The sequence below is a fragment of the Hippopotamus amphibius genome, chromosome 6 (genome assembly GCF_030028045.1).
Source record: "Hippopotamus amphibius kiboko isolate mHipAmp2 chromosome 6, mHipAmp2.hap2, whole genome shotgun sequence".
Classification (NCBI taxonomy): domain Eukaryota; kingdom Metazoa; phylum Chordata; class Mammalia; order Artiodactyla; family Hippopotamidae; genus Hippopotamus; species Hippopotamus amphibius.
Genome location: NC_080191.1, coordinates 34,556,773 through 34,699,901, shown reverse-complemented (window position 1 = coordinate 34,699,901; position 143,129 = coordinate 34,556,773). Strand labels below are relative to the sequence as shown.

At 37.6% G+C, this 143,129-nt stretch overlaps 2 protein-coding genes across 12 annotated transcripts; one reads left to right on the top strand and one right to left on the bottom strand.

The window, feature by feature from the left end:
* The first annotated feature begins 65,929 nt into the window (after window positions 1–65,929).
* On the top strand, window positions 65,930–110,850 carry ECHDC1 (ethylmalonyl-CoA decarboxylase 1). 8 transcript variants are annotated; one of them, XM_057740371.1, is made up of 8 exons: window positions 65,930–66,067; window positions 73,210–74,170; window positions 79,099–79,469; window positions 83,681–83,902; window positions 86,401–86,543; window positions 94,282–94,334; window positions 97,579–97,659; window positions 110,187–110,850. In XM_057740371.1, exons 4-8 carry the CDS (start codon window positions 83,683–83,685, stop codon window positions 110,593–110,595), a joined length of 906 nt encoding a protein of 301 aa, XP_057596354.1. In that variant the 5' UTR covers window positions 65,930–66,067; window positions 73,210–74,170; window positions 79,099–79,469; window positions 83,681–83,682; the 3' UTR covers window positions 110,596–110,850. The 8 variants fall into 8 exon arrangements, with proteins under 8 accessions (XP_057596354.1, XP_057596358.1, XP_057596353.1 ...); XM_057740370.1 differs by lacking the exon at window positions 65,930–66,067 and adding an exon at window positions 71,434–71,549; XM_057740374.1 differs by lacking the exon at window positions 65,930–66,067 and adding an exon at window positions 71,454–71,549 and having other exon boundaries at window positions 73,929–74,170.
* A 1,304-nt stretch (window positions 110,851–112,154) lies between these two features.
* Window positions 112,155–133,225, bottom strand: RNF146 (ring finger protein 146). 4 transcript variants are annotated; one of them, XM_057740368.1, is made up of 4 exons: window positions 133,120–133,221; window positions 124,475–124,577; window positions 117,057–117,133; window positions 112,155–113,906 (listed from the first exon to the last, which is right to left on the bottom strand). In XM_057740368.1, exon 4 carries the CDS (start codon window positions 113,903–113,905, stop codon window positions 112,826–112,828), a length of 1,080 nt encoding a protein of 359 aa, XP_057596351.1. In that variant the 5' UTR covers window position 113,906; window positions 117,057–117,133; window positions 124,475–124,577; window positions 133,120–133,221; the 3' UTR covers window positions 112,155–112,825. The 4 variants fall into 4 exon arrangements, with proteins under 4 accessions (XP_057596351.1, XP_057596350.1, XP_057596347.1 ...); XM_057740367.1 differs by having other exon boundaries at window positions 124,475–124,582; window positions 133,120–133,168; XM_057740364.1 differs by lacking the exon at window positions 117,057–117,133 and having other exon boundaries at window positions 124,475–124,582; window positions 133,120–133,225.
* Between the last annotated feature and the right edge of the window lie 9,904 nt (window positions 133,226–143,129).

The window sequence follows — 143,129 nt, the reverse complement described above, 5'->3', positions numbered from 1 at the left end:
CATTTTTTACTGTGGGAATTCTTCTTATTGTAGGAAATAATCTTTGTCTCAGTGGGGGAAAAATCATAAGACTTAAAATCTGATACATGTTACAATGATCTCATAAATCCAACAGGTAAGATTGACAAATTCTGAAAAAAAAAATTCTGCTTATATGAAGCTATGAAGTCTAGAAATGAGAGAAAAATCTAGAATAGGAAGGACCTTAGAAACCACACAGAGCAATCTCCTCTAGTGGAGAGAAACCCGAAACTTGGAGAGGGCTGCCTGGATGCCAAGGTTACAAGGCCAGGAACCCAGCCAGATTCCAACTCCAGTGTTCTGCCCCTGTACACCCATGTGCATCTGGGACTTGATGGTTTGCAAAGCACATTCATATTCCTGGACTTGTTTACTTCTTACAACAAACTTCAAGGTAGCCATGGTGATTTCTAATCACAGAAGGAAAAAGTAAATAACCAAGGTAATAGAATAAATATTTCCCAAGATAACACTTAGAAATAAATAGATGGCTCTTCAGACTCTTAGTTCAGGTTTTTTTCCCAAAGAGGAGAAGAGGAAGGACTTCCCTAGTGGCACAGTGGTTAAGAATCCACCTGCCAATGCAGGGGACACAGGTTCGAACCCTGGCCTGGGAAGGTCCCACATGCCACGAAGCCTCTAGAGCCCGGGAGCCACAACTACTGAAGCCCACATGCCCAGAGCACATGCTCAGCAACAAGAGAAGCCACTTCAATGAGCAGCCCGCACACTGCAACAACGAGTAGTCCCCACTCATCACAACTAGAGAAAGCCCACGTGCAGCAACGAAGACCCAACACAGCCATAAATAAATATATATATTAAAAAATAAAAAGAGGAAGGCAAAAACGAACAGTTCCTTTTCACTTATGTTTTATGCATGACGATAAAATTATTTTGCTTTCATTGAGAATTTCTCTTGATTTTGTCTTTCAGTGATCTTAACCAAAATTCATCATTCATGATTTATATGGTTTCAATTGTTTCAAGAGATATTATTCAAGAGGTCATGAAGAAGTCTCACTTTATCAAAATAATTTAACTTTTGATGCCTATGCTCAGATATTGTATAACTTTTGTATGTAAGTCAAAATGTTGAAGGTAAAAACCAGTAAGTATCCCAATAAGTAGCCAAAGCAATTCTCATCTATAGCAGCAATTGAATCCTGACCTCTTTAATCTTCAAAAGCATCATAGATAATGTTCACTCTACATGATTTGCCTGTACTGCAGAGTAAATGCGAGCATTTCCCTTGGAGCATGAAGTTATTTCCAATTTATAATCTCACTCTAAAATTAATTGTGTCACACCAATTTCTTTTTGAGGTTTTATTCTCCAATTAAATTGTTTACTCATGTAATTTTATAAAAATCATTGAACAAATTTAATCCAGCTATTTGGGATCTGCATATTTTTTTTCTACATAATGCTGTACAGCCTCAAAATAGCACCAAATTATACAACCTGAACTATAAAATTTTTTATTTCAGTCTTTGCAAGAAATTTTTGTGTTAAAATTAACCCAGTAAAGGATTCTCTGAGTTAATGATACTTAGAGTGAAATAGTTAATTTGCAATGAAAGCCAGAAAGACATATTTTTAAAGGAAAGTTACATGAAGGAGTAAAAGGGGACAATAGTCTGTCTCTATATGTTAAAATTCAGGAGGTAAATCATTGGGAATAAAGATTCTTCCTTGGAAATCCCAGGCAAGGAGAGAGGAGCTGAGACCAGGCTTGTCACCATTTCATTATAAAGGAAACCGGTGGTGGTGTAGCCAGTGAGCCTTAACTAAATGAGTTCATGACATTTTCAATGCAGCAAAAGCAAGCACTAGGATTTCCCAGGCAAACTGAGGGCCTGGGAAAAACACACTATCAAGGACTCCAGGGTGGATATGCCCAGGAGTCAGACAGGTGGTTATCCTCATGGAGATTCCTCATAAAGCATCAGAGACCTGACACTGAGTCCAGGGCCAGGGTAGGAATGAATCTCCAGAGAAGACAGTTAGCAAGAACAAGATACTAGATCAAGACGTCTAGTCCTGGCAACCAGCATGAAGGAAATTTAAGAGATAAAGCTAGAGGTTGGGAGGGAAATTTCCATTGGAAATAGGAATGGAGAGGTTTTCACCAGCGTACCAGATCTTTACCGAAGTTGGGAGCCAAGAAGACTTGGGTAGCAGGTGAAGGACCCATTTGTAGGGAATTAAGAGTGCAACCACCAGAAGCTCAAATAAATGGAGGATCGGTGCAGCTTGAGCTTGAATTTTAAAAGGCAGGCAAAGGTGATGAGGTGTGGACTGATATTCTCTTCTTTCCACCTTCCTTCTATTGTCATTTTCCTGACTCTGCTGCCGGAATCTAAAATTTTATCTAGATAACCTCATAAATAAAATAAGCCATCTATATCTTCATATAATAGACCATAAGAGCAAAATTACATACCCCAGAAATTGAAAGAAAAATTGAAAGAAAAATTGACATTTTTCTTCAATAAAAAATAAAAATAGGCACATTGTCAAGAGTAAGACCATTTTTAGGAGAACTTAGAAAATTACTTCATATATTAGGTGGATGAGCATAGGAAACACCCAAATTGCATCTGAGAAAAAAATATAGTCTCAGAGGAAAAGAACAATATTATTATAACTGAAGAAGGTGAAAACCAATTTCTCTGAGCTCTGTCTGAATGGAAAGGAGGTGGGCTGCATGGAGCAAAGGAAAAGGTACCTGAGAGCAAGAGAATCCAGTATTGATCCACTGCTGCCCAGTAAGAAATGGCCATGGTCTGAGAACATGAAATTTCTGCCACAGGACTATTCCATTCTGTCTCAGGAGGGGGAGGTTCCCCCAGACTGATCTGTGCCACACAGATCTGTGCCACGAGGTCACCCAATTTCCTCAGCTCACTTTTTCCACACTCACTCAAGCACCCTTCTGATTCTCAAATTAACGACCTAGATATTGAGAAAAGTAAGAGAGCATCCAGACAAGTGTTCTTTCAATATTTCCAGGAAGTTTTCCTTAATAGCAGAGAAAAGAAATAGCTACCCAAAGGTCTCTGATGGTGTCTAAAATTCTTTAATTTCGAGGGGTTGTAACTTGAAAATTTTTACAGTCCTTAAACAAACAGGAATTTTGTTTGCTTTGTTCACTGATTGGGCCAAGCACTTTGGAAAATGCCAGCAGAGACTAAGCTCAATAAATATTTGTTGAATAAATTAACAAAATTTTTTTGTTAACTGTTTACAGAATGAAATGTTTTAATCACTTCCTATCAGGAACATCAAAATAGGTTTTCCTGTCTGCTTCCTTATTTAACTACCACTGGACTGAATTTATTTATTTCCTAAAATTGGGCCATTTTACATTGCATAATAATTTCTCTTCTTGTCATAGTGTCACCATATTTTTAGCACTTAAAATGTGCATACAAATTGAGATAATTTTTTTCACTGTTCCGTAAACTTTATAAGCATAATCACTGAGGCAAGATACAAGAATACTACCAAAGAGATAGTATTCTTGAATGTTTGCGTTGACTGCTGGTAGAAATTTTAATTATCTTTTAGCTGAAAAGTTGACATGTTATATGAGATATTGTAAAGCTGTCTCTTTTATTAGGAGAAAAACAGTTGAAGGGCCTTTGTGAAGGAAAAAAAATAACAATATATGGACTAACTTTCATCACGTCATTGAATTAAAATTTCCAAAATTTCATTGTCGAAAAGGTCAACTCTTCACAACTCTCACACTTTAATTCTGCTGCAGTCTTATCACACCCAGTGAAAGCTTTCACAATTTCACTTTCACAAAGAATTCAATCTTTGTTTTTGCTAAATAAGCCAACTTTGAGAACTACATGTTTTTGCTAAATAAGCCAACTTTGAGAACTACTATTTATCATTAGACAAAGTAGTGATTCATCATTTTAACCCACATTTCAGCCATTTTTACAAGTTTTTAATTCTCCATTTAAAAAAGAGTAATTCTACTAAATTGAAAATCTGATTAGCATTTTTTCTCTGTCTAAACCAGCACATATACATGTCAAGAGCAAGTTTTCAAACTCATTTCCCATTTCCTTATAAACTTATCTAAAAGATAAGCATCTAAATAATTATTTTTGTTAATTTTCAACAAAATTCAGCATTTGTTTCCAGCCCACTAATACACAAAGAAAAGAAAAAAACAAACTCTTTGAGAGGAGGTGTTACTGATGCACTGCTGCAGGGCTGCTAATTCATGCAGGCTATATAAAAAGGTGAACTTCCCCATCAAGGTCAACATCATAGATTCGTTTCTCTGCATACACTCATCAATGTGTATTTTCATTCATTTAAAACAAATCTCATATATAGTTTAAAATTTATTTTCACTGTTATTTCACTCTAAATTATAAATTAATGGGCAAAAATTAATTAAATTGCTAAATTATCAGTGTCCATGCTTTTCAGTTAAAGAGCAAGGTTTGCATTCATCTCTCAATCAGTCATTCCAGGATATGCTTCTGATGTATTAGAACTATTGAACATCATTTAATAATTTCATCTTTTTCACCTTGTCAGTTTCTTTTTAAGCCCCAAACAGGTATAACCATAACTATAGCATGAAGCTTCATCAAGGTTGGAGTTTTTTTCCTTTAAATGAACTTATAATCATCAGGCAATTTTGTCTTTTCAATTGTGCTTTTCATTCCTACCTAATATTTTTTTTCTTTGTTGGTGCGACATTTTCTGGTTGTTTGAACAGTTCATTTTAATATTAAGCACAAGAACAATGACCGTTTATGCAATTATTCTCAGGGTTTTATCCACTGAAGATGTAAAGGACTAGACCTTTGGCAGGTCCACAGTATTATAGCTCATATTTCAAATATGCCTCTAAGTACATCCTACTATTTTTAGATGGCAGTTACCTAGTACTAGTTCAGTAGTAAAGAGAATGGCCTGTGACCTTTTCACCATCATTTTCACTGGAAAAACTCCTCTCTCTGACCTTTGCTGACTTTGGATGTATTAAAAATTTTAAATCATCTCTTTTATTTTTTTCAATATTCAGCTTGTGATTCAAACTTCCTGTATTAAATCACATAATGTATTTCCTATAGGAAATAGAGTTTTTAAATTACTACATTTTAAATGTATAAGTAAAAAAATAACAACACACACAGTACAGATGTTTTTTTAGTATGTATTTGCTATTGGCAGGAAGTAGAACTTAGAAGGAATCAAGAACTTATAAACAAAATACATAATGACAGTACTTGTTAGAAATTCTTAAGCTCCGTTTTGGAATCAGTGACTCTGTGGTGTGTAATCTAAAGTTTGGAAACACGGATTCTTGCAGTAACTAAATAATTTCTCTAAGGACTGGCTGTGCAGGTCTCTGAAGACATGACGAAATCCCACTTTTCAGCTTATCTGCTCTGGCAGCCACTGCCATGAGCAACCTTAGCACACTCTGTTCTTCCCTTAATAGCATGACCAGATTAATTTCTTGGGACGGTAATGTTGTCAGCACTTTATTCCCTAAGCACAGGAGTACCAAATTTTCCAATCAACAATAGTGCCTAAAAAGGTTATGTTTTCTAGGCTCACATAAAAGCAACAAAATATTCATCAACAAAGAGGAGCAGATGATCTAATTTTCATTGAGTTGGCATGTACCAAACACAGGTTTTTGCACTTTTTATTTTGAAGGAGTAATAGACTCATAGGAAGTTGAGAAAATAGAACAAAGAATCCCATGCATTCTTTTTTACCCAGCCTCCCCTGATGATGACATCTTATAAAGCTCTAGTGTAAAATCAAAACCAGGAAGTTGACATTAGGACATTACTGTTTTAAAACCTGCAATCATTTGTGTGTGGGCGTGGGGGGGGGCGGTGTTTTACGCACTTTTTTCATGTATGAATTTGTATAATCACCACCACAATCAAAATACGTATTTGTTCCATCATCACAAAAGAACTTTCTTGTGCTGCCTCTTCGTATTTGTGTCTCTCTCCCTCACTACACCCATCCCTGTGCCCTGGCAGCCACTAACCTGTTCTCCATCTCTCTAGTTTTATCGATTCGAGGATGCTATATGAATGGAATCATATGCTATGTAATATTGTGAAATTAACTTTTTTCACTACATGTAATGTCCTTGGAGGTCCATTTGGTTTGTTGCATACATCATTAGTTCACTACTTTTTAATGCTGGGTAGTATTCCATTGCTAGGATGTACCAGTTTGTTCAGTCATATACCCACTTAAAGACATTTGAGTAGTTTTCAGTATTTTACTATGTAAACTGGTCTAAACATTCACAGGTTTTTGTGTGAAATGAGTTTTCATTTCACTAGGGTAAATGCTCAAAAAGAGTACAGTTGCTGGGTCATGTGATGTGTATATTTAGTTTTGTAAAATCCAGAAGACTATTTTCCAGAGCAGATGTACCATTTTACATTAAAAACAAAAAAGGTATTAGAAATCCAGTTTCTCTTCACCCTCACCAATATTTGTTATTATTATAATTTTTTATTTTAGGTGTTCTAATAGGTAGTCATATCTCATTGTGATTTTTGTTTGCATTTTCCTGTGGTTTTTTTTGTTTATTTGTTTGCATTTCCCTAAGGCACCAGAGTAGAGGAAATCAGAGTGCCAGCCAGCTCACCTCATACAACCTGTCCACCTTGATGCCAGACAAGGATGGAGGCTTGGCTCTCCACTGGGCCATAGAGACAACAGGATGGGTAGGTGTGCAGACTAAAGACTGGCGCAGCTTATACCTCCTCATTCTACTTTATTGATACCATACTGGGGTGGAGGATTAGCTTCCAGCTGGACTCCACTAACACAACTATCAGGGAAGAAATACCAGAGCAATGCTACCTTCCTCCACTGAGTAAGAGATAGATTTCGCTCCCCACTCATCTTTGCCAAAACCATGGAGGGTGTGCAGTCAGTGAAGTGGGCGGTGTATTGTATTGTACTGGTATTCTGCTGGAGTACAGTGGGTATTGTCAAGAAGCCTTTATGTTCTGTTAGGCTTCCCTTTTTCTGGTGCTTTTACCAGAGCAAATAGGCTTTGATTGGAGTTAGTTTTGCCTGTGCCTTTTGGTGGTCCAGGTTGCAGTCTTCCCCAGTGCCCTGTCTGGATTATACAAAAGGCAAAAAGAAAAACCAGGGAATTGAATTCCATGTCATGCCACACATCCTGGGGTAACAGGTCACTCTTCCATCTTTATCCCAGCTTTCAGAGACATCTGATGTTTGTTTATTGTGCCATGTCCAGTGTGTTTAAAGAAGAAGAAACTGGGAAGAATTGGACTATTTCATGTTGGCTAGAACAAGAGGTCCTCCCCAAACAACTTCTTTTTGTAAAAGCTTTATTGAGATGTAATTCATAAGCCATAAAGTTTATCATTTTAATGTGTATAATTCAGTGGGTTTTAGTTTATTATCAGAATTATACAACCATCACCACTAATTGTAGAACATTTTCATCACCCCAAAAAGAAATCCTGCGCTAATAATAGTCACTCTCCATTTCACCCCCTACACTCCCCCTTTCCCTCCCATCCCCCTGCCCAACACACACACAAACCCATGGCAACTACTAATCTACTTTCTGTCTTTATGGATTTGGCTTTCTGGAAAGTTCATATAAATGGAATCATATGATATATGACTTTTTATAACTGGCTTGTTTTACTTAGCGTAATGTTCTCAAGCTTCATTCACCTTGTAGCATGTAAAAGTACTTTACATCTTTATTTCCCAGTAACATTCCACAGCATGGATAGAACACATTTTTCCCCATTCATTAGTTGATATACTTTTGAGTTGTTTCAATTTGGGGGCTATTATAGATAATGCTACTCAGAACATTCAGATACAGGTTTTTGTGAGAATATATGCTTCATTTCTCTTCAACAGATACCTACATATGGAATTTCTGATTCATATGGTAAGTCTGTGTTTAACATTTTGAGAAGCTACCAAATATTTTTCCAAAGTGGCTTCTCCACCTTACAGTTTCACTAGCAATGTACAAGAGTTCCAATTCTTCACATCCTTGATAACACTTTGTATCGTCCAGATTTGTTATTTTAGCCATCCTACTCAGTGTGAAACGGTATCTCTGTGTGTTTGATTTGCGTCTCCCTAATGACGAATGATGTTAAGCATCTTTTTGTGTGCTTATTGGCTATGTGTTTGGTCTTCATTGAAGAACTGTCTCTTCAAATTCTTTCCCAATGTTTAATTTTGTTGTCTCATTGACTTGTAGGAATTTTTTACATATTCTGGACACAAGTTTCTTAACAGATACGTGATTTGCAATATTTTCTGTTATTCTGTATTTTTAAAATTTTCCTAATGGTGTCCTTTGAAGCACAAAAGTTCTTAATTTTGATGAAGTCCAATTTATCTATTTTTTCTTTTGTCACTTATGCATTTGGTGTCATCTAAAGAAACCACTGCCTAATGCAAGGTTATAAAGATTCATTTCTACATTTCCATAAGTATGTTGCTTTTTAGCTTACTTTTAGTTTATGATCCATTTTTAGTCAGTTTTTGTATATGACATGAGGCAGGGGTCTAAGACATTACTTTGGATGTGGATACCCAATTTCCCCAGCATGACGATAAAAACAAATGGTTTATTTCTGGACTCTCAGTTCTATTCCACTGATCTATGTGTCTCTCTTGATGCGAGTATGACACTCCCTTGATTACTGTAGCTTTATAATAAGTTTCTGGGCTCCTTACATTCCCTTATAAATTTTAGGTTCAGCTTATCACTTTCTGCAAAAGCAGAATGTAGCCGGGTTTTGGGTAGGGATTATATTAAATCTGTAGGTCAATATGGAGACTACTGCCATCTTAACTATATCTTCTGATTCACAAAACTGATATCTTTTCATTTATTTATATCTTCTTTAATTTCTTTCAATAATGTGTAGTTTCCAGTGTACAAGTTTTGTGCTTTTTTTGGTTAAAATCAGTTTTAATTATTTTATTCTTTCTGATGCTATTGTACATGCAATTGTTCCTTTTTATGTTCAGATTGCTCATTACTAGTGTATAGAAGTGCAATTTATTTTTATATATTCATCCTGTGTCCAGCAATCTTGAATTCATTTGTTAGTACTAATATTTGTGTGTGTGCATGGTGGGAGGTTTCCTTAGGACTTTCTACATACAAGATGATAACATATGCAAGTAGACATAGTTATACTTCCTCCATTCTAATCTGGAAGTCTTTCATCCCTTTTTCTTCACCAGTTGACAGGATAGGACATCCAGCGTGATGTTAAATAGGAGCGGCAGGAATGGACAGCCTTGTCTCATTCCAGTCTTAGGAGGAAAGCATCAGTCTTTCATCATTAAGTATGATGTTGGCTACAAGTTTTTCACAATTCTTCATGATCAGTTTGAAAAAAAATCTATTTACTTCTTAGTTAGCTGAGTGGGTTTTTTTAAATCATGAAAGGGGGTTGGCTTTTGCTGAATGGTTTTTCTGCATCTGTTGAAATAATCATGTGGTTTTTGTCTTTTATTCAATTGATATGGTGGAGTACCTTGATTGAGCTGATATGCTAAACCAAACTCGAAGTCCTGTAATGTCCTATTTGGTCATGGTGTGTAATCCTTTTTATATGTTACTGGCTTCAGTTTGCTAGTATTTTGTCATTGAGGAGTTTTGCATCTATATTCATAGTGGATATTGGTCTGTAGATTTTTTGTGATGTCTTCATATATTGTTTTGGTATGAGGGCAATGTTGGTAATACTGGCCTCATAAAATGTGATGTGAAGTGTTCCTCCTTTTATTTTTTGAAGAGTTTGTGAAGACTTGGTATTAATTTTTCTTCAAGCGTTTGGTAGCATTCGCTAATAAAATTTTCTGCCCCAAAGCTTTAAAGCATGAAGAAAGTATTGTCCTCTCACCAACTGGGGAAAGCCGGGAGGGTTGGGGGGGGAATGAATTGGGAGATTGGGATACCAAATTGTATACTCTAAATATATGTAGTTTATTGTCTGTTATAAAAGAAAAAGAAAGTATTGTCCTCTTAAACACAAATCTCAAAGTAAATATACATTCCAGAAAGCTGCATTGAGTTTATAATATTAAAACCACTTCTATTTCCATTTCCAAAGCATGAATGCAATTTATCATTCTTTTGTAAAACCATATACCTTGCTAGAAAAAAAGCATAATTCTTAAGGTGCCTCTTCATTCTGTGTCAAAGACAGATGTCCTGTTTGTAGCGTAGGATTGCTAGTGGCTTCGTATCAGTACTTTATCAGTCAGGGACCAGTCAGGAGGACGGAAACAATGGTAGGAATCTAAACACATAAGAACGAGAGGTTGATAACCAAGGTACTGGAATTCCTGGAAGAACAAACTGATGATGGGGGCTAGACGATCAGGGAAGAAGATGTAGTACCTAAAGGTTAGGAGCTGCTAATGTTCCTAGCCTGGAGCACACACTTGATGCTGCACTGCTGGAAGCTCTGTCAGAGCTGATTCTAGGATGCTAAATAAGGACCATTTCAGATAGAAAAGTGCAGCTTCCATTTGGACTATCGAGTCTGAAATCACCCCACCTCCACTACCATCACCACAATGTCAGCAGTTACCACTGGGTAGGAGCTAGGAGCCAGAAGCTTCTCTTTCCCTTTTATCATCCTGATCTCCTGCCAGTACCTAAGCAGCCTAGGAGATACAACGTGTAGTCTCCCAGCCCTGACCATACACAGCAGAGTCTATAAAGGCAAGTAGGAGAATCCAAAATGCTTCTGCAGAACTTATTCTAAAATTAAACGTTTGATTTAAAATGTCTTAAACAACAGGAAAAATGAGAGTAGATGGCACCTGTGGGCAACTTTCTGTTTACTCCAATATTTTACAGCAAAATGAAATTATCACCAATATGTAGCAGGATCATTTACTTATAGATCTCAGTAAAATTGACAAAAAGGGTCTACGAGCTTAAATTGGCAGAGTACTACATAGAAATTTCAAATTGCTAGTAAGAGAACAAAGAAATGTGTGGGTTTCTTTTCCCAAATTGTACTCAGGATATCAACTTGTTTGTGTGAAGGAGAAGAGCCGGGAATAAGTTTCTCACCATGAAAGTATTCAATCCATTCAAAAAAAAAGAGAGATTAATAAATCATTGAGGATCATTTTTTAAACTACATTCCACATTTGTGCCTAAGTAAGCACCTCTTACCCAGATCATCCTAAATTAATTTACAAAACCTGAAAATATATTCATTCACTTCATATCTCTTTTCCAACTCTGTAATTTACACTCTAAAATGTTCATGGATTATTAAACAAAACTTCCATAATTATTTAAATCTCAAGCACATTTCAAGAGAGAAAAAATACAGTACTGGCAAAATCTAATTGAAATCTTGACCGTTTCAAATATTTCTTTTCCTTAACAGTTCTAATTTCTGAAATCTTATAAGGAGCAAAGGGAAAATTTCAGAATAGAATGAAGAATGGCTTTCAACAGATTGTATTGAAATGATTGGATTTTCCGTTTCCGCTCTGGGGTGAAAGCCCTTTGGGGGTCCAAGCCCTTTAGGTCTCATAAAACACAATGAAAAGACAGATCTGGTTTTAAATAACATGACTGTTATTGTCCCCAAAATCAGGCAGTGTGTGTCATGCATGAGGGCACAGTCACGTACAACATTAGCAACCAGAGGCGTAAAAGTAAAGTGGGTGCCCTGGGGAAACATACCATCAGGCGAAGCAGCGAGGCACACTCCATCCCATTGACCTGCACACCCTGCATAGCTCACAGAGGCAAGCTGAGGCAGTGGGAGTAGGACTCGTCGTGGAGAGGGCTGTAGGGGAAAGACCTCACCAGATACTGCTGTTCTACATATTGATAAAGAGGGGTAGGACATGGCCACTTGATTTTGACAGTGTAACAAGGGGCGTTTCATTTAACAATGTCATGGGACATTAAAAACAGCCTTGTTGGAAAGGGGGAGCCCCAGAGCTCAGGCACTGCTGTCCGCTTGTTCTTTTCAGGCTGACTCAGACCAGCGTCTAACTAGCTACCAAAAGGGAGAGGAAATGAGCTACCGACACCAGCCATCTCAAGGTGTCTGGCTCTCCTTATTATATTTGTGAAGGATAGCAGCCAGGGGACGGAGAGAGAAGAGTTTAGAGGAGTTAGTGGACTTAGTAGCAAATAGGCACTTACTCTCTTGATTGTAGGAAAAAATGTTGCTCTACTATAGAATGGAAAAAAGTAATGGGATTTTACTTACATGTAGAAATACTTTTGTATTTTCTACTCAAAATTTTATGCAAACAGATATGTGTAAAGAGAAAACAAATTTTAAAAGATATAAACAAAATAGGATTTATTTTATTTAGTCTTTCAAATGATGTTTATCTTCTGGTGTCCCAACTGGAAAAATTTGACTTAATTTTCCCCTAAAGAATAACTCTTTTTATCTTATAAATAAATCTATTTCTATTTATTTAAATTATATAAGCATTATCTGTTAGCTTCATTGTGTTTAATCTATTAGCTTATTTTAAATAATAGACTATAAAGTACTGAGTACTACCCCTGACCCAAGTTAAGGAATTACCATCCTGAGGAAAACGGTTCCAATAAACATATTTGCGATCGCCATGCGTATGGGGTTGCTATGTTTAACAATTACAAACATAGAATGCCCAGTTAAACTTGAACTTCAGCTAAACAACAATCGGCTCATAATCACCTTATTGGTTTATTCTCCTCTGAACCCATCATTAACACAAAGGCAGATAGATGATAGATGATGATATTTGCCCTTAAATGTTATGAGAAAAGTTAAGGAGATATCTTGATATTATCTATATAATCCCATTAGCATTTTGCTGTATTTTCTTATATTTTATGTCACTGTTTTTATAGCTTTAATCGTATGATATAAACATAATCTCGTGTCTGAGTTTTTTCTCTTAATTGTTATGGTTTATTTTATACAGCGGTTAATATCTTGGTGGATAAAGCTTTTATTCCTTCATATTTACCACTATTTCCTTTTGAAAGATTATCAGGAATAGGATTTCTAAGTAAATGAGAATGAACCTTTTAAAGCTTTCGATAGATGTTGCTGAGTTGCTAAAAGTTACTTTTCTAAATAACACGATATGTTTTATCCAATAGTTTTGTTCTCCCTCATTCTTCCAGCAATTGCACAGTTCCTATGATTTTTAAACTGACTTGAGCAATCCCTTCTTCTTAATCCAATTAAATACTGTAAAGTACTTAGAACTATTGGTTTTCATGAAAAAGAATATTCTGTTAGTTTTTTTCCCCTCTTTTTAGGGAGAGCCCATTTTTTTGGCCCTCATTGGAAGCCATCACCAGACAGTGAGCTATCACTGACAAGTCAATAGCAACTACCAAAGATAAGAAGAGAAGAAATACTAGATGAATCTCACATCGCCTTTGACCATGATTTGAAGACTTAATAAACATTTGTGATAACTGTATCCTCATACAGAAAAATAGATAGCTCAATTTCCAATTAATAACTGAAAGGTGGCTTTTAAAATAATCTATTTGGCTGCATTACCTTTGTTTTTTTTTTGTTTTTGTTTTGGTTGTTTTGTTTTTTGTTTTGCTCTGCTACAGGCTGTCCTGTTTACTCTAGAGACCAACTAAAGTAAACCCTGGAGACTCCACTGGCTTGAGTCTCTGAAGCAGCCACTGGGGTCCTTTGATAGATGAAAAAAAAAAAAAAAAGGTCCCTAAAACAAAGCATCTTTTCTCTCTCCCCATTCCACCCCTAGCTTTTCCACTTTTGTCAGCTCTTTGAAAAATCTAATTTAATCCACTGTGTTTTGATACATAGCCAGCCCCCAATAGGTTGAATTACAAGTCATCTTGCAGTCAGAGACTCAAAGCAGGGTTCTAGCTTTTCAAGCTGAAACAGTGAGTAACAGGTTACATTTGATCAAATTCAGCATTGCTTTTCTGGCAGAGAGGTGAAAAGAAGGGATACATAATTTTTTTATTAATATACAGAACTTAGCTCCTCTTTGTCACAATTCCTTTTTAAATTACCCCATGCCCCTTGTAATTAACAACAATAAAAAACTGAGCATTGTTTTCATATATTACTAACCAACTAATAAGATATTTAACATGAGGCACTCTGGAAGCACTGTATCAAATCTACCCCATTAATTGGCAAATATTTTATTTATATAGAAAAGAAAAGTACTTGGCCAGGCGTATTGAGGAGACAAAGTATAAAAACTACACAGCAATCTTAAGAATTTCAGGATGTAGATGGAGAAATAAGATATTAATACATAAAATGGTAATTAATAAAGCAATGTATGTATTTAACAATAATTATGACATACCCAATATTTCTATAATTTATTAGAGTGTACAAAGTCTGGCCTTCACTACAACTCTGAATTTGTTATTATCACCACCATACAATGGATGAAGAAACTGGGATTTAGGGAGATAGGCACTTGCCCAAGATTTCACTTCTAGTAAGAGATAAGGTCTGACATCAAATTCATGATTCTGAGTATTCCAGGCAATTACATGTCTAGAAAATCAAAATTGGAGGAGAGCATTTAAGACAGAATTTGGAGAACAGTGAGTAGACCAGTGAGGGGAGGCTTCAGGAGAGACTGGTAAGGCTAAAATGTTTATACTTTATTAAGTAAACCAATGGGTACTAATGAAAATTTTGGAACAAGGGAGTGATTTTATCTTTGAAGAAAATGACAGACTTCAATAAGGTATATGAGGGCTTCCTAGGTGGCGCAGTGGTTAAGAATCCGCCTGCCACTGCAGAGGTCACGGGTTCGATCCTAGCTCCAGGAAGATCCCACATGCCACGGAGCAACTAAGCCCGTGTGCCAAAAAATAAAAAAAAATAAAAAAAAAAAAAAAAAAAATAAGGTATATGAGTCGAAAGCGTTCTTTATATTTTTAAGAAATTACTTCTAGGAACTCAGGACTGCCATACTATGCCAGAATATATTTTCGGGCCGCTAAACTTGGCAAAAATGTTACAGGTATCAACAATGTCAAAATCCCTTCTTAGATGCTCCTATTGTGTTTGATAGTAGCTAGAGGATATCCACTCATGTCAACGGTTTCTTTGTAGCAATGCCCCCAAATCCTGAGGACCATTTTTTGGATTAGAAACTTAGGTCCTTATTATCTCCAATACATAGTCTTTGTTTTCAGGGACGTTGAACATATTGTGAGGCAGTGTTGTTTCTCAGCCCTTGAGATTCCAGGAAACTGGGAAGAGGCATGGCAGAGAGGAAGTGAATGGTACAACAGTGACATGGGTTTGGAGGCTACTGGGTGAGGCTTTAAGAGAGCCAACAGATTCCGATCTAGGGTTAGGGGACATTGCTTCTTTGCCTTTCTTTTCCAGGTCAGAGCTGACTAGTTTCCATCTTGGAGCAGAATGAAGGTGTACACCACTGGTTCTTTCTCCAACACAACTTTCCCCATTTCTAAAACTGTTTGGCAGTGAAGCATAGGGAGAATCTATGAGTCTGAAGCATTCACTAAAATTGTTCTTATGAATACTATATCAATTAATTTTATAACACTATATGGAAGCAAGACACACCAGGGTGGATAAGATTAATTATCCTGAAAATGTTCTCAATGCTTAAATAACTGGAGATAAAAATTGAAACAATATAACAGAGAGTTATTCTTTCATTTATTCCCTTTCTTCTGTTCTCAGATTCCACATATCTTGATATTTTAAAAACATGCAATATTTATTTGTTCTTAAGCTGATCTTGAATAGCTTGGTATAACTGATACCCATGGATTATGATTATAATTTTTATGGCGTTATTTGACTCTCAGAATTAAAGACAGTCATCACTGCACCATAAATATGAGTCAACCTGTATTTTACTGAGCCTCTGCGCACACCACCATTTTAGACATCATAGTAACCTGGGCCTTTGCCCTCAAGTGTTAAAACATGGTTATAGAGAAAAACATACACGGTTTGAAGCATTTCCAAAGTTAGCAGTCAGTAAGCATAAAACAATACTGTAAGAGCACAAATTAAATGCGTGCATGTAACATAGCATCAGAGTGGAAATGACATACTAGACAGATGAGTAATAATATTTCTGACCACAGATGGTGCCCGTGTCCCACCCAGCAGATGGAGATTTTTTTTAAGTTCCCAGGATTTGCCAAGCCCCATTTTATGACCTACAAGAAATAGGTCATCTTTGTTCTGTCTGATTAAAACCCTGATGACATTGCCAGTCCTGAATAAAAAACAAAAATGAAGCTTCTAACATCGTAACCCAAAATACTCAGGGGGATGAAGAAACTCCTCTAGATTCATAGAAATCCATAAGAAGATTAGCAGTTACTTAATAAACCAAAAGACCCAAAGAAATGCTATGCGCAATCTTCAGAGAATAAAACATCTCATTTATTTTGTTCAACAAATATTTATCAAGCACCTTTATGTGTTAGGCATTGTTGTAGGTCTGGGTGAATACAAGCTGATCAAATCTCTTCCCTTGGTGCTTACTGTCTAATGAAAGAAGAAAGACCAAGAAAAACATACAGACAAAAAAAGATTTTGGATGCCAGGTGGGAAGTAGGATGTTGGAAAATGAACTAGAAAGAAGAACAGAATGTGCTGGAATGGGGATTCATTTTAAATAGAGTGATTAGTGAGGGCTCATTGAGAAAAGGATATTTGAACCAGAATCATAAGAAGGTGAGAGAGTGACTCTGTAGGTATCTGGGAAACGTGTTCTAGGTAGAAGGAACAAGACCACATGTCCTGAGGCAGCCGAGTGTCTGTTGAGTGAGAGGCCCAACAAAGAGGCCAGTGTGGCTGGAGAAGAGTGAATAAGAGAGAGAGAAATAGAAGAGACTGGAAGGGCCGTGGGGAACCAGGTTGTGTAAGGCTGGCTGAGATGCTTTAAAGGCTTACACTTCCACTCCAGAAGAGAGTGGAAACAGAAAGCCCTGGCAGGGCTTTAAGCAAAGGGATGATGTGTTCTTACCCATGTTTCAAAGGCATGGATCTGGTGTTGTGTGAAGAATTTAAAAGAAAAATCGAAACAAATAGATCTCCTTTGCCTTGAAAACAAGGAGTCCATAGAAGTCGTATCTATCAATCGAAAAAAAGAAATGCCTTGTCCTTTGTACAAAGATGTGGCTCCTTGGTTTGGGCATTTGGCAGAACAATGGTGGTAAAGTTGGAGCTGATGTATCCACCCTCTCTAAACCCGCTGCTCTCCTGCCCAGCTGTGCACACGGAGGAGCCAGCTGGCCGGGATCAGGTACTTCCTTCCCACATGGGGAATGGAGGAAGTCGTGGGCCTTGGGAGCTTATCATTGGCAAGTGCAAGCTGAACTACTTCTCTCTGGCCTCCTGCTCCTACAAAAATGAAAATCAGCTTAATCTCAAGAGCAAATAAATGGTATTTTTATTGATAAAAATAAGGTTTCTTTACTTCAATTACTTGCTCTAAAAATATATATGTCTGTATATTTAGGTATGTCGCACACACACTATATACATATATATATATATATATAAAATACTCAATCCTCAAAGTAAAATGCAAAATCCCAAACCTGACAGCCAAGGCCTCATCCCCACATTTTCTATTTTTTCTGAGCACAGGCAGTGAGCTTTAGCCAAACCAAACAGCTCTTTTCTGTTTCTTTGCTCACGCTATTTGCTCTGTCTAAACAGCTTCCTTAACTCCCACTTCTCCTGGTCCGAAACGAAGCTACAAAATGAAGTTGAAAGAGCAAAAACTTAAAATGAGGAGACCTGGGTGACTAATTGTTAAACTCTGACCCCTGTCACTTAAACTTCCTCAACCCATTTCCTTATTTGCCTCACAGGGTATGTTATACATCTAGATGATATATGTGAAAGTCCTTATAGATTACAAAATAAAAACATCACATTAATTTATTTAGTCAATAAGTATTTATTTCATTGATGGGGACAGATTGAGAAGAATAGAGAGAATGTGGGAAGGTATTTGGGAATAAGAGAGCTCAGTGATGAGTGCTGTCACAGAGGGGGGGTCTAGAGCTGCCTGAGGATGCTCTCTTCCACTGCACCTGGGCATATGGTGGAGAGAAAATAATCAGTCCCAGCCCTAACCTTCATAGGGCCTGGGGCAAGAGTCCAAAATGTAGACCTATGTTCTGTATGTCACACGCCTTCATAACAACAAAATTGCAAAATACCTGTAAAACCATGATTTTCATATAACTTGAAAATCTGAGAAACACCAAAGTGGGCTGAATTCAATTACTGTTACACATGTCCAGAGTTCTAATTATAGACTGGCGGTGTGATGAGTAATAAAATAAAGGCAAGCATAATTAATAAATAAGCATGCACTCTGTTAAATTTATTTTTCTTGTCTTCATTTTGAGAAAACTGCTAATGATGTGCTATAAGTATAAAATATACACAGAATTTGAAGACTTGCTACCCCAGAAAAAGAATGTAAAATATCTCATTAATTTCTGTATTGATTAAATATTGATATGAAATTTTATAAATATTGGATTAAGTGAAACACTACTGAAATTTAAAAAAAAAACGTATATAGCACATATTTGCTTTCACATGTTTTAGATAAAACTAGGCACGGAGCAATCTAACGCTAATTTGGGATAAGTCCCCTTTCGTTCTATTTCTGAGGCAGGGAAGGTGATAGAATACTTTAGTGATCATTGCTTCTTCAATCCTTTCCTTGAACAGTTATAAGAACACATCAGGAGCAAGAACTAGAGCTCAAGAAACTGCCTCAGTCCAAGTCTAATTTTGGCCATGCTGTGCCCTGTTTCTAGAGAGCTACTATGAGCCTGATTATTACTGCAGCAGGAAGGTGGGGAAGACTCTGAATAATATTGGTTCTGTGAACAGGAAGAATCTGCAGTACCCAGTAGACAGCATGATCTCATAGCTCCCAGCAAACCATACCTGCATAAACCTCCTTCCTCACCGAAACTGGAAATCCTGAAAAGTATTTCTTTCTAAAGTCACAGGATGGAAAGGGACAGCACCCAAACTTTTTTTCCCTTAAAACTGTATTTTATGTTTGATATAAGTCAAAGAGTATCTGTGAAATCAAGGACTTCAGAGTTCCCAGAAATAACCTTGAAATTGAGAAGTAATTGTAAGTGACTTATAGTCTGTCCGATGGGTTTTGCATCTTTAAGCATGGTACTCGTATGAATTAGTACCCACCTAATTTAAGAAAAAGCAGATTCTGATAAATCTAGCTTAAATATTTTACATCATTCCCTTTTAATCTGGATTTTTGGGTGTGGAAGTAACCCAGGGATTCGGAACATTCAGGATATGTGGGCATAAGATAGGGCTTGGAGTTTGCTCACAGGGAATTGAATTCCTTCCCACCAGAAGTGGAGAGCTGGGGGAAAGGTGTTAAAGTATCCATGTGAGGTTGGCACTTCCCATGGGGCAGCCGGGAAGAAGGGAGAGTAAGGGTCAATGTCCATTTCTCAGCATAACTGAGCAGAACAACAGGGCAGGAGGCCAAGCAGCCAAAAATGTGGCAGAGAGAGAGAGAGAGAGAGAAGAAAAACAGCCTGTTGACATTCAATAGCTAACCAACTGCTATAAGAGAATGTTGTTTGTCCCAGTGGGAGACAAAAACAATACAACTGGTCTTCCAAGGGAGGAGCGGGTGGTGGGGGTCCCTGTCTCCTCTGCCTGAGCTGTTAAATTTGATGTGTAGCTGGCTTTAGGCTGCTAGAAAGACAAGGGAGAGGAAGAGGATTAGCTCAGGAATGACTGCAGGATCTCATCCAAACGGGAGTTCAACGTAACAAAAGCATTAGTATTTTTATCAGGGCTCAGATGGAGGTTAACTTGGAGAAAGGCAGGGCGAACTTCCTCCCTGAAATTTTTTATGTTTTTAAATGTATGTTTTACTGCACGTCACCATCAAAGGTAGCCTATTTGTGACTCTTCTTTCTGGAGGGCAGATAGGTAGATAGATGTTGATATTTGCCGTTTTTCATTATTTATTCAACAAATATTCACTGGCCTTTTTCTGCTGGTTAGATCACAATGAAAAACAAAAACGAGAAACTTTTTAATCTTTTGACTCATATCTTTTTAAGGTATAATTTAAACATAATCCTTCTAATTAAACGTTTCCCAAAGAGGGGATATTTGAATGAGCCCTTTGCAAGCCTGAACATGGAGAATATGTCCTGTGCTTTTCCCTCCAGTCCAACACAGCAATTTTGAAAACTGTGCTAAAAGCATTTACGTACAAGATCGTGTCTGGGCCAAAGATACTTGATAATTATGAAACTGGCTACAAGAGAGGACTGAGATTAAGAAGACAGGCCATGCTGCATATTTTCAAAAGGAGGGCAGGGATCAGGGGCACCTGCCAATCATTTTCAGTAAAGTATTTTGAATCTAAATTTTCCACATGCCTGAGACATAATTTTATCATTGTCAAAGATTATTTTACATTTGAAAAAATATATTAGAAAAAATATAGAAAAAATTTAGAAAAAAATATATACCTTTTTAATAGATTCATTGATTTTCATTATATAAACAAAAAAACCATGTATTCGAAAGGTGTAAATAATTATACTAAAGTGCTACTGGTATGTGTATTCATGTGAGGAGGTGTGTTCTTCCCTCATTCCTCTGCTTTCTAAATTTTAGACTTTTTCTATGATTTAAATAACATAGAAAAATTAGGAGGAGAGGGAGGTACTTGCAGCTAGCCATGATATTCACCTAGGAAAACCTCAGATTTATATCAATCTATTGGTTTCTTTTATCTTGTTTACTGAGCAAACCCCAGGAAATCCTACACCTCTGAAGGTCTGTGTGTTGCCACAAGGGGCAACCGTCAGGGCCTTTCAGGCCTATCAGGGCCTCAGTGCCTGCCACTCTTTTAATTTTCCCAAGCCATCTCTCCCCTACTGCCTTTGGGTATTAGCAAAGGAGACACGAGCAACAGAAGCTTGACAAGTGCTTGTACACTGGCGCTTGCACATGTGAACAAGCACACACGGCCAGTCAAGACAAGGATGACAGATCACATAGAGCAGACACAAGCCGTACCAGCTGAGTCTCCCAGACCAGCCCCCAGCCAACCTTGCTGACTGCAGACACATGAGTAAGACCTGCAGACTCAGACCAGTGGAGCCCAAACAAAATTTCATGAGCCTAATAAATGTTTGTTGTTTCATGGCGCGGAGCGTTGATGTGGTGTGCCATGAAGCAAAATCCAACCGATATAATCAGTAAATTAACATTTTAAGCATAAGCAATAAACATGAAAAAAAGCAAGTAGAGCAAATTCAACCATAACCTTGTATGTTGTCTCTCTTCCTTGTTTGATCCCGGTAAGTGTGCTTTAAGACAACATAGTGTGTGATCGTAAGCCAATTCCGAATTACTCTCTTAATCGCCTTTTGTGATTCATTCTCTTAGTAAGAACCATACCTTAGATTTCAGGTTATCCGATTCTTTTGTTCTCAGAGTAACTTGTACCTCTTTGATTCTAGGTCTTGTTGTTGGTTGATATGTCTCTTTTGTTTTCATTTACAAAAAAAAAGAAGAAGAATCTTCTCTTCCTCACTGATCTTTGAAAAACAACATTTTACAGAGCTTCCTCCCACAGTTCTTTCTTGGATGAAGTCTACCATCTGAAAAAGCAGAAAGCCAGTTTTCTCTTTCTGGCTCTCTTTTGCCTTTTACCTTCAACAGTGATGGTCTCTGATGATATTCTTGGCGGTTTTCAATGAATTTCACCCGTGAGCACTCCCAGTCCCCCTCACCGTTCATTAGAGCCCACGGAAATTTCTTTCCTCTTATAACATCTCATCTTTCTTCCTATTGTGAATGAAAATTAGCAAGACACATAACAAAGTTAACATTGAATACAGAAATTGAAGACAGAAGTCCAGCAGATCTAAGTTCAAATACCAGCTTTGTCTCTTAGAGACCTATGGCGCATTATTTACCATTTCCATTCTTCACTTTTCTCATTTGCAAAATGGGAGTAAGTTATAATTTATCGGATTGTTAAGAATAAATGCGTATTTATAAAAGTATTTTGATAGGGCTTGATGTAATAAAAATTCTCATTTGAGGTGTTTTATTATGATTTTCATATGTTGAGTATTTGTCCAAGTGCATTGCCTCCAATTTATTGACAATCCAGAGAAGATGAAGACAAGCCTATAATGTCAACATGAAAAAGAAGGAACAATTCAAGATATTCAAAGCACGTCTATCAGTTTATCTCAGCCAAACTTCACACAATCCTATGAAAGGTTTTTATCCTCACCCACTTAATAGATTTGTAGGGTGAAGTCTATAAGTATGTGTCCTGAGTAAGTTCACACAGCTTTGGAGTAGTCACAACTCAAACAGACACCCACTTGGCTCCCGATCTCATGTTCTCTGACAATTGTATGCTGGCACCCACTCTGTTATCACAGAACAAGTGTCTTACATGTTGGGAGTAATCTTCAGGAAGGCAACCCTGAAAACCACTGTGTATGCCATCAGTCAAGCATCACTATCCCCAAAGTTGCTGATACCACATCAAAAGCTTGAAAAAAGCTTTCAGAAGTTATACAATATTTCTCATGTCATATCATACCATATTCTTTCCTTTAGAAATATTGGCTAAAATCTTAAGAAGAAAAAATAATAATAGGATAATTATTTGTCTTTGCTTTCTCTCAAATAGGTCCAGAAGCATAAAAAAGCTTCTAGAAGGAAAAATAGTACTCACAGAAGAAGCCAAGAACACTAATCTCAAAATTCTTCCTTTGTCTCTTGTGAGGTTTTATTCAGATGTGCATTCCACACTATGTAAGTTGCATTACAGTATGACCTCTATAACCTGCATAATGCACTAAAGAAATGAAATGGGTCAGATTGCAATTTCATTTCATTGTGCAATAATAGCTTGTCTTAAAATCAGGGTCTGTTACTCTATTCCCAGACTTGCTCCATCTTTGTATTCTAATATTACTTAACTGAGATATTTTTGATCAATGAATATACAGTATTTCATTTTGAGAAGCAGCAAGTCATTATTGGATCATGTGATAAAAAGATCATATTAAGAAAAATAACAGGTGGTGTTTCAAATTGTTTAAAAATTAGCAATGAAAGCAAATTTTTACTGATGACAGTTTTGGCAGAATGCAAAGAATTGCATCACCAGAATTGATAGGTGTACTGAGCTACCAAGCAGCAGATGTCCAGAAGACAAACATAGATTCCACAGTTGCTCCCATCATTTGAGCAACACTTAATTGTGCAATTAGTACTTCAGTCCTTGTTAACATGCTCTAGAGGCCAAGGAAAATATTCTAACCTGGCGTGATATTCTCTGATTTACAAGTTCTATCAGAGATTTCTTAGTGTTGATTTTCTTAGTCCACAGAAGTGTGATCATATCTAAAAAAAGAGCTGCACATTTGTTAAAAAGAGAGCACTTTAATATTTTTCCATAATAGCACAGCAAGCAATAATGAGGAATAGATCCAGAATGCCAGAGTAAATCTGTGGTTTATATTTTGAATGTTAAAAAGTGAAGCGTTTTAAATGGCTCCATAAAGCTGATAAAATAAGATGACTGATTCCAGAGTTGGGGTAAGGAAGATACAAGATGAGCCTGGAACCCATGGTTGTACCAGAAATTAAGGAAGTGCTCATGAAAAAGGAAAACACACACACGCACCCACACCCACACACACAACAGGGACATAGATAAATAATACAGAAGCCACCCTGAAGTGTCTCCACTTTGGCATTCTGAGACATTTTAATTATTCAAATAAATAAAGATGGTAATATCATCAAATAAAATAGGAATCGATGGGTCCACGTTAGAGATAGACAGAGGGGAGGAAAAGCCCCTCCTTACAGTAGAGTGACAACTAACACCCATGGAACCAGCACTGGAGTTGAGAAATCGTTTTGCCTCCATTATAGTAAATGTTGATTTGGGCAAGAATAGTCAATAGATGGAGATGAAAGCAGCGGCTAGGGATGAGAGTTTGTTGAACAGCAGAGTGTTTTCAAACCCCATAGGCTGTCTATTTGTTTCAAGGAGAAAGTTAGCAAGGATAGAGTGGAGAAACAAGACAACACGTGGACCACTGATAATAATTAACATCGCCAAGGAGGGGTCGGTGGACATCAAGTAACGCCAGACATGACACCCTAAGAAGAACACAACATCACTTTTGTAGCATTCTGGCCGTGAAGGCACTACCTGAATCTAACTATGAAAAAACATCAGACAACTAAATATTCAGGAATATTCTATGAAATGACTTGCCCATAGTCTCCAAAATATCACCCTCATAGGCTGGTGAACTATGTCAGAGGATAGAATACAGAGATATGACAACTTCCTGCAATGTATGAGCCTAGACTAGTCTAGCACTGAAAAAAATAAAAGACTATAAAAACATTATGAGAAAATTGTCCAAATTAAATTTTAAATTGTTGATTTGATAAAACTATTGTATCAATGATAAATTTACTGAGTGTGATAATGTAATAACTTACATTGTGGTAATGTAAGTTATTCAAATTTTTCTTGTAACTTTCCTATAACTTGAAATTATTTTAAAATAAAAAGTTTAGAAAAAAAGAAAACATATAAGAAATGTATTATTCTATTCCAATAGTTCATAGTACTTTATAATAGATTACTTCATGTAGATACATACAAAGAACAATACTTATTTACACCAAATTAGCAGAAAACCAAATTGATGACATAAATCAGTTAACTTTTTAATATGTATAATGGATTTATTTCCCCTGTCATGATCTAATTTATTTTAATATGTGTATTATAACTTTGTTCTGGCCCTATCCATCTGCATCCACTCTAATTTCAATTATTTTAATACCTAACATTGCAAGTTATCTGTGTAATTGTTTCAATTAATTTAAAAAGGAGATAATACTGGAAAGCTGGACCACACTTCTACTTAAGCCCTCTGGGCTAATTAAATAAGTGCAGTAGAAATATGGTCCAGATTTCCAGGTTATTATCAGTAGCAGGAAATAAAGTCTTTTTTTTTTTTTTTAAGCTGGTAGCTGCCACTATATTTACCTATTCTTTTACTTCCTGATTATTGAGAACAAAGCAAGACCATATATACTGGTGAAAACTCTTTTTTAACTACTGGAAAGGCAGAATAAGAATTGTTCTACAAATGACCTCAGGGTTTTACACATTCTCAGATGTCCCATACTGAACTCTGTGCTATATTCTTAGACTTATTTAAACACATTTCTACTACATGCAGTATTTATTGTTTCCCAAGCTAAAAAGAAAAGAAAACTTGGAGCATCTTTTTCCAACATCCGTCTGGTCAAACCTCTCAGTTACATCAGGTCTATCTCTTTATTCTGCCCACACGAAACTGCTCATCATTTCCCAAACATCACAAGTTGCCATTAGAACTTTGTGCTTTTGCACATGCTGTTACTTGCAAGGAAGGATTGTTCCTTCTGTCTGGCCAACTTTTCACATCCTTCGTGTTCTGTCTCAAATGTCCCCAGGTGTGCTAGGCAACACCCTCCCCTGTGCTTCAACAGCAATTCTATCAGTTTTGTGGTATTCTGGTATTTTAATTTATCTGTTTACAGGCCTGTCTGACACAGGAGACTGTGAAATCCTTCAGAGTAGGGAACATCTTTTATACACCTTTGTATGTCATTCAGGATGTGGAATGTGCATCATATCAGGCAAATATTCAATAAATGTGGAATGAATGAATGTAAGAATGAATAGAAAACAAACAAACAGATGAATAACAGTAGAATGAAATTAAAGAGCTAACATCTCTCTGGGAAGCGGGGAGGAGGTAAAACTTTTTAGGAAACAAAGAGCTAAGAATGTTCAGCCATTTGAAGTTTACAGAATATTAATACATATGTGTCTGGTCATATGTATATTGCATTTTTTTGAATGGAAGTTCTCTGGGGTCCAAAAGAAGAGTTCTTAGATCAAACTTGGAAATGACTCAAATCAGTGGCAGAAAGAAGGGCTGAGGTCTGACTTATCACAAGGTGAAATCTGCCAACCAGGTCCTGGCAGGAAAGGCCTTCCTCTCAAAGATGACACCCCTCTTGCACAACAACTCACTGTGAGCTGTCTTTCAGCCTGTGACAATTCTTAGTCTTCACGTATCTTTATGGTACAGATCATTTCTCTGTCTTTATCACGCTTCGTCTGCTACTCTAAGTCACGTACCTAAGAATTACACGGCCTTGTTCTGTTTAAAACCCTATGACTTCACCCTGGTTCATGGGATAGCCTTGTAACTCACCAACACCTGGCCTGGCCTCGGCTTCGTCCTATACAAAATAAAGGAGAGGAACTCTAACAGGCTAGAAGCTTCCTTCTAGGTCAAAATTGTGTGGTTCTAACAATAATTTCAGGTTATACTACTAACACAGGTTACCTGGTGGGTTGCCCACTGAAAATCACTAGTCCATCCCACGGATGAAGGCTCTGAGGTTGAGTGACATAACTCAAGGAGACTTTGAGCTGAGAGAGGCCACCCTCCTAGGGAGCCTGCTGGCCTAAGTAGGCAGCTGTGTCACTAACAAACAGTGTGCCGAGCTTTAACTACAGAAGACTGGTCTCTCAGATGTCCTTGAGTCCATGGGGCCAGCAGAGCTAAAAATCCTAAATAGCTCCTGGGTCTCCTAGGCTCTGTTTTTGCAGATGTAAAAATAGAACATTGTGGATTAGGTCTTTTATAAACCATAAACTGGAAATACCAGAACACAAGCTTCCACTGGAGAGAAGGGGTAGGAGTTTGTCATCCGCCTTGCCCGAGGGAGGCAACAGGATAATTGATATGCCTGTTATTTATAGCTGGGCAGTGGTATCATGCTGGTCATTTGAGCTGTATAAGAAAAGAATGTTTTTAATTCTTGAATAAGTCCTGGATCGTATTTAAATGATATCAAGCATCCAAATGAGAAAAGAAGTCTTTGTGTGATAAATGAATGGGAAAATGAATGAATGCCTATCAGGTTGATATTATGCAGACAAAATAGCTTATAATTTGATGGAATGTTACACATCCACACAGATCATTCTTGGTATTACACAGATGTGGCCTCAGGCTTGTGAACTTTTGGGAAAATTATGAGCTTTGAGAGACAAGGTGGTGAATGGATTGTCTGTGAGCTGGTTGCATTGTTCATACATATCCTATTGCTATGAGGTTCTCACTTAGCTCACCAGCAGGCAGCCACTGCAATGCAGCACACACTTGGCCTGCCAGTTAGTCTGTCTGTACGTGAGGAGTTCCTGGCTGCACGATGACTCCAAGACATTGTATTCTTAGCCACGGAAATAGCTACAGCTTTGCAAAAATGCATGATACTCTCTACCCCACACTCTAGTTAGTACCTTCTGTTCTTATTCAGTCACGTTACAGTGTCCAGAGATTTCTTGGCCCTATAAAGTGTGTGTTCTCATCCAAACACAGTTTCTGGCTTGGGTCTGTCCTCTTCTCATAAAAGGTATTTTGAGTTGATTTATTTTATTAGTTTTAGTAGAGAACAGAATATCACAATCTGTCTGACATGCTGAATTAAATTCTAAGGGAATTGTTATTAGTACATTTTTATATAATGGAAATATTAAATAAATTAGGATGCCATGTATTTCTTTCTTCAACATCTTTAAAAAACTGCTTAAAGTTTTCTTCTTTATTTTTATTAATTTATGCCACCGATGACATCAAAATGCAGCTCTTAAAAATATTGCTTTATTAATTTGCATTTGCCTCATATAGGGAATTACCAGTGAATTGGTAACTCAGGAATCCTGGAGATTCATTTTAAGTGAGTTTTTTAGTTTTTGAAAGAAACTAAAATCAGAACTAAGACAGAAATCATGTAAGAAAAGCATATGGTAGAATGACCATGATTTTAAAATCAGACCTCTCTAGCTTTGAATTCTAAGTTTGCTTCTTACTACTTCTGTGCAATGGGAAGAACTGAAGTCTGTTTCCTTACCTTTTAAATAGGAAAATACTTTGTATGGGAAATATATTTTTGAAAATTGAATGTGATGACCTGTCCTGCTCCTAGCACAGTGAGTCACAGACTAGCCACCAATAAATGTTAGTTCCCCTTCTATTCCTCCTTCCTTCTTCTTAGTATCCTTAGATTTTGCTTAGAAAAAAAAATTCTATCCCTTTTAATTTCTTCATCCAGTATAATATTAACTGTTTCTAAACTTTACCCATTATTTTATTCAGTTCCAAAATGCTTCACGGAAGAAATTGGTTTGGAGCAGGTGCCAAGCAGTTGAGCCTGGAGAACTCTGGGTCACCATTCCCTGGAGAACTTGCTCTGTACCAGTTCACAAATGAAGATGAAGCTAGCTGTTCTTATACTTGCACAGTCCCGATATGCAAGTATAAGAAGAATGAGAATGAGTTACAATCTCTCTACTGAAAAAAATTCTCAGAGGCTTTCCCTAAAAATTTGTTGTTGTTATGGTTTCTGGCCAACAGCTCTGTGAAGCCAGTTGCTTATGATTTAACTACCTTATTAAGTGAGAATCTCTTTCCAAAGCTACTCATTCATCCTTCCATACGATGTGTTCTTTATACAATTTTGCTCTCAATCCAGCTCTGACCTGGGAAAGATAGAATATGAAGGGTATTATTTGTCCACACAGATATACTCAGCTCTACAGGGAAAGATTAGTTAGTGACCATTTGGCCAGAGTGTGTAGGTAATGGTAGGAACAGAGGCTATTACTGCTTCTTCTGCTGTTAACACTAATTTTTTTTTTTTTTTTTTTGCCTCGCTGAGTGGCATGCGGGATCTAAGTTCCCCCACCAGGGATCAAACCCACAACCCGTGCAGCGGAAGCATGGAGTCTTAACCACTGGACCGCCAGGGAAATCCCTGTTACCACTATTCTTGATGCAAGTCAGAGAGCAAGGCAGGCTCAGCTGATGTGGTAATTCATCAAGTCAATCCAGGAAGCAAGAGCTCTCTCTGGACTTCACAATGAAATGCCCAAACTTTCTGATTGTCTCCTGAACAACGGGGGGCACTCTAACTCGACTAAATTCTCCTTAAAATAGATTTATATCTACTGAATGAGGATAGAAAATAAAATTTTGTAAATCCAGAAATATGCATATGTGATATAAAACATATATAGAAATTTCAGTTTTCTGTCAAATCATAACTAACCTGTACCTAAGGAATAGGGCATGCACTAATCAAGGTAATTATTTATGTTTAGTTTAACAATGGTAAAAGGTTGAAAAGGTTTCCTGCCTTTGAGTGATGTATCCTGAGATTTTTTTAACATGTGAGCATTGTATGCAAGATAGTAGTTCTTTGCTCTTGGGTAAGGGGACTGATGGGACGCTGAGTTATATAGACTAGTAAGCCAGGATTATAAAGTCTATGTTAGTGGCACTGTACATTACCCTGAGCGCAACAGAGAGCCTTTGGAGACACAACTAAATGTCACTGTGTAGATCTGACATGACAGTCAGATCTGATATCCGACGACTTCAACAAGGAATAATCAGTGCTGTAGACATTCCAAAAGTTTCTGTTATTCTATACATAAAATAAAATGCATAATGCATAAAATCGAATTGGTCCAATCTAGTTCTTATGCTTATACTATAGATGCAAAGGAGTTTGTGGGTGTGAATTTTCTGACTTCTGCCTTCAGAAGGCAGGACTCATAGTGTGAGGAATTACAAAAATAAATGGAGGTATTCAAAGGAGTTGGCCAATCCACTCAAGAGCAGATTTGGAGGAGAAAATAGGTGAAGTGGATTTTCAAGGCAAGATGAAATTTCATCTGGAAATATTACATTTAAATGTTAAGGTGGGGACTTCCTAGGTGGCACAGTGGTCAAGAATCTGCCTGCCAATGCAGGGGACACAGGTTTGATTCCTGCTCCAGAAAGATCCCACATGCCGTGGAGCAACTAAGCCTGTGCACCACAACTATTGAGCCTGAGCTCTAGAGCCCATGAGCCACAATTATTGAGCCCGTGTGCTGAAACTACTGAAGCACATGCTCCTAGAGCTTTACAACAAGAGAAGCCAACACAATGAGGAACCCGCGCACCACAATGAAGAGTAGGCCCTGCTTGCTGCAACTAGAGAAAGCCTGTGTGCAGCAACGAAGACCCAATGCAGCCAATAAATAAATAGATACATTTTTTTAAGGTTTTAAAAAAGAATTTAAAAATAAAAAAATTGTTAGGACATACAGAGAGGAAGATATATTTAGTAGGCTCTTTGGAGCTAAGGTGAGATGTCTGAACTACAAATATAGAGGTAAGAATATCTGTAAATAATCTACAAATGTTGGAGATAAAATGTTGCAGGTAAAACTGCCTAGAAAGTGATGGTGTTTAAAAAAAGGGAGCAGGGTGAAGGTGGGCAGAACTGGTAATGGAGGCTTGTGGGAGAGTTGCACCCAAAATAAATTCAGCCATTAGTAAGGACAGTTTCACAGTGGTGAGAAAACCCAACTTCCATTGGAAAAATATAGGGAATATTAGGAGGTAAGGAGTTCTGAAAGGAAGAAGAGAGAAAGTTTTACTCTACCCCTGATGGTCTAAGGAATTTTTCTGACCGTAAACACGATGCAGAAGAAAGGACTTGGGTATTAGCTGAGCGGTCACTAGCTGGCCCACTGCAATATCTAGAATGACAGCACAGGCAATGATCTTTACAGCAGATTCAAAGAATTCACATGCCAGGGTCCACTTGGTTTAATGCCGTTAACAGACACGAGTCCTGTGTTTTACACAAGATTGTTGTCTTTATTATTTTCTTTTCTTCATGCATTCTTTTTTGATGTGAATTACACTAACCTGTTTAAAAAAATAATTGACTGAATGAACTGAGTTGGTCTAAAGAACACAACAGTAAAGTCTACAAGGAGAAGACACAGTAAACTCTACAAGGAGAAGACACCGGAAACTCTACAAGCTTGTGCTGTTTCGTGATTCTAAAAAATGGCATCAGGAAGTAAAGGCTCAGTGACAAAGTCCTTGAATGTGGCTAATTAACAGATCCTTCTGGAGGGGTTAGGAGTGAGAGTGCTAGTCATGGAGCCTTTTACTTTCACTCTGGCTGCTTCAACCCCTACTAGCTTATCGGTTTATCTGCGTCTTTGCTACATGCATTTCTAGAAGCTTTGGCACTTTTGGCAACTTCTGTGGTTATTACAAGACACCCTTTCTCTGGGAACTAACCTTAACACCAGGAAGTAAGGGTTCCTAAGGGCCCTTCTCTGTGGAAAATGCCATTGTCAGCATAGCCATAGCTATCTGATCCAAGGATGGATTCCAGAGCCAAACTGGTGTACTGTAAAACCTGACTTTATTTCCCCCTTTTTTAAAATACAAGTCCCTGAGTTAAGGTTTGATTGCTGAGGCATCCACTTCAAAGATGGCTTTCTAGAATAAACATGTTGCCGGTCATAGGACTAGATAAAGAGCCAGGCCACCTTCCCTCACTGAAACCTCTTTGTTTTAGAGATCTTTGTCGATTTCAATTCACTGACCCATTGGACTTGTTTTTTCTCTTCCCAAACTTTAAATACCAGCTTCTATATTTTAAGTTCACCAATAAATAGTGCACCCCTGAAACCCTAAGCCATCATCCTTGACTCCAATGAAAACAGAACTCCAGGCCTGTCCTCTCTCTCTCCCCGAAATGACCTCACCATTAGGCCCCAGGTGTGCCATGTGCTTTGCAGGACCTGTGGATAATAAACTTTTTTTTTTTTTTAGTTTTCCTAATGGTTATGGCTGAAAGCCATGTTGCAATGCTAATAAGAATCTCAGGGCTGATCCAGTCACAGCATTGGTTATTGATACACTGGGATCAGCACAAAACAATTGGTCAAACAGAAGAATAGAGAGTCTGGGAGTTAGTTGAGCTGAGTTCTTTAAATAGCAGGGAGAATCTGGACCAAAATGTTGACAGCCTCCAGCTACTGGATTTCTGGATCTGCCTTCTTCCTTTCTTTCTTGCATCCTCATTTTTCTTTTGATTTTGTGAGATATGTCCATCATCTTCCAGCAAACTCCCTGTTTTTGTTTCTGCTAGTCAGAATTGGTTCCTACTTCTCTCAACCAAAACATTTAATTAATGCTCTTAAAATTGAGGATGACTGAAGTCAAAGAAAGGCACATTCCTTGGAGTTTGCAGAGTAGAATTGGCATTCTCTTGTTTTCAGTGGAAGCTTGTGCCAGTGATTGTGTTCTGCCCCATCTGAGCCCCTAACCATACACTATACTTGCATTGTCTATTTCATTGTCAGACTCCCCCTAGACTGTAAGCTTCATGGAGGAAGGGAACATTAGTGATTTGCGTACCAAAGAATCCCATGCAGTCAGCACAGGGCCTGACATTTCATAGTTGTGCCAATATTGTTATTATTTTTTTCTCTAAAACAGATTTAGTACGCATTTCTATGAAAGAGCTTTATACACATTTCCATTCTAATTAAAAACATAATTGGTAACATATGTCTTTATGCTAGGAATATTTTGGTAAAGGAAGTTCAAAGACTAGCAATTACATACATCTCTAACAAGGCTAATTATTCACGTTAAGGAGTAAAACAAAATTTTTTAAACAGACAAAAAACAAGAGCAATTTGTGATATTCACTTTTTTTTTTTAGCTCTTTATTTGAATATAATTGCTTTACACTCTTGTACAAGTTTTTCAGGTACACCAAAGTGAATCAGCTGTATTTATACACATATCCCCATATCCCCTCCCTCCCGCGACTCTCCCCCACCATCCCCGTCCCGGCCCTCTAAGGCATCACCCATCATCGAGTTGATCTCCCTTTGTTATACAGCAACTTCCCACTAGCTATCTATTTTACAGTTGGTAGTATATATATGTCTATGCTACTCTCTCACTTCATCCCAGGTTCCCCTTTACCCCCCACCCCCCCCCCAAACTCGTGTCCTCCAGTCCATTCTCTTATGCATCTCATGTGCATCCTTATTCTTGTCCTGTCACAGGGTTCATCAGTATCATTTTTTATTTTTTTTAGATTCTGTATATATGAGTTAGCATGCAATATTTGTTTTTCTCTTTCTGGCTTACTTCACTCTGTATGACAGACTCTAGGTCTATCCACCTCCCTACAAATAACTCAATTTCATTCTTTTTTATGGCTGGGTAATATTCCATTGTATATATATATGCCACATCTTCCTTATCCATTCATTTGTTGATGGGCATTTAGGTTGCTTCCATGTCCTGGGTATTGTAAATAGTGCTGCAATGAACATTATGGTACGTGTTTCTTTTTAGATTATGGTTTTCTTTGGGTATATGCCCAGTAGTGGGATTACTGGATCATATGGTAGTTCTATTTTTAGTTTTTTAAGGAACCTCCAAACTGTTTTCCATAGTGGCTGTACCAACTAACATTCCCACCAACAGTGCAGGAGAGTTCCTTTTTCTCCACACCCTCTCCAGCATTTGTTGTTTCCAGATTTTGTGATGATGGCCATTCTGATTGGTGTGAGGTGATACCTCATTGTGGCTTTGACTTGCATTTCTCTAATGATTACTGATGTTGAGCATCTTTTCATGTGTTTGTTGGCCATCTGCATGTCTTCTTTGGAGAAATGTCTATTTAGGTCTTCTGCCCATTTGTGGATTGGGTTATTTGCTTTTTTAATATTGAGCTGCATGAGCTGCTTGTATATTTTGGAGATTAATTCTTTGTTTGTTGCTTGGTTGGCAAGTATTTTCTCCCATTCTGAGGGTTGTCTTCTTGTCTTGTTTATGGTTTCTTTGGCTGTGCAAAAGCTTTTAAGTCTCATTAGGTCCCATTTGTTTCTTCTTGATTTTATTTCCATGATTCTAGGAGGTGGGTCAAAAAGGATCTTGCTTTGATGTATGTCATAAAGTGTTCTGCCTATCTTTTCCTCTAGGAGTTTTATAGTGTCTGGCCTTACATGTAGGTCTTTAATCCATTTGGAGTTTATTTTTGTGTCTGGTGTTAGGAAGTGTTCTAATTTCATTCTTTTACATGTTGCTGTCCAATTTCCTCAGCACCACTTATTGAAGAGGCTGTCTTTTGTGCCAGTATTATTGAGTGAAAGAGTTAGTGAGCTAGACACCTTACCATCCTTACCATGGTCCATTTGGCAAAACTGGCTAACTTCATTTTGTATTACCACCATATAATTGTTAATACTATGTTCTTTTGATTTATTGCAGGGCTTCCATTTATAATGACATACAGTTTTCTTCTTCTACTCAATCTTAAACCTAGGTCAATTCTTTTGTTTTATAGAGCTAAGTTTATCCTGAACTCATGAGCAGAAGATCATGACTTTATTCAGAAACTGAGTTTTGAACATGAAAAATGAAAAAAATGAAGTGTTGACTGAAAAAAAATAACAAAAATATAACTTGCAAGGAACTATAAACAGCTGACCCAACAGATTATTCTTTCTGCTCTTTTCATTCATGTGAGAAAGAGTAGAGATACGTCTCCATCTGATCCTCTCATTCAGTGGAAAGTCAGCCATCTGTTGGTGGGCATCTAGTGAAGCTAATGCAATTTGCAAAGCATTAGAAGCAGAAACCTCATATCCTTCGCTTAGTTGAGGGCTTAGCTGAAAGGAGTGAGGGATGTTATTGTCTGGTGAGTGATCTGAGTCTAGATTAATACAGCTATGGAGCAACTAATTTTGCCTATTCACAAAATTTTCCTTCCTTCCAGGATATAACATGTATAAACATCTGACCTAAGAGTTAGGGTTCTGAATATGGGTGCTGGTAAATCTTTTACAACTGGTTTTCTAGGGGAAAAAAAACCAAAACCAAAAAACACCCTGGTCGTAGCATTTGCTGATTTCCATGGCGTACATTGTTTCTAAAATGGCCAATTTCCAGGTACTGTGATATCAAGTAGCTCACAAAATTCATGCATATTTATCAGTTGACTCTCATGAGCTGGTACAGGTAGACTCCAAAACACCACTGATTCTCTTCCTTGGAGGGTGTTTATCACATACCGCAGTCCATTATGATGTTTGGTTTCATTTACTGACAAATGCATACTTATATTCATTTCCTAAACTAACATTCATGAAGTGTCTTGTGAGAAAAATGGGAGATAAAAAGACTAACTCTACTGGCACTAAGGGTTAATAGTCTAACAGACACAAATTTAACAAGAACAGGTAATATTAGAGGTATGTACAGGCTATAAGGGGCCGCAAACAAGAAAGTACTTAAATCTATGTGAGGAGGCAAAGGAACATAATATTAAATATTTAGCCATTTAATGAGCAGGCTTTTAGCAATGATCATAGGAACTGTTGAGCATTTGATCATACAAAGGAAAATTAGATACTTTTAGAGAGGGCTTCACATAGCAGGAAAGATAAGTAAGTATATGACCATAATTTGGTATAAGTACAATTATAGAAGTGGATATTAGAAACAGTGATGGCATATAAAAAGCATAAGATCCACACTGCTTTGTATAATCCACAAGACCCCAGTCACAGGGCCCTTTTATGTCTCTCTATACTCACTTCTGACATACCATAATCCTGGCTCTAATCTAACTGAGCATCTTGAAACTCCTCTAAAGTGCCGGGGGACTTCCCTGGTGGCGCAGTAGTTAAGAATCCGCCTGCCAATGCAGGGGACATGGGTTCGATCCCTAGTCCGGGAAGATCCCACATGCCATGAAGCAACTAAGCTCACGAGCAACAACTACTGAGCTCGCTCACTGCAACTACTGAAGCCCACCTGCCTAGAGCCCATGCTCCACAAGAGAAGCCACCACACTGAGAAGCCTGGGCACCGCAACAAAAAGTAGCCCCCGCTCGCCACACCTAGAGGAAGCCCGTGCAGCAACGAAGAGCCAACAAAAGTAAATAAATAATAAATAAATAAATAAATAAGCAAATATTTTAAATGTCCATTTCCTACCGCTGAAACTCGGGCTTTCCTCTTCTGGATTCAAGTGGTACTGAATATTTCCATATAACTTTCTTGAAGGGAAACATAGCAGAGCAGTCTTTGTTATCTTTCTGTCAGACATTCTTCTTTGCTTTGCTTTTTGAAGAATGTCACAGTAACTTATAAAATTTTCACATAATAAAATTTACCTTTTTATTTGTTCAGCAAGCCTTTTGCATCCCAGACCATCTAAGATGATCTTACTTCTTCTCAACTGTGTCTTTAAATGCTGCTTTATGGTGGACTCTGGATAGGTAGTAAACTCAGCTTTTTATTTGTAAATATTTTTATTTTTCCTTTCATTCTTACAAGGTTTTGCAATTCTAAGTTGAGAGTTATTTTGTCTCAATAATTTGAAGATGTTATTCCACTCTCTTCTAGATTTCATCATTGCCATAGAAAGTTTGCTATAATCCTATCTTTGTTGTTACTCCTCTATAGTTTGGAACGGAAAGAATAACAATGGGTCTAGAGGCCACTCCTTGCTCCCCAAGGACAGCAGAGGCAAGCTTGACCCTGAGCAGAACTCATTGCAAAATGCTGACTGGTGGAATTTACAGACTAAGAAATACATGAGGGACATGCAGGCGTTTCAATGCACTGATTACAGAGCTGGAATTCTTTTAGCATGGTGGATCTGCTCCACACAGATTGGTCACTGTAAATAACCTGCAATTTATATATTGCAGTTACACTGAAGGATGGAAGGTGTGTACAGTGGCTTTCCTGTGCTAACTTGGCCCATACTCAGTGCTCAACACTCTAAAAGCAACCACATACTGCTAAGGGAAAGGGATTCTGAAAATGGGGTCTGACAGTCTGAGGTCTCCTGGATATTGATCTTGAATACACGGCAGTGTTTTGTGTGAGTCTGTTTAATTGTTTTGAGTCTGCGATTATGCACAGGTATCTGTTCTTCCCCTTTGACTAATTTTAAGAGCCCCCCCCCCCGCCCCCAGTTTGGTGTTATGCAGTTTCACAATGGTTTGCTATGTATGCATTTATTTTTTATAAATTACAGTACATCCTTAATTGTTCTCTGCTTCCAGGATCTGTAGATTCATATTTTCCAATAGTTCTGGAATGTTTTCAGTCATTATCTCTTTGAACATTGTTATTCCTCCAGTCTCTCAATTCTATCTTTTTTAGCTCTTCAATTAGATGAAAGTTAGACATTTTCATGGTATCCTGCATTTCTTTTAAAAACTCTTCAATATATTTGTTTTCCCTTTATCCTGTAGTCTCTATTTTTTCTCAGATATAAATTCCACTTAATTAATTCTCTTCTAATTTACTGTTTATCCATCTTGGTTTTATTTTAACAAATATATTATTTTTTTATTTCTGAAATTTTCACTTGTCTCTGTTTTCCAAATATTGTTTATTCTTGATAGATTCTTATTGCTTGCTTATCTTATGTAAGAATAAGCTATGACGTTAAAATTTTACAATAGGATATCAATGTAATTTCTCATAGTTGTATTTATGATCAGAAATGTGAAATACCAACACTTGAAATATAGCATAAAAAACACCCCAAGTTGATTGTGATTTGACACTTATCACAGGGTTATTTGGGATATCTGAAATTGCAAAGGGAGTATAGTGAACATGTTCATTTTACAAATCCTCCAATATCTCCTGTCTGCATCTATGTTATAAATTAGCCCTCAGTGAAACAATACAGTGTCATATTTCTATCATTTACTCATCATTTTCTACATCCTACATATTAATTCAAAACAATTTTACAAGACAGGTGCTGGTATTATTCTCATTTTACATATGAGAAAATTCAAAGTATGCGTGTAACAGTTATACAACTAGCAGGACTCAGGATTCAAACTCAGGATTGCTCAACTTCAAATTCCAAAAGCATTTGAACAATGCGTGAAATTATTTACCAAAATAGTACCTAATTCGTCCTAGATAAGAACTGAGGTGACAATTTCTCTTTAAATGCAGTGTAAGAAAAAGATTGCCACTATAATCCAAATGACACGATTTCTGCTGTAAGATTACGAGAATTGTAATATCTCATGTGATTTTCTCACGTATCATATGTGTCAGAAATCTCAAAGTAAAATAGAATATCTACCTGCCATAATAAACTATAGTCAGGACTTCCTAGGTGGTGCAGTGGTTAAGAATTCACCTGCTGAAGCAGAGGACACGGGTTCGAACCCTGCTCCAGGAAGATAACATATACCGTGGACAACCTAAGCCCGTGCACCACAACTATTGAGCCTGTGAGCCACAACTATTGAGCCCATGTGCCACAACTACTGAAGCCCACACACCTAGAGCCCATGCTCTGCAACAAGAGAAGCCACCACAATGAGGAGCCCACATACCACAATGAAAAGTATCCATCCCCCCCCCGCCGCAGCAACTAGAGAAAGCCTGTGTGCAGCAATGAAGACCCAATGCAGCCAATAAATAAATAAATAAATACATAAATAAATAAAATTTAAAAAATAACTAAATAAACTATAGTCAGATGTCTGTAATAAATATCAATTTACTTTTGTAAAGTTTTTTTTTTGCACTACTTTAATTCTTTTACTTTTACATTTCTTTTAACATTTAAAGAGTTTCAAATATTTTTTATAAAGCAGTCAAGTATCTCTTAAAAACTCAAATTAATGTGCTGGGTATGAGAAATATTCATTGCCTCAACACTAATGACAAATTCAGTTTAGTTAGGTCAAAATTATATTTTTTTGTTTCAGAAGTCATCTTCAGCCTTAATTGACTGCAACACAGGCTCAATCTTTGAGAAGTTTGCAGACAACTTACATGGTCAACTTACTTCCCAACAGTGTGCTTTGTTGTGTTTTTCTTAGGCTAATACATTAAACACTACAGGTAGCAAGGAACCTTCTTTTCACCACCTACCATCCCCACCTATATTTCCAAATGTATTCACCCTTGGAAAATTAGACCCAAAGGGTGTGCATTACCATCTTTTATTTAGTCTTTGTTGAAAAATTATTCTCAAATGTTGCCAAAAGCCAAGAAAGAAAGTTATGTTTTTTGCTGTTGTCATTATCACCCTGTTTGTAATCTTTCATCTTGATAACATTTCAACTCTTTCATCATTGCAAAATGTACATATTTTAGAATGAACTAAAATTATTTATTTCTAGATAACAAGTATTTGTTAAGGGCCTATTGTATCCAGATTTGTACTAGATATTATGAAATTTTATAAAGCAATTAATAGATAAGTTCAAAACAATAAAGGTGAAAAGTATATAAAAATAAACAATTTGAATATAATTCTAAAGGTGAAGTTATATGATATAAGCAAGATAGACAGGTATGTTTCCGGACACTTGAAGTAAAGTGTCAGTGGGTAACTTGCCACTAGTCAGACGATGTAGCATTTCAATTGATAGTAAAAAGATGGGAGACTTCTCTGGTTGGGAGGACAGGATGAACAGAGAATATGCAGGGGAGAGAGAAGGAGAGCAGACTCTGTGAGACTATATCAGGGAACAAGGAATCACAGGCCATTGTCAGCCAGGCAAGGGGGAGGCAGAGTGGACAGGGGCACAGCACAGTGGTTAAGAGCCCCAGTTCTGCAGCCATGTAACTTGAGATAGAGTCTTGGAGGCTAATGAACAGAGGACTTAAACTTCAGGCTGACACATCTGAAAGATCATAATGGATAATATTTCACTTAATTAAATTGCAAAATGGGTGGTAGTTATATTTTCTGTTTATCTTGCCATCTTTTAAAATGTAAGTTGCTACATTCACCTAAACCAAAACAGTTGGTGATTAATTTAAAGACAGATGGCACAGATATTTTTCCCTGCAAGTATGGCTTTTTTCCAATTGTGATATTTTCTTTCCTGAAATTCAATTTTTAAAGATCTCAAAGGAAGCATTTCTAAAACATAAATGATGACTGCAGTAGAGAAAAAAAAAAAGAAGAGAAAAGCACACTGATTACTAAGCTCAACTGTAGGAGCAAAGGAGTTCCAGTGGGATATGGCTTGTGTGTCCAGGTGTGATCTAGCCATAAGGTCAAGAGACCATGACGTCAAAGCCACCCTTACTTGTTTAACGAGTCAGCGGCTGCCTAGGCCATATTCCTTCAGGGATAACAAAAATGGTGCCTGTCACCAAAACAACTCCCCTATTTATAGACTGACTTCTGATGTCTTTACATTGTCTCTAAAAAGAGGACTTTTAAATAAAGCTACTCTGTGCAATGTAAGGAGTTGGTTTACATTTACTTGAAGATGTAAATGAATGAGGTTCATTCAGTCATGCCAGTTTCATGAATACTCACTTTTGATCTAATGAGATAATTTGACCACATATTATAGCTCTCTTTGCCCATGATAAGTTTGCATAGTATATCTACATACTCTTTATAGAGTGGAATAGCAGGAAACACTCTGGGTCCCTTATTTACTTATCTATATAACTTACTGAAATACAGTAACACATGCAGCTTCAGATTTTCTTACCACTCATAACAACAGAATCTGCGTGTTTTGAGTAAAATTTAAATTGCAGCCCAATGTCTTCAAACTTAAAAAAATAAAAAATTTCCAATGCTAAGGAGTATAGTCTCTGGTCTTTAATAAGCACTATTTCTTAGATATCAAGGACTTCATGCTATTTTAGGAAGAAAAATGTCACATGAGAAAGAATCTAAAATGGATTTAGTTTCTATGTCTATTGCTGCAAAAGACAGATACATTTGGCACCTAAAACCACACAGCTTTCAAACAGATCCCATCTGGAACTGTGAGTACTCTCCTCCAGGCAAAAGAAATGAGGAGATAGTTCAATAGAAGCAGCAGAAGGAGGACATGGAAAGTTATTATAACAATAACATTCTGTCGATTTGGCAACTATATTAGTATCTTGTTGCAACACAAATCTAGTGTATATTTGATGAGCAACACCTGTACTTTAAGTATTACAGGTTGTAACCCGAGTTTCTGTTTTTAAAATTGAAGTAAGCACACCCAGAAATTTGGAAATGAGACAAACATGATCATATACTGCTGATGGAAGAGTAAATTGGTCTAACCGTTCTAGAAAACAAATTGGAATCAAATATCAAATGCCTTTAAAACTTATTCATGACGTTTTAACACTTCTAGCAATCTATCTAAGGAATTTGTCAGTGATCTTTTAAAAAGCGAATATGGATGTTTTGCACAGTACTCTTCTCAAGAGCAAAAATTAACTCTGCAACAAAGGAATGGTTAAACAAATCATGTCATTTCCACATTATGTAATATTGTGAAGCCCGTAATCATGTTTTGAAAACTTAGTATTTTTTTAAAGGTTTATGATTTAATGTTAATTTTTTGCAATATGAGTAAAATTTTATATACGTGACTATTAAAGTTTGTAAAAAAAAAGTAAATCAAATGATGATATTTCAGTTCTTTACATTTTCCACCTCCAGACAATAGCTGTAATATTCATTGATGAATCACTCTTAATCCTGATCATTTAAGTCACAAAGAACAAATCTATTTCTTTTTTTCTTTTTTAAGATTTATTTTATTATTTGTTTGCTTGTTTATTTATTTATTTATTATTTTTGGCTGTGTTGGGTCTTCGTTGCTGCGTATGGGCTTTCTCTCGTTGTGGCAAGCGGGGGCTACTCTTTGCTGTTGTGCGCAGGCTTCTCTTTGAGGTGGCTTCTCTTGTTGCCGAGCACGGGTTCTAGGCATGCAGGCTTCGATAGTTGTGGCATACGGGCTTAGTTGCTCCATGGCATGTGGGATCTTCCCAGACCAGGGCTGGAACCTGTGTCCCCTGCGTTGGCAGGCAGATTCTTAACCACTGAGTTACCAGGGAAGTCCCAGGACAAATCTATTTCAACTTCTTCTCCTTTCAAATATTCAAAACTAGGTAGAGAAAGCTATGAGGTGATCTGTCAACTCATTCCCAATCCTAACAAAATGTCACAACTTCTCCAAGTCAAACATTCCCGACACCATCAACAATTTCCTACGTGATATTTTCTACTTATACAATGCTTTCTATCTGCTGGTTGCTGTTCTGTGTGCTTTACAATGGTAAGTTAAAGTAGCCTTCAGGGTATTTGATGATCTAGGTTATCTAGAGGTTTGTGTTCTAAGTTCAGGAATGAAAAAAGAAATAAGACTTTGCGACCATTCCAGGTGGAGAGTTAAACTGAGTCCTGCCCTCCCACCCCTGCCCAAAGTTGTGATCTTTGAAGGGCTGTGCCTCCTGAAAAATGATAGATGAGGGAAAATCTATACAACCAGAAAGTGTGTCTGTCTTAACTTGAGCTATGAGTGAGGAAAGAAATTTCCCTTGAGAATTTGTAAACACAGCCATGATTCAGGCAGTCTTAGGGATTTATCTTAAACCTCCTGGGTGGTTAAGGGCCAAGCTGAGAAATATGTTTGCACTGGCCCTCGTTGGCAGAGCCCTGGGTGTCTGGCAGAACATACTCCCAAAAGGCATAAATTTAATCCAAATCTGTGAATTGAACCTTGGATTCTCAGCAGTCCAAATTTCAAGCAGATAAAGTCAGGGTGACCATGACCTCACATCTCATAATTACAAAACTCTCAAAGTTAAAAATGTTTTATTTTTTATTTTTTAAATTGGGGTATAGTTGCTTTTACAATTTTGTGTTAGTTTCTGCTATACAACAAAGTGAATCAGCTATATGCATACATATATCCCCTCCCTCTTGGACTTTTCTCATCCCTCCCATCCCGCCCATTTAGGTCACCACAGAGCACCAAGATGAGGTATACTGTATATAGCACTCCCTGTGCTACACAGCAGGTTCCCACCAGCTATCTGTTTTACACATGGTAGTGTATTTATGTCAAACCTAATCTCCCAATTCATCACACCCTTCCCTTCCCCCCTCTGTGTCCACAGGTCCATTCTCTATGTCTGCATCTCTATTCCTGGCCTACAAATAGGTTCATCTGTACCATTTTTCTAGATTCCACATATATGCGCTAATATATGATATTTATTTTTCTCTTTCTGACTTACTTCACTCTTTATGACAGACTCTAGATCCATCCACATCTCTACAAAGGACCCAATTTTGTTCCTTTTTATGGCTGAGTAATATTCCATTGTATATATGTACTACATCTTCTTTATCCATTTATCTCTTGATGGACATTTAGGTTGCTTGCATGTCCTGGCTGTTGTAAATAGTGCTGCAATGAACGTTGGGGTACTTGTGACTTTTTGGATTATGGTTTATTCAAGGTATATGCCCAGTAGTGGGATTACTGGGTCATATGATAGTTCCATTTTTAGTTTTTTAAGGAATCTCCAAACTGTTTTCCATAGTGGCTGTACCAACTTACATTCCCACCAACAGTGCAGGAGAGTTGCCTTTTCTCCACACCCTCTCCAACATTTATTGTTTCTAGATTTTTTGATGATGGCCATTCTGACTGGTGTGAGGTGATACCTCATTGTGGCTTTCATTTGCATTTCTCTAATGATTAGTGATGTTGAGCATCTTTTCATGTGATAAAATTATATCACTTAAGATACTGGAGGAAAAAAATTATCTGTCTCATTAAATGGAGAAAAAACATTAATAAAATTCAGAATTTCTACCACAACAATTCATAGGAAATTAGGAATAGAAGAAAACTTCTTTCCTGATAAACAGAACTGATCATAAACTTGCAGAAACTTACTATACCTGATGGTGAAATGTCAGGTTAATGTACATTAAAATTGAAACAACAATGCTCATATCATCAATATATTGAATATCATAAAGAAAGCTGAAGTAGTACAGTTAGACAAGGAAAAGAAAAAAAGACAAATGAATCAAAAAGTCATTCCTTTAAAATGTGTTTGTAAAAAAATGTATAGAAAAATATCTGATTTAATAAGATTAAAAACAGCAGCTGGATATAAAAATATATATATCTCTCTAAAAAAAAGACAGGAAAGATAATTTTAAGGATAGCATTCATAATAGCAACAAAACATACAAAATAGCAAGGAGGTATAAACCTAATAATATGAATGCATAACCTTAGTGGAGAAAATATGAACACTTTGCTGGAAGATATTAAAAAGATAAATCAAGTACCCAAAGGAAAGACTCCTATATAGCAAAGCTGTTTATTATCATATCTTAACCTATAAATTTAATGTGAACTCCTTTCAAAATCCCACACAAGCTTGTTATGCAATTTGACAAACTGGGTTGAAAATGCAGATCTATCAGCTAATGGCCATGAATAGCCCAGACAGTTTTGAAAAAGAAGAATAAGATAGAAGGATTTGTCCAGTTATATACCAATACTTATTACAAAGCAATAATAATTGAGATGACATTGTGTTGGCTCAGAAGCAAACAAAAGATCAAAGGAACAAAATTGTAAGCCTAGAAAATGAACCACACACATGAACTTCATATATAAGTGGCACTGCTAATCAATAGTGAAAACATGGACAGTTCAATAAATGGTGCTAAATAATTGGTTATAAACATGGAAAATAAATTATGTCTATATGTCACACCACACACAAAACCCAATATCAAATTAAAGTCTTAAATACGATAAGGAAAAGCACAAGCCTTTTGAATGATAAGGGATTATCATTAGGACTGACTTTGGGACAGACAAGAAAAATAAAGAAGTTTAACGTACCTTAAGGAGTTAACAAATAAACCCAATACAGGAGGAAGACATTTGCAGCATAAGAGGAGTCTGGCTCCCAGTTGAAACCCTGTGTGTGACTTTGCAGGCCTGACCACAGGCCACGTGGAGATAACTGCCCTCCTCACACCATATTGGGCGCACAGCCCTCCCCTTGCAACTTCTGAAGGGGGTTGCAGTCAATGACTCAGCCTCCCCTGGCAGGTGGTGCTCTTTGCACGTGTGCCTTCTTTCCCAAGACTCTTTATCTGAGGCTTTGAGTGGGGCTCTTCTTCAGGCACCTGCTGGGACCTCCTTATCAGGGTGAGGAGGGGGAAGCATTGAAGACACTCCACCAGCCTGACTCAGTTACACTGTACTTTTCCACTTCTAGCCCTTCTCCCTTGTTCTCTCCTCATCCCAAGGTTCATAAAACTGCCAGGGCCTTTTGTGGGGAATACTTAAATATCCCCTAATTATCATGAGTTTTGGTTGATGTTTGGAGATAGTAAAAGTGGGACTATTCTAATCATCTTTCACCTGCCTCAGTGTTATAGAAAATGATATACTGGTAAAATTTTAGCCTAAAGTGTCAAGTGATATGTTGATATGGCGTTTTAAAGATTCAGCTACTCCTTTGTGAATGATGTTATTTTCAAATTCTGAATCCTTCATAATATGTGAATGATTATGGCAAAAAGAGTTACTCAATTACATGGAGTTTTGATTCCTTCACAGCAATATTAATAAAGTTCTATGAAAGAATTGATATTTTTAGAAAATATATTCTATGGGAAAAATATAAAAAGAATAAGTACAGTGTAAAAGAAAGAAAGCCAAGAAAATAAGTCTGACAAGAAAGTATAAAACAAGATAAAGTAAATAAAATCAAAACCTCAGGAATAACACTAAATGTCAATACAGTAAGCCTTTCCCCAGCAAAAATTGTGCTATCAGTTTAAATTTATACACACTCCAACAGAAAAAATATAATAGGTGGATATAATTTTTTAAAACAGATGTGATATTTCAATTAGCAAGCAGAAAGGAATTCAAGGAAATTGCATTTAATGGGATTAAGCCAGTCATTTTATACTAATAAAATTCACAATGAACTCTGTGTGTGTGTGTTTACGGAGAAATCTATATGCACCAAAATATTACATCAAAATATGTGATATCAAAACTATCTTAATTGAAAGGAAAAAAACTTCCGAAACATAATAGTAATAGAAAATACAAACATAGCTTTCAGTCCTTGATAAAGTAGGCAGAAATTATAATGAAGGTAATCTGATAAGGTAATTAATAAAATATATTAATTTTTCAAAACTTGTGCCCTACAAACGAGACAACTTCTTTCTTAAAAACCACAGAAAATTTTAAAAAATTGGTTATTTTTTAGGTCACAAAGGAAGTCTCAAATTACAGAAAACAGAAACGGCATAGGATCTATTCTCTGAAAACAATGCAATAAAACCAAGGAAATAGTAAAAGTATAAACAACAACAAAAATCAATCACTTAGAAATTTAAAACTCAGAGGTTTCATCACATTTTCATCCAAGAAGAAATCAAATCTGTATTTTATTTAAACTGTAATTTTACTTAAAAATTATAGCAGTAATTTCCTTATAAACATACATTCCTAAACCCCTAAATAAAAATTAAGCAAAGTGAATTGTCATAGGCTAAAAGTAATAAACTCTAATCAAGAAGTACTAGAATGGTTTAATATTAGAAAATTTATTCATATAATTAATTTCAATCCATAAATCAAAGCCAAAATTTTTTAATTAACTCACTAGAAGCTGAAACAAAATTCAATATATAGTTCTCCTGAAAGAATAAAATAAAAAGAGGGAACACCACATGTTAATTAATAATGTGGTGTTCCCTCTTCTGGTATTAGCAAAGTACTTTATTGTAGACTAGCCCTGTTACTGAGAACAACTAGAAAAGCTGGATAAAAATATAAAATGCTAAGATATGCATTACAATGATATTGCTGAGTGAGCTGGCTCTGGGCTGTATGGAAAATTCATTTTGAGTATGCCTTTGAATGCCTTCTGGATGGATACCCAGCACGATGGCCGCAAGCTTTCTTACTCAGACAGGGGGAAATGGAAGGCTTGTACGTCACTGAAATAAAGCAGAGCACAACTCCCTCCATCTACTGTGTTCAAGAGAGGGGCAAGAAAAATGTTTACCCCGTTATCCTAGGCCAGTTGAGTATACCAGAATAAACTCAAGCCTGCCACACTGACCAGCGATCAAGTCAAAAGTCCCAGGCAATGGAAACTAATATTTACCACTGTCAGGAGTATGTTTCCAAGAAACTGTCACAGTTTTTCAGATAAAAATTTCAAAAGTGTCCTCTAGAGCCTACACTGTATCCAAATTTTTCTTCCTTTTGCATCTTCAGGCTTTGCTACATAAACCTGCCAGCGTTATTAATGCATCTTACTCTTTTCTTTGCTTTACTAAATATGGGAAGATCAGAGAAGCAGGTCCTTAAGAGAAGCAAATATTATTGCTGTTGAGGGATGAATGAACAGTTGTGTCTTTCGCTTTTCTAATGCTTAGGGCACTGCAGGCCTCCCATAGAGGAATGTGTGCAAAAGAAAAAGTGCAAGAGAGAGAAAGCGAGGTCCATTGATTGCTCAAAAAATGATCTATAGAACAAAAATGTACTTTCCCCAAATTTTAGAAAATATGTCAGCCCAGCAAAGAGCTTTCAGAGTATGCATTGATGGTAGGCTGAAATTTTCATACTGTTCAACTATGAACATTATTTTGTCTTCCTAAACCATTTTTGCATACAAAGTTTTTAAGTTATTAGGTTTTTCCTCACATCATTGTCTTTCACGTCCGAAAGCTGTAAGTTGGAAATGACAAGTGTAGATGCATTCAGACGCTTTATACTTATCCTCACACAGACTCTCTGTCTAGACTGTGGGGCCAAGTGCTTTGTGCGCCCCCGCCCCCATCACATTACAGGCTGCCCTTGCCTCTGCTCAGGTTTCACAGGGCTCTAAGGCAAATAGAACTGGTTGCCTCTTTGTTTTCTCATAGTAGACAGGGTTTCTTCACTCCTTCCATGTTTCTATCACCCTGGCAAGTAGCAGCTCTTGAATTTCCTCTCGCTAAAGCAGAATATTTTTCCCAGCTCCTTCACCTTGGCCAATGGGATGGGAGTAAATGTGAGGCAGGCAGGAACTTGAAATGTATTTGAGGAGGAAGGTTTACCCTCTTGCATTTCTGCTCTCTTACTCTTGTTATGGAGAGCGCCTCCCTTGGTTAGCTGCTGCCTCTTTTGCCTGGACCCCAGAATAAGGACACAGGAAACAGAGCTGCACCATTTGACCAACGGATCCAGGAGTAAAATAAATGCTTGTTGCTTTATGCCACTGAGATTTTGTGGTTCGTTTTTCTGCAGCATTGTTGCAATGGTGAGCTGACACGTGGGGAATCAATCCATAACATCTCTTTTTGAAGCCTAATTTCAGAATCAGTGAAAAGAGAGAGAGAGAGAGAAGGAGGAAATCAGGCAGATAGACCTACTTTCGAGGATGAGGCTTAGGTGTACTCGAACCCTGGCTTCATAATACTGACCACTGAAACACACCGTGTTCCTGAGCCACCTAAGCAGATATGGCACATAGAAGCTGCCTTTTCCTTGAAACTCTGCCAGAATGAGGAGAGCAGAATGGCTCTGTTTGGAGGCAGATCCCAAAAGCAGAAGCATAGGAAGGGGTGAGATATGCATACCTAGCTCCCACTCTCAGAAAATGGCAAAGGGTTGGGAACAAGGAGAGATGAAGAATGGGGTCAATCATTCAATCTACCACCCTTTAAAATCCTCAACAATGGCAATCAAGAAAAATAAAGAAATGCAGACAGCTTAGTAGGCACTGAGGTGTCTATTTTATCCCCACTTTGACTCTACAGCTTTCCAGTTCTCTGCATGAGCCATACTGTGGCATACTTCCATATCTTTGCACACATTGTTCCCTATCAGAAATGCCTTTCTCTTCACCCTTCAGCCCAGTAAAATACTACTAATCTTTCAACACTCAGTTCACATGACACCCCCAATTTTAAGTTTTCCATGGTTTCCTACTTTGGCATAATTTGTCATTATAGATCAATTTCCTTTACCACATCTGTAGTTCCTTAAGGCCAAGGACTATACAAGTAAATCATGTTGTTGCTTGTATCTAAAATAGTGCCCTTTTTAAAGAAAATAATGTTTCATCAGAGTTTTTTGAAATAATTAAATGTGCATTATATTCTGCTATTCATTTTGACCCTGGGTATCAAAGTTATAGTTCAGTAGTCCTGAAACCACTGAATTTGAAAGAGGTGTTTTTTTTTTTTTTTAACAAAGCCTTTGATATTTTATTTGTAATTCTTTATCTTTTTTTGAAATTTTTATTGGAGTATAGTTGATTTACAACGTTGTGTTAGTTTCAAGTGTACAGCAAAGTAAATCAGTTATACATACACATATATCCATTCTTTTTAAGAATCCGTGTGTACATGTCAACCGCAATCTTCCAATTTATCCCTACCCCCCCCCCCCCGCTTTGCCCCCTGGTAACCATAAGTTTGTTTCCTACATCTGTAACTCAATTTCTATTTTGTAGATAAGTTCATTTACACCCTTTTTTTAGAGTCCACATATAAGCAATATTATATGATATGCTGTCTTGCTGTGTCTGACCTACTACACTCAGTATGACAATTTCTAAGTCCATCCATGTTGCTGCAAATGACATTATTTCATTCTTTTGAGTAACATTCTATTGTGTATATGTACCACATCTTCTTTATCCATTCTTCTGTTGATGGACATTTAGGTTGCTGCCATCTCCTGGATATTATAAATAGTACTTGAAACAGACTTTTTATTTAGGTGATAAACATTTATTGAGCTCTCAAGATACCTAGATCTGATGGGAGAAACAGACATTAGGATACTATATGTACTTTAAGAGAGGGATGGACAAAATACTGCATGAAGTCAGAGAAGGGAACCTCCCACTGCCTAGTAGGTCAAGCAGAAATACTAAGTCACCGTTTAAAAGATAAAATCTCGTTTTGCCTCCCTCTTTTCTACTCTATCCCACTACCACCACTCACCCACACATGTCGTACAACTTTCCTTGCCTCTTTCTGGAGCTAGTCAGTGCCAAGTAACAGATATATGCTGCACTCACTCAGATTCAGGAACGAAGAGGTTAAACAGTTCAAACAAGTCCAAATCCTAGAGCCTAAAGGGCACTCTTCCTGGAGGACAGTATGTGGCTTGGCCTCCGCTCGCCTCTCAGGGCTCATAACACCTGGAGAGAAATTCCAGTTCACAAGGCATTTTTACAGATGGTATTTCACTTGATCCCCACAACCACTCTTGTGAGGAAGTCTTAAAGGTTAAAAGGATCACAGAGCTCCCAACATTTTTGATTATACTGTCATTTAGCTTAATGAACCCACCAGTGAGAATTTATCCTGTAACTTATCCACTTGCCTTTGTCTGTAATATACTATATACATATATACATATACTAGCTATAAAGACCTGAATTGCCAACGCCTACTATGTTCTGGGTATTCAAAAGTTTTTTGATTACTTTGAAAGTTAAAGCAGAGCCAGCAGTTATCACATTACTTCAGCACTTTCTTTAAATCTGTTCATGTTTGTCTGGTTGAGTTATATTATGGTAAATATGTAGTGGACACTCCTTAAAAATGGCAGCTTAAATAACACGATATAGTATGAAATAATTTATTTTTGACAGCCCTTCCATTGCCTCATCCCTCCTGCTCTATATGGAACCACTGTAGTTATACCTGAGTGCTTTTCGTATGCTCTGTGCTATGGGTATGTAACTCTCTAGGCTATATGTAGCTCAAATACTTTAATTTAGTGTGGATAAAGACAGACATACCTTGGAAATATTCCAGATTTGGTTCCAGACCACTGCAATACAGTAAATGTTGCAATAAAATGAGTCATGTGAATTTTTGTTTTCCCAACAAATATAAAAGTTATGTTTACACTGTACTGCAGTCTATTAAGTGCACAAAAGCATTGTCTAAAAAAAGTACATAACTTAATTAAAAAATACTTGTATTGCTAAAAATGCTGTCATCTGAGCCTTTAGTGAATCGTAATCTTTTTTGCAACAGTAACATCAGAATCCTTATCACAGGTCACCATAACAAATAGAACAATAATTAAAAAGTTGAAAATATTGTAAGAATTACCAAAATGTGACACAGAAACACCAAGCAAGCAAATGCTGTTTGAAAATGGTGCCTGTAGACTTGTTTAACAGAGGGATGCCACAAACCTTCAATTTGTGTAGAAACACAGTATTTTTGAAGTGCAACAAAAGTGAAGTGCAATAAGATATGCCTGTATTTTAAATTTAGACAACAGCTGGAAATTCTCTTTCCCTCACCCTAAGCTGAGTATAACACCCAAGGCAGCATTTCAGACATATCACTGACATAAGAGAATTTGAATTCCAGAGGGATATCTAACGTTGTGCAATTTCCTTACACAAAGAGATCATTTTCAGCTGTTTTTGATGCTGACCAAATGATTTCTTGCTTACTCTGAGTATTGCTTCACTTTCTTCTACTTAATTTTTGCAAGAACTGGGTTACTTTCTCAAAATAACGGCAAGCAAAAGACTGAGTGACCACTCCTTTCCCCCCTCCACCATGATGCCCTCCTGCTGTCCTCATAAAGGAGGAAAAGAAGGGAGGATAGAAGGTCCTCCAAAAATGTCAGGAGGATACACAGTGAACTCTGCTGAGATGAAGACAGATCTGAAAAATCCATAAGCACTGCCCAAACTGTGACTTCTGGAGAGACCACACATGACTTTGCACTCTGACAAGTAATATATCTTTTAAGATTTCTGAAATTTTAAAATAAATTCTCCCCCTTTTCCTACTAAATTTGGCAAGTAGTAATATTGTTTCAAACTGTTTGAATCACTGGTATGACTCATTAAAATCCAAATTATTTGACATGTAAAAATGACAGGAAGAAACACCTTCCATGTTAAAATAAAACTAGTTCAGTTCTCACTTGGTTTTCCTCTGGTTCTATAAAGCTACATCAGGTTAAGCTTTCTCTCTATCAACTTCTCAAGTGGGTTTCATAAAGTTTTTCTTTTTTCCCTTTAGTACATTCAAATAGTCCACTCTTATTTTAATTATTTGGGCAGATATTACTTGATTTTTGTGTGTGAGTTGACTTTTCTAGGTGCTTGAAAGACATGAGGAAGTGTCAGCAAGTATAGAACAAGAAGAGCTTTGCTTTGTCTTGTTGTTATTTTACCTCATTTTTCCAAGGCAAGAATAAGAAATGAGGAGATGACTGAGACAGTTTGAGGAGAGGAAAACTACTGCACATCTTATTCATCCATTGGTTCATTCAAAAATAATTATCAAGCACCTCTCATACGATAATCACGGCAATTCAGAGCTAAAGGAGATAGCCATGGTCTCTGCCCTCATGAAACTTAGAGTTTGGCTAAGAAGATATTTATTAAATATATATTCATAAGCACGCTGAGCTTCATAATGAAGTATAAAGTATACTGGGTGTGTGAGAAGAGTTATCAGGAAAACAAAAACCACGGAAGATTTAAAACAGCAGAAACTTATTGCAAAGGAATGGTGATACACATGATGAAAAACTGAGAAGGCCAGCAGAGGACCCTGAGACTTTCCAGAGGCTGGCAACAACAGGAACCCAATATCTCCCCACTTCAGTCTGAAGGGACAAAAGGCAGAGGCGGCATTACGAGAGCACAGGGGCCAGGGTTACCTGGTAGGAACTGGAATCACATTAGAAAACACAGCTACCACCAATTATGACACCACGGGCCAGGAGATGGGGAAACACCATGGCTGTCATTTTCCTCCTACCCTTCAGTTTCTCTATGGTCTTCGTCATTGGCAGTAAATCAACTGGCACTGGAGTTAATCTTTTTTTGCTAAATAGAGCAGGCCAAGAAGGATATTTGAGGACAAATTGGCCCAGAACCTGCACAGAGAATACAGAGAATTAGAAATACTAATGTAGTACTGGGCATATCAGCTTTGAACCCTCTACTCACTTCCTAGCTCTGCATCAGCCTGGCTATGTAGCTGCACAGTCAGAAAGGTTCGCTGCCAGCCTTAAAATCCTCTTCCTTCTTTTTACTCAGACATAGAGGAAAGATGAAAAATGAGGTGGAGGAAGCTCTAAAAATGGTAATAGGAGACCAAATGGAGGGGGAATTATATAGATCAAAGTATAGATCAAAGGAGAAATGTAGCCATTATCAAAGCACTTTAAAGAAAACCCCCCCACAAGATTTGGATTCAAATTATATCGTTTGCAGCGACAAGCCATGAGATCTTTGGCAGTTTATTTAATCAATTTGACTTCACTTTCCTCATCTATAAAATGAAGTTAATAACATCAATACGTCCCTTGAGTTGTGCTGCAGGGATTTCCACACATCAGAGACGTGAGGGTGGCAAGCTGGTTGAAGGTGGGTGAATGAGAGCTTAAACTCATGGCTGCACAGAAAACAGCAACTGCCCACTTTGGTTCTGCCACCAGTTAGAGTTTATGCCGTGTCAACCACTGGGATACACAGTAGCTGCTCAATAAAAACTTACTTTTACTATGTTTCTAAATCATTAAGTAAAACTTTGTGTGTAGTTTATTCATTTGGAATTCAGGTACATGTCGAAAGGAAAATTACTAGTTTTGTCATCCCAATCTTCATGTTCATCTTTTTACAGCCATTTGGAATAAACTAGAAAAGTTATGTAGAAAGAAACCCCTGTTTTTTCTTTCAATGTTTGTCATCTCCTCCTCCTCCTATACACCTGCAACCACGCCTGTCTTGATCCCTATTTGATTCTCAGTGCCCAAAACAAAGTCTCTTAGGGCATGAAAGATCCTGAAATCATGTTGACATACAGGCTCCACTTCAGTAATAGATTGCTTAACTGGTAATTGTGAAATAATTAAGGTGCTGAAAGCTACCGTTGAAATTTAAAGATCACTTCCCAACATGCCTTCGTAGTTGGAAGACTGAACCTACTGTTTCCATATTGGAGCAAATGCTTTCTGGACACTGACTATAAAATTCAAAAAGTTATTATCCCAATTAGTAAATCTTAAAATAATGTTTAAAGAATTTATTGTTTATTAAATGTCTTCTGTGTGAATCAGAAAGACTAATGTTGTGGGTAATACTAAATAAGACAGATTATATCTCTGCATCACATATCAAAATAATTTTGATATATGATGCAGCATTTTCTGAATCTTTTTGCAACATCTCCCAGTTATGAAACATCCCAACATCCCACATCATCTACCTTCACACCTTTAATACTAGGCTGAGAATTTTTTGTCCTTCTGTCTCCTGCTACTATATATGTACATAAATGACTCATCAGAAAGTCTAGCCTCATAATTTCTCAAGCTCCATATTGCCAAAATCTTTTATCTCCATTTCAGTTCAGTCACAGGTTTGCAAGCTCTGAATTGCTCCACTTCAAAGATTAAATCTCAAGGCTCCACTTTTATCTAATCCTTTCTTTTTGCTCCATTTCTGCTCATATTTGTTGTATTTATTCTTCAAGAAGACCTCTGGCTTCCTTTCCGCTTCTGTATTTTCTGAGTACATTAGAGCCCCCTTTGGCTTCTCTTACCTTTCTATTTAGTCTAATTCCAAGCTTGCATATTCCAACTCTGCCCTTTTTTTCCAGCACTTTTGAGTCCCTAGACTCTAACCTTTCACCAACTTACAAAATAAGGTCATAAACCTTGATAACTGCCACCCTCATACCCTTCTTTTCCTTAGAACGCCTAATGTTCCTATACGTCAAAGATTATGCTGAAACATGAACTCTTGCAATTTTTACTTCAATTCCAGGAATCTTTTAATTCATTTCTTGTGGACTCAGAATAATATTTCCCAAGGAGACCTTAAAGAGTATTTTTCTCTCCCCTCTAGTCTCCCATTCCCACTATAGCCTTGTGCAGTCTCATTGGAAACTTTTTCTCATTTAACTTCTGTGGTCTTAAACCAATAAGTTAAGGGTATTAATCACTGGGGCATCTTTATGAAGGAGACACATTTACATGCAACTCTTCCAATTGTGCCATATACAAGAGTAATTAGAACTCAAGGTAGTGGGTGAAGGGAAAAGAAGGACACAGGTTGGTTTATTAGAAAAACTCTCCAGTGTAGAAGGCACTGTTGATATCCATAAGTTCCATGCATACCATGATGGCTTCTAACACTTTGGGCTGCCCAAACTCACTTTGCTGGAGATCACAGCAGGCCAGAAGTGCCAGGAAAAGGACTCATTTGCGTGGGAATATAATATACTCTAGCTCTCATCATCCCCACGATGGGACAATTCTTACACACGTTTTACACTGTCATCTAGAGCTTCCCTTGGGATTAGGCTCCATTTCTCCCATTGTGGTATCATGAATACTTCCTTCACTTCTCTGTATCACCTCACCTCTGTTCCTAGCTACTTTCAATAAACTGCTGTCATGTGAACCCTTGGGTTAAGGTCTGCTTCTGGTGTAGGCCAAAAAAAAAGACACTAGGATAGGATCAAGATGGTGGAATAGGAGGACGTGCGTTCACTCCCTCTTGCAAGACCACCAGAATTACAACTAACTGCTGAACGATCATCGACAGAAAGACACTGGAATTCACCAAAAAAGACATTAAAATCAAATCCCATAAATGCTGGGTGGGTGACTCACAAACTGGAGAACAGTAATACTGCAGAAGTCCACCCACTAAAGTGAGGGTGGTTCTGAGCCCCATGTCAGGCTTCTCAACCTGGGGGTCCAGCAATGGGAGGAGGAATCCCCAGAGAATCAGACTTTGAAACACAGAGGGATTTGATTGCAGGACCTCCACAGGACTGGGGGAAACAGAGACTCCCCTCTTGGAGGACACACAAAAAAGTGTGCTCACCAGGACCCAGAGGGAAGGAGCAGTGACCCCCTAGGAGACTGAACCAGACCTACCTGCTGCTGTTGGGGGGTTGCCTGTGGAGGTGGGGGGCGGCTGTGGCTCACTGAGGAGACGGGGGCACTGGCAGCAGGGGTTCTGGGAAGTGCTCATTGGCATGAGCCCTCCCAGAGTCCATCATTGGCCCCACGAAAGAGCCTGTGGGCTCCAGTGCTAGGTGGCCTCAGGCCGAAAGACCCACAGGGTGGGAACACAGCCTCACCCATTGGCAGACAAGCAGATTAAAGTTTTGCTGACCTCTGCCCACCAAATCGGATTAAAGTCTTACTGAGCTCCACCCATCCAGTCCTACCCACCATCAGTCCCTCCCAACAGGAAGCACACATGAGCCTCCTAGATAGCTTCCTCCACAAGAGGGCAGACAGCAGCATCAGGCAGTATCAGCAGTATTTCATCTTGTGGAACTGAAAACCATAGCCACAGAAAGATAGAGAAAATGAAAAAGCAGAGGACTTTCTACCAGATGAAGGGACAGGATAAAACCCCAGAAAAACAACTAAATGAAGAGGAGATAGGCACCCTTCCAGAAAAAGAATTCAGAATAATGATGGTGAAGATGATCCATGACTTTGAAAAAAGACTGGATGCAAAGATCGAAAAGTTTACCAAAGACGTAGAAGAATTAAAGAACAAACAAACAGAGATATGCAACACAATAACTGAAATGAAAAATACACCAGAAGGGGCTACCCTGGTGGTGCAGTGGTTAAGAATCTGCCTGCCAATGCAGGGGACATGGGTTCAAGCCCTGTTCCAGGAAGATCCCACATGCCGCGGAGCAACTAAGCCCATGAGCCACAATTATTGAGCCTGCGCTCTAGAGCCCCTGAGCCACAACTATTGAGCCCATGTGCCACAACTACTGAAGCCCATGCACCTGGAGCCTGTGCTCCACAACAAGAGAAGCCACGGCAATGAGGAGCCTGCGCACTACAAAGAGTAGCCCCCACTCACCACAACTAGAGAAAGCCCATGTGCAACAATGAAGACCCAACACAGCCAATAAATAAATAAATAAATTAATTAATTAATTTAAAAAAATACACTAGAAGGAACCAATAGCAGATTAACTGAGGCAGAAGGGCGAACAAGTGACCTGGAAGACAGAATGGCGATAATCACCGATGCAGAAAAGAATAAAGAAAAAAGAATGAAAAGAACTGAGACAGCCTAAGAGACCTCTGGGACAATGTTAAATGCACCAACATTCTCATTATAGGGGTCCCAGAAGGAGAAGAGAGAGAGAAAGGACCCGAGAAAATACTGGAAGAGATTATAGTTGTAAACTTCCCTACCATGGGAAAGGAAATAGCTACCCAAGTCCAGGAAGCACAGAGAGTCCCAGGCAGGATAAACCCAAGGAGAAACACGCCAAGACATTTAGTAGTCAAATTGGCAAAAATTAAAGACAGAGAAATGTTATTAAAAGCAACAAGGGAAAAACAACAAATAACACACAAGGGAATTCCTATAAAGTTAAGAGCTGATTTCTCAGCAGAAACTCTGCAAGCCAGAAGGGAGTGGCACGATATATTTAAAGTGATGACAGGGAAGAACCTACAACCAAGAATACTCTACCCAGTAAGGATCTCATTCAGATTCAACAAAGACATCAAAAGCTTTACAGACAAGCAACAGCTAAGAGAATTCAGCACCACCAAACGAGCCCTACAACAAATGCTAAAGGAACTTCTCTAAGCAGGAAACATAAGAGAAGAAAAGGACCTACAGAAACAAAAACAAAACAAGAAAATGGTAATAGGAACATACATATCGATAATTACCTTGAATGTAAATGGACTAAATGCACCAACCAAAAGACACAGACTGGCGGAAGGGATACAAAAACAAGACCCATATATATGCTGTCTACAAGAGACCCACTTCAGACCTAGGGACACATACAGACTGAAAGTGAGGGGATGGAAAAAGATATTCCATGCAAATGGAAATCAAAAGAAAGCTGGAGTAGCAATAGTCATATCAGATAAAATAGACTTTAAAATAAAAAATGTTACAAGAGACCAGAAAGGACACTACATAAAGATCAAGGGATCAATCTAAGAAGAGGGGATAACAATTATAGATATATATGTATGCAATATAGGAGCACCTCAATACATAAGGCAAATGCTAACAACTATGAAAGAGGAAATCGACAGTAACACAATCATAGTGGGGGATTTTAACACCCTGCTTACACCAATGGACAGATCATCCACACAGAAAATTAATAAGGAAACACAAGCTTTAAATGACACACTAAATCAGCTTGATTTAATAGATATCTATAGGACATTACATCCAAAAACAGCAGATTACACGTTCTCAAGTGCACATGGAACACTCTTCAGGATAGATCACATTTTGGGTTATAAATCAAGCCTTGGTAAATTCAAGAAAATTGAAATCATATCAAGCATCTTTTCTGACCACAACATTTTGAGATTAGAAATCAGTTACTGGAAAAGAACTATAAAAAACACAAACACATGGAGGCTAAACAATATGCTACTAAATAACCAAGAGATCACTGAAGAAATCAAAGAGGAAATAAAAAAATACCTAGAGACAAATGACAATGAAAACACGATCCAAAACCTATAGGATGCAGCAATGGCAGTTCTAAGAGGGAATTTTATAGCAATACAAGCCTACCTCAAGAAACAAGAAAAATCCCAAATAAACAATCTAACCTTACACCTAAAGAAACTAGAGAAAGAAGAGCAAACAAAACCCAAAGTTAGTAGACAAACTGGGACATTTGTAGAGACATAGATGGACCTAGAGACTGTCATACAGAGTGAAATGAGTCAGAAAAACAAATATCGTATATTAACACGTATATGTGGACTATAGAAAAATGGTACAAATCAGAAAAGCAGAAACAGAGACACAGATGTAGAGAACAAACATATGGATACCAAGTGGAGAAAGCGGGGAGGGTTGGAGGGGAGTGAATTGGGAGATTGGGATACCAAATTGTACACTCTAAATATATGCTGTTTTTTTGTCTGTTAACTGTATCTCAATAAAAGTCCTCAAAAAAAAAAAAAAAAGACACTAGGAATTTTTAATGTGCGTACACTTTTGGGAATCAGTGCCTTAGCAGGAAGATCGAAGCCTGCTCTCATAATTTATCTTTCCTGTTTTTCATTTCAAGACATATTGCCACACATTTCCCCTCATCAAAAAATATTCAGTAACCTCCACAGTTAACTTTTCCATTCTTGTTTACGTGGGAGAAAAGCTGTCTTTTCTCCTTGTCAAGCCATGTTACTTCTTACCTACTTTCAACACTAAAATCCAGACTATTAAGAGATTGCCTTTATTTTTAAGACAAACAAACAAACAAACAAAACCTTTCCACCCTTGCACTTCTTGTCTATGATTTTATAGCTACCCTACCTTGCATCAAAACATCTAAAAGAGTAGTTGCTAGCCAGCCTTTGCCTTCACTTCATTACCATCCTTCAAGTTTGTAATCATTTGCACTGTTTCTTCCTATCTTAATTAAATCTGCTCTCTAAAAGGTAACCAATTTCAGGAGTCCCACTTCTGGAATGACAGCATGAGGAGTTCCACAGACCAATTCCCCAACCAAATAAGCATAATTGGTAAAAATTATTTAAAAAAAAACACAACCATTTAATGTATATGGAAATTGGCATAAGGACATACAACAAATAAAGAAATATTTATTCAAGAAAATCTACTAAAACTCAGTAAGAACAGTGAGATTCTGGGCCATTTGAATCACAACCTGTTCCCTCTGTCCCTTGTTCCAGCTGAGCATGAAAGAAACTTCATTCCAGACAAGTGCAAGCATGAACATAGGGTTCCCTCTCCTCTTAAGTGCTGTGCAAGGGACAGGCTGCCAGTGTTTATCAAATACCTCAGCTACATTTTGCAGAGGCTAAATTCCAGGTGACTGCAATAGATGTCAAAGGCTCTCTTCTTTCACCTAGCCTCGATTCTCAGAGGCTCTACCACAAGTGTGGTAGGCTGAGAAGACCGACGCCTTGATTTCTGTCATGCTGGCTCATTTGGAGGTGGAAGTTCCACTATAAGAGAGGCAAGCCAAGAGGACCAGAGGCTACCAGAGGGCCTATACCTAGCGCCCTCTTCCTAAAGAAAAGATACCATACATAGAGAAGTCCCCATCTCCAGCTCCATGGCTCAGAGATTTGTTTTCCTCAGGAGGACAGGTAGGCCTTTAGAACAGAAAGTTCTGAAACTGTACCAAATGAACTACCTTTATATGAGACAGAAGTGTTGGAAAGGTCAAACCTAAGTGTGCTCTTAGAAACAACGGAGCTGTTTGTTGGGAGTGAGAACGACACGCTAAAATGTTGGTCAACAAGTCTGCTAGAGGGAAACAGGGAAAGAGATACCTAAGAAAATCACTCCCGGCATCAGAGTGATCTTCATACACTGGCTTCAGACACTACCCCTGAAGTGAGGCCCAACTTAAATTGCAGCAAACTGTGGTGCAGTCTATGCCCAAGGGCACTATTAAACAGTACAACAGGTCAGCCAGCAATTGAAGGCATCTAAAATCTGGGTGTGATGACACCCAGAGACGAAGAGAGCCCTGTTAAAGAGATAAAGAGAGCCCTGTTAAAACCACTAACATACCAGGAACGTTTGCAGTACTCTCTCAGGAGGAACTTCAGGGCCTTTCAAACTAAGATAGCAGCACCAGTAGCTAAAGAAATAAACAGAAAAACAATGATAAGTACCAAATTGGTGGGGGAGAATCATATGCAGAGTTGCTATATTATCTAAAATGTAAAGTTAAAAAAAATGAGATGCAAGGAAATTGGAAACTGTGACATACACAGTTGTTTTTGTTTTTAAAGCAGGCAACAGAAACTTTATTTGAGAGTGCCCAGATGTTGACCATAGCAAAGACTTCAAAGCAGCTATCACAAATATCTTCAAAGAATCAAAGGAACATGTTTAAAGAATTAAAGGAAGGTATAATGATAATGTCTCATCAAAGAGAGAATATCAAAAAAGGAGAAAGAAATTACAAAAAGGAAACAAATAGAAATTCTAAAATTGAAAATACAATAACCAAAACAAGAAAAATCACTACAGGGCTCAACCAGAGAATTGAACTGGCAGTAGAGAAAATCAGCAAATATAAAGAAATGTTGACAGAGACTATACAATCCAAAAAAACAGAAAAACAAAACAAAACAAAACAAAAAACACCAGAACAAAACGAATGAAGGAAAAATGAACAGAGCCTAAGAGAAATGCATAATATCACTACGCTCACCAACATACATGTAATAGGATTGCCAGAGCAGAGAAAGGAGACAGAAGCAAGCAAACAAGCAAAACCATGAAACCTTATCCCAGGAAATCATGAAAATTTCTCATATTTGATAAAAAAATCAATCTACACATCCAAGAGGCTCAACAAACTACAAGCAGGTAAAGCAGAAAGAGAGCTACCCAGAAACATGACAGTTAAATGTTCAAAGACATTTTTGCCTAAGACATCTTTGTCTAAAGAGAAAAATTTGAAAGCAGCACAATGGAGCTGTAATAAAGAGAATGTCAGATAAACAAAAACTGAAAAAAATTCATTGTAAGTAAATCCAACTAACAAGAAATACCAGGGGAACTTCTTCAGGTTGAAAGCAAGTGACCTTAGACACAGCAGTTGGAAACCATATGAAAAAAAGAAAAGACAAAAATACGGATAAGGAAAGTTATGTAATGATAAAACACTGAATGTGTATTGCTTCTCTTTTCTTCTCTTAGTTGACTTAAAAAGCAACTAAACAACATGTATATAAGCAGGTCTGTAACATATAGAAATATATTTGCCAATAATAGCACAGAGGAGACTGGTGGGAGCAAAGCTGTACTGGAATAAGGCTATGACACTAGATGGTCAACTCAAATCTTGAAGAGAACCATAAATAAGATTAATATAATAAGTGTTATAAATATATTTGCTCTTTTCTTCTCTCAGTTTCTTTAAAAGACATACAACTATATAAATTAACACATAACAATGTACTGTGAGGTATAAAACATTTATAGATGTAATATGTATAATAATAATGGAACCAGAAGGCAGAAAAAAGAACTAGATAGGAGAAACATTTCTATATGTTATGGGAATTAAGTTAGTATAAATCTGAAGTAGACTCTGATAAGGTAAGATGTACATGGCAAACCCCAGAACAACCGCTAAGAAAATAACCCCCAAATAATGAAAAAACCGTAAAAGGAAAAAAAAATGTAACAAGAGAAAACATTCATTAATGCAAAACTAAAATGTGAAGGAAAAATAAAGGAAAAAAAGAAACGAGACAGAAAACAAGGGTAAAATATAAGACAAACTGGACTTTTACGAGACAGGGACTTTAAAAATGATGTGTCACCCTTAGGAAGATAAAACATTCATAACCACGTGTTTACCTAAAGTTAGAGCCACAAAATACAGGAAAAATTTACAAAATTGAAGGGAGAAACAGAAAAACAAATTTAACAGTAATAGTTGGAGTTGTCATTATCCCACTTCCTCCACCCCCGCCAAGTTCATGGAAGTATAATTAACAAACAAAATTGTATATACTTAATGTATACAATGTGATGCTTTGGTATATGTATACACTGTGATATGATTACCACAATCAAGCTAATGAACATAATCATAACTTCACAGTTACTCTGTGTGTGTGTTGGGGGGGGTGAGAGCACTTAAGATCTACTCTCTTAGCAAATTTCAAATATACAATACAGTATTACTAGCTATAGTTATCATGCTATATACATCAGATCTCCAGGATTTATTCCTTCTACGTAATTTAAATTCTGTACCTTTTGACCAATATCTTCCCATTTTCCCCATCCCCCAGTAATCACCTTTCTAATCTTGGTTTCTATGACTTTGGCTTTTTTTCTATGACTTTGGCTTTCTTAGATTTCACAAATGAGTGATATCATACAGTATTTATCTTTGTCTGACTTACTTCACTTACCATAATGCCCCAAAGATCCAGTCATATTGTAGCAAATGGCAGGACCTCCCTTCTTTCTTATGGCTGAATAATATTCCTTTATATTACACACACACAAACACACACACACACACACACACACAGGAGTGAGTCAAAAATTACCCGCACTCTGGCTGTACAATTTCTACAGTGTGGATAATTTTTGACTCACCCTTGTATATACATATACATGGTCATCAGATATAGATGTTGCTTTAGACTATATCGATTTATATTTTTAGAATATGCTCAAATATTAGCAGTTATCTCTGTGTGATGGGAGTAGGGAAGGTTTTTGTTGTTTTTTAAAATTTTCCTATGTGCACAGTAACATATGCCTAAACAGAAAAAATAGTTATTTTTTTCTAATGCCAATAGAGAATTACACTCTTAAAAATAGATGGGTAGGAATATCTCTTACTATCTAGGAAGTGAGGAAGTGTCAGAAAGAGAGAGAGAGGGGGGGAAAGGCATGGAAGAGACAGAGGAGAGCAGAAAATCACAAAGTAACAAGTTATAGCCACTCAATGCCTTTCATATTTAATAAAAATATCTACTTTAATCGCTCGATTGGGTTTTTCTTGGACAGTCAAACTCTTTAGAAAGGGATGAATGGTGACCTATCCAGATATAAAGTTGGGTCAAAATACTTTTTAAGGTTCCAAAAAGCCTTTTGGAATTGTTATAAAAACACACACACAAAAAAAAGTAATTGTGACATAAAATTTTATGTGCCTCAAGACTGAAAGCTATTTGAGTCACTCTCTCAGAGCAGATACTGCAAGTCTTGACTGCAGAACATGAGATGGAGTAAAAGGAAGAACGGCAGTTTAACAGTGAGTTTACCAGTGAGTTACCTGAAGGAGGGGAAGAATAACTGGATATGTATTTTATGAAAACTCAAATGATTAAAGAAATAGCCATCCAATATCTGCAAATTGAGCCAGCAGTTAAAGGTGCACTAAACACTGACATGCTAATATCACAGCGCGTTAACTTTCTAGTTTGTGGTTTGGCACAATGGTTATTGTAGTAAAACATATTTTTACACTACATTGTACGTAAATGTACATTAAAATGCTATACATAGAGATGAGCAACCAGAACACTATTGGAAAACAAAAAATAGGACTGCAAAAAATAAACAGGAACTCTCAGGATCTTGGGCTTCAGAAAGGGTGCCTGGAGGGTGAGATCAGCTCCCCCACACAATGAAGAGCCTGCTTTCGCTTACATTTCTGTCCCTGACCTCTAGGTGCATCCTTTCAGGAAACTGTGCTCATGGCCCCTTGGTCATTTGGCCTGAGTCTGACCTGGGTCCACACAAAATGAATCTGTCCCCTCCTTCCATATGACAGCCCCATCTCCATGGGAAGCATTCTCCTGTACCACTGGCTCTTCTTCCACCAGCTAAACAAACCCATTTGTAGGATGGCAGCTTGGGGAATCCTGTGGATAACAGATTCAGTGGTTTTCAATTTTTTTTTTTAAAGTGGGAACCTTTCCCAAATGAAATCAGATGCAGAAATTCCTTGTATCTAGTAGAAAAACTGGGAGTGACTCTGAGCAGGGGGGAGGCACTCAGCCTTCCCCGGTGGGGCTTGGGCACTTCCAAAGCCCAGAGGAGCAGTTTGACCACTGACCTACTTCCAAACTTTCCAAGTTATGCCCCACTCCACACCAATGAACCAGGCAGGGGAGGGTGGGGTAGGGGGGCGGGCAGGTGTTTGCATTTCTAAAACCTCAATAGGAAACTCTCATAGGCCAGCCTGCCCCTGCTGTTTTTAAGGCCAGCACCACTTCATCCCTTACTCCCATTAGAAAACAAATTTAAAATGAAATGTTAATGCATTGATATCTTAAGTTGCAATAGGGAATATAGGTCTTGGAATTGAAAACATTTTCTGCAGGATATGGGAAGCAAGTATCAGATACCCTGGTTTCAGCCTTCCCAGCTCCCACCTTCCTGTCCTCTGAGGACCCTTAAATAAATTCTTTTTGTTGTTTAGCCTCAAAGTAGATTCCAATTTATCGAGGCTAATTACAAACGTACGTGTGTGTAGGGGGTGTATGCAAGGGAATTTCAACATGAAATTCAAGTAAGCAGCAACAGAATTCGTTACTTAGGCTCACTGCCCACCACCACTGACACAGCTGTGGGTGAAGAGGCACTTCCGTGCGTGGAGTGCGATTTGAGAAAAGAAATGCTTGTTTATCAGCGTATTGGTCAAAGCACTGAAATGCCTAAATGTCACGAATCTTCACTAGTTGCCAAACGTGTTCCCCTTCCTCCAAACTCCTAAGCACCTTTCTAGCTACCTTCCAAAGCACTTCCGATTGGCAAAGAATTTTAAGCTTGTTGAGCGTTACAAGACGCTATTGCACGCGGTGCACATGGTATCTGGCCAAAAACCAAAAAAAATACAACAAAAACAAAACACGAAAACGCCTCTCCCCACTCAACACAGAAGATATGTTTAAGAAGGCACAGCCTTGATAACTTTCTCTCCCCTTCCCTTTCGAAATTCTCCTAAACCGGCTTCCTTCTCCTTCACCCTTTCCAGGTTTACACAGGTGCCTGAAAAGGCGCAGGCTTGCGGGGCTTCCGGGCACCAGCCGCGGCCCTGTGTCGCGAAGCTCGGAGGCCCGGAGCCCGCCTTCAGGGCTCGCTCACGACACGAGGGCCGACGCCAGGCCGAGAAAGGGGCGCTACGCGCCGGCGGCGGGCTCTCTGGGCCTTTAGTGCGCCGGCAGAAAGAGCGGCCGCGTACGTGAAGAAAGGGCGCGCCGGGAAGTACACAGCTGCCGGCGCGGCGGGAAGTACAAGGCGCCGGCGCGGCGTGGGCGGGGCGCGGCGGGGCTGGGGGCGGGGAAACGTAAGCGGACCCGCGCGGAGCGGAAGTGGGGCACGGCGCGGCGAAAGAAAAAGTCGGCCGCGCTGGGGTCTCCTTAGCTTTGTGGCCGGAGCGGCTGCACTTTACGCACCATCTAGGAGAGAACCCTACCTGGTAGCTGTCGCTGTGTAACGGACTTTAGCGCTTCTCCACAGGAATTCCAGACGGGGACCCGCCGGAGTTCGGCCGCGCGCGCCGCGTGAAGCCGCCCCGCAGGCCCACTGCCCTCTGTTGGGCGTGGGGACGCAGAGCCGAGCAACGCAGAGCCCTTTGCCAGGTGAGGGAGGGTGATGGGAAAAGATGAGTCGAAATTACCTGGGAAAGTGGAGAAATAGCTGATATAAACGTTTTCAGAAGAATAGAGAGGCATGATTTCAGTGCACTGACTTAAATGCTGAATACTTTCCAGGCCCTGTTCTCAACAGTGTTAAACAAATGATGAAAGAAAATAATTTAGGTGCTACAATTTAAGTTCACACTCATGAAGTGGGCAGTCTCCTTTTGGAGAAATGCAAAATAAGGTGGAAGGCATGAAGCTTTTAAGGTAAAAATAAAACAGCCAGTTATTTTACCATTAAAATGATCTTATTTGGGGATAGCAGAGGAATGGCAATTCGGGACAAGCGAACTATAGCAAAAGCCGTAAGTAATTACGTTCAGCAAACAAAGGTGAGGCCCATTATGTTAGAGAGAAAAAGGAGGAAGTAGGGAGGGGTTGTTTTGAAGAAAGCCCCTTGTTAGAAAGTGAGAGTTCAGGTGGTGATGGTTTCTCCTCGGCTAAGTTGCTGGATAAACAGGGACTCTTCCCTCCTACTAGGTCTGTAAATGATGCTTTCCTGTTGGAGTATGTAATTAACGTGGAGTAATTGATGCTTCCTGTGGTAGTGCGTGAGGGTTTCCCCATCTGGGCTCCCAACTATTTTAAATGAGGTTTCCTTTATTCAGTTTGACATTTTGTGCCTTTTTCTGAAAGCATCACTGATCAGGAGTCAGGTTTTCCAGTTTCAGTGGCCCTTGGTGCCAGGAAGGACTTTTCCTGAGTGCTGTGTCCCACCTTGGAGGGAAAGTGCACAGATTGGAAACCTGAGCTCATATTCAAGGAACAATTATGTTTTCTTTGGCACTTTCTCAAACCCAGGGGAAAAAGGCCCTTCCTACAGAGGCAAATCTGGAGTCATGTATGCCTCCTGGAAGTTCCCCTGCAAGGTGGCCATGAAGGTGTAGTAAAGTTGATCAATGGGAGGCTTCTGTTTTGTATTGAAGAGAAAATAGAACAGTGAATACAGCAACAGCACACTCAAACTGAAAGAATTAACTGAGCATGTTGGGAAGACAGTTGCAGGAATAAACAGGAAGCAATAGCTGATGAGTTCTTTGCCAAGATAGCAGAACTTCAAAGACATACTGAAGTAGTATTGTCATCCCAAAAGAATTGTTTAGAACCAAATGTTATCCAATAATGCCGCCTGTAAGGTTGCAAGTTCAGATACCATGAATCTAGATAAGAATCCAGAAACAATTACTAGTTGACATGAAAGACTTCAGTGAATTCTGAACCTTTTAACTTAAGGGGAAAAAAAATGCAAGTGAAGAGATTAATTTGTCCTGGGGTCATGATGAAGCAGTTTCTGAAAGACCATAAGCAAAAGAAGAGGTTTCCCCCTTTCACACGGATTTGGGAAATACAAACAAGGGCATTACCTTTCCGTGAAAGAGAGAGAGAAGGAACAAAAGAGCAACAGTGAGAAAAAGGGTATACAGACCTGGTCAGGTCATCTTTGGAAAGGTGTCTGCCTCATTAGTCAGCTCTTTCTCTGCCTAGTCATTTTGATTTGGAGGCTTCCAGTGTTTGTACAGGACCACGTCAGGTGCTGTCTTCTTTAGCTGTCAGATGTGTACTCAAGGTTTTAGTCCCTGAATTTGGCTGCCTTCTAAGTAGTGAGGAGGACCTGGTATAGTCCTTCCAAGGAGATTCAAGGGCAGTCTTTGTTCTTACTGATTTCAAATCAGAAAAGTGGAAGCAAAATTGAAAACATTAGTTTGGGGAGGAGTAGCCAAATAAATAAGGAAACTAAAAGAATTTAAGATGCAGTCTGGTATACAGATATATAACAAAACCTTGAAGATAATTGATAAGACTAGAAACTTAATGGCTACGTAAGTGCAAACGTGATTTTTCTCTCCATGATTATCCTCACTTCTATCAAAGATGATCATAGTAAAACTAATTTGTTGGTGTTAAACTTGGCTTGATTATTTACATAAATTTAGCAAGAATAGTGATTGGCCACTATTCTTTTTCAAAATTGTTTTGCTGGAACCTTGTAAGCCGGATACCAGGCTGATTTATTTATTTATATATTTTTTGAGAAGTTCCTTAAAGCTCTTTGGTCATATCTGAGTCTGTGTACTTCTTTCTTGACTATGATAATCAGCCAGAAGCCTTGGTAATATAGCCAGTATTTCCAATTCTGTCTTGTTATGAGGAGAACAGATTCTCATTGACTTTATGCACATGCACATATTTTCATGAAAAAAAAACTTAAGTTTTTGAATTCTGGAGGGATCAGGAAGGGAGAAAAAAATAAATGTTTTAACCTTTGTTGTTGTAAAGATACATTTTCTTAAAGGAGAGGACAAAAAGGGTCCTTTAAACATAGTTCTATATAATATCTTAAAGTTTTCTAACACCTGCATTCTAGATTATTTGTCAGGATCTTTTCTAATGAATTTCTTTGAAGATAAAGCATATTTTCAAAAGCACCAGAGTAAAACAATAACTGTCTATAGATAACAAAAGACTTAAAAATAGTAATGATTAAAGATCTGATGAAGTTTCATTATAATGTAATTGACAAGTCAGTTTGGTCATTTCTGTGACTACATCTTTAAAATCATGGCTATTAACATTATACCAGGACACATCAGAATCGTAGGAACTTTCATACAATCTCTAGAACGTTTATTTTAATAACATTCACGTATACAACATAACCTAAGAAAGTTTATCATTTATTTGACAAAGCTTCCCATATAATTTGACATATCAAATAAACCTAATTAACATCTCCCTTTTTGTAAGAAGAGAGACCAAGTCCTTTGAGAAGTTCCAGGGGCCATCTGGAGATTCCCAAAGTTATTTTCAGGTCAAAAAGACTTAATTTAGAGTTTGATTTTAGGGAAGTTTTTCAAAAATATCAAAAGGTTTTGGGCATTTGACCAAATATGATTACAGAAGATTACAAAAACACTAAGTATCTATTTAATCAAAATGACAAAAAGATTTCAAAAGACACAGAGAAGCTTACATAGCTGCAAAACAAAAAGCAAAAACAAAAAACCAGAACCAAACCCTTAGCTCTTCTTTATAAAAAAGACAGCTTTTAACATAAAGCACAGGAAATAATTTTGGTAAAACACAAAAAAGTGTTGGGGTAGGATGAATTGGGAGATTGGGATTGTCATATATACATTACTAATAAGAAAAAAAAATCCAATTGTATATTAAAAACAACAACAACAACAAAACCACACACAAAAAGGTAACGAAAGACCTTTCACAGTCTCTTATCAGGAGCAGACCAATAGCCCAAGCAAACTTTGTCCTTTTAGCAGATGAAAGAAAATTAAGTTCCAGTTTTACATAAGTACACTATTGATATTAAAGCTTATTTAAAAAACCCTTATAGCAACTATATTTAATCTTATCCTACTTCATTGTATATAAAATTTCTTTCAAAAGATTCTTGTTTCACAAACCCTTCTACAATTTTTACATTCAGATTTTGTCTTATCTTTTTCTTTTTATTCTGGTGACTGTTTTGCTTTAGGACAAAACTACTTTCTTTGCATACGGAGATGTTTTCCTTATCAGTTCTAGTAGCTTTAATCATATTTAGTAATCAGAGTACATAACTCTTTGAATCTTTGATTTCTAGTGAAACTAAGAAGTAAGCAATTTTAGACAAGCAAATTTATGAATGTATTTTCTAGTTTCCAAAGGCATATGCCCTTTTAAATAGTACAGTCTTTCAGTGTACCACAAGACATTGTTACTAAAGACAGAAGTCAGTAAATCTATTTTCAGTAATGAATGTTTTAGTGATTTATTATGTTTGGAGAATGATCTAGACATTCAGTAAAATTCCGTCATGTAATTTATCTTAGCAAAACTCTAGAATTTTAAGTTACCCCAAAAGATTTGGGTATGCTACTATTTTTAGGCACACATATCATAAAACACAATTGTTGCACCTAAAAACTCTTATCCCATTTTCATCTATCTGAATTATTTGTCCCCAACATTTATATTTACATTACTCACAAAAGCTTCATGAAGCATTAGACATGCCCTAAATATTGAACCTGAGTTTGAGCACATGTTTTTTGGAGATCTTGCATCTCCTTAAGGCCAGACATTTTAACAGGTGGATGCTGTCTTCCTGTGAAGAAATTTGAGAAGGGGGGTGGGACAGAAAAACAGATTATCTGTGTAGTATAACAAAGTAGAGAATAGAAGACTGTATCGAAAAATTTGATCTCAGTAGGAATGGATATCAGTAGGGGGTCAGGGTTGGGAACAATAGTGTGCCCCAGGATAGCAGTGTTATTTATTGCTCAGAGGTTCTGGACAAACCTCCATCCCTAGCCTTGGGTTTTCTCACAGGTAAAATAGGGGTATTACAAGGAATGAGTTTATCGCTTTGAAGGCTTATTTATCTACTGTCAAATTGTAGAATTATTATTTTTTTTTGGGGGAGAAAGAAATCCCAGCATGATACTTTTCTAAAGAAAGTCTTGGCCTAATAAATGAGTAGGGGGCAGAGGAAGCTAAGGAGAGAAGAGTGGATATCTCTCAAAAGGCCTAAAAAAAGGCCTGTTTTAGAGACTTCCTCTATCTGAGCTGTGTTAGTACCTGTCTTGGAAAAGGGAAGGAGAAAGTTGGCACTGGAAACAGAGCCTGAGACAAAGAAAACTGGAGGAGGGGAAAGTGAGACCTCAGAAGACGTCTTTCTTTCTTTCTTTGAAATGTGTGTGAGGAAGTACTGTAATTTTTAAATATAACACCGTCCAGCGTCCCTGAAAGGGGAAGGGAGAACTCCAACATTTAGATTCTGGGATCCCTTTTCTCAGGTGTTTTCCCCTAGAACAAAAGAAAAATTCCTAAACAGTCTGCAAGTCAAATACCAGTACAGTTCCAATAGGAACAGCCCAATTCCAAAGGGGTTGGGCCAGATGCTAAGTGAGTGAGTACTCACAGGAAGGACAAAACCTTTATACAGAAAGTTATCTAATGGAGGTTGTCTAAGTTTCGGTTTGCTGATGTGGCACCGCTGGCAGGAGCAGCTCCATCTCGGGCCTAAAAATTTATTTCAGCAGTAAGTAGGTCATGTTCCCTGGGAACTCTGTAATTGTCCTTCTCATTACGTGTATTAAGTATCTTGCTTAAGTAAAGTTTGCATCATTTATTTCATGCAGCCAACTTTTCACCAACGAAAATGACCAACTTCTTTTTGGTAAATGTTCTTTCATTTTAGAATTCTTTTGAGGCTTAGTCACCCTTTTAATGTTACACACACATATAATTGTGAAATCTGCTGGGGGAGGGAGAAGCATGGTAATAAAACAGCTGATCTTTTCATGACATTTTATTGGTCTGATCTGAAAGATGAACAGAGCTTAATTAGTTGGGGCACAGGCAGTGATCAGCATTCCAGGAAGAGAGATTAGCTTGCAAAGAAGAATGGAACCGAAACAGGGTGAGTGGTGGGAATAATAAACAGGGTAGGTGGAGTTGGTTTGTGGGCAGATTCTTAAGCCTCTTATGGCACCATGGATTCTCAAGCCTTGTGTGCCAAATTATTATTGGCAAATATTATTTGTCAAGTACTGTACTAGGCACTGCAGATGCCCTCTTGCAGCTGAAGCTAATGGGAAGATTTGGTTAAAGAAGTAATTACAGGAAAGTGTGAGTGGAGGGTTAATAAAGGATATAAATATTATGGCAACAGATAATAAGAGTATTTTGTATAGTTTAGAGTGTTAAAGGAGATGCCTTGGAGTTACTCTGAGGAAGAAAAAAGTAATGGGTGGGGGAGTCGCATATTCAGAGGCTGGGAATGAAGAGAATGCCTGAAGGATTTGAAAAACTGAAAGAAGTTCATTTCGGTTGGGAGGAAGAAGGGTATGTGTGGCATGTAATGAAACTGGAAAGCTAGGTTAATAAATGACAGCCTAAAACCAAACTAAAATATGAAAAACAGTCATATACTGACAGTCTAAAGTAGAGTAGTTCTGATTTTTTGTTGTTTACTCCCTGCATTAAGCCGATTGTTTTCTTGTTAAGTATGCATTTGTGTTTATTTTCTAGATTTAGCAATTTCAGCATCTGGTAAAACGGGTTATGGCTTCTTAGAGAACCGCTAGCTTAGTTCCTGTGCAGAGCGGGGAACTATTTGATCACCTTTGAAATGCTTTAAAAAAAAATGGAGAAATGAAGCCTTTGATCTCAGATGGGCACAGGGCTCTCTCTCACTTTCCCATGGCATGGTTGTGAGCTTATTCGGCTAGGCTGAATCTGCTTGTGGTAGGACAGCAGAGCATCCTGCATGACAAGTTTTAAACATACGTTTTTTTTCCTGAAGAAAATTTATAAAATAAAAAATGCCTCAGAACTTTTTTGTTGCCTCTGATCCTGGAACAAATCCAAAATGCCGATTGCTTAACTACATGCTTATAAAAGACCAGGATCTCAGCCCTTGTTTGTTCACTTGTACTTTCAGATAGTATGGTACTTTAATAGTGGTTTATACCTTGTCATCTTCTCAGCACTCAGCTATTGTCTAATTTAACCTCTGAGTTTAGAATTGGGGTGAAAGTATCGTAATAGGCTATTACCAGATGTCAAGAATTGGATCCCTAAGCTTGAGGTCAGCACACCTAATAGGCTTAAGCAGTACCCTTGAGTTTCTCTGGTACTACTCTGTGGCACAGACAAGGGGAAATGAAGAGAGGAGAGAAAAGAAGGGAGAGTTAGTGGAAGGGGGACAGGTGTGAGGGGGGAAGATAAATAAATGTGGAATCAATAGAGGAAAGGGTACCTGAGGTTTTTATTGAAAAATCAGCATATCAGAGATGTCCAAGGAGGCAAAAATATTAGTTAACATAAACATTTGAATTTGTAATGATTTAAGTGTGAGGAGATACAGATCTGATGACGTCTATACTGATTGCCCTTGTTTTGGATATTGGAGGTGGGGAAGTGTATGAAGACAGAACAGACAGACTCCTTACAATGAAAGAAGATACATTGTTTATTGATTCTGTTATCTGCTCATAATAATTAAAAATGCTAATGATTTGAGACGCCTTACCCCTTCTTATTTTCTAGTGTAACTCTCTATCCTTTTCCCTAAACAGAATACTGTGGAAAACATAGGCAATTTTTTTTTTTTTTAAATAGCCATCTAAGTTCTCATTGTTTCTTTGGCACAGTTCTTTTATATTGAAGTCGTGGTCAATGTGGAGAGGACCTCTGCCCCAACTAAATTTTCCATTGAGTGGTCTCTTCTATATATGACTTATCCCCAGGGGCAAAACATGCCTAGAGCATATTCTAGGCAAAAGCAAACTTGATCATATTGTGTTTGACTCTCTCTGTGTGGGCCTCTCAGTTTGGTGAACTGATCTGGCAGGTGACCTTGAGAGCTTATTTTTCTTAGACCAGAGGCACGCCTAAGGAACCCTTGATGAGGAAGATTTGAAATCTATCGTTTGAGGCATGCAGTGTGAACCCTGCCTGTTAATAATTGCATAGGAATGATTGCTATAAGTATAAAATGTACTGTTCCTGCCTCTGCTCACCTTTGTCTGAACTCCCACGTCCTGTAACCCCTAGCAACTCCTGCCCGTCCTGTAGCCCTTAGCAACCCCCAGGTTCTGTAACCACCTGTAATTTATAGAAACTGTGTAACCAATCAGTACCAACTGTAGCTATATGTCTTAATCTATAAAAGGAGAAAACTGGCCCGAAATGGGGCCCAGAATTTTGGAGCGTTAGCTTGTCTGGTGCCGCTGGGTCAATAAACCTGAGTTCTCCAACTCTCTGAGTGTGGTGCTTGGTTTCTCGTGGGATCAAGTTCTGCAACATTTTTGGAGGCCTGAGCGAGATTCCAACCACACCTGCCCCTTGAGCCGCCGGACTGGTGGCTCGGCTGAGTCGGAGTGAAGGAGGTCCGAGACGAACGAGGAGGCGCGCCACCTGATGGTATTCCGGGTTCTCTGTCGGACCGGTGCTCTAACTCTCTGGCCGGCCGAGCCCCAACTGGACTCATTAGACAGAGGGACCAACTCATCCAGAACAGTTGCAACCCAGAACCAGGTAAGACCCCGGGGCACTGAACCCAGTCAGGTCCCGTCTCCGGACAGAAGAGGAGCTTGATCACCTCCTACGGTCTTCAGTAAGAAGACCACCAGTTAGGGACCTTCCCAGAGTGGGGAGGCACCCACCAGTTAGGGACCTTCCCAGAGTGGGGAGGCACCCACCAGTTAGGGACCTTCTCAGAGGAGGGAGGCACTGCGATAAACTCTGGTGTGAATGTGTGTGTGAGTGAGCGCCCTGGTTTGTCCTGGTTGCAGGGCGATTGTGTGGCTCCAGGGCGATTGTGTGGCTCCACGGCCTTCGTGGCTACGGAGTCCGAGTGGGCCCTAACCTGCGGTTCCGTGGTGACCTCATACGGCTCAGGGCGGTGTCTGTCTCTGGAGGACAGATTTAAGTTGGGACTCTATACCACCCGCCAAAGCTAAGAGGCACCTAAGTTCCCCACGGGGACACGGCCAGGTGGGCATCTGAGTGGTCTCCTCTTTGGAGGGGGCACCCATCCTTGTTTGTCTCTGTGCCATCGACACAGGGTGGGATACACAGGGAGGAAAATAATTGCCCTCTGTTTTAGGGCCCCAACAACTTTGGAGTATCCTCCCCTACCTAAGCTTGCTTTCTGAGCCAGGATATTGAGTTCCCCCTTCTCCCTCCTGTTTAAAGAATTTAGTTGTACTTAATAACATGGGAGGAAATTCCTCACAGTCAGCTGTTTTAGATTGTATGCAAAAAAAAAAAACCAAAACTTTAAGAAAGGCTTCTCCGGAGACTATGGGGTTAAGATGACCGCGGGAAAGCTCCACGCGCTGTGCGAGCTGGAATGACCCGCCTTCAGGGTGGGATGGCCTGCAGAGGGTACCCTGGACTTCCCTACAGTTAGAGCAGTATACCGAGTGGTGACAGGGACCCCTGGACACACAGAGCAGTTTCCATACATAGATTCCTGGTTACAAATTGCTGTTTAGCTGCCTCCCTGGGTTCGGTTCTGTGTGAATAGGCAGGGACAATGTAGGGTCTTAGTAGCTCAAACAGTCCCAAGAAAAAGCAGAGAAAAGCCAGCCAGGGTTATCTACCAAGGGAATCCTGAAGAGGACCCCCCGCCCCCCACCTCCACCTTACATACCAACAACTCCACCAGCTCCCATTCAGCCACCTCATTCATTACCAGACAGCCCTCTGCCCTCTGTGTCTCCACCGCCTGCAAATCCAGAGCCCGCTCTAAGCCCACGGCGGCTTCGCTCAGCCAGCCAAGCAGCACAGCAGCCCACAGCCCTGCAGATGCCCTTGCGAGAGACCCGAGGCCCTCCTCAGGTCAATGAGGATGGCTCCATCCAGCCAGGACACCCGGTCCTTTATTATCAGCCCTTCTGTATTACCGACCCCCTCAGCTGGAAACACCATACCTCATCCTACTCAGAGAAACCACAAGCAATGACTGATCTGTGAGGCATTCCAAGTATACACCCCTTTTGACCCAGAGGCACAAGAAAATCAGCGTATGGTTAATGCGGCATTCGTGGCCCAGTCTCATGCTGATATCTGCCGAAAGCTCCAAAAACTTGAGGACTTTGCTGGAATGAATGCCACTCAGTTGCTGGAGGTTGCAAACAAGGTGTTTGTGAATCGAGACCGAGAAGCCCAGAAGATGGCTGACAAGCGTGTGAAACAGAAGGTGTCCCTGCTGGCCGCCACGCTGGGAAATCCAGGCCCAATAAAGCAGACTGCACCCCCTTGGAAAGGAGAAACCAAAAAGAGACCACCGCTACATCGTAACCAGTGTGCTTATTGCAAAGAAACCGGGCACTGGAAAAATGAATGTCCTCACCGCAGAGGGGCAACTGAAGGCCCAAGAAAGTTCAACCCACCCAGCGTAGAAGGATATCAGCTTGAGCCAGTTGGCCAAGACCTTATTGGCCTAGCTGGGGCAGAGTCAGAATAGGGGAAACCAGGCTCCCTGACTCTGGGCCCCTGAGAACCAACGGTTACAATGAAAATTGGGGGCCAATCAATGACTTTTATGGTAGACACTGGAGCAGAACACTCGGTGGTGACTACACCTGTGGCTCTCCTTACAGGTCGAACAGCAACTATCACTGGGGCCACAGGAAAAAAAACTGCTTGCTTGTTCTGTAGAGCCCGCTCACGTCAGCTTGGGGGCCACTTGGTGACTCATGAATTTTTGTATTTACCAGAGTGCCCCATCCCTTTACTGGGCAGAGATTTGTTAATGAAGCCAGGAGCGCAAGTCACCTTTGCTCCCGGGAAGTCTGCAAGTCTCACCCTGGGAAGTCAGCCGACTCTGATAATGGCCGTGACCGTGCCCAGGGAGGATGAATGGCGTCTTTACTCTCCAGGAGAGAAACAGGAGAATCCAACTAATCTAGTAGAGGAGTTCCCTGATATTTGGGCAGAAAAGGGGCCCCCAGGCTTGGCCAAGACCCATGCACCCATTGTAGTAACTCAAGCCAGGAGCTACTCCTGTCAGGCAGAAGCAACATCCAGTACCATGAGAGGCACATTTGGGAATTCGAGACCACATCCAATGCCTGCATGACGCCGGAATCCTGATCGAGTGTCAGTCTCCCTGGAACACTCCGCTTCTCCCAGTCAAGAAGCCTGGGGGAAATGACTATCGCCCCATCCAGGACCTTCCTGCCGTCAACAACACAGTAATTACCATCTGTCCAGTGGTCCTGAACCCTTATACTCTCTTGAGCCTCTTACCCGCACAAACGAGCTGGTTCACCTGCCTCGATCTCAAGGACGCCGCCTTTTGCTTCCGGTTATCGCCAGCCAGCCAGCCCTTGTTTGCCTTTGAACAGGAAGACCCACACACCAGGAGAAAGACACAGTTGACTTGGACCCGACTGCCACAAGGCTTTAAAAACTTGCCTACCTTGTTTGGTGAAGCACTGGCTACAGATCCTGCTGCCTTCCCCAGAGAGACTTTAAACTGCACCCTACTCCAGTATGTAGATGACCTGTTGCTAGCCAGTTCCACCCAAGAGGACTGCTGGAAAGGCACCAAAGCCTTATTGGCCCTACTCTCCACCACGGGGTACAAGGTGTCATGGAAAAAGGCACAGATCTTCAAACAAAAGGTCAGGTACCTTGGGTTTGTCATATCAGGAGGACATTGAGCACTCGGACATGAAAGAAAACAAACCATTTGCTCAATACCTCGGCGGAGCACCAGGAATGAAGTCCATGAGTTCCTCGGGGCTGCCAGATTCTGCCGGATCTGGATACCGGGTTTCTCTGAAACTGCAAGGCCACTGTACGAGGCCCCGGCAGGGTCTGGTAAGGACCCCCTAGAGTGGGGGCCTAAACAAGAAAAAGCCTTCAAGGAAATAAAGAGACTCTTAACCAGTGCTCCAGCATTAGGGCTCCCAGATGTGACACGGGACTTTAACCTCTTCATGCATGAGAAAAATCATACTGCACTGGGGGTCCTCACGCAAACAGTTGGCCCATGGCAGCACCCAGTTGCATATCTGTCTAAACGACTGGATCCTATGGCCGCAGGGTGGCCACCACGTCTCTGGGCATTAGCTGCTACAGTGGTCCTGGTCAGAGAAGCAGACAAGCTTACACTGGGACAGAATATAAATGTAAAAGTCCCCCATGCTGTTACCACGCTGATGAACAGCCAGGGACATGAGTGGCTGACCAACACCAGAATGACTCACTATCAAAGACTGCTCTGCAAAAACCCACGGGTTCACCTTGAGACGGTGCGGACGCTAAATCCTGCTACCTTCTTACCTACGGAGGCGGGAACCCCCGACCACGACTGCGAAGAGGTCCTGGATGAAATCTCGAGCAGGCCAGACCTGACGGACACTCCCCTCCAGAACCCAGACCTGGAATTGTTTACTGACAGAAGCAGTTTTGTCCAAGAAGGACGACACAAAGCAGGCTACGCCATAACAGCAACAGATGAGATAATAAAGGCTGAGCCTTTGCCACAGGGATGGTCAGCACAGTGGGCTGAGCTGTGGGCACTCATCCAGGCGCTGAGGCACGCTGAAGGGAAGCGAGTCACCATCTACACAGACTTAAGGTGCGCCTTTGCTACTCTGCATGTTCATGGAGCCGTCTATAGAGAAAAGGGACTACTAACAACAGGGGTAAAAGGGATCAAAAACAGAGAAGAAATCCTTCAGCTGTTAGAGGTAATTTGGAAGCCCTCCCAGGTGGCAGTCATCCATTGCAAAGGCCACCAGAAAGGGACTGATCCAGTCAGCAAAGGAAATCGGTTGGCTGACCAGGCAGCCAAGGAGGCAGCGATCCAGCTGAGTTCAACTTTGGGCCCTGAACCGATCTCTGAGGTCCTCTTGGCACCAGAATTGCCCCTGTTCCCGAGGTATACCAGAGAAGAAGATCAGTGGGCTTTAAGTGAAGGAGGGACTAAAGAGAAGGAGAGCTGATGGAAGCTTCACGCTGCATACAGGCCACAAAGCTCAGGGAAAATGGAGCGCATGAATCGAACTCTTAAAACTACGTAAGCTAAACTCTGTCAGGAGACCCAGTTACCCTGGATTGACATGCTGCCTCTAGCCTTGCTCCGAGCCTGGTGCACCACGAGGTCCTCAGGCTATTCTCCCTTTGAAATCTTATACGGGACCCCCTCCCCCCCCGCCCCCCCCCCCCCCCCCCCCCCCCCCCCGTGGTAAGGAGACTCAAGGGAGACCCCTAACAACTAGCCGACCTGGAGATGTCTTGACACTTCCAGGCCCTGGGAAAGGTCTTTTGCCATATGACCCGAGAAACCCTAGAAAGGACTCCCATTCCTTTGGGCAATTGGGTTCATCCCTATCAGCCAGGAGATGAGATATAGGTAAAAGATGGGAAAAAGGAACCACTTCAGCGAGTTTAGACAGGCCCTCATACGGTCGTCCTGGCGACTCCTACTGCTGTTAAAATTACAGGAATAACATCGTGGGTCCACCACACCTGGGTGAAGAAAGCAGCGCCTCTGGAAGAGTGAGAGACCTGGACTGCAGAAACTCATCCAAGCCAGCCGCTTCGGATCTTCCTGCAAAAGCAGCCAAGCCAACCTAGGAACTTCAGCCCGGCTCCAGTCACTCCAGGGCTGACTGGTCTACACACGGCGGAAGCTTGAGGAATTCGACAAAGACCAAGGGATATCAGCCTACGGGCCCAGATGACCTGGAAATTGACACCTTATAAAGCTTTTATGGGTGTCAAGAGGGCGGAATGATGAGGAAGATTTGAAATCTATCGTTTTAGGCCTGCTATGTGAACCCTGCCTGTTAATAATTGCATAGGAATGATTGCTGTAAGTATAAAATGTACGGTTCCTGCCTCTGCTCACCTTTGTCTGAACTCCCGCATCCTGTAACCCCTAGCAACCCCCCAGGTTCTGTAACCACCTGTAATTTATAGAAACTGTGTAACCAGTCAGTTAGTACCAACTATAGCTGTATGTCTTAATCTATAAAAGGAGAAAACTGGCCCAAAATGGTGCCCAGAATTTTGGAGCGTTAGCTTGTCTGGTGCCGCTGGCTCAATAAACCTGAGTTCTCCAGCTCTCTTGAGTGTGGTGCTTGGTTTCTTGTGGGATCAACTTCTGCAACACCCTGAGCCCTACTGTGCCTTCCCAAGATAAAGGCAGCCCCTGGTTCCATGTATCACACAAGCTGTGTGTGGAGGGGGAGGGGGGAGTGGAGGAGAGAGGAGAGGGAGAACCCAGGAGAAAGGAAAAGGAGGGAAGGAGGGAGATCAGAACAAAGAAAATCCAAAGTGGCAGCAGTACCAGTGTTTTAAAAAATAAATGTATTCATTTGGAGAAAAAGCAGGGTAAGAACTTTGAGAGATTTCCTGTTTCAAAATTTGAAAGTAAGTTGGTCACTCTCTAGAGGAAAGCTTCTCACAAAGGTGAGCTTTCCTTACTTGTAAAATGGAAATGTGGGCCCTATTTTCTGTTTTGTGTTTTTTTTTTCCTATAGATTTGTTTTGGGAGAGGAGTGGGACTGTATAGTTTTAATTCTAATAAATTAGCGCTAACATAATCAGGTGAAGAACTGATACTCTGAAAATATGTAAGGTGAGAGTATTTTGAAGGTAGCCCCCTCTGCCAATATTTTGGCCACAAGACACTGCAAAGAAAAGCTGATCTGAGTTTACTTTTTCCTTTGGTTACTCCCCAGCAGAACTAGGATGTTGCTTGATTTTTGTTTTACTTCCACTTAGAATGTTAAAAGTTGGAAAGAATGAAGGGAAATAAAGTATCATAATCCTCTGCACAGATTTAATGCCTTTGGATCCATTTCTGCCTATAGAAAATTCTTAGATTTCATGATAAAATTTACTGGTAAAGAGAAAAAAATCCTTTTGTGAAGTTAAGACTATATTTTAAATTTGATGCAGGTCTCTAATAGAGCTTAATAAAAGGAGGGATTTTGTTCTATTTTCAGTCAGAGTTGAATATCTTTGCTTCGTGTGTACATATTTTGTTTTTTTGATAAAACTGAAAATTTGAGAGTAAAAATACTTTTTTTTCTCTCTGAAATAGCTAGTTAGCAAAGGGGAGATCACTAATAGGAGCTCAATAAATGCCAATTGGATTGTTACCAATTATATCTTACCAAATGCTCTTATCATATGCTTATGTATTTATATACTAGGATCCCCAGTCCTGTGAATTTCTTGGCCATAAAAACCTACATGTAATGTAATTTACTGAATGGCTTTTATGCAAGGAAACTATTCACCCATTTTATTCTTAGTATGAAGCTATTATCTGCTTTGAATAATCCAATAAAGAATACTCTCCTGTTTTAAAAGATTTATCTTAATTGCTAACCTAGTCGTTATGTTTCTTGCAGTTTGTCTTTTAAAAAGCAAAGAAAGCTTCCAGACTTTTGAATTATATATTTTGATATATTTCCTTATTTTTCCCACAGACTTTCATCACTGAACTTGAATCTAAGGATAGTGAAAGGGGAGATGAAAAAGAAAGAACAGTGGTTGGGGATGAGAGGGTTTTTTATACACATGGCTGGAGTTGTGAGCATATATGTATCTTGTCATGAGAATGTTGTGTTTGCTAGTTTAATTTGTTTCTAGCCCCATTGCTTCTCATTTCTCAATAAATCCTAAAATTTTTAGTGTAGAGTTTTTCTGCTAGCTAAGAGAATCTTGAGAGAACTTGATATTTACATTTAGTTGATAATTTAGGAAGCCTTCAAAATCTTTGTTTTTTTTCATAACTATTTCATACTTTTTAATTAGTAAAAACATATTTTTGAAGGTCCCCCCCTTCCATTTCCCGTAAGGCCTAAAATATCCCACCTTTATCACTTTATATCCTCTTCAGTTTCATTTTTTAGGTTCACGTTCAAGTCCTGAGAAGCCACCCAATTTTAAATCTTTTCAGTTTCTTTGAAAATGTATATGTAGATTTGTGCTTCTAGGGACATCCAGTAGAAAGATAGCTCTAATTTTAAGGAGTAATGTGCAGCTAATTAGTGACCGCTGTACTCATCAGAATACATAGGTTTGAGCTATGTTAGTTGTAGAAGAAATAAAGGATGGGAAAAATAAAAAAGGTTACAGATAAGGTTGCATATGAGAAGTGAAGGAAGGGAAGGAAGTTGGGTTTTCTACTGTGGCTTTCTGGGTTGATGATACTGTGGATAGTTAAGGGAAGGAATAAAATAGTTATAGATTTTAAAGGTGAGTTCAGGTTTTAAACAGTGATTTTGAGAAACCTGTGGTACATCTAGAGGTGAGGCCTAAGGAAGCAGATTTTTGTTTGATTTAGGAGTACACAGGCTTAAGGTCTCAGCTGAAGATGAAAATGTAGGATTTGTTGTTGTATGAGTTTTAATAAAAACTGTAGGCAAGTGAATAAAAGAATTCTGACAAATTAGCAATAAAAAGGCAAATAAATAGAAAAAAATGGGCAAAAAAACTTGAAGAGGCACTTTACAAAAGATGACATGCAAATAACAAATAAGCATATGAAAATGGAGCTTGACTTCATTAGATATCATAGAAATGCAAAGTGATACCACAATGACATACCACTCTCTAGAATGCCTAAAATGGAAAGAAAGGGGAAAAAAGACATTAGCAAGTGATAACAAGGTTGTGGGGCAACTGGAACATTCACTAGCTATGGATGTGAAAACTCTTAGGCAGTATCTTTTAAAGTGGAATAAATGAACAGATGTGATCATTATGACCAGTGGTGTACTTGGAAAATGGCTCTGTGTATGTATGTGTGTGTGTGTGAGAGAGAGAGAGAGAGAGAGAGGTATAGAGTTTGCTAATACTCTCATGATGGTTAACTTCAAGTTTAAAAAAATAACTTGTGAAGTTCTTCAATGTTTAATAATCAGTTTTAGCCAGCCGCTGCCTGAGTCAGTAATTCCATTTCTAGGTATAGCCAACAGAAATGCATAGATGTTGACCCAAAAGACAGATACTAAAATATTCATAGCAGCTCTACTTGTAATGCCAAAAACCAGAAACAACCCATATGTCTATTTATATTAGAATAGATGAATTGTGCCACATTTATATAATAAAATATAGTAATGAAAAAAATGGAGTATTTAGAATCTAATTACACATAATAATAGTAATGGGTGTCACAAACATAGTTGAAACCAGACACAAAAGAATATATATTTTTCAATTTATATAAAGTTCAATAGCAGGCAAGCTGATCTTGGGTATTAGAAGTCAAGATAGTTGCTATCCTTACTTAAAGTCATGACCGAAAAGTGGCACGATGAAAAGTGGACCTTCTAAGGTCTGAGTGCTATTTACTTGAATGTATTTACCTTGTGAAAATTCATTGAACTGTAACTTGTGACTTGTATAATTTTCTGAGTGTAATTTTTATGTGAACAAAAATACATACGGTGAAAAAGCATTTGGGCAGATAGATTACCCAGAGATGAGATATATAAAGCGAGAAGAATGACAGAACTTTGGGGAACACAGAAACCATACACATACATTCCTATTTCTTTCCCCACTTTCCTCAGGACCCTGTCCAGCTTTTTCTATAAAAGCATTACATAAGGTAAGGATAATTCTAAGAATAAATTTTGTTAGAGAATGGAACTGCTCTGTAGCATTTCTGCATAGAGATTGTTTCCAAGGGGACTTCTAGACTGAATTTATTCTTAGATATAGAGTTAGAGGAAGAAGAACTACTGTCAGGAGGAAGACTCCCTGAAGGCAGGAGATGGTGCTAACTATAGGACAGCAACATTTTTCTAAACCCTTCTAGTGTGTTGGGTCTCAGTAAATGCCCTGTAACTGTCATCATCTCCCAGTGATATCCTGAAATAATGTACTTTGTGAATTGTTTGGGTTGAAAAGCAGGGGGAAGGGAAGCAATCACACACATTTCTCAGAGAAGTAGGAAAGTCCTTTCGATAAACAGAAAGGTCTTTGACTAAAACCTATTAACGTATAGTATTAGGAAAGTCTGTTTATCTGGACTACTGCATACCTGTCTCTCTTTTCCAGAAATGGCAAGAAGTCTTTTGAAGACATCACCTATCCCTATAAAGACAAAACTGATGCATCAAATAGGGTTGTCACTTTATAATACCTCTCAGGGCTTCCATGAGGATGAAGTGAAAAAAAAACTTGAGCAGTTTCCTGGTGGATCCATTGACCTTCAGAAGGAAGACAGTGGCATTGGCATTCTTACTCTGAACAATCCAAGTAAAAAGAATGCCTTCTCAGGTATAGAGATCTTTCTTTTGTTAGTTAAGAAATTACGCTAAATCTAACCAGCTATCATGTGATTTTTATCCTTAAATCTGTTGATAGAATTCTTGAAAGTCATGGTATTCTTTGTAGAACATGAAAAAACAAAACTATCACATGAACCAGAAACATTTTTTTACTAATTGTGAATATGTTAATGTTTTAAAAAAAAATCCATGAATACAGATGTTGTTAAAAAGGAAACCATCACATTCATCTTGATTATTTTTTCCATTGAAATTTTAACTGTTTAATAACTTCATTTGTTTGTGTTCAGCTAATGTCACTGGGAGACAAAGGGAAGGATGTTTCAAAGATTTTAAAAACTAAAGAGAAAAGCCTAAAATAAAAAATAAGTTATTTAGCTATGAACTGAAATAAGACTGTCATTTTAACCATGTAATTCCAATAATCAGTGAAAACACTGCACTTGTCTGCTTGTTGCCCCTTTTTTAACTCTGAGATATGGGTAAATACCTTCTATTTTCTAGGCAGCACTCTTGGCATGTAAGAATTTTATATTTAAGAGACCTGTGATAATTTGTAATTTTTTTGCCAAAGCTCAAATTAGAATTATTCTATCATGGTGTTATACAAGAGCTAATGAGTAACCTTGCTGACTACCCAGCACTCATGTTTCAAGGTGATTTTGGCAACCTCCCTCAGTTATATACTTTGTGGAGGGGGCGTGAATTATATTTTGTATTAGCATTTGAAATATTGGGTTCCAAAATATCCCAGTAAAGTTTCTTGTGTCTATATATAATCATACCTGTAGACATAATTCAGTAGACTGTAAACTTTGTAAATTATTCAAGGTGGGCCTTTAAACACAAGATTGCTTTTCTTTATACTCAGCAGAATTCAGAGATGTCTCTCTATTAATGTTAACCAATAGAAATATAATGCAGGACACAAGTGTCAGCTACATATGTAATTTAAAATTTTCTAGTAGCCATATTTTTAAACAGGAAAAAGAAAGGTAAAATTAATTTTAATAACATATTTAACCCAGTGTATTCAAAATATTTCAACATATGACTGATATAAAAATTATTAATGAGGTATTTTCCTCTTTTTTTTCCATACCAAGTCTTTGAAATCTGGTGTGTATTTTACAGTACTGTTACCAAGTTGGGTCTGCTGCTTGCACTATAAAGCAATACTCAAGAGACAAATGTTGGTAGAAAGGAAAGTAGCTTTTAATCAGAGTGCTGGCAGTCTGGGGATACGTTGGACTCAGTATCCCAAAAACCACCTCTGAAGATTCTGCTCAGCCATGAAAGTTTTAAAGGCAGAAGGGGAAGTCATCTCAGTTAGTCGTTGAGATAAGGGATCAGAATCATCGCCATCTCCCACTGTGTGCAGCCTTGTGTACGGGCTTGTCGACTTCTTGTGATTTTTCTTTAGATGCTATCTTGTTCACACAGTTTGTTCACACAGATTTGTCTTGAGATTTCTTAAGGGGAAGCTAGGGAAGAGATCTGGTCATCTGTTAATTACTTATCCTTCATTTCTGCTTCTTTGATCTACGGAAAGAACCAGCAGGTTAGGCAATGTATTATGTGATCAGAAGATCTGAAAGTTGTGTTAGGGCCAGAGATGAGTAGAGAATGGGGGTGCCTGGCTTAAGGTTAGTGACAAGACAAAAGGGGTCTCCTCTAGAGAGCTCTTTCTTGCCAAAGCTGTTTACACTACTATACATCTCTAGACTAGCCATGTTTCAAGTGCTCAGTGACTACATATGGGTGGCGCCTACTTTATTGGACAGTGCAGCTTCATACCTTCAATTGGTTCAGAGGATAAAAGCCAATTTTTATATTAGTCTAGGAAAAATTAGAAAGGTAAGACTACTCTAGAGATTTAGACTAGATAAATACTTGTTTTAACTTACTCCTGAATAGCTACAATTTATAGTTTATATTGGTAAAACTTTTTATTCAGATGGAAACAAGTATTAATTTGATGCCTAATATTTAAAACTAATACAAGCAGAGCTGCTTTGATTTGGGTGATGGTGTTTGGTTGGATTGAGAGATGGTGAATGAGCCCCGTACCACGCAACTCTCAAGGCCCTTGTTTGAAAATCACCCAACCAGATATTCTTTAAGTTCTGTTTCAACTCTTATGTTTATTTTACAAAGTCAAAAAGATTAGTTTAAGATTAACTACTGGTATAGGCTTCTCATACTCAGGGCCAGCATTATTTTTTCTACCTAACATATTTATTTCTCTTCTTAATTAGAGAGAGAGAGCGAGAAGATCACTAACAAATTGTAAACTTTTAAAGCAGAGACTGTCATGCTTACCTCTTTTGTATGTGCTCTTTAGTACCAACATGATAGGCATTTGATAAACATTCAGTAAATATTTGTAAAATTTGTGACCTGAGTCGTTTGACACCTTACATTTTCTAAATTATTTCTATTTGTCCAATGTTTTACATGTTTGTGATTCCCCCTCCCCTCTGGCAGGTGTTATGATGCTACAACTTCTGGAAAAAGTGATTGAGTTGGAAAATTGGACAGAGGGGAAAGGTCTCATTGTCCGCGGGGCGAAAAATACTTTCTCCTCAGGTTCTGATCTGACTGCTGTGAAAGCACTAGGAACTCCAGAGGCAAGTATTGTATGAATTATGTAATAGATTCTACATGTTTGTCAGACATCTGTGGTTAAGATATTTATATTCTGCTTACATGGTTATTATGATGACAGCTATTCTTTAATAGCTTTCCAAGGATCAGAGTTTTTGTTATGCTTCTTAAAGATTAGCTTGTAATAGTGTGAAGTAATGGGGAAAAAAATGAAGGACAGGAAGATTAGTAGTAAAAAGTCCATTATTAAAACCAGCAAGGATTTGAATTTTTTAAGTGGAAGCCCCTTAGCGTCTCATGATAAGGAATTTTGCATGAGGTAACATATATAAAGTATCTAGCATAGCTTCAGCACATGGTAGGCCTCAGTAAATGCTAACAGTTAAAAAAATTGTGTTTGAATTATGATGACAGAAAAGGCATCCGAATCACCTTTCATTATCTGTCCTCTAAGGAACCTATTTTTCTTGAATTCAGCCCTTCACCAGCACCCCTTGGCAGGAGGAAATAAAAAGCAAGTGAGAGAGAGAGAAAGAGAGAGAGAGAGGAGAACAAAAAGGGGGGAAATTTATCTGTTGCCAATTAATTATAGATGTAAGCTGTATGTAGGTAATAATGTTTTAATGTTATTGTACAACTCACACCACTCTGTTGTATAATGATCTCTATTTGCATAATATATGAGGAAAGATCTCTCTCTTGGTAATTTTGATTTATATTTGCATGCTGGTTTCAACATTTTCTGGCGAAGTGATTGGGCAAATCGCTTATTCTTTCTAAGTCCTATTTTCCTCATCTATAAATAAGAATTGTATATTTCAGAGCTATTGTGAGGATTCAAGATAATGTATATAAAGTGCCTACTAGCATGGTGTCTGAAAAAGGTAGCTATTATTTTTTTTTAAAGCGTACGTTTTAGTGACTTTTAATACAGTTACAGAGGTGTGCATCCTCCCCCTTAATCACTTTGAGAATATTTTCACGTTCTAAATTTTTCACCCCAAAAGGCACCTCCTAGTGATTGGCAGTTCCTCCTCATTCCCACCCCACCTCTGCTTCTCTCTCTCTAGACCTGTGTTTTCTGGACATTTCTCATGAATTGAGTGATGCAGTATGTCACCCTTCTCTCATTTGACATAATGTTTTCAAGGTCCATCCATGCTGTAGCACATGTCATTACTTCATTTCTTTATGTTGAGGAATAATATTCCATTGTTTGGATATACCTCTTGATATCTATCCATTCATCATGTGATGGGCACTTGGGTTGTTTCCATTTTTCGGCTATTAGGAGTAATGCTGCTGTGATCATCCGTGTCTGAGTTTTTGTGTGACATGAGTTTTCACTTCTCTTTGGTATATACTGAGAAGCAGAAGAGCCAGGTCATAGAGTAACACTACATTTAACCTTTTGAGGAACAACCGGACTGTGTTCCAAAGCAGCTGCACTATTTTATATTCCAACTGGCAGCATATAAATGTTCCGATTTCTCTTCATCTTCCCCAGCACTGGTTATTATCTGTTTATAGCCATTCTAGTGGGGGTGATGTGGTGTGTCATTGTGGTTTTGATTTGCATTTCCCTAAAGGGATGCTGAACTTCTTTTCATGTACTTATTGGTCATTTATCATTTATATATCTTCTTTGAAGACATGTCTGTTCAGGTTCTTTGCCAATTTTTTAATTAGGTTGTCTTTTTATTATTGAATTGTAAGAATTCTTTGTATTGTATATACAAGTGTCTTATATGATTTGCAAAAATTTTCTCTTTTGTTGTCTTTTTACTTTTTTTGATGGCGTCCTTTGAAGCACATCATCTGTATTATTGATTTCATTTTAAAAATATTTTTATTAATGTATTAATTTGGTTTCTTGTGTTGTTCTTTTTCTTAAGGAGAATACTTGCTTCCTCTGTTTCTTCATTTTCCATATTTAGTATTGAAGGCATTTAAGGCCATAAATTTATCCCTGAATAATAAAGATTTCTTTCTGTGTGCTGGGTTGTATTTTTGGTAGCTGTTATTTTGATTTCAAAGATCTTGATATTAATAAACAATATCCATGATGATCCATAATTTGTAGCAGCACTAGCCTTAAGTTTGTAATGCCTCTGAATGGTTAGTGTGAAACTGCAGAAATGGGTTTCAGGGTAGGGGGGCTCCAAAGAGCTCAAGTTCTTTATGTCTCAGTGCAGAAAGAATTCTGTGAGAGGCAAAGTGATAGATAAGAAGTGATTTCTTAGAATAGGATGCTTGTGAGGTTTACAAGCGGGCTGGCAGGAGGGTGCCACCCTGAGAACTTGGTAGGCTACAGTTTTATAATTGAAGGAAAAGTGGGGAGGGAGAAGACCACTTTCTTCCTCATTCTTGAGCAGATGTCAGGCTTCCAGCATCAGTTCCTCCTCCATGTTGGGTAGGGGATTTTTCTTGTCCCTACATGGTCAAACTGGGACTATCATGGTGCAACGAAAATGAGCAAAAAGGTGGTAACATATACTAAACTATGGTAAATCATCTCAGGTTTCAGTATAATGTCACCTTTTCCTTATATTTTTGTTTTTAGTGTGTGTGAAGAAGCATGTCCTAAAAATCATTAACTTACTTATCTCACTGGGCAGGATGTGGGTCTCATTCCACCATTATTTTATTGTTTTGGGGGCATGTCTCATGCTTTTGCTGCATGGTTTTGCTGCTGAGCAAGCCTGCTTGGTTTTGTGGTGAAGCAAACCTGCTTTTTTGAGTGATCATTAATTTACAGGAGTCTCTCATACTTTGTCTTTACTTACAATCCCCTAGTGGGATTAACTATTTAATCACCTACTTTGTCCCTTTACTCTGTATCAAGAGCACTAAGCTGGGATTCTGAATATATGAATTCTTGCCCAAGCTTTACTAATAATTAACTACGTGACCTGCAAGTCATTTGATTATAATTTTTCATCTCTAGAATGATTGTATTGCTAGGCATCTTACTTTGTTCAAAGAAGACACTGTAAAGATAGAATGAGATAATAGATTATTGTGTGTCTAATGTAAGTCAGTGTTGGGCTACACCCTGCAGGCCTTCAAGGCCTGTACTTGCCCAGCTGTAAGACCGAAGAAAGAGCTGAGAGTCAGTGACAGAGACATCAGTGGTTCAGTGGGTAAGGGGGAGCTTACATGTCTGAAGGAAGGTCCTGGAGCAATACCTCAGTCTGCAGAAGATGGCAGGCAGGAGAGGGCAGGACAGTCTTTGCTCCAAGGAAAAAGGGAGATTGCCAATTATAAGGGGAATTAACCTCAGACTGGCTCATTGGTTACCAGGGAAACTAGCAGAGGGTCATGCCCCTCACCACCCCTTTGATAAGAACAGTCACTAGCTGGGGCCTGGGGCAGGTATGTAAGAAGGTCAGTCATGTGAGTAGGGTGTAGGTGAAGCAGGCACTGGTGGAGCAGGGGATGTACAGAGAGCCAGAGAACAACCACCTTGAGTGGCCTAACCTTACAGTCAGATAGGAAAACATCCCTAAAAATGTGAAAGGTTATTTTGCTTTCTTCTAGTTAGAAGATTGTTTCTGTCTCTTTAGATCACGTGGCCAGGATTTTTTTCCCCTTATATGTAAAAACTAAAAGTGTAAACATGCTAATTGTTTCACACATATATAGTGGGTCTGATGTAAATCATGTAGGAAAATATGTATAATTTTTATTCAGTCTTCAGATAAGGGATCACTTAATAAAGTTTATTCTTTCCAGTAAGGCCATTCTCCAAGTAATCTGCTGTCCTGAATGCCTGCAGTAGAGTAAGATTGACTTTTGATCAACAGTTGAGAACTCGGGTGGTATGACCCCAGTGCTTAAATAGCGGGTATCCATCCCTTGTAGTTACACACATCTGCCAGTCACATTAAAAAAAAAAATCTGGGATTGTGATTCTGATTTACAATATGTATGCTTCAAGCCTAGATTGGTATTTAAATACCTTATTTTATTTAAAGCATTTTCTTATGTAGATGGATCCTTTACTGTGCTTTTATGAAATCTCCTTAGTCATAGTTATAGGAAATATGCAGCATGGAAATAAACAATTTGAGTAAATTCTTTTTATGGATAATATTAAGAAACACAGTAATATGTATATAAAGTATGGTGTATTTGTTGCATGATGATTTTAAAATTAACAAGAACTGGAAGTTTACATGAAGTTCCTGATAACTGTTTCCATTTCTCATATAGAGCATATTCCTGTGTGCCTGAGAAGTGACTATAAATGTGCAAAATTGAAATTTTAAATGGCCTTGGGACTTTTGAGGCTCATATGTGTTTATGAATTGCAGCTGCACATATAAATGCATCTGTCCCTCACAGCTGAGAGATTCTGAGATGCTTAACGTGACTCTAAGTTATAAACAGCCTTTCCCTCAACAAAGCTCTTCTTTATCTAATATACTTACTCTTTGTTGTTGCAGATGCTTCATTGCATCTGCTTATTTGGTGAATTTGCTCTTCTGAGGATGATGAGATAAGTAGAATAGATGATGATTTTTGTAATAGGATTACTTTCCTTTCTAATTATAAGATACTTGAAAGTGATTATTAAGTGACTTTTTTTAAAAAAAGATAATTATGTTAATTTTTTGCCACTATTTTTTCAGAGTTTTGAGAAATATTTTATTAATGAAAACTACCAAGTGTAAACAAAAGTAGACTTGTCAGTTGAAAAAAAATGCACAACCTAAAAGTTGAGAATTATGTTTTATTTGGCAGACATTCTTAGGACTTCAAGCCAGGGAGACAGCATCTGCACCCTGAGAAACCGCTCCAAGTAGGTGAAAGGGAGCCAGGCTATATAGGAGTATTTTCAACAAAGGGCAGGTAGTTGGAAGGTCAGAAGGTCATTGTTAATTAAAGCAAGCCAGATATTTGAAGTTAAGGAATTTGGTACTTTTCTGTGTATGGGAAGATGCAAGAGTCTGGGCTCACTAAAATCATTCCTTTAATATGCATCTCAGCTGTCTGGAGCCAGTATTCTGTGTTTTCTCATCTTGAGTTTCCTCAAGCTGCACTGTTGCGGGTGGCTGCAGTCTGATGCCTGCTAGATGGTGGGCATTCCTTGTTTCCATCCTGAGTTCCCTCAGGGCTCACCATCGGGGGTGGCTGCAATCACTGGTGGCTGCTGCATCCTTTGTTTACTGATATGACACGCAGTATTTTATTTCTCAGACTGATACGTTGAAACTCTCATGTACTCATAATAGTGTCAACAGTCTTCAGCATCATATTTGCTTATCTATCATTCCAGTTTCTTTTTTCTTTATGTACCTGGTCTCTTAAGAGGTTGGTTTCATTTTGGTACCCTTTGTTTAATGAGCAGGAAAAGAGCTCTAATTATTCCTATTAGGCAGTTAATCCTTGGTTGAGAAGGTGCAGGCGGGGAGATGCATTAGCATAACACAGGCATTAGGCCTGAAAAGTTATCGGAAAAAAGTCTAATATAAGTATTAACTCATTTGTAAGATTTGAGTTGATGCTACAGATCTTCTGAAGACTACAAGAAGTCTTTTTTCAGAGGGCAGAAATAAAATCCAATTAGAAGCTTCTAGATATGGGGAAATAGAAACCTGCTTACTCTGAAGTGAATGAGTTTAATGCCTCAAGGAAAAGTCTGGCATATTAGAAACTTTTATACTCTTAATCTAACTTGAAGATAATATCCTCGTTTGTCTACTGACCTCCCTTGTCACTTTTCTGCCAATCTGTTGCCCCCTATTTCTCTGTCACCTAAATTTCCACCGTGACCTCAAAGTTCTCATCTAACTTCTTTGCTTTTGCTACAACTGTTGTACAGTTACATTGTAGCCTTATTGATTTGTAGACAAGCTATTATAATTTCTTGAGACCCTTCCATGTATTTTGAGGAAATTAATAAATTCATACAACAAACACTTAGGGGAAAAAAAGAGGCTCATTTATGGTTCTGTTACTGGAAGGGAGACCCCTTCCAGGGCCCAAGAGTGGACTCTTGTCTAACCTCAAAAGTTAATTGTCCAAGGAGACACAGAGAGGCAAGATACCTAACCTGCTCTGAAGAGTGAAAGTTGGGAGCTCAGAATTTAAACTTAAGAAAGGTTTTGAGAGGTGCTGCAGAAGGGGATACTTCCATCCTATCTGTATGATACCCAGAGACCCAGTCCTCCTCTTCCAGCTCTTCCTAGTATAACAAAGATGAGACATACGATGTCCAGCCTGAGTGCCAAAGGGAACTATCAACATTATGTGCACTCTAAGCCATATTTATCCTGAGTGGAAAAATGCCCAGCCTGTAAACATATCTTATCCTAGAACTGTTAGGGAACCACTGACTGAAATCATCTGCCCTGGCCGGGCAGGATAATAACTGCTTGAACGGCATTATCTCACAACAGGAGGTCCCAATAAGGAACACAGAACTGACAAGCTATCTCCAGACCAGCCGGAAGAATTTGGGAGGGGCCAAAACAAGGGAAGAGCCCAAAATATGTCCTGCCAGCCTCCTGGAAACCCTTGCCCTGGAAACCATCTTGACTGAGAAATGTACACATTGCCAGAAATTGGCCTAAATACGGGCACAAGCAAGATGACTGGCCAGAGACAACCTGGAAAGCTAACCCTATTACCATAAAACCTGAGACTGTGAGCCACGTGGCAGAGCAGTTCTCCTGGGTTCCTATACACTGCTCTTCTCCGCCCGGGTGCCCCTTCCTAGTAAAGTCTTTTGCTTTGTCAGTACGTGTGTCTCCTTGGATACTTAACCTCTCTGTGTATCAAATAGAGCAGGTTTTTAAAATTTTTCATTCCTTCCTTATGAATGAGAAAACCGAAGTTCGTAGTTATGACTTGCTCAAGTTTATGTTATTATTACGTGGCAACACTAGGATTAAAACTCAGCTGTTTCACAGCCAGTTGGTTTTGCCATGCAGAATTTGAAGTATTGGCAGGATGTGAAATTTCTAGCAGGTTTGGGACTCTACATGAAACAGTCGTTGAAGCAATGGGAATTCCAAGGGAGAAATTGTAGATAAAGGAAAGAAAATCATGGATTGGATTTTTGGTAATATGCATTTAGCTGAATAAAAAGAGACAAAGAAGAAAACTGGAAAATAACAATCGAAATAGGAAGAGGTTTAGTTGCTAGAAACTGAGAATATCAAACTGAAGAAACTGATCAGAGCAAGATGGTATATGTTTTGGAGACACAGAAGAAGATGAGGATAAGGAAAAGCCATTTAATTTAACAAATAGGAGATTATTAGAAACCTTTGAGGAGAGTCTTTTGAGAGAAGGTTAAGACCAGATTATACTAAGTTGAAGAAAGTATACGAGGGAAAGAAGAAGAGGCAATGAGTTTACACTACTATTAAGAAATTTGTTTTTTATATGTTTGTATTCTTTGGGGCTCAGAGTTTGGGATAATAGGTGGGTGTGTCTTATGCCTCTTCCCCCGAAATTACCTTGAGTAGAAATTTACACTTTTCTAGGGTATATGACCTGACTCTCACACCTAAGTCTTTGCTAATTAATACCTTATACAAAGCTGAGCTCGAGGAACCCTAGAAGATCAACACAATCAAATACTGTGTCATTTGCATTTCAGACAGCTTCAGAGAGTTTTAAATGAAAACCTCATTTTAAAAAGTTTGGTATATTTTTGGCTTTATTACTTTCTAAATCCTGAAAGTGTTTTTTAAAAATGTCTTATATAATATATTTGCATTGTATCTTTGTGTTTGTTCTTATTTAAAGGATGGAATGGCCATATGCATGTTCATGCAAAACACCTTAACAAGACTTAGGAGGTAATGTATCTTTGTTTTAAAAATACAATTGCTAAAAAATCAAAAATAGCTCTTCATTATTCTGTGCTTTGCAGTAAAAAAAGTCACTGATTTCCTAATCATATTTATTCTAATGATGAACTATTTGTGCCATCAAGGATAGTCATATAACTAAATGTTAGTGCAGTGCATACAAGTGTTTAAAAAATAAGAGATGAGAGATAAGAAGAATTAAAGACATAGCACTTTTCCCTAAAGAGCTTATATTAGGTATAAGTTGGCTATATTTAGGTATAGGCATGGGAAAGTTAAATACTGATACTAGAGCAGAGTAGACACTGGTCAAGAGATGACACACAAAGATTACCTAATACTCAAAATTAGTAGAATGTATAGTGAAGTGGTCTGTATCCAAAAGGAGAGAGAAAAATAGTTACCAGTTGGAGAAGGCTTTTACAGATTCGTGAGGAAGATGAATTCACTTTGCACTTAGATGAGGAAGAAAAGGGAGAAAACTTGGGGCCTGTCATTATGCTTTTGGGGTTACAAACTATGACATGATTGGGCTGATTAGCCTTCTACTTCCATATTCTGTATGTAAACAATTTAAAATCATGAAAACTAAGGAAATTCATATTTATGTAACATACTTATTAATTGGACATCACCATAGTTTTGGTACTCTTTGTATGTGAGAGTCTAGAAAGAAAAGTGGAATCAACATTCCTATTCTAAAATACTTTCTTCATTGTCTTAGCTCCTGTTCACCTGCTTCTCCCTATTACATTTGACTTTTAAGTAAATCTTAAATTTTTTTTTAAAGAATCCTTTTTATTTGGAAGCAGTGTGTGTTAAGAAATTTGCAATTACTTTAGACCTGTAACTTTTCATTTTCGTTAGACCTACAAAAAATTCTATACTTTCAAAACATTTTAAATTCGCCTTTGAATACACACTTCTGCAAAGTGGGTCTTTGCAAGCACAAAAGGTGAAGACCTATTTTTACTTCAGACCCGTCATTTATATGGGATCAGTCTCTGGATCATTTCAGTGAGTAATGAAAAGATTTTTGATAGGAACCTTCAAGTAACAGTTCTGGAGCTCAGTCTTCTTTGCCACATTTCTTCTTTTTGGATGCAGCCTTAATTTTCCCATCTGTAATTAGATGTCAATAAAAATGGACTAAGATAGTATCATATTGAATTATTCCCATTGCCAAGCTGCTGAGAAGTTCCAGGAGCCGCATACAGGCTACCTCAGAGATATTGCGGGTTGGGTTCCAGACCACCGCAATAAAGTAGTATCGAAATAAAGCAAGTCACAGGAATTTTTTTGGTTTCCCAGTGCATACAAAAGGTATGTTTACACTCTACTGTAGTCTATTATGCGATACATCTAAGTATGCGATAGCGTTATGTCTAAAAAAATGTACATACCTAATTTAAAAATACTTTATTGCTAAAAAATGCTAACCATCATCTGAGCCTTCAGTGAATCATAATCTTTTTGCTGATGGAGGGTCTTGAGGTCTCAGTGTTGACGGCTGCTGACTCATCATGGTGGTGGTTGCTGAAGGCTGGGTTGGCTGTGGCAATTTCTTAAAATAAGACAACAACAGAGTTTGCTGCATCAACTGACTCTTCCTTTCATGAATGATTTCTCTGTAACATACAGTGCTTTGCTCATCCGTGAGAAGCAATGCCTCATCTGTTAAAGTTTATCATGAGATTGTAGCGACTCAGTCACATATTCAGGCTCCAATTCTAGTTCTCTTGCTCTGTCCACTGATGTTTTAAACCCCTCAAAGTCATCCAAGAGATTTAGAATCAACTTCTTCGAAACTCCTGTTAATGTTGATATTTTGACCTCTTCCCATAAATCACAAATGTTCTTAGTGGCATCTAGAATGATGAATCCTTTCTAGAAGGTTTTCAGTTGACTTTGCCCAGATCCATCAGAGGAATCACTGTTTATGGCAGCTATAGCCTTATGAAATGTATTTCTTAAATAATGAGACTTTAAAGTCAAAATTACTACTTGATTCACAGGCTGCAGAATGGATGTTGTGTTAGCAGGCATGAAAACAGCATTAATTTCATTGTACACCTTCATCAGAGCTCTTGGGTGACCAGGTGCATTGTCAATGGGCAATAATAGTTTGAAAGGACTCTTTTTTTTCTGAGCACTAAATTAGCAGTGGGCTTAAAATATTCGGTAAAACATGTTGTAAATAGATGTGCTGTCACGCAGGCTTTGTTGTTCCATTTATAGAGCACAGAGTAGATTGAACATAATTCTTAAGAGCCCTAGGATTTTCAGAATGGTAAATAAACATTAGCTTCAACTAGTAACCAGCTTCATTAGCCCCTAACAAGAGAGTCAGCCTGTCCTTTGAAACTTTGAAGCCAGGCATTGACTTCTCTCTAGCCATGAATGACCTAGATGGCATCTTCTTCTAAGGTAAGGTTGTCTTGTCTACATTGAAAATCTGTTTTTTGGTGTAGCCATCTTCCTGAATTATCTCAGTTAGCTCTTCTGGATAACTTGCTGCAGCTTCTATATCAGCACTTGCTGTTCACCAGGCACATTTGGGTAATGGACACAGCTTCTTTCCTGAAGCCTCATGAACCAGCCTTTGCTAATGTCAGACTTTTCTTCTGTATCTTCCTCACCTCTCTCAGCCTTCATAGAATTGAAGAGAGTTAGGGCCTTGCTCTGAATTAGGCTTTGGCTTAAGGAAAAGTGGCTGATTTGATCTTCTATCTAGACCAATAAAACTTTCTTCCTATCAGCAATAAGGTTGTTTTGCTTTCTTATCATTCACGTGTTCACTGGAGTAGCCCTTTTAATTTCCTTCAAGAACTTTGCCTTTGCATTCACAGCTTGGCCAGCTGTTAACCAAAGCCTAATCCAGCACAATAAAGTGAAGTGCAATAAAATGCAGTGTGCCTGCATTGTATGAAAACATCCATTTATTTGGAAGAAAGTTAATGTCTGTAGTTTAAAAATATATAACGATTTGGGGAGGCATTTTAATAAACTTACATAGCATTTAGTGTGGATTATTGTATCTTCATTATTATACTGTTTTGCTCCTCATGATACATAGGCTGATGGTCTACTATACTTTGAGGTGTGATTGTTTTTATAAACATAGTTCAGTAATTTTGTTTCTGCTGCATCTTAAGCTTTTTAAAGTATTTGTAAATTAATATCGAAATTGAAAATATTGACATCCATTTTTCCTTTTTCCTTTAATATACAGACTTCCTTTAATAAGTGTGGCACTGGTTCAAGGTTGGGCTTTGGGTGGAGGAGCAGAAGTTACCACAGCATGTGATTTCAGGTAGGGTAAAAATTGTATAACTCCTTGCACAAATATAGTTAACATATGTTCAAATTTATTTTTTGCCTGAATATAAATATTTTATTTATTCTTAAACTGGATAATCAATTAGCGAGCATTTTCTTTTTGCCAGTCATTAAAGTAGATAATTTTAGTCAGCCTAGTATAACTCCATAATTACTTCATTACTGTGCATTTCAAAAAGTTAACAAAACAAAATGATTTTGAATAAATCAAATCCACATTAGCAAAGTCCCTGGGGAGGGAAACGAAGAAAATATATGAAACTTTAAGATTCACAAGAATTATCCAAGAAAAGTAAAGAACTTAGAAAACTCGAAGACGTAAAGAAAAAAGGAGAGTAGAGAAAGAGACTGCTTAGGTCTTCCTCTTACTAATAACAAGAGGCTTTCTGAGATCCATTTCCTGTCTTTACTGTGATATGTAGTAACTTTGTGGAGATTTTGGGCTGATTAGGGAATTTAATGAAGTGAAAATTATTTGGGACCAATTAACCCTTCAATTTCTAGAATTCTTTTTAGTATTGGATAGCTGTACTTTCTCGGAATGATGCAGTGGTGATAAGGCCTTCTATGTTTTGGTTTTGTGTGTCTAAAACATAAATGTTCAGTTTCATGACTTGATACAAAATAGGAGCCTATGTAACGATATTATAGGTCAAGAATTGAAACATTACCAGCTCTCCTGAACCCCCCCACATTCACCTTCCAAGTCATAGCCCCTTCATTTCCATCGACAGGAAACAACTACCCTGAATTTTATAATTACTTTCTTATTTTCCTTTGTAGTTTTATAAGGTAACTGTTCTATAACCAACGTATTCTATTTTTTTTTCTTTTTAAACTTCATATAAATGGCATCATATACTAATAGAAATAATATGAGGAAAGATTCAGTAAGCTATTTCCAGCAAAATAACATTTATTGATATGTTTATTTTCTTAATTTTTAAATTTATGACTTGGGTTTAAATTTATAAGTTGAAATGTATCACTTTGTATTCACATAAATCAAGATTTTAAAATAGTTTTGGTGTATAAGACAATTTACAGAGATCTCAGTCTCTGAAAACTAGTACAGTACTTACTAACCGGGGAGGATTCTCGTACACAATGAAAAATGGCCACCTCATGTGACAGTGCCCTCTGCTGTCATCAATGCAGATTGCATTAGGAAGCTACATTTCCTTCTGTGAGGAGGAAGCAGTTAGTGGCTTTGTGGACGATATGAGACTAAATATAAATGCTGTGTGTGCGAAAGGATTAAATGCTTTTCTCACTTTACCCTGAAATATAGGTACTTATGGAATATATGATTTAAATATATAATTATATAACATATAATATATAAATATAAAGTATATATTTAAGTGTAATTTAATATATTTAAAGAATCCTAAGCTATATGTGAGTATACATTATTACACTTAAAAATTCTCTACATAAAAATAAGTGCAAATTAAAACTTTAGAGATGTACTCTAGAGAAATTGTACTCTGTAACATGGAGTCTGGTGCTCATCTTTAAGCATTTATTAGACTTTTGCATCATCCTTTATATTCATTCCTGACCTGTGTTTGGGTGTAGTTAGGGTTTAGGACAAAAGGCAAAATCACAGAAAAAAATAATTAGACATTATTTAGTCCTTTAATACTGCTAATTTACCTTGCTGTGTTATTTTCTAAAATGAAGGTGTCATGTGTTCCTAGAGCCTCATAAAATATTTAGGTTTTTTGATTATGAGGTGTCTGAGGTTACTGCCCTCATCAGATATATTCGGTAACATAACCAGATACAGTCACTTTTCCAATGAAGACATATTCATTTGTGGACCAACTACTTGGCATATATAGACCCTCATATTAAATTGCATTCAGTAGAGTTATTCATTAAACATGGTTTAGTACCCGTTTATGCTAGCAAGCACTGCCATTTAAGAAACTTGTATGTCTTGGGTTTTTGTTTGGTTTTTCTAATAATACAGTTTTATTACATTTTATAAAATTACTGACTCACAACTGATAAGAAATTTTAAAAAGATAGAAACTGATCCGTCACACTAGAAGTGTGAAAAGCACTGTCCTAGACTGTTCAGCCCTTATAAATCTTCACAGTAAATGCAAGAGTTCTTAAAAGATAAAGGCTAATCGAGAGGGTTGTATGCTGAAGTACACACACAGTTACAAAGTAGTGATAAATCAGTACAAGTTACTCTAGCTGATTTTCCCCCCAACTTGATCAGTACCTGTCAGTTATCTTCTATGACACATTATATTCTAAAAGTATCTGCTTGTTACAAAAAAACCACCAAAAGCTTTCATAGCATTCTGCTAAAAAGATAAGTTCCTTCCTTAGGTTGGCTCTTTTTTAGCCTGTTTAACTTTCTTACCTTGGAGAATTGCCAGGAATTCACTCAACTGTTTTCATTCCTGCTGCTCTTCTATTACCAATGGAAACTATTTCAGAAGATGAGAAATAATCTTAACGTGAATACTGCAGAGAAATGAGCTCATGCCGCATTCTAGCATTACCCTACTCCTGGCCCCCAAACCCTTTAAGCACCAGCTGATAATACGTGTGATGAATTAATATGTCAGAAACACTTAGGTCTACATGGCACATATAGACCCTCATACTGAATTGCCTTCAGTTGAGTCCTAATTTTCATGTAAAACTTTCTAGAGAAAATGGCTTTTTAAAAACATTTTCTAAAGCAAAACATTAATTTATGAATTAAATATTGGCATTCTACAGCACTCAGGATCTAGTCACTCAAACATTTTGTTTCCTTTTAGTGACAAAATTGATGAGGAATTAAAAAGCTAGAACTATATTAAAATCATCAAAGTTTTAAATTTGTCTTGATTAATTAAAATATCTAGAATGAAATATAATTTAAGAAAATATTTGAGTATTAGTTTTCTATTGCAGCCATGACAAATTACCACAAATTTAGTGGCTTATAACAACATCAGTTTTTCTCACAGATATACAGGTTGGAAGTCTGGCTGGGCTCATCTGGGTTCTCTAAACCTGGTCACACAGGGCCCAAATCAATATGTTGGCTGGACTGGACTCTGAGGACTCTGAGGGAGCATCTGCTTCCAGGCTCATCCTGGCTACAGCTGACAGAATTCAGTCCCATGCACTTGTGAGACTGAGGTCCCTATTTTTCTGTCAGCCTGTGAGCCAGGGGCCAGTCTTTGCTCTTGGAGGATACCTGCATTCCTTCTCAGGTTGTTCATGTGGCCCCCTAGCAGTGGTGGTGAAGTTCCTTTCATACTTTGAATCTTTCTCACTTTCCCCTTTGCTGCATCTCTCTGACTCCAGCTGGAGAAAGTTTTCCACTTTTAAGAGCTCATGTGGTTAGATTAGGCCCACTCAGATAATCCAGGATAATACCCCTATTTTTATGTATGTAACCTTATTTACATCTGCACAGTCCCTTTTATTATGTAGAGTAACATATGCACAGCTTCCCACAATTAGGGCCTGGACATCTTTTGAGGACCATTCTACCTACATCACATGGGCTTGGCATAGAGATATAGTTGCTAGATTTTTTTGCTTTTATATTCCTATTTGATCACCAATTTAAACTGGTAACTTTGTTATTCTGAGTTACCTTTGTAAACTCTTTTTAAACTTTTGTTTAGATACTTTTTAGAAAACAGTAGTAGTTCCTATATACATCAGATTTATAAAGGTTCATTGATACAAATATTTTATTTATTTTTTATTTTTTTCCATTTTGACTTTGCATAACCTAAAACATTTTTAATGAGTTTGAATTCATTCAAGATTTAACTGAGTTCTTTCTTCCAAACCCAGTGTTCCGCCTAGTGATATATACACAGCTGCCAGTCTAGATCTGCTTCACCTTAGACAGGAAATTGCTTTTTTTTAATATTCTTTTTTCTTAAATTTTTTATAGTTTTATTTATTTATTTATTTGCTCTTTATTGGAATATAATTGCTTTACAAATTGTGCCAGTTTTTACTGTACAGCAAAGTGAATCAGCTGTATTTATGTGTATATCCCCATATCCCCTCCCTCCAGCGACTCCTTCCTACCCTCCCTATCCCAGCCCTCTAAGTCATCACCCATCATTGAGTTGATCTCCCCTGTGTTATGCAGCAGCTTCCCACTAGCTATCTATTTTATACTTGGTAGTGTATATATGTCAATACTATTCTCTCGCTTTGTCCCAGCTTCCCCTTCACCCCCACTCCATGTCCTCAAGTCGGTTTTCTACAACTGCATCTCTGTTCTTGCCGTGTCACTGAATTCATCAGATTCCATATATATGAGTTAGTATATGGTATTTGTGTTTCTGGCTTACTCTGCTCTGTATGACAGACTCTAGGTCCATCCACCTCACTACAAATAACTCAATTTCATTCCTTTTTATGGCTGAGTAATATTCCAGTGAATATATGTGCCACATCTTCTTTATCCATTCATCTGTTGATGGGCATTTAGGTTGCTTCCCTGTCCTGGCTATTGTAAATAGTGCTGCAATGAACATTGTAGTGCATGTTTCTTTTTGGATTATGGTTTTCTCAGGGTAAATGCTCAGTAGTGGGATTACTGGGTCATATGGTAGTTCTATTTTTAGTTTTTTAAGGAACCTCCATACTGTTTTCCATAGTGGCTGTACCAATTTGCATTCCCACCAACAGTGCAGGAGGGTTCCCTTTTCTCCTCACCCTCTCCAGCATTTATTGTTTCTAGATTTTTTTTTGATGATGGCTATTCTGACCAGTGTGAGGTGATACCTCATTGTGGCTTTGACTTGCATTTCTCTAATGATTACAGATGTTGAGCATCTTTTCATGTGCTTATTAGCCATCTGCATGTCTTCTTTGGAGAAATGTCTATGTAGGTCTTCCACCCATTTGTGGATTGGGTTATTTGCTTTTTTGATATTGAGCTGCATGAGCTGCTTGTATATTTTGGAGATTAATCCTTTGCCAGTTACTTCATTGGCAAATATTTTCTCCCATTCTGAGGGTTGTCTTCTTGTCTTCTTTATGGTTTCCTTTGCTGTGCAAAAGTTTTTAAGTTTCATTAGGTCCTATTCGTTTATTTTTTATTTTATTTCCATGATTCTAGGAGGTGGGTCAAAAAGGGTCTTGCTTTGATGCATGTCATAGAGTTTTCTGCCTATGTTTTCCTCTAAGAGTTTTAGTGTCTGGCCTTACATACAAATATTTTAAGTGTAATTATAGTATGGTTTCTTAGATTGGTTTCAAACTCGATTCCAGAATGTGCTTTAGGAGGTACTTAGAACACTCATTCCTTGGTTCTACTTTCTGTCTTATTACATATCACTCAAAAAACAGGAGTGGGGCTGGGGGAAAGGGAAGAGAAAAGAAAATCTCTCAGAACTACTCTAGAAAATAGAAAATGACAAACTCAGACTGCTTGGCTTTCCAGCTTCAACTTTTGGCAATCAAAAAGATGTAAACAGTTTAATTACATGTCTAATATTTAGTTTTTGCTACTTTATTTGGTATAAGAGAGAAACTGGAATTGCATTTTTTGCTTGAAAATACAGTCAGCCCTCTGTATCTGTGGGTTGCAAATTCAAGGATTCAACCAAGGACCAAAAATATTCTGGAAAATAAATTCCAGAAAGTTTTAAAAAGGAAAACTTGAATTTGCCACGTGCTTGCAACTACTGACATAGCATTTACATTGTATTAGGTATAAGTAATCTAGAGATGATTTAAAGTATATGGGAGGATGTGTGTAGGTTATATATAAATACTATACCATTTTATATAAAGAAATTGAGCATCTGAGGATTTGATATATGTGGGGGGTCCTGGAACCAGTTGTGGAATGGACAAAGAATTTTCCTATACCATGTTATCACAAATTCACCAATTTTTAGCATGTTGCTGTTTTGCTTTTCACCGTGTGTGTATGTGTATACACGTATGTTTTATATGCATGTAATCATTTTTTCTGAGAAATTTGAGAGTAGGTTGCAAAGTCTTGCGCTTTTATTCCTTTAAATACACAGACACACACACACACACACACATTCTTTAAGAAATAGAATATTCCCTTATATAACCACAACACAGTTGTCACATGCAAGAAATTTAACATTGATGCCATACTTTTATCTAATGTACTATCCATATTCCAGTTGTGTCAGTTTGGCAGTAATGTCCAGTGTAGCACTCCTGGACTTTTCCTCTACTGCAAGATCATGTACTGCACTTAGTTGTCAGAGTTCTTCACATTCCGAACTGAGTTTTCCTTTACGCCACTAAGTTTGTATTATAACATCAATAGTAAATAATATAGGTGATGATATTTTTGAAATGTTTGTTGTGCTTTCCAATTATAAAAGGATATGTGTGTGTTCTGGTGAATATGAATCACCTGGGGATTTTATTAAAATGCAATTCTGATTTCATCTCAGGGGTGAAGCCTGAGGTGATGCTGATGTTGCTGGTCCACAGATCACACACTGAATAACAAGGTTCTAGATTATTTTGAAAAGATTTATTTTAAAAATATTTTAAGTATTCTAAAAGTAAAATATAACTTACTGTATATTACAATTTTTAAAAAAATATACAGTTATAGAGTAAAAATTAAAGTTGCTGCCATTCACAGATAATTAGCATTAGCACTGTGGTGTGCTTTCCTCACGTCTTTTTAAAATAGACATAATTTTCTATTTTTTTAAAATTAGGATCATATGACATAGTTTATATTTAATGTACTTGGAAAACATGAATTTTATAAGTTTAAAATATTCCATCAGTATGGAATGTACTAAAATATCCTCCTTTGTTTCTAATTTTTCTCTATTATGATTAATGCTGTGATAAACTGCCTTATAAATAAGGCTTTGTCCTTTTGGATTATTTCCTTAGACTAAATCCTAGTACTTATTAAGTAGTTCAAGTACTTAGTCAAAGGATGTGAAAATGTTTAAGGTTTTCAATATATGGTGCCAGGTTATCCTCCAGGAAAGATTCTGCCAATTTATAAGACCACCAGCAGTATATGAGTGTCTATTTGAGAGCATCCTTTCTTATAATGAATATTACTCTTTTAAAAGATCTCTTCTAATTTTGATAATCAAAAAATTAAATATCTTAATTTGCATTTTTAAAGGTTTCAGTGAGGCATAAATTGTCATATGTTCATTGATGTGTGTGTGTGTGTGAGTTGTCTGCATTTTCTTTTTGTTTTCCTTTGGAGTATCTAAGATTTAGCTGTTTATACACTGGATGAAAAACACATTTTTGTGCCTCTGTCTCCCTAGAGAAATACAATTCTCAGTTATACAATTTAGAGCCTATCTAATTTGTTTTCAATCTCTAACATTGCTTTCATGAATATAAATAACCCTCAGCCAAAGGTATTAGCATTTTCAGCTGCTATGCATTAGTTCAAAGTATACTACAAAGAAAGGGAGCTGTAAATAGGATTGTCCCAAGGGAGCTACTATAGGTAGCCCTTTTCTTAAAATACTAACTTAATAAAATACAAAATACACATAATATACACACTTGCACAAATGTGCGCGCACACACAGACACACACACCAATCAGCACATCCCAGAGTCATTAAAAAACAAGTTCCATTTTTGCTGTGGCTGTGCCTGTTCTGTGGACATGGGATGTCCACCTCAGGAAGCAGTCACATTGCCCATGCATGTTGCTTTGTTTTAATGTAGTTATTATCGTATTATGTGGAAAGTTTACTTTAGAGCCTGTGATACCAAGAAAATCCACCTCTGAACATGCTAGGATCACTAACTGAATATTAAAATCAGACTTTATATTCCCAAAACATTTTACTGTCTGTCTCACTGTACCACCACTACCGCTGTGTGTGTGCGTGCACACACACAAATAAAAAAAATTGATTCATTCAACCACATACTTTCTTACTCAGGCAGTCTCTTTGCACAAATACACGGAGTCTCATGAGACCCATCAGCTGAGAGCAGGAAATCAGAAAAGTGAGATATGGGGAGAATCTTTGGGGTCTTTCCTTCTGTTTTCCATAATTTGTCTTGTGATATGATGGCAGGTAGAAAACAGGAGGAAGAAGGTGCCCGGAAAGTACATGCACAAACAAATAAGTGTCTATGTTCCAGGCATGATTTTAAAGTATTGTTTGTGGTCAGAGGTGTTGTTGCTGTTAGATAAATTTATCTGCCATATTTCCCCATGTCACCAGAGTTTGCTTTGTTGTATTTGGTTTGTTCTTAATATCCTGTAAAAGGACCAGCAGTTTCTGGTCCTAAAGTTTATTTAAATCAATGATTTCAGACTTTAAATTTATGACATCATATGATTTAATTTTGTAACAGGACTGCTTTCTTTAAAATTTTAAAATATTTATGCTTTTACTTATATTGCATGATATTCCTTAAGTTAGTCTTAGAGAGATATATGTTTATTTTTTTTAAATCAACTTGGAATCTTCTGCTTCAGCCATATCTGTAATAGAACACAGTATTATTTCTCCCTTTATTTGGAAATTAAAACGTACATATTTTGTATTTTCTATTAACAGATATTGAGAAAGTGTAGTGTATCATTATTTGCTGGGCAAGTATAGCTCTTTTACATTCAATACTTTAGGGATTGAGTGAGTTTAGTCCAGGAAAGAACTTTATAATGCCTTTCTAGCAGAAACACTGCTGTATTTGTAGTGACTTACCTATTAATGCAACCAACTTGTTAATAATAAAAAGTAGTACACATAGAGTTTAAACGTGCACTGTAAGGCTACAAAATACATACAATTTTTATATTCCAAATAAAAGTATAAATAATACTGTGTTCTGCAGATGTGGCTGAGACAAAATTTCACACGGATTTTTTTAAAACGTATAAACACAATTCCTCTAAGCTTCTATTTAAAAGAATTGTGGGTATATATATTCTAAGTAACTTTCATATATTAACTCATTTAATACAGTAATTCTATGGCATAAAGTACTATTGTTATATCTATTTTATAAACAAGCATACTGAGGCCGAGGGATGTTAAATAATCTACTCTTCCTCATCCTCTTTATACCATGTGTCTTTTTTCTTTGCTATGTTTTTACAACGTGTAAAATGCAGCCAGTCTAGTGGCCAAGCCAGGCAGTCTGGTTTATATCTGTGTACTTCACATAAGAGCTGTACTGTCTCCCATGCAGTTATTTATGTGTTTCTAACTGTTTGCCACAGAGTTCACTAAAAGTACCTTTCTTTAGTAATAAACGTTTTTTAAAAAAATTTTTTACAACTTTTACTAAAAAGTTTCCTGTTTTAGTAAAATTTGGTAATTGTTTTAAAATTGTTTTTCTTGAATACATTTGCTCAAAGTCCTGCAACTGATAACTATCAGAAAGTAGTAGCACAATGAACAGTCCTTTCAGGTATCAACATTGACTTTGCAACACCTCTCAAAGGTGATACTTCTTCCCAAGTTATGGTTAGTTTTTCCTATAACACTGATACATCCATACTATAACACCAGGTATATACATGTTTGATTAATTTTCTCATCTCCCCTCTCCCAAGGTGTCACAGGAAATTTTCAGCCTTTCCAATTATACTGACACTAATGAACAGACAATACTTATAATTCTTTTACTTGTCAAAATAAGAGAGTTTAATATGGTTTTATAAATGAGTCTGCTACAAGGCTTCAGAATCTTAAGACTTGGGTTTCCAGTTTTCTACATAGATTAATAGATTATCCCTTACAGTAAATTACATTACAGGTAGTACCAAGTAACTGCATCTAACCTCTAGCAGTAATTAGTGTATAATCCTATAAAGCCTATCAGGTAGCAGTTTCTGTTTTTGGATATATCTTGTTGATATGACATTTTCTTCATAAATTCTGGTTATCACCATTGAAAATTTTATATTTAAACTTTAACTTTTAGATTAATAAAGTTGTGAAAGATTATCATCTGAATAGTTCATATTTCTCTCATTGTTAGACGAAACTACTTTGTGTTCTTTTGTCACTTAAAGTTTTTGGTCATATTTTCTAATGTATTGATAATATGTACATCAGTACACAAGTATACCCTAGGTATGACATATAAAGAATGGATGTCAGAGGTTGATCACAACAGGTATTTTTATAAAGATCACCTCAGGATTTGTTAGAGTTATAAAATATGATTCAAAAAGTCATACCTCACCTTGTAAAATATGGCAAAAAGGAAAAAAACCACACATGGTATAAAATGGTAATAAACATCCTTCTTTAGAAGCAAATAATTCCAAATATAAATATGCTTACTTATATAATAACTTTGTTGTCATTAAGTTCATCTACATTATCCCAACATCTAGAACTTTAACCAACTTTTATGTTCAGCTGATTTTAAATGAATTTTTCCCTGACATAGTCCTTTTCTGTATTACAGGCATAGTTCTTTTCTGTATTACAGGCATAGTTCTGAGCTATCAGTGTCAATTCCAGTATATAATTAGGAACTGTGACACATTTATTCTGTGAAAAGCTTTATAGGATTAATAATATTTCTATTTCCAAGTCTATTAGACATTACTGTAATTTTTGTTCTACTTAAATTTTGACCTTGATTTCTGTTTATTATAATAAGGCAGTACTCCTCTCACAACTTAGGGCTCAATTCAGATTCTTAAGACACTTGTCTTCTTCTCTTCCATTTAAAAATTATTTATTGAAAACTGCTATTTTCATGGCTATTTGCTTCTAATAGCAGTTGTCCATAATTGAGGCAGATTTTCCCTTATAGGAATTCACAGCTGTGAAGAGAAAGTTCTCTTTCCCAGTGGGTTAGTTAAATAGGCTTTTGTGAGAATTCTCTACTGGAATATTTCTCTTGATCAAAGGGTCAAAGACTGAGAGTCTGTTGTTCTCGGTGCTAAAAGGACCAAACCACCTGCAGCTAAGCATTGAACTCTTTGGAAAACCAGAACTATCTTAAAGTCTTCGTTTTTGTAATGAGTAGTTTGAAAGCAATTTTCTTAAAAAATTAAAGTTTAGACATGACCAAATTAGAGATTTTAACATAGTGAATGCATTGAAGCACGCAGTCAAAATAAAACTCATAGGCTGCACTGTCTAAACAGCATAGCTTTATGCAGCCCATTAACAGTATACACATATTTAACAGGCAAATGTGATTGCTATGCCCACTAATCTGTTTCTTCCCTTTGATTGTTCCACTTGATTATTCATACAAGTGCCAAGATTTGGGGGAAAGGAATCCCTGCTCATAGGAAATCACTCCTCTCAAGTCCAACCCAAGCCACTATCAACGTTATTAATGGTATCCCTGCTTCCACTCTCGTCTAGTTATTGTATGTACTCTGAGGTTAAGAGCACGCATATGAAGCAAACTTACATGGATTTAAAATTCTGGCTCTGCTATAGCTGCATGGCCTTAGGTGTGCTATTTATTTAATCTCTGTTGCCTCTGTTTCCCTCTGTAAAATGAGCCTGTTACTGTACCTCATATGGTTGTTCTGAGGATTAGTTAACATGAAATTCCTTAATAGTTGGTGTGCTATTAAATGCTGAATAGGCAACTCATACAAAATAAATCAGATACTACTCCTTTGGTCAGCCTCCTCCTAAAGAGCTTCATGCTTAAAAAATAAAATCTGACCTCCTGAGTGCCTAGAAGCTTACGTGTCTGATTTCACCCCCCATTACTCTCTGTTGGCTCTAGTCCAGCTACATTAGCCTGTTCCCCAGAGATACTAAGCAGTTCTACTTCAAGGCCTTTGCACTTGCAATTCCCTCTTCCTGGAATTCCCTTCCAGAACTCTGCATTGGTCACTCACTTGGGTAGCTGCTCAAATATTCAGAGGCTTTCTCCATCTAAAACAGCACACACACCCAACACACATATCCTCATTCTCTAGTTCCTTCCCTCATTTTCTTTATAGCATTTATTACCACTGACAATATATGGTTTAGCGTCTCTCTCTCCTAACAGGAATGTAAACTGAGCATAGACATTTTATTTTGGTCATTCCTGTAGCCCTGCATCTAGCATTGGTAGTGCTTAGGAAATATTTGTTGGAAGAGTGTATCAATCAATCCTGAGTTAAAATTTTTAGCCCTGAGGACCACTGACTAACTTACTATGCATCTTTTTTTTCATGGTATGCATCTAAAATTTCTTACTCCCGTATTTTCACTTTAATCCAGGTTTTCTCATTAGGCCACCACTCACGTTAGAAAGATACACTTTGGGCTTTTAGAAGTAAGCGTAAAGAAAGGTTAGATTCTTATATGCACAGCAAAAGATAAGTGAGCACAAGAATGTTGACTTTGTTCTCAAAGGGAAGTGCTAAAAACTGTAATAAACTGAATTCTATACTTAGCCAGATTTTTTGAACATTGTTTTTAATATAACACATCTACCTATAAAGATCTATGGAGATTTCAGATCAGATCAGATTATGTCAACAGATAGTACTTTGTGACTAAATTAATTTTTTTTTCTCTTTTGCAGATTAATGACAACCGAGAGCGAGATCAGATTTGTCCACAAGGAGATGGGTATAATACCAAGCTGGGGCGGTGCTACCCGGCTAGTTGAAATAATCGGCAGTAGACAAGCTCTCAAAGTGCTAAGTGGGGCCTTTAAACTGGATTCAAAAAAAGCTTTACACATAGGAATGGTTGAAGAGGTCTTGCAGTCTTCACATGAAACCGAATGTCTCAAAGAGGCACAAGAGTGGCTACAGCAGTTTATCGAAGGGCCACCAGAAGTAATAAGAGCTTTGAAAAAATCTGTTTCTTCAGTCAGAGAGATTTGTTTCGAGGAGGCATTACAGACTGAAAGAGATCTTTTAGGAACACTTTGGGGTGGACCTGCAAATTTAGAGGCTATTGCTAGGAAAGGAAAGTTTAATAAATAGTTTTTAAAAATATGTACTACAAGTAAAATTCCAGTGAGTTTTTTTACATGTATAAAAAGTAAAATGATATTAAATATGAATGTCAAAATACTTTGAAGGCTATTATTAGTATTTGGGTTTGTTTTTAACAACTGTTTGAATACCTAAACTCATTGGCCTAGTTTTTAGTTTATTTGGGTACTTACCAATTTTTTAAGTAAAAAAGTTTTAATTTTGAACATCTGACTAAAATATACAACACTTTTGGCTTAAAAATTATCAATTCCCAAGTTCCCATAGTAGTTCTTAGGCTATTACCAAAGACCAGTTTTTAAAAGGAAAAACTACATAAAATCTATTCCTGGTGTTATTTTTTACTTACCTGGAAATAATTTACAAAAATAACTTAATGAAACTTAAGAGAACAAAAGGAGAGGGGGGTTAGGAGACAGGAAGATATGCAAAGGTATGATTAGTCCTTTTCTTCTGGAGTAGCTGGAGTAAAGAAGTCATGGAGAATGGCCCTTCTTTTAAATAAAGATGCTACTCACCTCAACCCTGAACAAATTTGGGCCTTATTTGATCTTTTAAATAATTACTAGGTTTCTGTTTTAAATTATCTATGAAACAATGATAGATATAGAAAGTGTACTAATTCCACAAAATTAGGCAGTTCATTTTTGTGCTCCAGAATTTCCAGACTAGTGAAGTACTATAGTTTATGTAGTAATCAAATTTAACTTTGATTAAAACTGCCTAAGACTGCAGAGACTTATGAAGCATCCTGTAACATATATTTGCATTTTACATAAGATTTCCCTTTTTTTCTGAAAAGTAGCTAGCCTTTCTTCTTTTATAACTAGGTATCTTTGAAAAGTAAAGTTAGTAAAAAGGAGCAACTCAAATGTTTATGATTATCTTAGTAATACAGACTTTAAAAAACATGTAAGCCAAAGAATTAAGTCCTAATTCTAACCTATCACAAGAGGTAAAAGATAATTTTATTATAGTGACAGTTTATGTTTGCTATTGTAACGTTCAATTCATATTTGAAAAATCATATTAAAGACAACTTGCATATGCTTTATCAACATGATCCTACTGTTTTGACTTTGGAAAATAAAGAAGATAAACTCACATTACTTTTCTTCAGAATCTAATTCTGGATTACCAAGTTAACCCAACGCTTCCTACCTTGCTGTAGATTGTACAACATTTTGTGTCGAGTCAGTTTGTGTCTACTAATGCTGTTTAGTAATAAGCCTACCATTTAATTCAGATTAGTGTTAGCCATTAATGAAGACTGGCAGGGAAAATCTATTATATACACGATCTCTACTATAAGTTATTTGAGACATTTAAGTCTCACAGGCTTTAGGTTTATTTCCATACGTATTTATTCCATGAACATTCCCTGTAGACTCTATTTAAATATTCTCTATGAAGAAATTAAGCTTTTCTGAGCAGGTGACTATTTAAGCTGAATACACCACCAATTCAAACCACCACCTTTTTAGTGACCTTTTGGCCACAGATGTCAAAATGTTTCCATCTCCTTCTGGGCTCAAACAAGAGACAGATTATTTTTGATAAACTCTAGTATTTATTAAATTATAAAGTCTGTAATCAAAAAGAAAAATGTGGATCAACCTCAAACTACAAGAACTGGACAGCAAAGCCTATGGGAACGCCATAAAGTGTGTTACAGACAAGATTCTGAAACATAAGTTATAAGCTGTTTACATTTCCATTTCAGTAACTTTATTAAATAGTTGTTATTCAGCTATTTTAAAACCCCAAATTCACATCTATTCTCACATTAATTAAGCTTCCTGTTCATACTGATACCAGACATCTCATAGGTGCCAAATTTTAGTAATGGTTTTATGTCAATCCATGCAGAAAAATATGACACAATGCAAGAGTCAGATGAGGACCGTTAATGCACAGATAATACACACACGCTGGCCAAAAGAACTGAAGATACTTTAAAAAACTATAAAATAAACAGACCTCAAGAAAACTGGGTTATTACTAAACAGCTCTCAACTATTAACACCCAAGTTCCTTATATTAAATAAATTTCTCAACAGAGACATGTTAGACATTTTAATTACAGGTCTATTCCTTCCCATACCCCTTCCCACCCAAGCTCCCAAAATGCACTACTAGGGATGAGTATAATGTTATGTGGGCAGAAATTTACAGACAACCATTTTTACCTTGAGCATGGATGTGAAAACTTTTTTACTTAAACTTCAGTTACTGTGCACTGTCCATCAGGCCTTCTTGATCTGACACTGACACTCACTGTTCCACCCCCTGCCACTGATCGATCAGTTCCTGATTGATCAGATCGATCAGATACTGTCTGGTTTGGATTAGGAACCAAAAGTCTCTGTTGGGTCAAGGAGTGTTGTGCAACAAGCGCAGATCCATCCTCACTATCGCTACTGGCATCTGATTCAGTTTCTTCAATGGAAGTGTCTGGTGCTGGTACCCTGCCTGAAGATGGTGATTCATGATCTTCTTCTCCTTCCCCTCTATGACTCCTTTCAGCTATGCTGTCTCCACCGAGTTGTAAATGTGCAAAAGAGTCTTCCAGAGAAGTGCTTGCATCAGGGGATGGTGTTGTAGGGCTTGTTAACTGACCATCTACTGATGTCAGGGGCCTTACAGAAGAAGACACTAAAGGCTGAACAGAAGCTCCACTCTGTGCTGATACACTGTCCGCTCCGTCGGCAGAGCTCTCTCTTGCTAGGTTTACGGTATTAGCATCACAGTCCAGCCTAAGTCCAGCTACTCCCTTCTTTGGTATATCTATTATATCTCGCTTAATCTTCCTGCGACGTCCATGTTCATTTCTCCTATATTGGACCATATTTTCAAGATCAGCAACATACAGAAACCCGGCAATTAACATTTCAGTGCTCTTTTTACCTTTGGAAAAAGCATCTTCCAGCTCTCTACTAGTGCGCTCATCATACTGCCACCAGCCATTTCTTCCTTCATAATACCATGCATATTCACCATTTCCTCTACTTGCTGCCTTGAGTTCTTCTGGTGACAATAAGGTTGGCTTATCAAGGAAATCCTCGGGAATTTCCTGTCTACAAAGGGCACATCGCTTTCCAAGCCATGAAGCTCCCTTCACACACAGATAGCAGAAAACATGCTTGCAAGGCAGACTGACTGGGTGAACACATGTTTGCAGACAAATGGCACATTCAGGGACAGTTAGAGAAGGTGCAGTATTAGAACAGGACTCATTTGCTTTCCTGTTTGTAGGAAGCATGTTTATTGAGTGATCAATTTCACCACAGCCAGCCATCCTGAGAAAATGAGAGAAAACATATATAATATTAAAATCTTATTTTAATTCTTCCAATATCTTAATTCAACAATGCATAAAACATTTATTAAGTACCTATTATATGCAAGCCACATCCTAGACAATAGGGATACAAAAATGAAAGTAGAGAAAAACTAACTTGTGTAGAAAAATCTTTTTGATTTGTATTAATTATTACTTGTGGGGGCCAATGAGGCACACAAATGTTAAGCCAAGAATAAAAATATATAACCAAAGTATAGATTTCAAATACATATGCCATTTCTATTCGTTCACAGAACTTATAAGATAGAACTAAATGCAAAGATTTTAAAATGTATCAATACAATCCATCTAGACTTTTACAATCAGTCTGGAAAGTAGAAGGAGAAACAAAATTGCTAGAAGTAATTCAGATTACAATCACAGAAAGCAACAAATTTTGCAGCCTTTTAGGATACAACTAAGTGCAATTTTGCAAATGTTGCCATGTATTAATGTACTTTTGATACTTTCGATACAAGTAGACCATGTGAAATCAAGACTAGAGTTGAAATCCTAGAAATTCCCTTTCTCTGCTATATAATCTAAGAACACTGGTTAAACCAGTCATTTCATTCCCCCTCTGTGAAACACTCTCTTCTAATGGCCTTTTTTGTTGTTGCTGTCTTTTTCTAAACCATATATATGCTCTTCTTGCTGTACTCTTTCAAGATGATCTCGTCTATTAACTAGCCCAGGTCTCTCCTTTTATTTTTAGCCTTATACCTATACTTTTAATTGTCTCTCTTTTCTTGGATGTCTTGAAGACATAAAAACTGAGTTTATGAGGTTTCTTCCTTATTACTTACTCCCTAAATGCCCCTCTGTAGACACCTCTAGTCATCTGCTTTTCAAGCCAGAAATCCATCATTGAAGCCATCCGCCTAACCCCTATCCATCCAAAATATCAGCAGGTTTTGTATTTTATCTCCTCAAAATCCCCTAAATCCATCTACTAGCCATCTCTGCGCTTCCTTAGTCACTTAGTAAACACTATTTATTAAATTACTGCATACGCCTTTTAATGGGTCCAGTGTTATGCCTTTTTAAAAAGTTGACTTTAGGTTAAAGACCAGGATCTGTATGCCCTGCATGGTCTGGACACCAGCTCCCATGCCAGCCTCATCTCACACCAAACTTCCTCTTGATCAGGCTTCCAGCCACAGTGGCTACTCCCTCCAATAATAGGTTTTCTTTACATGAAACATTTCTTCACTTCTTGCCTCTCATGCCGCCCATGGACAAATCACTACCCATCTTAGATTTCTCTTGAGAAAGCCTCCATGAATTCATAAAACTTAGGTGGGAAACTCGCCCACCAAAAAAAAAAAAAAAAAGAAAGAAAAAAAGCTTTGTGATCTACTAAAGCTCAACAAATGCTACAATCATATAAGACCATGGGAGAAAATGACATTGAAGTTGCCCTGAGAAGAAAGGAGAGAGGGAAAAAAACAAGATTTGTCAAACTATCGGAAAACAATAAATGCTGGAGAGGGTGTGGAGAAAAGGGAACCCTCTTGCACTGTTGGTGGGAATGTAAACTGGTACAGCCACTATGGAGAACAATATGGAGGTTCCTTAAAAAACTAAAAATAGAACTACCATAAGACCCAGCAATCCCACTACTAGGCATATACCCAGAGAAAACTATAATTCAAAAAGATACATGCACCCCAAAGTTCACTGCTGCACTATTTACAACAGTCAGGACATGGACGTAACCTAAACATCCAACAGAGGAATGGATAAAGATATGGTACATGTATACGATGGAATATTACTTAGCCATAAAACAGAACAAAATAATGCCATCTGCAGCAACATGGATGGACCCAGAGATTGTCATACTGAGTGAAGTTAAGTCAGAGAAAAGGAAGTATCATGTGATATTGCTTATATGTGGAATCTACAAAAAAAAAAGGGTACAAATGAACTTATTTACAAAACAGAAGTAGAGTTACAGATGTATTGATAGAAAACAAACTTATGGTTACCAGGACATAAGGTGGGGGAGGGATAAATTGGGAGACTGGGACTGACATATACACACTACTATATGTAAAATAAATAACTAATAAGAACCTACTGTATAGCACAGGGAACTCTACTCAATACTCTGTAATGGCCTAGATGAGAAAAGAATCTTAAAAAAAAACCACCAAGAGTGGATATATGTGTATGTACATGTACAGCATTTATATTTGCTGTACACCTGAAACTAACACAACATTGTAAGTCAACTATACTCCAATAAAAATTTAAAAATGAAATAAAATTTAAAAACAAAAAAAGATTTGTTAAACTGGATGTATGGACCTAAACACTGGCATAAAATTTGGAACTTCCACCTTATTGATTCAGATAAATATTTATTAAACTACTAGTATGGTCCGTTACAATTCTGAGTACTGATGGATCTAAAGATGAGTAAGACACATACCTACTCTGCTAAATAAGTAAACGTACATGCAAACAAGCAGATAATCACAATGTGACCTGATTTCTACAATAACTGAAATGTGTTAGGATATTTAATAAAAGTAACAATGATAAGAGAGATGAAAGGATAGACACAGATGAGAAAACTTGGGGTGCTGGAGGCTGGGGAGTGGACAAGATTCAGGGTAGAGACATGTGCAAAGCACTGAGTCATAAGCGATGGAGCAGCAAGAGATAAAGCTGAAAAGGTAACTAGATGCCAAGTTCTGAAAACCTTATTGTGCCCTGGTAAAGAAACATCTGATTTGGTTTAATCCCACAGTAACAGGAAACCACAGATATTTTAGAGGGAGAGAAAATGATAGAGGGAGTATACCAGTTTTAAGTGAAAGACTGAGAAATGGAGGTGAAGACCTCACAGAGATTGGAAACCCTTAATTAACTGCTGCTTAAAATGAGTGGCAATCTCTCTCTACTAGTTGGTTCTACCATTTTAAATACGGAATATGTAGAATTTAATCACCATAAGGATATTTGCTTTTTTCCCCAAGATCAAGCACTCAAAAATGGGTCCAATGGTTATAAAAGGTGTAGTCAGTAAAAATGTTTACACTTATCTCTTAGGCTTTCATCACAGCACATCTAATCAAACAACAATCCATTCTCTTACTGCTTTTTTCTGTGTCCTTGGTTCCTCAACAGGCAAGGTTCAAAATGACAGTAAGTTTTTGAAAAGACTGCACTTATCTAGAAAAGGAAGCAACACACAGTCTCAATGGAAAGAACTGATCTCTATGAAATGCTTAATTTCAAATCTCTTTTTTTTCTCAACCTTTAATTTCATTTCCAATCAACTCCTTTACCAGAAAGTCTAGGTTACAGAACCTAGTAAAATACAACTTTTTCCTAACCTACGGTAAATTTTAAGTCAACCAAATATGACCTCTTAATATGTGTTAGGCACTACAGGAGCTTCAAAGTATTCTGATATACACCCTTGCTTTCAAAGATTTTGTAATTTAACCATCTAAGTTATTAAGTGAAAGCACATGCTTCTCAGCCAGTCAATTAATATCCCCCATATATTTCCCCTAAAAAGAACTGGCTGTATACAACATGTTTTGTTAGGTTCTCAAAAACTCATATGTAGTTCTTGAATACAAAATCTAAGTACTTTCCAAAATGGCAAGAGACAGAATATCACATATTTCATTTGTTATTTAGCAAAAGACTCAGAATAACTTTTGTCTGCCCTAGGTAATCTTACACTGTGGTAACAGTTTATGCACACTACTTTCAACGTGGCCAAATACTATACGCAGTGCCTAATGTACCTGTAAGAGATTTAAAAGAAAAAAAATCTCACACATCATGCTTCTGGAACTTCAGTTTTCTCATCAGTAAAATGAGAAAAAAATTCATTTTTTAACTCAAAATTCCCTTTTCTAAGATATCTAATATATGCTCACCACATAGTACATAATAAATACTTGCTAACTCAATGTAGCTCTCACTTTTCTGTTTACTGGCAAAAGCTACATATAGCTCCCTCTCAGGAAAAGAACAACTCTAAAAACAGTTGTAAGGCACTGGCTACCTAGTTTTAATTCATCAGGTCCTACTGCTACATTTAAATCCCAGGATAACTTTAAAACATTTTGGTAACAAAAAGAACTAAAATTAGTTGTAGAAAGGATGAACAATTAATACATATCTTCTTTCATCCCTTTCAATTTAAGTTAAAGAAATTAGTTGTCTATGAAATTCTTGAAAATCTTTTAAAAAATTCCCATATTTATTTAAAGCCCAATTAAGAAAAAGAAAATAAGGAAGCCCTCTATCCACAAGTAATAATTTAACTGAGTAAGAGAACTGTTTGATTCCATTCATAAGACAAAATGTTGAAATGGGCTAATGCTCATCACTACTTTGGAAAAACAATATCAACATCTCATATACAGTAAGTCAATATCCTAAACTATCTAGGTACCTTCTGGGCAAAGGACAGACAAATAAATTCAAAGTTTTAAAAAGGAAAATAAAAGTCTAGTAAAATGTAAATGAAATATCCAACAGTGCAACTTGGATGACCGCCATACTTTCAAAAGATACATAATCTCAAACCCTGTGGTATTTGTTTTAAGTAAAATTAACTCCAAAAGTCAATTTTCCATTAGATGCAGTTATCTTATCTACAAAAAAGAAAGCTTTCAACTTAAAAATATTACCCTCCATCCTGTTTAATATGATCAATATTTTACATGACTTACTCTTCCATGCATAAATAAACCTAAACATATAACTAACAAACTAAACAAAGCAAGTACAGCCATCCCAATGGAAGAGGTGAACTGTGAAAGCAACATGCTTGGAAAGGCAAAACAATTTTTGGGGGGCAGGTATTTTGGTTCCCTCATTAGAATGAAGTAAAATTGGATAAACTTCCTCAGAAAACAGATACAAGATAAAGTTTCATTATTTCACCTAAAGCACTTTCAACTATCAATTTGCCACAGCAAATGTCAAATTCTGATTCTGTTTAGCCCACCAAGTATACTCCCAAGTCTATCACCAACTAAGAAATGGGGAGAACTTGTAAACAGCTTTTACATAATTCTGGATGAGGCACATATAGTGGACAAGATACCATTAAGATATGTAACTAGACAAAGACAAAGCAAGCCAAACTACTAGCTTGCCTATCTATAAGATGCACTTCAAGGTAATTTTTATTACCATGTTAATTTACTCTGCAAAACAGTTTTTTTTTTTTTTTTTTGGGCATAGATGCGATGATCTTCAAATAGGCTGGAGACTAAATGTATGCAGAGGATCACACCAATATGTAAGAAATGCTTTTTTTCCTTTCCTTTTTGTAAAGCAAGAATTTGATAGAGAATGCTACTCAAAGAGAGGTATTCCCTAATAGATGTCTTATGAAATTCCAGAGATCATTCTGAAAAAGGGAATTCATTTCCTGGTTACTAAATTAAGAATACTATGTAGAAATTTGGAATGAAGTTATTAGCCCAACTCTGCAATAAATGTATCATTTTCCAAAACTTTTTTTCTTTTCTTACTAACTGAACTCTTAATGTGATATTATGACCTTTAAGCATAAATCCCATTCTTCTAAATGATGGAAAATATTTCTGCAAGATAAATAAATGTCTGTTAAGTGCTAATAAGCCATCTCTTCAACAAGACCAAATACAGAGGGTTATGGGCAAATCTCTGAGTATTCGGATTTTGTTTAATCTTCTTAAAGACATCTAGTCAAAAGAAAGGTAAAATTACTATAAATGAAAAAGATCTTTAGCTTACACAGTATGTAAGAAATTTCTGCCAGCAATAAAAATTACAAAATATAAAAAATCAAATTTTTTAAAGTCTGGGCTCAGAATCTAATTAAAAACATAAAAAGGGGAATAAAGAATAAGGTACTACTACAACATCTTTTTGTGTGGACCTATCAAAAAAGAATGTCATCTTCCTTCCCAAAACTTTGACTATTTTTTAAAAGAAAAAAAATCCTCAAATCTTTAGTTCTGCTGGAATATAGAGTTTGAGGTTTAATACAAGTTAAAAATATAACATTAAAATTTTAACAATGGCCATTCCTAAGTCCTTAAGACAAAATTCTTAACTTTGCATATTGTACAGTGTCTTGTAATTGGTGGGTATTTAGTTTCTGTTAGATGTCCTGCTTATGCATATTTTATTACATTAAAATATAACAGCTAACATTTACTGACTGCATAATATGTGGCAGATACTTTGTGAAGCACTTTATATCTAATCCTCATATCACCTCACAAAATGGATCCATTATTTTCCTTATTTTACAGATGAAGCTGAGGTACAGAAAGTTCAGGTGAAGAAATATCCAAAGCCACAGTTCATTAAGTGATTGAGCCAGCCTTAAATCTAGGTTTCATAATCCAGGCGATCTGACTTCAGAGTCTTTACTCTTAACTGCTACAGAATGCCTCTAAGATAATCATGACTATCCAAATACAAGAACCACCATCAATAATTTTAGAAAAGATAAGGCTTCAGGAAGTTACTGAGAAATTTCACAGACTGATAAAGGAATGACATTTTTTCACCTGCTGCAAGAGCTGTCAGGTATTTCTCCTTATTTCTTTTCAGTTTTGAACAGAGAATGTGCTTGAGCATTTACCATGCCCATGGCACTAGGAGAGAGATGCATAATAAAACCTGCCACCAAAGTTAATTTAAAGAACACTGCATTACCTCATGGTTTAATGGTAAGTGTAACACATACCAGGGAGTACAAAAGAAGAAACGGTAACTAACAAGGAGGGGACAGATACACTCTGAATGGATGAAATGTACTACGCAAGAAGTACTGCAAAGACCTTGTATATTATGCTATCTTAATAAGTTTAAATACTTACTTTAAATGCAAATGGTTCCTAAACTTTTTTTTAGGTCACAATCTTACTAAGGAAACCTTACATATAATTTCAAGGAGTTCAAGGACCTCTATGAAGCTGGTCCATATATGAACCCCTAAGGAGGCAACAGGAATTCACTGAAAGATTTTATGTTAGGAAATGACAGTCAGTTTAGTAGTTTATCAAGACCATTTGGACAGGAGTTTGGAGGAAGACTTGGTAACATGGGGCCAAAGGGAAACTAAAATTTATAGTAATCCAGGTATAAGATAATGGGGGAGGGGGAAGATGTAAGGTTCCAACAATAGAATATAAGAAATACTAAGGAAACAGAAATGAAGGCATTTAGTTACTGATGGATGACGGCATCAATCATCAAGATTCAGAATTTGAGGCGAGTTCTGACATAATGACTTTGAGATATTTATAGTCTTCAGATGAAGACAGGTAGATGACAGCTGAGTTTACTAGCTAGGTACTCTGCAGAAATCTAAGCAGAAAGAAGTCTCATGAGTCACCAACATACATGGTTCTTGGAACGTGAAAATGGATGAATGCCCAAATTAAAACTGTAGAGACAGAATACAAAAGGGCCCACCACAGAACTTTGGATTACTCCAATATTTATAAGTGAGGCAAAGGATGAAAGCAATGGTCAGAGAAGAAGAGGGAATAAAGTGAGACTGCCACCACAAAAGCCACAAGGGGAAACGTTTGCAAAAAAGAAGAATAAAGCATGGCGAGAACTTACAAATGTTATTCTTCAACTTATGAAAAACTTCCACATCTGCAGTGAAATACATGGTGCAAAAATTGTGAGCACCACACAATGATTAGCTACTTTGATTTCCCAGAATTCATCAAGCCTGCTATCAATTACTTTTTACTCAGCTAAGACATCATCTTTCTTTCCCTATTCCTCCCAAAGACTATTACAAAACTTCTCCAACCTCTTAGTTAAGAGATATCCTGGACTCCCTTATTAAGAAATTAGGTATGAATGACTCCTCAAAATTTATTTTTATCTTCACTCTACCTTATCATCATTCCTCTTGGCTCAGGATGGGGGACTGCTAGTTTTCAAAGCTAAACGATCCCAATTCCCCCAAGATTTTGATTAATATTCTCTATCCCTACACTTCAAAATCAACTAACATGCTAATAAGTCTTATGACTTCTTTCAGTCTCATCTATTCGATCCCATTGCACTAAATGATATTTTTAACTGAGTCTTTTTCTAAAAATTTATATTATTCATTTCCATGATGGTACTCTCTCCCAATTCTCCTGTTTCTTTTCTTTTTTTTTTTTTTTACCTTCTTTAGCTTCCCTTAAATATAAGTATTCATTCCTCACAGGGGCTCTGTGCGTGACCAAATTTTCATTCTACATTTTATGCCTAGACAATCTACCTACAGCAGATATATAATATGTGTGTGTGTGTGTGTGTACATACACACTCACCTGCATGACTCCCCAAATCTAATATCCAGAACTGTTCTGGATACCTAAGATCTGTATTTTCAATTCTGTATTCAAAAAGTCTACCTTAATATTCTCCAGTCACCAGAAATCAAACATTAATAAAACTAAAATTATCTGCTCCCCTAAACCTACATCCTCTTCCTTTGGTCTCTATCTTGAATAAAACTTGGCATCACCCTCAGTGCTCCCCTATTCCTTGACCACTTTGCCCCTCTGCAACAGAAACTTCTTTAGAATGTGTTCCCTTCGTTCCTAAAGCTGTGACCTTAATTCTGGTCTCTTGAATACACTGTTGCACAAAATACTGACCTCCAAAGTGGCCTTCCTGGCCTCAGTCCTTTCTTCCACATCTTTCCTTAGTTCAATTATGTCTAATTTATCTCCCCTCCACTCAATCTTCAATCGTTTTCTGTTGCCTACATAATCTCATCCAAATTCCTAAGCACTGGCTTTCAAGTACACGGACATAGCCTTCAGAGTAAAACAGACTTAGTTAAAATCTATCATTTATTCTTACTATGTTGCCCTAGAACAGTGTTTCCCAAACTTCTCTGAAGATAAGAATTAGCTGATGTGCGCTCTCCTGGAAATTTGGACACATCTGGGTTAGAGTCTGAAACTCTGTTTTCAACAAGTGTCCCAGTAGATTACTCTCAGAGAAATTTGGTAAACACTGACCCAGGGAAAATGATTTCATCTCTCTAATTCTGTTGCTTCATCAGTAAATAAGGCTACTACTATCTTGTGACTGAATTCAATAATCCAAGTAAAATACCCAGTAAGCACCTGGCAATAAGCAGGCACTAAATAAAAACTCATTCCCTTTACTGACAGTAAAGTCTCTATTTCCCACTCCACCTTCACCCACAGGACTGCTCCCTGACTCCCCTAAGATACCTTGATATTTAGGTAGCTGTGCCCTTCCCCGTTCCCCTGGTGTGAAAAATAATTCCTAATTTTCTCAGATTGTTAAAATTCTATTCATTCTTTAAGACCAAACCAAAAGTTCCCTGTTCACTCTGAACCTTTCAGATGGAATAAAGCCTCTCAGATCTGAAAGGATTTTATTGTTGCCTCAATGTAGTATTTCTTCCACTGTATAATTATTAATTATATATGTGTCTTACTTATTAGACCACAGTCTAGTTCCTTGATGGCCATGATAGTCTGATGGTCAGACTATCTGACTTACAGCATTAAAAAATATACATATGTATATAGACAGACAGATAATATATGAATAGGGTTAAATTAAAAATACATCTGCCCCAATTTTAAAGAAAAATGCTTACTGGTTTCAACTGTCTTTTATCACATTCTCAACACTAAGAATGATAAGGTCATACTTCCAATGGGAGTATATAGTCAAAGCACCATATTGGAAAACTTAGTTATATGTCAAACTGGGAGAACATGTGAAATAGCATCTGCAAGGGCCACTCTTTGGTCAAGTATTTTAAACACTGTAATCACCACAACTGTAAAAGTAAAGTGTTCACCGCATTTTTCATGAATGATTCAAGTTAGATATTGTTCATATCAACTTGGAAGATGGAAATATGATGTTCATTGTGTGAAAAAGTTTCATCAATAACAGAATGAAATTCAATATGGACAAGATCAAGGTAGTGTTAACATTCTGAAGCATATTTCACAAAGAGAAACTGATAGGAAAACAGAACTAGTAAAACTGGGGACTAGAGTGACTCCAATAGGAATTAAAATGCAATAATGTACTAACTTGTTAAAAAAATCAATTAATTAAAAAAACCAATTTATTTTAGTGAAACGTTTTTAATAACCAGTGTTTTATAACCCATAAGTACTTCTTATTTATAAAGGCTGATAGTATCTGCTTAGCTTGGTTATTTAAGTAAATTACTACGTAAAGAAAAAGTAGAACCTAGAAGATTTGGAGATCTTTCCAGTTTTTTAGCCTTCTATGAGTAAATTTCTGTCTTTAGTTTCACTTTTTATAGATTTTTCCCTATGAAGAGGTTTTCTGGAAATCTACGTTAATAATAATTTAATGTGAATAAAATTTTCAACTTAAAGATCTAAAAGTCAATATAAAATGCTCATTTTGTATAATTAAAACTATGACAAATACTTGATTTATTACATTTTATACCAGTCCACTTAATTTACTGCAGCTTTGGAAAAACCATGATGCTATACTTACATTTCTATTACAGATCCCACAGATGCCTGTCACAAAAATAAAATATCATCTTCATGAGCAATCAGCCAGTTTGCAGTATTTTCTCCTCCATTGCTGGATCATCCTGTGCTGCAAAAGAAAAATTTCAACATCAACTTCTCTACAGACTAACAAAGATCAACAAAATCAGTCAATTATGTTAGATTCTTTCATTTAACAAAATTCAGTGGCAAATTTTATCTCAAAAGCAGAAAAATTTCAAGACAAGGATGCCTGCTTTCATCACTGCTATTCAACACTTTACTGGAAGTTCTAGCCAGAGCAATTAGACTAGAAAAAGATATGAAAGGCATACAAACTGGTAAGGAAGAAGTAAAACCCTATCTATTTGCAGAGACAGTAAAATTTTCTCTATTTATATACAAAATTCCAGGGAATCCCCAAGAAAGCTACTAAAGCTAATAAGCAAATTCAGCAATGTTGCAGGTTACAAGTTCAACGCACAGAAGAGTCAGTTCTGTTTCTATATCTGGCAGTCAACAATTCAAACAGGAAATCATGAAAGCAATTCCATTTATAATAGCATCTAAAAGAATGAAATACCTAGAAATCAGCTTAACCAAGGAGGTGAAAGACTTGTACACTGAAAACTACAAAGCACTGATGAAAGAAATTAAAGAAGAGCTAAATAATGGAAAGACAACTGGTGTTCATGGACTGGGAGACTATAAAGATGACAGAACTATCCAAAGTGATCTACAGATTCAACATAATTCTTATCAAAATTCCAATAGCCTTTTTTTCAGAAATAAACTAATCCACATCACAAGCAAATGTGTTGAGAGCAAAGGCAGTGTGAACCCTGAAAAACAACAGTAATAATATGGTAAATGCTATTATGGAATTAACAATGTAACAAAGAGGATTTTATTTGGTGTTTCAAAAGAGTAGCTGCAACTGGTGTTGAAATTTGTACTGTTTCTTTCATTAATAAAGTTATGGCTTCTTGTTGGGAAAAAAAAAATTCAAATGGAATTGTGAGCAGCCCCAAATAGCCAAAACAATCTTGAAAAAGAACAAAGTTGGTGAATTCAAATTTCTTGATCTCAAAACTTACTACAAAGCTATAATCATCAAGATGGTGTGGTACTGGCATAAGGACAAATACACCAATAAAAGAGAGAGTCCAAAAATAAACCCATACATCTATCGCCAACTGATCATATTTTACCACAAAAAAAAAAGAAAATATTTAAGTGAAACAAGTTCTATATGGACAAAGTAGCCCATATGGAATGTATTCCATAGCCACTGCCTTCCTACAAGGAGGTTATGTGTGGGAAGGCAAGGTCATCATCACATTAACTAGGACCTCCTGGTATTTATATTTATGTCCACGTATACAACCATTAAGCCAACTTTCTCTCAAGATGCCTGTTGTCCAGGAAGTCCAGAGTCACCAAATAAAACATCTCAGCCATTAATCCTCTTTCTTCTCATTTAGTATTTCCTCCTTTCTCTTCATCATGCCCACTGCAGGAGGCTCATATTACTACAAAGAACTTAGAATCAAGCATACATGATATATGTGCATAGGCTTCAGAGTAACTACAAGACAGGAGAGACAAATTCTTTCCCTCTCACAGTGTGGGAATCTATCTCCCTAAAAATTTTGGAATTTCAGTATTTAAAGATTTTTAAGATGATATATGGCCTTTAAATACAAGCCAGCCTATCTCAACAAATGTTTAACAGACCAAACAGTATGTAACCTGTTTGAAAACTGGACAACTTTCAAAAGTAACTGACTGGAAAGGGTTTCTAAACAACTTGACTTTCTGTTTTACTCTGACTTTAGAACTTAGTCTTTACATGTTAAAGCCTCCACTGTCCTGACCTCCCACCACAACCCTTTTACTTTACTCTCTAAATGCCCACAACTTCAATGGCACCAAAGAAGATTCCATCATTCACTTCCCTCCTGTAGCCTAATCAAAATAGACACTGACCAGTTTCACACACAGGACAGTAGTAAACATTCTACTATTCTAACATCATTACTCTTAAAAACAAACAAAAACACCACTTACTCTCTGAAGTCTCTAATCATTGGCTACTGTCCCCTACAGCTATTCTCTCATAACCCTTAAGGTACTGACTTAACCTACTCACTACTGGTCATTCTATTCATCTTAACTCCTGACACCTCACTATGAACCTATTTAAATATCCTTGAGAAAAAAACCATTCAACACCTAACTCAGAGGTTCTCGAACCTGTCCCACACAGGTTGCTTGTTAGAAATACACATTCTCAGGCTCTAACCCAAGATACTGTTGGCCAGTAGAGATGGGTTTCAGCCCAGGAATCTCACCACAAGTGATGCTGATGCAGGCAGTCCATCAAATACATTTTGAGAAACACTGTCCTTGTTTTTCAATTCCTAAAATTCTAAACTCAATGAATTTCATCCACTCCTCCCCAACAAAATATGATGGCCATATTTGGAACTAGATGCCACCTAAAACTGCTGCCTCTCTAAAATCTTAATCTCACTTTCAAATCACAAGCTCGAGTCCTTCCAGCTCACTTATTCATTCCCACACCTGCTCTTTAATTTCATGGGGCCCTCCAGTCTCTTGACTGCCTCCTTTCCTTTCTCCAATACCTGATCTCATTTCCTTTCTTGCCCAACCTGAAGCCCAACCATTTTAACTTCTTAAGAGAATGCTTGACTCTCTCATATCTCTGTCTCTCATCTACACATACTCTACACACCCCCATCTCTGCATATATCTCACAGCATGACATCTCAGCTTCCATGCCTTAACTGAGTGCAGATGGAGAAAGACAAAATTCTTTCTCACTCCCCTCCCAACACATTACACCAAATTTTGTCAATTTTATCCCTAATAGATTTTGAATCTATCTCTGCGCTCTTGCCATTGCTAGTGCCCTAGTTTAGACTTTTATCATCTCTCTCCTGGACTACTGTTCAGCCTGAATACCTTTCTTCAGTATCACCCCTTAAAGTTTATTCACCAAGTCACTGAGTGTGATACACTAAAGAAAAATGAACCTTCCATATGTGAAACCCTACATGGGCTCTCCAGCCTATACAAGAAAGGTAAAGCTCCTCAGGACAATATTAAAAAGACTTAAAGACCTAAAACGTAAATAACTCTCTAGTCTTATTTCTCTCCCACAACCACTCTCACAGATGAATACTCCAGCTGCACTTAATTACTCAGTTCTCCAAACTTCCCTTTGTAGTTCTGTATTTCTTCCTGCCTAGTACAGTCTCTCCTTTAAGGCTAATGAATGGTACTACCTTTCTCTGACTACCTCCAAAAAAAACTGTTCCCTCCCCCATATTTTATAGTTCTTCTATTACTGAATTTATCACATGCACTGCAATTATCTATTTGCTTCCTACTCTTCTAGTAAACCATGAGCCCCCTGAAGATAAGGACCACTTATATTTCTAAGTGGCTAGTAAACTGCCAATCAGTTGTTGCCGACTTGAACTGATATTTCTTGCATGAATGAAAAATTAAATTTATTTACTCACATAACACAACATTTGCATTCTAATTGTGAATAGGCACCCAGCCACAAAAGACATCTAAGTTCTAATCCTTTCTTTAAACAACTTAAAATCTAACAGAGGGAGTTACTATATTTACAAATATAAAATTCATGCCATCTTTATATCTTTTGACAAGTACATCATTTACCCAGCTTTATTCACTGGCAATGAATTCTCCAGAATGCAGCTAAAAATCCAGGAATAAAACAAATTTTAGTAAATCTTGCAAGCTACAGGGACTTCTCCAATTCCTATATCCCATGGCTAAATTTCAAAGCTGACTCTAAACGGATAATGGTTGAGGGGAGGAAAATGAACTAAAACCTGTGTTGTAATCTATATCCTAGCTATATATAACAACTGTGGTCCTCAACCAGCAGTATCAGCACTACCTGGGAGTTCCTTACAAACAAAATATCTGAAACCGCACTCCCTAACAAGAGAATCAGATCTCCAGGTATTTCATATGAATATTAAAGCTCAGGAAGCACTAACAGACATATCAGATCATTGAATCCTCAAAATGACTCTGAGAGAAATTTTATAAATGAGGAAACCCAAGCCCACAAGGATTTAACCCCAAATCACAAAACTATTACTATTAGGATATGAGATTCAAACTCAAGTATATCTTTAAGAAAATATTTCCCTCAATGTGCTGTATCTCAAAGAAAAGGTCTAGAATAGCATTACTTAACAGAAACATAATGCAAGCCACATATGTAATTTCATATTTTATATTAGCCAGATTAACAACAGTAACAAGAAACAGAATATATTTTATGTAATCCAATATATTTAAAACATTACCAGTTCCACATGTATTTAATATAAATAAATTACTAATGTGATATTCTACACTCCGTGTGTGTGTGTGTGTACACTCTTTTGAAATCTGGTGTGTATTTTACCTACAGCACAACTCAACTCAGACTAGCCACACAGTTTGCGCAATAGCTCCATGTGGCTAGCGGCTACTGACTGGGAGTGCAGGTTTAGAATGTCTTGCATACCAATAGGTTTTTTCCAACGCAAAACTGGCAATTTATTACAAGAATTGTTGAATAAAGAAAATGAACTCGATGTTACTTTATTCACACCTCTGCTGGCACAAAGGAAAAAAAGAAAAAAGAAAACTGCATATTCTGTTGTGATCAAAACTGACTGGTTTAGGTAGTCCCAATTCTACCAAATAGATCCATCAACTCCAGCCTCTGAGAACTGTAATGTCAGCTGGGCACAACATAGGGTATGGCAAGTATCAATAACTTTCAAAACAGTCATGTGAAGTAGCCCTCAGAAAACTTCCACATTTGAAACCAAAGATCTTCTTTTTAAATGGAGGGAGGGGGAGGCTTTTACTTTCAACCAAAGATAAAAGAAGCGTGTAATTCTAACTATAGGCCAGAATTAATTTGGCAAACATAAATAATTCAAACATACATAATTCCTTCTGCAATGAATGATTTGTAAATTATCACCAAACTCAATACAATTTATGACTTATTACAGTAAAACCACTATATTTTGACATGCAAACACTAATTAGTTAATGGGTTAAGGTTCCTTCTTAAGGTGCAAATTTATACAGAAATGGAGTATTAGGAAGCTAACATAAAAAGACAAAAGATTTGAAACTAAGTTAGATATTTCTTCCCCTTAAAATTCTAAAGAAAAAAAGTGGCAGACTCAATTTAAAAATATATAAGAGTTTAGAGATTATCAGTGAATTTAAATCACTTACCCATTCAACCAGTTAAGTATAAATGAAAATGAATATTGTATTATTTATAATTTGTGACCACTCAGAAAATTCATGCTCCTATTATTTGCACCTATTGTTATTTTCTCTGAAAATATTTAGGATTAATTACAATTCAACTTTTCAGGTCAGTCATAGAGTCAAAAAGAAAAAGTTTTTTTTTTTAGATAAGATTCAAATAAATGATTATCTTTCTTTTAAAGAACTAATCAAAGAAAAAGATAAGCATGTAATAGTTAAAATATCAAATTATAAAGATCTGAAGATTTCCTGTATTTTTCAATTATACTATCAGCCAATGTTTAATAAAATAGTTCTCACTCTTCATTTATTCAAAATACCCAAAACAGGAAATGTTCTATCGATATATAAAAGATATCAGTGACAGAAAAGAAAAATACTACAAATCTTACAACTTTTGGTACACAATGTCAAAAAAGAAAAAAGAAAAAAAAGCAAGGACCAGTAAAAGAAGGAACAGAGAGCGAGATCAGGTGTAATTTAGCAGTTACATCTTAATATTTCTTAGGAAAGCCTCCCCAATTGAGAGAGGTAACTAAATGCCCTAATGTTTCCATTTTTAGCTTTTCTTCTCATCTCCTGCTAAAACTCAGGTCATACTGGGAAGCATAGGTCCTCCGTCAAAACTCATTTCAAAAAAATAAATGGGGTCCAAAATTTTACACCACTCTATGTTAAAGAATTATTTCCACCACTGCATTTAACACTTCCCATAAAAACCATTATTGTATTACAATCTCTGGGCTCCACAATCTTCATACCCAAGCATTAAATCTTTATACTTTCCACCCAAAAATGTGGGCTTTGCATTTTATTTAAACAAAATATTAAATGTAAATGTGAACAAAGTGTGTTTTAATCACATCAAACAGAAGCTGCATAGCCTGCAACCATTTTGTAAATAAGAAAAACTGCTGCTAATTATCTGTGTGACCTTGGTCAAGTCACAACTTCCATGTCTTAGTTATTGCACCCTACTCTACACTTCTATAACTCTAAGTACTTTAATTAATAGGGATTTAGCAACAGGTTTCGTTTTAATTAACCCAAAAGATAAGCCATGAACACTCAACGGTCCATAAATAAGCACAGGTGGTTGTAGCAGAATGTAAATAAGATGGCTTCCATCCCACAAAGACTCTTTCTAATCCAGCTGGTTGCACAAAATTCAGGTTCCTTGGGCACAATCAAAAACCAGGCAAGAGAATGGAAAAGGTTTAGCACCTTCTGAACAGCATTCATAACCAACTGACAGTGTGTCAGGTGTTTCATACTAGTAAACTGCTGATACACAAGATAGTATTCTCTAAGCAGATAAATATTGTGAAGAGAAAAAATTTAATACTACTTTTTCTTCTAAGTCAAGAAATCATTTTTAGATGTTTTCGAGAAAAAAAATTAAAAAAAAAATTGCCCCATTTTTTTGACCATTCACAAACAAAATACTTTACCAGTTGACACGTCTCAAAAAAAAAAAAAAAAAAAAAAGCCACCATTTCTTTTTTTCTTTCTCTTGTCTAAAGAAGATCAGATATTTGGAAAAAGTTTTCCTGATATTATAATTCTACCAAATTTTTAACAACGAGTAAATAACAAAATCCTACAAATATTTACCATTATTTTCATTCTGTCCGCAATTGACACTGGCCCATGTGAAACATAAATTCTAAATCAAAGATTCGGCTTAACAAAACGCTTCAATTTAAGATCTACGAGCTAAAACAAACACATTCAAAATCTATTTCTAGAGTGGTTTTTCACTCTTCCGGTTTGCTCTTTAAAATTAGATTTACTTGACGTATTTTCATGTTTTTTTAGAGCACTCCCAAACACGCAACACAAACAATATTCGCTGGTCACAAAAACAGCAAAGCCAACATCATAAATCCTGTTATTTGTGCAGGTCATTTTCTTCCTGCGTCCTATATACCACGTCTTTAGAAGTCTAAATATAGATTCACTTATTTAAAAAAATCAAAAAACAGTTTTAAGTCCGCCAGTTTCCGTAAGTATATACTGCTTTTAATACCAATGTCATTCTTTCAAATCCTATTTTAAAAGTACACACATTGGAGGGGCACCTGAAATGTCAATCATACAAAGACAACGCGTGTTTCTATCATTTCTTGGCTTTCTTCTCTCAATTCCACAGTTTCAACATAACTTCACAAAATATTACTTAAACAAAACGTAAGTACTTTAGAAACTTGAGAAATAAGTGCTCAATAAATGGCACTTAGGAAAAAGAAAGAAAATCATACTAAAAGCGATATCAAGGGGAAAAGATCCAGTTGCCAGAAGGGTGTGTAAACTCAAAACAATTTTTCAGCCTTTCTGTAGGTGCCCACGGAAAATAAAATAGTGGCAACAATAGAAGACCCGTACTCTTTCAGACGGGATGCGGGGTAAGGAGAGAACTCCGCACCCAGCAACCAGAAGAACAAAGCAACAGCCTTCGCTTTTTAGATGCACTGAGGTTTTGGAGGCTCAAAGGGTACTGAGAGATCTCTTAATGGTTCTGATGCTTCAATAACAGCGCTGGGCTTAACCAGGACAAGGAGAGGGGCTGCTCGTCATATTAGGCAATACCTAAAAACTGAGCAACAGGAGGAGGAAAAGCGGGAAGAGACAGAAGCCGAAGACACTCCGGAAAAAGACAAAATGCAGGAACGCTACGCCCTGACCCAAGGCCCGGGTAGAGACCTTCGCACGGGAAACTGGGAGCAGGATACCCCTCAAACCACTGCCGCCCCTAAATCTTGAGGCCAAAAAGTCCCCGAGTAGAGGCCTGACACCAACGCTGAGGGGAAAAGGAGAGGGACCTGGCTGCCACCAGAGGCAACGACGAGGACCCTGGCGGAAGAGGCTGCGCAGTAATGGCCGCTGCTCCGCCTCTCGCACCCTGACCGTGACCAGCTCCGGGCTGTCGCCCAGGGCAGGGGTGCGGCGTCCGCAGGCAACGCAGGGCCCGTCACAGTCTTCTTGCCTGTGACAGCAGCCAAGCTGGGAGGGGCGGGAAGGGCTCAGCCGTCCCAACCCGGCTCGGCGCGACAGCCGCGGTCGCGCCGGCCCAAGGGCGTCCACCTCCGTGCCGGCCCCTGACCCCGCCGCCGCCGCCGCCGCCGCCCCTCTCAGGCCCGGAGCGAAGGGCCGGCCCGGAGCGCAGGGCCGACCCGGAGCGCGCCGCGTTGGAGATGACGCCGCGCGCGGGTCATCATCCCTCTCCCCGAGCGGGGATCCCAGAGCGGCTGACTTTCACCCTGCCCCTCGAGTGGGTCTGGCCCCGGCTCCCACCTCCGCGGCCGCCTCGCAGTCTTTTCTCTTCGGCCTCGGAGCCCGCAGCAGCCGGGGACGCGCGCGCGGCCGTCACGTGACCGCCGGTCGCGTCGCGGGGGGCGGGGCCGCGCGAGGCGGAAGCAGAGCCGCGCACCCGAGAGCTCGCGCCGGCCCCGCCCCCGCCCCGGCCTACTTCCCCACGCCCCGCCCCGGAAGCCCGGCGCGGGGTGCCTACCTTTTATCTTTGGGGACCTGCAGTTTCGCTGCTTGGGTCCTTCTAACTGCTCTGTGTTTTGCTTTGCCTGTAATTAGGTGCCGAAGGGTTCTGAAAGAATGCAAGTCCACTAGAGAGAGATTTGGTGCCGAGGGAGTAAGACGCGTGTAGGACCAGCAGGTGGTGCTGCCCAGAAACCCAGCTTCGAGACCCAGGAGAAGCCCTTGGGCGCCTGACTGGATTTGTGGGTGAAGAGTCCTTGGCAAAACTGCTTGTTCTCTTTCAAAAAAAAAAAAAAAAGGCTTCTAGGAAGTTAGAGTTTATTCATCTTTTCCGCCATTGAGCAATTTAATCGGGAAAAAAAAAAGAATCTTGCTTTCTTTTTGGGCCCATTTTTCTTAGGCTAGGGAAGCAAGGGATTAATCAGCATAAGAATCTAAAACTAAAGAAATGGCTTATCTTATTGCACGCGTTTGGTTTTAAACATCGAAATCCTGGCAGTATCCTCCATTTCATTTTAGCATATACATTGTCTTTTTTGGAACTGATTGTATTTTCTTAATTTGTACTAAATTGAAAAAGGTGGAATAGTATGCTTTTTTATCTTTAAAATATATATATATATCATCATTCCTCACCAGTATCTTCTCACTCGCAATGCTGTTGCATTTTGAACTCTCATTAACTGTTTGTGGTTAATTTTCAAGGTTGGAAAATTTTCAGTATGTATGTATATACTGAAAAAATATGTATATATGGAAATAGGTGCATTTCCTTTTATTGTCTACCTGTCTGCTGATCTATCTGTCCATCTGTGTGCAAGAAAGGAATTAATCAACAGAAATCCCACTAAAATGCCCCTACAGGCTTCAAACTCAGCCACACCCATAGTCTTAGTCATTTCAGTGAATGGCTCCATCTTTCCTTGCTCAAACCTATCTTTAATTTCTCTCTTTCTCTTGTGCCCCATATCCACTTTGCAAATAATCTGTTGGCTATTTCTTTGAAACATATTCAGAATCAGACTGCTGCCCACCTCTGCTACAACCTACATTATCTCTTGTTTGAATTATTGCAGTAGCCCAGAAACTGATTTTCTTGCTTCTGTTCTTGCTTTCCTTTGAGTGTGTTTTCCACCCAGAGGCCAAAGTAAACTTATTAAAAAGGAAGTCAGATCATACCACATCTCTGTTGGAAGTTTCCCCCCTAGCTTCGCAAAACAATGTAAAAACCAAAGTCCTTAATAGTGGTGCTAGGACTCTCCCCTCATTACCTCCCTGACCTCACAAACTGTTTGCTTAGCTTTGTATTCCAAGAAGACTCTACACAGTCTCTCAACCTCCGTCTCTGCAGTTGCTCTTTCCTCCCCTTGGAACACTCTTCCCCATAGTGGCTTTCTCTCTCTGTCTGGGCTCAAATGCCATCTTTTCAGTCAGCCCTCTACTCGCCAACCTATTTTAAATTGTGACATTCCCCCATTCCCAATATTCCTTATTCCCCTCGCCGTTTTCTCTCTAAAACTTACCACAATGTAAAGGATGACTTAGTTGACTTATTTGTCTTTGTTGTGTGTCTCTGCACACTAGAACATAAATCTCCCCCAGGATCAAGGATTTGTATTCTACTTTATATTCCAACTGCCAAGAATAGTACTGACACATTTAGAGAGGCTCTTCATAAATATATGTTGAGTGATTGAATGAATATGTGCACACATTTATATACTAAATAATATATAAGTGAGTAAAAACTTCTGATTTGTCAGCAATTGTATATAGAAAGGAAAATTGAGTGTATGGAATATTACACACCCACCTCCACCAGCCACCTGAGTATGAGTTTCTGTCTATGAGTAATACAGGAGGGCACCTCTGCACACGGACAGAATTGTTTGGAAAGTGATTGGTTTCCAGTAATTGTCAAGATGCCCAAACTTTCAAATGGTTTACTTAAAGAAATAAAGCCCAACAGATTCAGGGTATCTCTGTAATAATGTTACTATCATTGGCATTTTATTTTGCTTCATTGAAACAAAGATAAAGGAGTCGCAACAGACTGCTAGGAATTGCTCATTATTCATAACTGACTGTCTTATTTCCCACAAGTATATAAAATGTGTTCATGAATACCACACATCTCAGGCACCCCCTCCTCCCCATACTATCCCCCCAACATATAAAAATGTTTGATGTTGTTAGTTTAATGATCAAAATATTCTGTTTTTAATATCTGAAGACATCCATGAAAACATGCTTGAGAAAATTATATGTATTACAGTGGAAAATGTGTTGAAAACCATTGATGTAGCTAGTCTAGGGCAGAGGTTTTCAGAGCATTTTCTAGTGTTCCCTGGGGGTCCTTGAGATCCTTTCAGAGGGTCCTAGAGGTAAAAGTTATTTGGATAATAATATACACAAAGACTCTCTCTCTCCCTCTTTCACTTTAGTACAGTGCAGTTTTTTTTTTTTTTTTTTTTTACAGTGCACTTTTTTAGAGGCCACATGATGTGTGATGTACCAACAGATTGAATGTAGAAGCAGATTCTAGAATTTGGCTGTTTTAATTAGGCCAGGCATTAAATAAATTTGCAAAACATAAAATAACACTGCTCTTCTAAGTTAACTTTGTTTTCAAAACTATAGTTATTTATCAGGAAATATTTATGCACTTACATTAACATTAGTGGGATTATTATTTTTAATGAATTAATTGATGAATTAATTTTAATGAATTTAATAAATTAATAAATATAAGCATTCTTAGTTTTAGTTTGGTAAATAGTGATAGATTAACATATATAAACAAAAATTCTTTTGAGCCTTCTGTAATTTTTAAAAGTATAAAGGGGTCCCAAGACCAAGAACTTTGAGAATACTAGTTCTACTGTAGTGTAGAATAGTCTGGGACTATTTCATGCACCAACCCTAAGCTGGATTTCTTCTCATTTGCCAGCAATCATCTGATAACTGTGGACACAACTTTCTCATGTGTCTGGAAACAAAACAAACCAGATTCAGGAATGCACCAGTCATTATAGCTAGCAGATGAATAGAAATAAAGCCAAGAGAAAGTTCTGGAAAGCAAACTTTTCCATTTCAGTTGAAGATTTTGCTCCAAGAGCTGATACATAGCTTGGTCTCTGTCTTACCATTTTATGTGTTCTTCAGTAAATCAAGAATATATACTTTTCTAATAGAATTCCTTTGTAAACAGTAGTAGACTAGACAGTTTTCCTTGTGCACATCCTTTACCTAACGTGATGATCAATGCTGTCTCTTTGGCTCATTCTTAGTGCTTCTGCAGCAACCCTGAAAGTTACAACTGAGTTATGACAATTGTATGCTTGGGAAATAGCCCAATACAAAACAGTCACTGAGGCAGATTTTACACTTTGACTGTAAAGGCAAGCATGCCTTTCCTAACCCTGACTGTATGTGTACATGATGTATGTATTGATTTTTAGATGTCTTATATTGACAAAATTAGCTACTATATTATCTGCAACATCCGTGCTTGTTTCATTGGACATGACCCCATTGAGCATAGTATTGAATAAATGCTCTATTTTATTTATTGGCAGAATTTCTTCTTATTTTAAAGCTAGGTTATTATTTTAATAAAACTGACACTTAAGCAGTGCACCCTGTTACATAATGAAATAGCTTATAGTCATACAGGCAGCAAATATGTTTTGCAATGCCATGTTTTCATCCAGATGGTTAGGGTTTAGGAAATCAATGTTAAACAGTTTTATAACCATGCATATTTGAATTTTTATTTATTTATTTATGGAATTATATGCATAACAATGATCAGTTTAATACAAGTATAACCTAGAAACTTGGAATATTTTTCACAGTGGTGTATCAGTTTGGAAAACACACACCACCTTAATTATTTCAAACAAATGGAATTTGATGCAGTGAACTGGCTGCAAAAGTATTATGAAACTGGAGGACCAAAAAAGGGAAGATGAGGATACCCTGAAATCAGTTACTGCAGAAACTCACTAGCTCTCGCAAGCTTGCAGGAACAAAGGGTTTATTGATGTTCCCGGGAGCCTATTCGTACACTCCTATAGGCTGCTGTAGAGCACTTCTGTATGCATTGCTGCAGTCAGAAGCCAGGACCCATATGCTCACTGAGCCTACAGCAATCCAAGAACTCATGGCTACCAGCAGTCGCCTACCCTACCACTGCCAGAGCCACGAACAAGAAAAGAATCACATTTTCCCTCCCCCTCCTTCTATTTTCATATAAGTACTTCCATTGAAAGAACCACACAGGAAACCAGTGGTCAGTGAATTCTGGAAAATAACTTTTCCAGCTCCCTTAGATATAAAGCAGACTATACAAGTGCCAGTGTGTGGCTGGGCATCCACAGGCAAGGAATTTGCTGCTACTCTGCCTAGAATTGAGTTTCCCCTTTTGTTCTTCCCTATTGTCCCTGATATCCATAGGGGTCCATGAGATTCTGGGAAATATTACTTCATTCTTGTAAGTGGAGGATGTAAATGAGGTGAAGTCAATGGGTGCATACCAACTCCTGGCTAATGACTATAAGTTGTGGACATTTGACCCAAGACAGTGTTAACATGTGAAATTCTGGGACTTTTGCAGAGAGTTTTGGGATACAGCCTTTCTCCTTCAGACGACATCAAGCTCAGGTGTCACACCTTGAACTGCCTAATTCATATTGTTGCCCTGAGGAAAATCAGCCTGAAGATGAAAATGATAGATGGAGGACAGCAAGACTGAGAGAAGTGCAGAGGCCTCACTGAAGCACACTGAAAAGCTGTCTTTTCTCTGCACTTCTCAATTATGTGAGCTCACGTATAGCCCCTATATTGTTTATCGGTTTGAGTTAGCTTTTCCTGTAGTATTTACAAGAAACAACCTGATACATGATTTAGTTTCTAGATCTGGCAACAAACAGTCCCATACTCTAGCTACAAACTTTCATATTTCTGGCTCTCACACTTTCACAATCCCTCTAAACTGTTAGAAATATAAGGCAAGTGTGAAAAAAAAACTGTTTTGCACAACTGATACATCTCTCAACTTCCACAGAGTACATAGGAAAAAAAAGATAATGACAGGGAGAAATTGTATGATAGTTTAAGGCTGAATCACTGGATACACAATAAACTTTATATGTATAAGGGAAGATATACCTTAGATTTAAATGTCCATTAATAATTAGCAAACAGAGAAAGGGGGCAAAAAGCTCATGTACTAAGATCACAAAGAATATTTCAATAAATTTCTCAAGTTTATTGGGCCATATTTTTCTGATAACAATGTAGTTAAACTGGGTATTAATAACAAAGCATTAAATGTGAAAAAATTCATTTCAAAGCTCTAAGTAAAGTCTCTAAATCTTGGAGCAACAATAAGATCAGTACTATAATTCAAGACAGTCTTAAAACAAGAATAACAGAACACAGTCTATTAGCATTTTTTGAACATGGGCAAAACTAACCTCAGATTAAATTTCATAGACTTAAAATGTTTTATTACTAAAAATAAAGAACAAAACCAAGAATTCCTAAAAGGACACAAGAATAGAGATATAAAATCATGGGTATAAAAATCAAAGTAGACTCAATAATCCAAAAGTTTTGTTTGATTTAAAAATAAATGTGCAATATAATAGATAAATTTGGACCAACTTTATTAAGAAAAGATGTAAAATATAAATAAGCATTATTATTCAAAATAAGAAAGGAAAGCAGCCATATATAATGGGAGAAGTTAACATCACTTGATAACACTATACTAATAAATTTGAAAATTCCAGTGACATGAGTAACTTGGAACATACCAACTTTTTGTACACACAGAAATTTTTCCTACACTTTGGCCTAACTGTGACTTCTACATAAAATCTTGCTGTGGTCTGAATATTTGTGTCTCCCCAAAATTCATGTTGAAATCCTAAATTCACAAAGGATGATAGTGGTGGGTGGGGCCTTTGGGGGGAGGTTGGGTCATGAGGGTGGAGCCCTCATGAATGGAATTAGTGTTCTATAAAAGAAACTCTACAGAGCTCCCTAGCCCAGTCCACCTGTGAGGCTACAAGGAGAGGTCTGCAGCCTGGTAGAGGGCTCTCACCCAGTCCTGCTGGCACCCTGATCTTGGACTTATAGCCTTCAGAACTGTGAGTAGCAAGTTGCTGTTGTTTATAAGCTACCCAGTCTGTGGTATTTTGGTATAGCAGCCCAGATGGATTAAGACAAATTTCTTTCCCTAGATCTTTGGTGGTTCTTTCTTGTCAGTGATGCTTTGGCCTTAAATGTTACTTCATCAGAGAAGTTTTTTTCTGACTACTCATAATTCTCCAGCCATTCTCAGCCTGTCATTCTCTATCATATCCCATTCTTAATTTCACCAAATCATTTTTCATTACTTGATATTTAAAAAATTTATTTCTTGGCTTATCTGTTTTTGCTTCTGAGAATGTAAGTTCCTTTGGGTATTGCATGTCTTTACTGCCCAAAGCTCGTAGAACAGAGACACATAGGTAGTATTGATAAAAGTCTTAAATAAATAATTTTTTAGGAAAGTAAAAAATGATAAGAATCACAAAACATATATCCAATAATCATGGCATTACTTCAAAAAATAGTTCCAAGGCATGACAGTTTTAATGTTGAGCCCTTTAAACTTTCAGTAAATAGAAACCCTCCATGCTATGTAAAATGTTTGATAGCCCAGAAAATGATGAGCACTTATTCAAAAATCCATTTAGAAAACCCTAAAGAATAAACTGTAAAATTCTTAGAACTAGAAAAAACTTGTCAAATATTTAGATATAAAATAGATTATAAAAATCAATATTTTATTAAAATAGTAAAATAAATACTATTTACTTTACTATTTTATTAATATTATTTCAATTTTTAAATTAATGAGGATTTACTTTGAAAATAAAATTTCAAATCATAATCTGAAAGGATATTGCTGGAGGTGAACAAGTTAGTCTTAAATTTACCCAGATATGCAGGAAATAATAGACAGCTGCTAGTAAACAAGTGTACAGGGTTTGATGAAGGAAGAATAAGATCTTAACAAGAAAGGCAGTGTGTTTTCAACAAAGAGTTTTGGGGAAAAATTGCATACTTGGAGAAAGAAATATCTTCTCTCCACCTCTTACACCATAAAGCAAAGATTGCAAACTGGCCACCCTTGTACCATAATTGGGCCAAAAATGTATACTGTTTGTTGCATTGTATTTTAAATATCAGAAATTTTACATCGAAAGATAAAAGTTTAAAAAAAAAACAAAACAGCTTGGGGAGAAAAAGTAAATCAGAAGATAGAGCAGCGCTGGACCCACTTTCCCAGATGGCAGCAATTGGCAGGAACAGAGGAGTGGCAGCCCTCCTGGTGCTCAGCAGTTTGGCACCATTCTTCCTGCCTCCTGTTTTATGCTAGCTTGCCTCACGTGTTTGTATGAGTGGCTCCACTCCTGTAGCCATTTGAGATTAAAAACTCCAGATGGATTAAGAGTTAGATATAAAAGATAAAACCATGAAATAAATTAGAAGAAAACACAGGTGAATATTTAACTGGTTCTTGTGAGTTGGCCTCTTTGGTTATTTTTGTTAGTGAGTGGTAGCCTCCAGGGGTAAGAGGTGAGTAAGGATTAACTATTTCCTCACAGCCTCTCTATCAGATCTTAGAGAAAGCAATTCTTAGACCAAATTCTTCCCCCAAAGCAGCCATTTATCCAATTTTTATTAGAAAGTAGACAAAACATCTCATTAGGGATCAAGGTTTTTTTTTAATTTACTTATTCTTTATTTATTCATTCATTTATTTATTTTTTGGCTACATTGGGTCTTCGTTGTTACATGCAGGCTTTCTCTAGTTGCGAAGAGCGGGGGCTACTCTTTCTTGCAGTGTGCCGGCTTCTCATTGCGGTGGTTTTTCTTGTTGCGGAGTACGGGCTCTAGGCACGTGGACTTCAGTAGTTGTGGCACATGGGCTTAGCTACTCCGTGGCATGTGGGATCTTCCCAGACCAGGGCTCGAACCCGTGTCCCCTGCATTGGCAGGCGGATTCTTAACCATTGCACCACTAGGGAAGCCCAGGATCAAGTCTTGGTATCATCCCTAAGTAAACAGGATATAGGGCTCCCTAACTTCTAACATACTATTTGAGAAAGGGTAGGAAGTGTCTCTGAAATTTTTTATCCAATGTACATCTCAAATGCCATTAGTTTCACCAATAAGAACCCATCTCACCAACAGAAATGCTTTTCTGCCATTCATACACTGATTAGCAAAAGTTCTGGTGGTGATTAGAGACAAATTAGCTGAAGCATTTGGAGTGTTCAGAGTGTGGCCTTTCTGATTGGGTGCTGGCTGACAACCATTTGGATGGGAAATTCTAGTTAGGGCAAATAGCTACACATAACGAGTAGCTTAAGCCAAGTAGCACATATATTATAGCACACTGTCTATGTTCAGGTCCTTTAAAGTGAATTATAGACTCCAGAACACTGGCATTTCAAAGAAAAGCACTTTCCGAGCATAAAAGAAATGGAAGAAATTACAGTGGAAAAAGACAGTATTTGATGCCATAAAAATGACAAATTTCTGTACAAAAATACAAAAAGTTAAAAAGGGAATGAAAAACTGTTGGAAATATTAGTACCAGTTGTTTCCTAAGTGAAATATGTACTGTGTTTATTTATATAGAAAAGTGTACACATTTATATATATTACATATACGTGTGTGTGTCTCTAGTTTCCTCTTTGTCTTTTTATGTGAATCTCATTACACAAGATATGGTTACATGGATTTTCATTAAATGCTTGCTTTGGACTAAGCTGTTTCCTTCACTCTAGCATTCTCATCTGGCTTCTATGCTATGTTGCTGCTGCTGTTTCTCTTGAGTGTTACCTTGCTGGCCACGGACCATCTATTGGTCACTGTTGAAGAAAGCCCATCCTGATCTCAAGCAAAGAAAAAACTCCTACAGTCCAAATAACTGGGGTTTTTGTTTTGTTGTTGGAGAGGGCAGGGTTTTTTTGGGGTTGAGGGAATGTTTTGTTTTTTGGTTTTTTACCATGCACCAATTGTCACCACTCACTCAGAGGTACCTTCCATGAAAAGGGAGGATTCCACAACACTGTCATGGATACAGGAAACTCCAGAAAGTAGCTTACCTTTTTTCATTGTTGCTGTTGCATCTCACATAGCACACAGAGATTCCCAGAAGCCACCACAGGTAGGAGTAGTTCTAAGATCACATCTTGGTGTCAGCATGATGCCTTCAGCTCCAGAGAGTGAAGAAAGACCCTTCCTCTTCCAGGCAGAGGCCTGTCTCATCTACTCTAGTATTAACCACTTCCTAGAATGACTGATCTTGAGAAAATCCTTTCTATTACCAAAAAAATCATGGTCTTGCACCAAGGTTCAACTTGCAGTCACAGTGCTGTTCTACATTGGTAAATTTCCCAAAACCTGTATTATTCAGTCATGCACTGGACATCTGTTGTTTACGGCTGCCAAAAATCCACTTCCCCTTCTTTTGAAATGGTGCCCTGAATTTACATTGGGAAAACTACTCCTTCACTATTGGATGCAACCATGGAACTATCAATCAAGATGTCCCCATTTCTCCTGGCCAAGGGATGGACATGTGACCCAAGCTATACCAATCAGATCCTTTCCTCTCCGTGGAATTTAAAGCTCATGTGGAATGTGGGAAAAGGTAGAAAAAGCAGTTGGAGTGGATCAACTCCATCTGGCTGTGACTGTCCTTTCCTTTTTATTTTCCCTACAGAAACTTTGGCTTCTGACT

Excerpts from the sequence above, each read along its gene's own strand:
- ECHDC1 (XM_057740369.1), top strand. Across the intron at positions 86,544-94,281 it reads AAGCACTAGGAACTCCAGAG|GATGGAATGGCCATATGCAT; the intron begins GCAAGTATTGTA and ends TCTTATTTAAAG. Across the intron at positions 94,335-97,578 it reads ACCTTAACAAGACTTAGGAG|ACTTCCTTTAATAAGTGTGG; the intron begins GTAATGTATCTT and ends TTTAATATACAG.